At 44.4% G+C, this 144,179-nt stretch overlaps 6 protein-coding genes and 3 long non-coding RNA genes across 9 annotated transcripts; 4 read left to right on the top strand and 5 right to left on the bottom strand.

Annotated features, from left to right (window-relative positions):
• Positions 1-10,696: 10,696 nt before the first annotated feature.
• LOC127336950 (ABC transporter B family member 19) lies at positions 10,697-17,388 on the top strand. The gene is made up of 9 exons (XM_051363816.2): positions 10,697-11,237; positions 11,364-11,418; positions 11,765-12,141; positions 13,495-13,754; positions 13,838-14,154; positions 14,249-14,472; positions 14,578-15,403; positions 15,497-15,738; positions 15,966-17,388. Exons 1-9 carry the CDS (start codon positions 10,932-10,934, stop codon positions 17,172-17,174), a joined length of 3,816 nt encoding a protein of 1,271 aa, XP_051219776.1. The 5' UTR covers positions 10,697-10,931; the 3' UTR covers positions 17,175-17,388.
• Positions 17,389-18,794: 1,406 nt separating this feature from the next.
• On the top strand, positions 18,795-19,758 carry LOC139835870 (uncharacterized). Its single transcript, XM_071825756.1, has 3 exons — positions 18,795-18,995; positions 19,119-19,499; positions 19,585-19,758. The coding sequence occupies exons 1-3, from the start codon at positions 18,795-18,797 to the stop codon at positions 19,756-19,758; spliced, it is 756 nt and encodes a 251-aa protein (XP_071681857.1).
• A 15,841-nt stretch (positions 19,759-35,599) lies between these two features.
• LOC127330834 (uncharacterized) lies at positions 35,600-37,326 on the bottom strand. The gene is made up of 2 exons (XM_051356915.1): positions 36,220-37,326; positions 35,600-36,125 (listed from the first exon to the last, which is right to left on the bottom strand). The coding sequence occupies exons 1-2, from the start codon at positions 36,529-36,531 to the stop codon at positions 35,859-35,861; spliced, it is 579 nt and encodes a 192-aa protein (XP_051212875.1). The 5' UTR covers positions 36,532-37,326; the 3' UTR covers positions 35,600-35,858.
• Positions 37,327-56,064: 18,738 nt separating this feature from the next.
• Positions 56,065-57,696, bottom strand: LOC127330836 (uncharacterized). Its single transcript, XR_011751151.1, has 2 exons — positions 57,012-57,696; positions 56,065-56,890 (listed from the first exon to the last, which is right to left on the bottom strand). It is a non-coding gene; the product is annotated as an uncharacterized lncRNA (long non-coding RNA).
• An 11,939-nt stretch (positions 57,697-69,635) lies between these two features.
• Positions 69,636-70,737, bottom strand: LOC127336951 (uncharacterized). The gene is made up of 3 exons (XR_007873582.2): positions 70,583-70,737; positions 70,436-70,485; positions 69,636-69,995 (listed from the first exon to the last, which is right to left on the bottom strand). It is a non-coding gene; the product is annotated as an uncharacterized lncRNA (long non-coding RNA).
• A 1,765-nt stretch (positions 70,738-72,502) lies between these two features.
• On the bottom strand, positions 72,503-73,591 carry LOC127329648 (uncharacterized). Its single transcript, XR_011751150.1, has 3 exons — positions 73,563-73,591; positions 72,917-73,039; positions 72,503-72,789 (listed from the first exon to the last, which is right to left on the bottom strand). It is a non-coding gene; the product is annotated as an uncharacterized lncRNA (long non-coding RNA).
• A 10,455-nt stretch (positions 73,592-84,046) lies between these two features.
• LOC127330837 (transcription factor ILI1) lies at positions 84,047-85,351 on the top strand. Its single transcript, XM_051356917.2, has 2 exons — positions 84,047-84,496; positions 84,575-85,351. The coding sequence occupies exons 1-2, from the start codon at positions 84,341-84,343 to the stop codon at positions 84,725-84,727; spliced, it is 309 nt and encodes a 102-aa protein (XP_051212877.1). The 5' UTR covers positions 84,047-84,340; the 3' UTR covers positions 84,728-85,351.
• A 25,301-nt stretch (positions 85,352-110,652) lies between these two features.
• LOC127336953 (binding partner of ACD11 1) lies at positions 110,653-114,412 on the top strand. The gene is made up of 5 exons (XM_051363818.2): positions 110,653-110,792; positions 112,338-112,457; positions 112,682-112,757; positions 113,286-113,441; positions 113,746-114,412. Exons 2-5 carry the CDS (start codon positions 112,342-112,344, stop codon positions 114,172-114,174), a joined length of 777 nt encoding a protein of 258 aa, XP_051219778.1. The 5' UTR covers positions 110,653-110,792; positions 112,338-112,341; the 3' UTR covers positions 114,175-114,412.
• Positions 114,413-114,676: 264 nt separating this feature from the next.
• LOC127336952 (uncharacterized protein At3g28850) lies at positions 114,677-116,219 on the bottom strand. The gene has a single exon (XM_051363817.2). The coding sequence runs from the start codon at positions 116,110-116,112 to the stop codon at positions 114,832-114,834; it is 1,281 nt and encodes a 426-aa protein (XP_051219777.1). The 5' UTR covers positions 116,113-116,219; the 3' UTR covers positions 114,677-114,831.
• Positions 116,220-144,179: the final 27,960 nt, after the last annotated feature.

Raw genomic sequence — 144,179 nt, 5'->3', positions numbered from 1 at the left:
TATACTAGCAGTTATGTTCATATTGACCAACAACAACAACAAAAATCAACATAAAAATGCAGTGTATGACTTATCGTAGTGTAGAGTACACACAAATATGTATTGTACTTTGTATTTTGGTCCATTACTTAAATAAAAAAAATACGGCAAGTTGATTTTTTTTTCTTATGTTGTACTCGAGTTCTGAAATAAGAGAAAATTTATGTGGCGTAAAAGTCATGTACGATTGCAAAAACACAGGATGGGTGGAGGTCAAATAGCGTTAATGTTGGATAGAACCAGTAGTAATATATGGTACTCTCTCCGTCTTAGTTTACTAGTCTTTCATGTATCTCTAGATCACCAGTTTGACCTATATAATTTAAATTATATAACGTAAAAAATATATTATTAGAAAATAAAATATCTAAACTTTTTAATAATATAATTTTTATAACATATAACTAATGCTAACTTGATCAAATTTGCGACTTAGGGGTACGTGCACGTCTAATAAACTGTGTGAGAGGGTAGTAACATAATTTTATTCAGACGTGTCCACGCTTTGTTCAAAAGCTAATACAGTACCATAATTGTTGCCCGTATTCGTAAACCGGATCCGGATAATTACCACATCTATTTTGAGTTCAAGGCTGCTTTTCTACGTGAATTGGTTAACCTTGCGAAAGATAATCCGTATCCTATAATCATAGGGGGGGATTTTAATTTGCTAAGGTTTTCTCACGAGAAGAGCAGGGGTCGCTTCGATAGCCATTGGCCTTTCTTATTCAATGCTGTCATTGACAGTCTGGATTTGAGAGAGGTAGAGATGGTTGGTCGACAGTTCACTTGGGCGAATAATCTTCCCGAGCCTACATATGAGAAACTTGATCGCGTACTGATGGATCCTGATTGGGAATTAAAATTTCCTATGGTCAGTGTACGCGCTCTTCCTCGCATTGTAGGTTTGTCGGATCATGCACCCATACTATTAACGACCGGAACACCTAGAACACAAAGTAAAAGCCAATTCAAATTTGAACTGGGCTGGTTACAACGTGATGGATTTTCGGATATGGTTAAGCGAGTATGGGAGAGACCTGCTGCTGGCATTAGCCCCATACAAAGGTGGAATAATAAAATTCGCGCTCTGCGAAAACACCTTGGTGGCTGGGCAAGACATGTAGCAGGGATTTTAAAATCTGAGAAGTTATGCTTGACAACATTGATTGATGATCTGGAAGCTCTTGCTGAGACACGGTTGCTATCAACGCAAGAAATTGAACTTAAGAGTCAATATAATGCGCAGATGGCCTCCATGTTGAGAGAAGAGGAGCTGAAATGGTATCAACGATCAAAGGTACAATTTATCCTGGAAGGAGACTCGAACACAAGATACTTCCATTCTGTCGCTAATGGCAGACATAGGAAGAAACTTATTCACTCTCTTGTTCAGGATGAGGGTACGATTGTTGGGCATGAACAACTCAAATCCTACATCACTAATTATTATAAGGATCTTTTTGGGGAACCAGAAGAAGGAACTTTCACTTTGGAAGAATCCAGAATTCAGGATATTCCCCAAGTATCCGTGGAGGAAAACGCCTTTCTTACGGCTCCTTATTCTGAGGAGGAAGTGAAAAAGGCGGTTTTCTTAATGGAGCATAATAAAGCACCAGGACCAGATGGTTTCCCAGCAGAATTTTATCAAAATTTCTGGGACACAATCAAGATGGACCTTCTAGCTTTGTTTTCTGCATTACACGAAGATCAACTGGAATTGTTCCGTCTAAATTTCGGTGAGATAATCTTATTGCCAAAGGTTATGGAAGCAGAACGGATTCAACAATACCGTCCTATCTGCCTACTTAACGTGAGCTTTAAGATTTTCACAAAAACCGCAACTTTAAGACTTAACTCGGTTGCTGATCATGTTGTGCGACCGTCTCAGACGGCCTTCATGCAAGGTAGAAATATCCTGGATGGGGTAGTAACTTTGCATGAAACAGTGCATGAGCTACATCGGAAAAAGTTGAATGGAGTTATTCTAAAAATTGATTTTGAAAAGGCTTATGACAAAGTCAAATGGTCTTTCCTCCAACAGACACTCAGGATGAAAGGTTTTTCTGATGAGTGGCGTTCTTTAATTCATAATTTCATTTTCGGTGGAAGTGTTGCTATCAAAGTCAACGATGATGTGGGCAATTACTTCCAAACGAAAAAGGGATTACGGCAAGGCGATCCATTATCTCCTATGTTATTCAACATAGTAGCGGATATGCTTGCTATTATTATCGAGCGCGCAAAGGTGGATGGTCTTATTGACGGGGTAGTGCCACATCTTGTTGATGGTGGATTGTCTATCCTTCAATACGCTGATGACACAATTCTTTTTATGGAACACGATCTTGAAAAGGCTAAAAATCTTAAGTTGATCCTTTCAGCTTTTGAGAAGCTTTCAGGTCTTAAAATTAACTTCCATAAAAGTGAATTGTTTTGTTTCGGCGAAGCCCAAGATGAGGCCGCCTCGTATGCTGAACTTTTTGGCTGCGGGATGGGTCAGTTTCCTATCAGTTATCTGGGAATCCCGATTCATTATCAGCGTCTCACTTTAGCTGAATGGAAACATGTCGAGGAAAGACTTCAGAAACGCTTATCGAGTTGGAAAGGAAAGTTACTATCTCTAGGTGGTCGATTGGTTCTCATTAACTCAGTACTAAGCAATATGGTACTGTATATGATTTCCTTCTTCCAATTGCCTAAAGGGGTCTTGAAACGATTGGATTATTTCCGATCTAGGTTCTTTTGGCAAGGAGATAGTAAGAAAAAGAAATATCGATTGGCTAAATGGAATGTAGTTTGTCGTCCAAAAGACCAGGGAGGACTTGGGATTCATGATCTTCACATCAAGAACCGAGCCCTCCTTGGAAAATGGTTATTCAAGCTTCTTTCAGAAGAAGGTATATGGCAAACAATTCTCAAAAGAAAGTATGTAGGCTCGAAGGCCTTGTCCCAGGTCTTTTGGAAACCTGGTGACTCACACTTCTGGGCTGGACTTATGGCGACGAAGAAATTTTTCTTCCCATATACATCTTTCTCTATCAAGGATGGATCTCAGATACGTTTCTGGGAAGATAAGTGGTTAGGCAACACTACCCTTCGGGAACAGTATCCAGCCTTATATAGTATTGTACGCCACAAGTCTGATACCATTGCAACGGTGATGCAAAATTCACCATTGGCGATGGCATTCAGACGTGATCTAATAGGTCCAAGACTTGCATCTTGAAATACGCTACTTCAACGACTCGAGAGGGTCCAGTTGTCGCATGGGTCTGATGTGGTTCGATGGAATCTTAAAGAGAATGGTAAATTCTCTGTTGATTCTATGTATAATGCGTTGATTCAATCCGATACGCCAGTTGTAAAAAACAAAAAGATCTGGTCTATGAAGATTCCTTTAAAGACGAAGGTCTTTGCCTGGTATCTTCGTAGAGGGGTCATTCTTACTAAGGATAATCTTGTGAAACGTAATTGGCAAGGTAGTAAAAAGTGTGTTTTTTGTCTTCATGATGAGACTATCAACCACCTTTTTTTCCAATGTCAATTTGTGAGATCTATATGGTCAATAACCCAAATAGGTTCTACCTTGTACCCACCTCGGAGCGTTGCGCATCTTTTTGGTAGCTGGCTCAATGGGGTGGAGCGTACGTTCAAAACTTTTATTCGGGTGGGGGCGATCGCTATTATTTGGTCGCTATGGCTATGTAGAAATGACAAGATTTTCCATGATATTAACTCTTCTTGTTTGCAGGTTATCTACCGGTCCACCGCTTTGCTCCGTTCGTGGTCTTTGCTTCAACGAGCAGAGAGTCGCGGCCTCTTTATGGAGGTATCTACACGATTGGAGGATGTGGCGAAGGATATTTTTTCCCAACATGGATGGCGGCGTAATCTACGGATAGAGCCTCCCGCGCCTTAGGCGTGCATCCTTATATTGTTTTTTCAGCTATTGTAACAAGACTGGTACTTTGGTGTGTGTGTGCGGCTGTGTGCATCATGTTATGCAGAGGCTGGGTGTAATACTTTTCTAAAGTAATGAAAGCGCCCTTTATCGAAAAATCAAAATTGAAATATTACCACAACCATTTTAGTTAGATCCACACGTGAAAGGTCACCGTAAAAGATCCCGCACGCATCGCGTTTTCGTGGAGTAGCGCCGCCACCTGCTTTGACGCTGCCCCGAGCCGCACCGCACCACGGACCCGGTACTTGCATGGCATGTACCGCCGGCACGGACCACGCCCCGGCCATCGCCCATTGGCCCATGCACGCACGCATCGATCCATCCAGTCACCCTGGGCGAGCTCGCATTGAGAGCAAGTACAATAAGATCTAGTCAGCTGGCTACAAGGATTAAAATAATATATTTATGTCTAGTTGGAGGAGAGAGAAGAGGAGAGAGAATGTGAATGGGCTCTTATGCAAGAGCTAGCTCTAGCACGTGCTCCTAGGCAAGGTGTGTGAATGAAAGATGGGCCATCCATTGAAAAAGTAGTACATTCTAATAGCCAACTATTGTACTTGTTGGCTACATGTTGGCTATAAATGACATGGCATCTTGCTTATAGCCAACAACCGGCTATACTGTTGGAATTGCTCTGAACGGCTCGCAGCAGGGAGCAATAACTTTCTCCGGCGGCTGGAGTGGGATGGTCAAACCCTTGGCTAGTGCCGTCGTCAGGGCGGCGCAGGGCAGGCTGGCCATGGCCACGAGGAACGGGGCAGACGATGGGCGAAAGGCGACGGGAGACGTGGCAGGGGCAGCCCACATGACGCGGCCCTCCCCCTCCAGGGCAGGGAGGAATCCGTCCGTCACAGGGACAGAGGTCGTATACGACTCCTACTTTGCCCTCGCTCTCTCTCAGCCTCGGGAGTCGGGCCCCAAGCGCTGTGTAGGAGTACGAGCCTGTAGCCTGTAGCCTGCGCCTCTACCTCTGCTCCTCCATTTATTTTACTGCTCGCCTTCCAAAGGGCGTACTGTACTGTGGACTGTGCTTCCCGTCACCGGGGGAGTGAGCCAACACCGTCGTTCTAGGCTGGCCGGGCGAGAGAGCGAGCGACGCTGGTCAACCCGGTGAACGGATGGGCCATGGCTGTGGCTGATTGTTCCTTGCCACTGTTGTCGGAGGCAAACCAGGTAGGAATTCTTTGACAAACGCTCGTAAACACGCAAACGCTCATTTATATGAACGTACATACGCACATCTTACTCATACGAGCATCTTCAAGAGACCAATCCGGTAGATTTTGAGGTTGACAAAGTCACCGTTTAACGGATACGTCACCTACCACCGAAAGCATAGCTAACGGTTGAACATTTATTCATTAGATACCTCTTTGCGAAATTGATTTGGAGAGTGGTCCATTTTACGTTTAATATATCTCCTCCATCTAATATCGAAAATATGTTTGGAAATTGGTTAAATGGGATAGATAAGAAAACAAAGTCTCGAATTCGCGTAGGAGTTTGTGCTTTGCTTTGGGTAATATGGAATTGTCACAATGATGTGATTTTTAACAGAGCCGAAGGTGCTTTCTTTTTGCAGGTTATCCACAAAGCTACTTATTGGATCCATATGTGGTCCTATCTCCATCCCGAGGATCAGCGAGAACCTATGGAGTCTGGATTCACTCGGTTAATGGCGGTCGTATGGGCTATCTTTGGCCAGGGTGCTTGGCAGAGTACTAAGTAGGATACAATATGCATAGGCATTTGTTGTATTCTTTTTTTTCGATGGCTAATTCATGTAGCCATGTTATGCGATCCGTGAACTTGTAATAACTATAAGCACTTGAGACTTTTTAAGAAAAGGTTGTGTGATGCAAAGGCTAGGGAGCTAATCCCCATTTCAAAAAAAATTCAAACACCCATATCAAGTCTAGGACTTGAACTTGGGTGGGCTGGTCCCACCACAATGAACCTAGCCGCCATAGTCAATCTCGATTTGCTAGCTAGGACTTCTTTAATCTATAGAATTCATATAAAAATTATGTAGGATTTAGATTCTATGAGAATTTTTCCTACACTAGTAGTTTGATTCATACGAACATATCCTATAAAAACTAATTAAATAGAATCTTGTAGTGCAAATCATATAGAAAATAAAACACTAGATCATACCTCATGGAAAATTTCCTTTTGCACAATCAAACACAACTCATCTTCGTATAGGATTCAACTAACCATGACATCTAAATCCTATGCTTTTCATATTCCTAAGATTTTTCTGTCATATGAATCAAAGGAGCCCTCATGCTACGAATGGTTCATTTAGCTCTGACGGCTCATTAGCCATGTTGTTTACAGCATCCCCACTTGCCCTCCCAATTAGGGCATCTTCAGCTCCCTGATGCAGATTAGATGCTAAAAATAACCCCACATGTTCGGTTGTGTCGGATCATGGACGTGGAGATGGTATTCGGACCATGATTGTCCGTTTGCGTCTTGAGGTGCTCCTAGTAGCTCGACGTATATTTACTGTATATTTCATCGATGAGATAGAGATACATTGGTGGTAAAAAAACATACAAAATCAAATAAACACAACGAAATCTATTGTCGTCTAGTCGTCGCCGGTGAGGTCGATGACATCCGTCATCTCCCATGGCCTATGCGGTGCCGGTGGCGGTAGATAGTATACCGGCAGCGCGAGAAGGGGAGGAGGAAGGGTAGTCCTCGCTGGCTCTGGTTACGGATCCCGCGCCACGGGAGGAGCAGCAGACGGGTTGCGTGCCTCGTGCTTTGGAGTCACCGGAGGTATCACCGGCGTCCCCCGCGCCGACTCATGGAGCTAGAAGCCGAGGTCGTCCCACTAGGCAAGCTGGCCGAGCTTACTCTGGTCGATGGCCAGCTGGATGGCCTCATCCTCGGTGAAATCCGGCGCCTAGAGCTACGGCTCCCACGCCCTGTCGCCATCGTCGAAGCCATCGTCCTCGTGGTCGTCGGCCTTCTCATCACCCTCCTCATCGTCGTTGACCTCCTCGTCCTCATCGCCGTCCTCGTCATCCTCCTCGTCAGTGAGGGCGTTTATGAGTTCGCGCTTGAAGAACCCGGCGTCCCACGTCCCAAACGTGATCCAACTATAGGAGTTGAGGTCGTACGCCATATTTTCTAATCCGCCATATTACCGCATGATGCACGGGAGGCACCGACACATGGCAGGAGATGAGGTACCAGCCTCTGCTCGATAGGCTGACATCCGACCATGGCACCAGCCGGATCGCCCCCCAGAGTTGGCGCGCAAGCTCAACGGGGATGTATCAGCGTTGTCACGGCTTCTTGCCGCCACGCGAGGAGCTGGCCTCGCCATCGTGGTACTTCTTTCGGAAGGGCCAGCTTTTGCCCATGGTGTAGGTAGAGAAATAGGGGACAACGACTACTAGGCGCTTTGGGAGGGCTCCTACTCCACTAGTACGAGGAGGCGCTGGGACAACGTTGAGTAGGGCGAGTAGCGGGCGGGAGAGGACGAGGACCACGAGGAAGACGGCACATGTTAGCGCCGCGTGTCCCACCTTCCTCCCTGAAGGCGTGCTCCTAGGCGCGGTATGGGGAGATCCTGTCCTCGAGCTGATGGTTGAAGAAGGCCGACCACATGATGCTGTTGTCAGGGTCTTATCGCGGGTCGTTACGCTCCTCCAACATGAGCGCTGACTAGAAGTGGTCGTATATGGCTGCCCGCCGCACCGACCTGGCTGGCATGGGCGGCACCAGCAGCCCACCGGCGCCAACGACCCATGCCGGCGTACAATGCATGTCCAGCGGGACGAGGTACTATGCCTGCCACGAGTTCGCGCCTCATCAACAAGAAGCCAACGCCGCCCGAAGCCGTTCGTGGCTGCGTTAGCGTTCCATGGGAAGGGTGGGGTTGCTCGGCTGGTTTCTCTCGGCGCTCTGCTCGGTGGTTCTCCTCAGTGGAGGCAGAGTGCTTGGATGGGGAAGAAACAATGATGACAAGGGGTGTTTTTTATAGAGAGTGAAGGGGGGGCACTGATGGCCATTATCGCAGGCGCGTGCCCCATTGACAAGACGTGTCAGTGCATGCCACCAATACAAAGGTTGGCGTGGGGCGCTGAAGGTGAGAAGATGGGAAGGACATTGACGCGGCGCGGAAGGCAAGGAGGAAGACGACCGGTCCGCATCTAGTATTTGCGATGGCTCACGACGACCGACTGGTTCGTGCGCTCTCTTCCCGCCCTCCTTCATCTAGTGGCCCCGCTAGCCTGTCCGTGGGTTGGGTTTGGCTTGGGAGCGCCGGATTAGTAGTTGGGCCGCGCCGGTGCCAAAATGTAACGCGCGGGGGGTGGGGGAGGGGACGGCTGGCCACAATTTTTTTGCACCGACACCCCCCACAGCCGTTTAGGGGGCCCTCAGGCCCCCCCCTGAGTGGAGATGCTCGTACCGACTGCATGTATATTTCTTAGATACCCATGTCACTAGAAGCTATCTCAAGTGTCCACATAGAGGAAGTTATTGTGGACGTCATGGTAGTCGACGTCGTCGTAGATTTTGTTGTAGGTGAACATATTGGATCCGTGAGGAGGGCGGTACCCTCCGTGTCGAAGAGGAAACAAAAGCTCCCAAAAGTCATCTCTTCTCCTTTGCTGAAGGAGGCAAAGGCTGATCGCATGGTTATCCGGTGTGGCCGAAAGGCCACAGATCCGAGGTAGATCAGTTCTTCTTGAACCGACGAATCGAAGATAGTCGGGGTCGAAGCCGCAAAAACCATAGATCCAGCACACGAACTTCCCATAGACGTCGTCAGTTGACGTGGGGTAACAATGGCAATGTCCATACGTGATGGACTTGGGTTTTGGGGAAGAAGCGTAATGGTGATTTCGACGACGTGCAAGCATAACAGACAAAGGGACAAGCGAGGTTTTACCCAGCTATAGGCCTTCGGTGGAGAAACACCACGTGATGCTTGTCTGCTTATATTATGACGTTGATTACATGAATCGATGAGAAGACAAAAGATAATATCGATCTAGTGTAGCTAGGATTTGTGCCCTAGCCTTGTGACCCCTCCTAGCTTTTATAGATGAATCGAGTCCAAGTAGGTTACAATTGTTCAAACTTTCCTTTCGGTGCCTTGTTCTTGTCGTACATGTTGAATCCACGGACCATGATATGCTTTGTGCGCCGCGACTCTTGATCTATGGAGGAGTTCTCCCTGATCCTTTGTTTGGCCCACATCGGGTACACCAATATGAGGGACCCATTTAGGTGTAGCCCACATCAATGGTCCACCATCTATTTTCAGAAAGTGCCTAGCAACACATGTTAGAGCTGACTTTTGCATTAGAGTCCATTTACATTCTTTTCTCCAACTCAAGTAAAATACAATATAGCAGTACAATGCATAATATATACTAGTGTATGATACCGAAAATACCAAACATAACTGGGTGCGCGCGCATCCAGTTATGAAAAATTCAAAATATTGCTATTCCAAAGTTTTAGAAAAGTTTGAAAAATGCACGCATGTATATATTATGTTGATACTTGCTCGTGTAAGTTTTCACGAAAAAATAGGATTGTGTGTGACCTACACAAAAATGAGAAAATGAAAGTTCCTATTCATGCGAATAGTACAAATCCAAACATTATAGTGTTATTTGAACATTTTGTCATTATTGTGTAGGCCACATATATTCGTGAAAACTTACACGAGTATGTATCAACATAATATGTATATACAAAATTTACTTCAATACTTTTTAAAGCTTTTAAATAACATTTTTTCAATTTTTGACAAACTAGGTGTGTGTGCACGCAGGTTCTAAAAATGTGATACGATACTATCTTTATAATGCATGGTATCATATACTACTATCATAATTTTCTTATATTTGTTAATTTGTAGTATCTCCATGCAAATAGATGTATACGATTTATTTAATATTAATTTTCTAAATCTATGTGCTATATAATACAATATATCTTTTTTGTTTGTTTGATAGTAGCTTATCACGTGTACCACATGATTATATAATACGATATCTAGCTATGATACTATTATGATCTCCTTTAATTATGATGACATCTCTATGATTCATGTAATGCATGATACTACCTGTTAGTATACATATTTGTACGTGCGGAAATTCAATTCGGCTCCCGGATGCGTACGCTCCCTCTACTAAAAATATATATTTCAAAACGTCGAAAAATTTGGACAAAAAATTCTACATGTACATCTTTATAATATACGTGCGTTCGTCAAGTTTCACGAAAAACCAATATTTTGTGTGGTCTATATAAAAAAGAGAAAGTTTATCTTGTGAAAAACATTATTTTTAGCACTGAATTTTGTCCTTTTTACACGTCACATGATAAGTCGATTTTTTATGAAACGACTTTGTGAGCATGTAACACGTGAAGATGTACGTGCAAAATTTTCGTTTTAATTTTTTCTAAAATTTAAAATGGATGTAAGATGCATTTCAAAATATAGAGAGCATATGGACCCATGTTCCAAAACAGCGCTCCCACGTACGGAAATTCTTTGTACGTGCTCTTATAAAATATTTTACAGTAATTAAGCATGAGAGAGAAAGGGGTTAAGCTTACCGCGAGTGAGGCCACCACTTGGTCGATCTCCCCTGAGGTGGTGACCCGCCAACGCCGCGCCTCGGCCTTCTCTTTATCTCTCGCCCCAACGCCGCCCCAACTTCTGACCACCGCTGCGCGGAACACAAAAGCACCACCCCCACAAACCTCTGCTGCACGTCACGAACTCCGAGGCGAACCGAACCAGAGCCCCAATCCAACAAAGCAAAGCCAAGCCCGGAGAGGGCGCGGCGGCGTCAATGGCGGCCTGAGACTGAGCACTGCGAGCCAACGAGGAGGACGTGCGCGCGTGCTCCGCACCGGAGGAGAGCGTATTGCGATGGCTGACCCGGCGGCGGCGGACGTGAAGGCGGAGAAGGCGGCGGCGAACGGATCGGCGGGAGGTGGCTGCGATGCGGCGGCTGCAGTGGGGCAGGGCAAGAAGCGAGCGGACCAGGCAGTGGCGTTCCACGAGCTGTTCTCCTTCGCCGACAAGTGGGACCTGGCGCTCATGTCCCTTGGGAGCCTCGGCGCGGTGGCGCACGGCGCCGCCATGCCCTGCTTCTTCCTCCTCTTCGGGGACCTCATCAACGGCTTCGGCAAGAACCAGACCGACCTCCGCACCATGACCGACGAGGTCGCCAAGGTCCGTACCACCTCACACCCAAATCGCCATTGCTTGCCTACTTCGTGATAGTACTTGTGTTTTGTTCGCCGATGTGTCACTCGAGGTGTTCGCCACTGATCTCTTCTTCTTCACTCCCTCACTCAGTATGCGCTCTACTTCGTCTACCTCGGACTGGTGGTCTGCGTCGCCTCCTACTCTGGTGAGCTTATCGTTCCTGTTGGCCCCCCTACATCCCGTAAAATTACTAGCACGCCCCTCTTCTCTCGTTTCCTCCGGCGCACGGAGGCTCTGTTCGAGCGTAAGAGCAACTACAGGGGCCTCTCCGCGAAGCGGGATCTGGTCATGGCAGTGGGGCATCTGGGAGACCAGCCCACTCAATAACACAAGTCCCGTCGCCATCACACAAAAACAGAACAATAATGTTGTCTGTCTCCTTCTCGCTCCCTCGCCGGAGTTTCACGCCGGCGGCGTGTCACGTGTGTTCGGCTCCGACGGAGCTGTACTGTTTTGCAAGCTAGTTAAAGCTGGGATTTGCTTCTCTGCAGAGATCGCGTGCTGGATGTACACCGGGGAGCGGCAGGTGATCGCGCTCCGGAAGGCGTACCTGGACGCGGTGCTGCGGCAGGACGTCGGCTTCTTCGACACGGACGCGCGCACGGGGGACATCGTCTTCGGGGTCTCCACCGACACGCTGCTCGTGCAGGACGCCATCGGCGAGAAGGTCGGCAACTTCATCCACTACCTCGCCACCTTCTTCGCGGGGCTCGTCGTCGGTTTCATCTCAGCGTGGCGGCTGGCGCTGCTTAGCGTCGCCGTCATCCCCGCCATCGCATTCGCCGGCGGACTCTACGCCTACACGCTCACCGGGCTCACCTCCAAGAGCCGGGAGTCCTATGCCAATGCCGGCGTCGTTGCAGAGCAGGTAAAACAATTACGAGTCGGGATTATTCTCCCTCCGTCATAATAGAATATGTCTCATGGATTCGTTTAGGATTTGTGTCGGGTTAGTCTATGCATTACAGTCGTGGGTGCTTGGACTTCTGCTTGGATTGGGGTGGTGGTGGGTTGGTAGTAATTTCTCGTGTTGTCTGCTGATCAGGAACCAACTATGAAAAATCTTGTGCTCTTGCTTAGTATTCTTATGCAGCATGCCAAACTAACCAACATGCTTTTTTGTGTTTTCCAACTTTTGTTCTTTGGGAATCCTATGAGCAATTCCATAACTAGGTGGGGGCACCGCATTGTGCCGGAATTGTTGTGCGTTTTGTGCTTCAAGTAGACTTATGTGTTCACCTTTTGCTGTAGTGACCCATTGAGTTTACATCTGGATTTGGTTCATACTGCCCAAATCGATCCTTTCGCGTTCTTTTCTGAATTAACTAGGTCTAGCAAATTTCACCAGACAGTAGTTCTACTTCTAGGTTATGTACAGACAAAAACATAATAAGTGTCTGTGAGATTTAGCTGTATAAGGAGTACCAAAATTATGCATATGGATTCTTTCCATAGCTTTAGACTACGATATTTCCTGCATATGAGGTGAATAACGGGTCACTATTATTTTATCAACTAGGTCTAGCAAATTTTACCTCAAGAGTATTTCTAGGTTGATGTGGGGACAAACACATCATAAGTTTGTTGTTAGGTTTGACTATACGTCGAGTACCAAAATTATGCATGTCAGTTCTTTGTGTAGCTTGGATAATGATATTTCCTACATAGTATGATGCGAATGATGGCTCACTCACTATATGAATACAGGTTTGTTTTGTAATTTTGCTTCAGTAATATATTTGGGTCATTTTGTGACAAACATGCAGACTAACTAAAGATTAAGACATGTGAGGTTCAAAAAGGAAAACTAACGATGATCTGTGATGACAGAGGAATATGGGAGGTTGGCTATGGCCATTGTTGGGAACAGGGTGTAGACAGTCAACCTCAGTTAGCTAAAAGCTGGTCCATATGCTTCTGTACACTTTCAAAAAAAAACCCACGCATATATTCTAATAAAAGTTCTCTATATTGGTCATGTGCACATAAAGTGCTTAAATGCTTACATGTGCAATTTGAACTTTTAAAGTACTTTTTAAAACAATAATCAGTATGCTCTGTTACTACCAGCAATTACCAGAGTTAAAATGTGTCTACTATACTTATTTTAACGGAATGTGCTGTATTTTCTGTAGTAGTGTCACAGGGATTTTATTTATGGAATTAAGCTGCTTGATACCATACTTATGCTGACGGAGTTGGGGTACTCATTCTTTCACAGGCAATTGCACAAGTTAGAACAGTCTACTCATTTGTTGGAGAGAGCAAAGCGCTCAATTCCTACTCTGAAGCAATCCAGAACACACTGAAGCTTGGTTACAAAGCTGGAATGGCTAAAGGTCTTGGAATTGGGTGCACATACGCGAGTGCATGCATGTCATGGGCACTAGTATTCTGGTATGCTGGTGTCTTCATCAGGAATGGGCAGAGTGATGGTGGCAAGGCTTTTACTGCCATCTTTTCTGCAATCGTTGGTGGCATGTAAGTGAAATGGTCCATCTATTTTCTCCTGTTATTTTTACTCTGACATCTCCCGTCTAATTGCTCGAACTTTGTTGCTACAGGAGTCTTGGCCAGGCATTCTCAAACCTTGGAGCTTTCAGCAAAGGGAAGATTGCTGGTTACAAACTGTTGGAGGTCATTCGTCAGAAACCTTCCATCGTGAATGATCAGAAGGATGGCCAGTGTTTGGCACAGGTCCATGGAAATATAGAATTCAAGGATGTTACTTTCAGTTATCCATCAAGGCCTGATGTTATGATCTTCCGGGATTTCTCTCTGTTCTTTCCTTCTGGGAAAACTGTTGCAGTTGTTGGAGGCAGTGGATCTGGAAAGAGCACAGTTGTGGCTTTGATAGAAAGGTTCTATGATCCTAATGAAGGTAATAAATGCTTCGTGACTGAGAACTCATGATCTATTGTTACTTTATATATGTAGCTCCTGTTGGACTAAGCTTAACTTCTCTTGAATTGCAGGCAAGGTTTTGCTGGACAATGTTGACCTCAAGACACTGCAATTGAGGTGGCTGAGAGATCAGATTGGACTAGTAAACCAAGAACCTGCCCTTTTTGCAACTACTATCCTTGAGAATATACTGTATGGAAAGCCTGATGCCACAATTGCAGAAGTTGAAGCTGCAGCAACTGCATCCAATGCTCATAGTTTTATCACTCTCCTCCCGAATGGATACAACACAATGGTGATTCTTTTTATTTGATGCTGTGCAGTGATGCTTAGTCAATCAAGTACTTGTTTTAAAAGTGGTAGTCAATCAGGTATTTATTTGTTTCTATTTCTTTCGTAGGTTGGGGAGCGAGGAATTCAGCTCTCTGGTGGTCAGAAACAGCGTATTGCAATAGCTCGTGCTATGCTGAAGGACCCCAAGATACTGCTCCTTGATGAAGCTACTAGCGCTTTAGATGCAGATTCAGAAAGCATTGTGCAAGAAGCTCTAGACCGCCTGATGGTTGGACGAACTACTGTAGTTGTTGCGCACCGCCTGTCTACTATCAGAAATGTAAACATGATCGCAGTGATACAGCAAGGCCAAGTTGTTGAGACCGGGACACATGATGAGCTTCTACTGAAAGGAACCTCTGGAGCATATGCATCCCTGATTCGTTTTCAGGAATCGGCACGTAACAGAGATCTTGTTTGTGCATCTACCCGAAGGTCGCGCTCAATGCACCTGACAAGCTCTCTTTCCACCAAATCTTTGAGCCTCAGGTCGGGAAGTTTACGGAACCTGAGCTATCAGTACAGTACTGGAGCAGATGGGCGCATTGAGATGATGTCGGTTGCAGATAATAGCCTCAAATACCCAGCACCGCGTGGTTACTTTTTCAAGCTCCTGAAATTGAATGCTCCCGAGTGGCCTTATGCGGTGCTGGGTGCCATTGGCTCTGTTCTGTCTGGATTCATTGGTCCAGCATTTGCCATTGTTATGGGTGAAATGCTTGATGTGTTCTACTACAAAGATCTCAACGAGATGGAGAGGAAAACTAAGCTTTATGTGTTCATCTACATTGGCATAGGCATATATGCTGTAGTTGCCTATCTTGTGCAGCATTACTTCTTCAGCATAATGGGAGAAAATCTTACAACCAGGGTTAGGAGGATGATGCTGTCCGGTATGCATTTCTTGTTTCCCTACAAGGCAATAACCAATCTATCTTGCACTCATATTTGAACTTACAGTAAATCTCTTATCACATTTGCTGCAGTGATACTAAGGAATGAAGTTGGTTGGTTTGACGAAGAAGAAAACAACTCAAGTCTTGTGGCTGCTCGTGTAGCGGTTGATGCGGCTGATGTGAAATCAGCGATAGCTGAGAGGATATCAGTGATACTGCAGAACATTACCACCCTTATGACATCTTTCATTGTCGGTTTTGTCATTGAGTGGAGAGTGGCACTCCTTATTCTGGCCACTTTCCCTCTTCTTGTGCTTGCCAACTTTGCGCAGGTAATTTCCTGGCCTGCCTTTTTATTCAACAAGTTCTTTTAGTTTTGCACAGTAGTACCTTTTTTGTGTTAACGTAAATGGCAAAATAGAGTAATTGAGACCCCTTTTTGCGGATCTAGTGCACTAGTCAAAATCAAATTAACATCAGAACAATGCTTCCATGTTTCTTAAGTAGTCTGAATGTGCATGATCTAATATATTTGTGTTGTTTCTTTTGATGCTTTCAGCAACTTTCAATGAAGGGGTTTGCTGGTGACACAGCCAAGGCACATGCCAAGAGCAGCATGGTTGCTGGTGAAGGCGTGAGCAACATCCGCACCGTGGCAGCGTTCAACGCTCAAAACAAGATCATGTCTCTCTTCAGCCATGAGCTGCGCATACCAGAGGAGCAGATCCTGCGCCGCAGTCAGACTGCGGGCCTTCTGTATGGCCTCTCACAGCTCTGCCTGTACTGCTCAGAAGCGCTCATTCTCTGGTATGGTTCTCACCTGGTCCGGTCACATGGGTCAACCTTCTCCAAGGTCATCAAGGTTTTCGTTGTCCTTGTTGTGACTGCCAACTCCGTTGCCGAGACGGTTAGCCTGGCCCCGGAGATCATCCGTGGAGGCGAATCTATCCGCTCCATCTTCGGCATCCTCAACAGGGCGACAAGGATCGAGCCTGATGATCCGGAGTCGGAGCGTGTCACCACTGTTCGCGGGGACATTGAGCTGCGGCATGTCGACTTCGCCTACCCGGCCCGCCCTGACATTGAAATCTTCAAGGATTTCAACCTGAAGATCCAGGCTGGGCGCAGCCAGGCTCTAGTTGGAGCTAGCGGATCTGGGAAGAGCACTGTCATTGCCCTCATCGAGCGGTTCTACGACCCAACTGGTGGCAAGGTCATGATCGATGGCAAGGACATCAGGAGGCTGAACCTGAAGTCCCTGCGGCTCAAGATTGGCCTCGTGCAGCAGGAGCCAGTCCTCTTCGCGTCGAGCATTCTTGAGAACATCGCGTATGGCAAGGAAGGCTCGACCGAGGAGGAGGTGATCGAGGCGGCCAAGACAGCGAACGTGCACAGCTTCGTCAGCCAGCTGCCTGATGGGTACAAGACGGCGGTCGGTGAGCGAGGCGTGCAGCTGTCAGGCGGACAGAAGCAGCGGATCGCCATCGCCAGGGCGGTGCTCAAGGACCCTGCCATCCTGCTCCTGGACGAGGCGACAAGCGCGCTGGACGCCGAGTCTGAGTCCGTGCTGCAGGAGGCACTGGAGCGGCTGATGAAGGGGCGGACCACCGTCCTGGTCGCGCATCGCCTCTCAACGATCCGAGGCGTAGACCGCATAGCGGTCGTCCAGGACGGGCGGATTGTCGAGCACGGCGGCCACTCGGAGCTGGTGGCGCGGCCGGAGGGGGCGTACTCACGGCTGCTGCAGCTGCAGCACCACCGCAACTGACGGGTGCTGGATGGATGGAACCTGATTAATATTTGACGGCTTTGTTTTGGTAGCTGGGAACTGTGGATTTTCTGGCGGTTCTTTTTGCCGGTGGTGGTCTAGTGGGTGTAGATACTAGGGCAACCGTGTATGGGGTCTTTGTGCTGTCCTACCTTAGCTTGAACTGCAACTTTGTGATGTGTATCTTCCTGAAATACATGATGCAACTTCTCATTTTTCTGGCTGTTTTGTTGTGCCTTGTGTCGTGTGGCATACTGAGCCGTGCTTGGGTTTGTTCATGTTTTTGTTAAGTTTCATGCAGTAGCCACTTGAACCAAAAATCCGAACTGATGGAAAGGGCTAGGCAATCTACTTATACATTTCAACACCCTTCTTACGTGTGACGGGAAGACGAGAAGACAAGTCAACACGTGTAGAGAGGCAAAGAAGCAGCGGGAGGCCGGGCACGGCAGGAGGCTGCGGTGAATTTAGAATAAATTGTGAAAGCCAGGATTCGAACTCGAGACCCTGGGCTCTGATACCATGTTAAGTTTCATGCACTAGCCACTTGAACCAGAAATCCGAACTAATGGAAAGGGCTAGGCAATCTACTTGTACACTTCAACAATTTTTTCCCCTAATTTGAGGGAAAGACATAGGCGATTTTATTAATTTTGGAAGATAGTTACATCATCAGCCAGTAGAAGTTCATAGATGAAATCAGTTGGGTCATCAATCCACGCAATAGGGGCATGTTTGGTTGATGGGCACCTTGGTTCGCACGTGGAGCACAGTTATTGGGCCTTTTGGATGCTCAGTTGTCTCCATGGTTGTCGCATAGCAGGTTTTAAAGCACATTGAGACAGACTTGGGAGGAACGCCTAGTTTGACCATTTTTTTCAGGGATACGGACATGCCTGGGCGCGACGAAAACCGACAACGCTGTTCCCGCGGGCGCTCGGCCGCGGCATGACGGGAGATGGAGAAATTCGAGCGGCGTTGCGCGGCAAAGGTAGGGGTAACCCTTTCCATTAACCCCTCCCAAAATTTCCATTTTCTCAATTTTCGCACCGGCGGCGGCTGCGACGATCCAGATCTGGCCTCACGCATCTGATCCTGGTCGTGCTCTGGACGAGGAGCTCCTCCCTTCGGTCTCCGACACCGTACCAGGGTCGTCGTTTCCAGCCGCGGCAGAGCCTCTCCAACTTCCGGTCGTCTCCATCGCCTGCCACAATAGAGGTAAGGGGGAACTCCTCTCTACTGTAGTGTTAGATTCATGTTGGTAGAACTTGGTGGGTTCGATAAGACCGTTCGTAATGCTTAGATCTTGTTTGACTAGACCGACGAGTTTCAGCTTGTGTATCACACCACAACACTCATCATTTGCATTAAAGCATGAATCCTGATGGTGCACAAGAGAGAAGTTAGGCGTGCTGCTTTTCCTCCTGTCATGCACGGTCCTATGTTACAACGAGATCACGAGAGCATGTCCAACCTAAACTACATCTACTACTGCAACGATGTAGAGGCTAGCCAGATACTTCGGATGAGAAGAGCCCCTTTCTATGCACTTGTGAAAACGTTCAGGGATAGAGAACTGCTGGTTGAAGTATCCATACTTCTATCGAAGAACAAGTCGCAATGTTTATTCATGTCGTGGGTTATAACCAGAGGTTCAGAGTCATCCATAGCACAATCAGGAGATCCACAGAGACTATCTCTCGGTACTTCCAGCAGGTGTTGTACGCAGTTGGGGAGTTCAGAGGTAAAATGATCAAGCCAGCATCAAACACCACACCACCCAAGATAAAGAACAACTACAGGTGGTTCCCGTATTTCAGGGTGAGTACAAAATCATGCTCGTTCTACTTATGAGATGTGTGGTACTGCCAGAAACATGACTGTGTGCTAATTGGTTGATATGATTGCATTGGAGCTATTGATGATACTCATGTGACTGCAAAGGTACCGAGATCAATGTCTGCAACATTCCGCGAGAGGAAGCACTACACCAGCCAGAATGTGCTAGTAGCTGTGGATTTCGATATGAGGTTCACATACGTGCTTGCTGACTGGGAGGGTTCAGCTCATGATGCAAGCATCACGTCCGATAGCTTGTCAAGGCCTGATGAATTGCAAATCCTTGAGGGCAAGTTATTCCTTGGAGATGCTGGATATGCATGCCGACCTGGTATTCTACCTCCCTTTAGAAAAACAAGGTACCATCTTAACGAGTATACTGCAAGGAATCGACCTCAGAATGTGAAAGAGTTGTTCAATCTGAGACACTCAAGCCTTAGAGTCACCATTGAGAGGGCCTTTGCTGCATTGAAGAACATGTCCAAGGTCCTTGACCAGAAACCGTTCCACACTTTTAACACTCAAGTGAAGCTGCTCCTTACTTGTTGCATTCTTCACAACTTGATCCTAGGTTAAGGCGAGGATGACTTCTTCGAAGAGGTTGTCACTTTTGATGAAGTTGAGACCGGCCATGGCGTGGAGGCAGGAAACAATGAAGCCTGGAAGGAGAAGAGGCTCCAGTGGGCAAACACAATGTGGGAAGCCAGAGGCCACACCACCATTTGAGAAGGACAAGGACAAGTGAAGACGTGAAGAAGAAGAAAAACCCCATTTGATCTACTCTTTCTCGAACCCCTCTTTGATCCCCGTATGTTGAACTACCCTGTGATGATAAACTGCCATTCATAGTAGCTAGAGAATGCCGTTCATTATGAACTACCATTCGTATTAGCTAGGGCTGAATTCGTGAACTGCTAGCTTCATAAGTTTGCAACTGGTGAACTGTGATTTATGCATGATGGGAGGTGATAGTATGGTAAAGTCACCCGTTGTAGAGAAGATGTGACCTTATGCTTACCTGGATGGTACCAAACATGTGTAGTTTCATCTCCATCGAGATTTGGGGTTGGCTAAAGACAAACAAACATTATGGCCTTTTTAGCCCAAACCATACATCCTGACCTACCAAACTTACAAAACTGACCTACCAAACGATATGCCAATTTTGGCCCGTGGCTCGTTCCGGACACGCAGGTGACCTCGCATCAGTACGCTAGTGAGCCCCAAATCGGCCCATGCTACCAAACATGCCCTAGATTGTGATGCCTCTCCCTTACTAGCTAAAATACAAGTTACTCTATTGCTTTTTCTATAAAATGCTCAAAAACAACATGAGCAAAACCCTTCGAAAGAATTGTGCATTCTTCACATATCCGCTATGGAAGAAATTGTAGTTGTTGGCGGTTCGGCTCACCAACCCACCGCACCGAACATACTTGTATCTGGACCATCTTCCCTCAAAAGACTAGCGTGTTAGGGGATCACCTTAGTGTTATTTAAATCGGTTAAAGCCTTATCCCACAACCGATATGGGACTAAACCCAAGTATCTCTTCCTCTACATCCCGCCATCATGACCTGTAGCGATTTGCATCCGAGCACGTTGGTTTTGACACCGATTGTTATGTTGGGCCCACTACACAAGCGTCTCGGCCACCAACCTAGTTAAGCCCACTACACAAGCGTCTCGACCACCAACCTAGCTTAACTGGAGACCAAATGGAATTACATAAGGTTTTGGGTCCTCTTTCCCCACAAGACTAGCCTGTTAGGGGGTCGCTCTTAACTTTATAAGTGGCTCCCAGTGTCCTCCCACAACCTAAACCTAACAGTTAAGTTAGTTGTCACTACATTTATTCTTCTTCGAGAGGAAGGTGCCATTTCTCGAGCAAACGATTTGACTTTTGCCGCATAGATAGATAGATACATATATTAAGACGGTAGGAAATAGCGTATTAAGACGGGAGGAAATAGCGAGCTCTCCTTGCTTAAATATATTAAGGCTGGAGGGAATAGGCTCACCTGCGTTGTAGAAGTTTAATTTATTCCAACAATTAGTCTCAGCCGTGTGGCCTATGCTACAATGTGTTCTTTCTTTTCTTTTATTTCTTATTAGCTTTTTTTGCTCCTTTCTTCTCACTCTTCGCGGTGAATTTTGACGCCACTTTTCGGCGTTAGTTAACTACATCTACCTCTCAAATGAAAACATTACCTATGTCTGCGGCGGTGTTTTTACGTTCCATTTTTTTAACTACCATCTTTTTAACTACTGGACGGTAATTCTTTGACATACCTTTCTGGCCACAATTTTCATAAGATAGTTAACCTACGTGTACAATATTATTTTTTTACCTCCTTTTTAAATTAATTGACGACAATCTTCCAACACAACTTTTTGGCAGTAACGTATGAGGAAATTTCTTTTAATGTCCGTGCCTTTAACCTACTCGATGGTAATTCTTCGACACACTTTTCGGCCATAACTCTCGATGATAGTTAGCCTACATCTACGTACACTATTTTTTCCATGTAATTGTTCGGCACAACTTACTAGCCATAATTTTCCGGCGGTAGTTACCCTACGGCAAGTGTTTGAGGGTGTCAAATTTTCCGGGCATAACTCGTCGCTAGTTGTCAACGGGAAATTTAGTTCTCCAACACAACTTCCCAACCATAGTTTTCCTACTATCACTCTTCTACGGTTTGTAATTTTCCGTCAGCAAGTAAATTTTCCGTGCTAGTACACACATTAGAAAATACGCATAGGGTATAATATATCGTGTAGCTAGTGTAAACATATATAATACTTCTTCATATATTATCAGTGTGAATATATCTACAACTTCTCTTGTATCGGATGTATTGGCTCATCTAACAACTTGCGAAAATTTTGTCGATGTCAAACCTAGCCATGTACACAACAAAATTAATGTCATGAACGCACTGTGTCGCCGCGCCAACTTCCCTAGTAACTTCAAACTATCTGACAAAAATATGAACATGAACAATTTGTGACAGAACTTACATCAAGGTTTTTCCATGTCGTCGTCTAGTGTTGTGGAACATGTGCTTCAACGTTGTATTTGCAGCGACTGGGAGCACAAACGTTCCGATAATATCACCGTTGCCACCAGTGCCAAGACAGGCTGAATAGAGCAGTCAAATTTTTATTCACACATAGAATCGCCAAGGCTCAAAAAGAAGCCTCACTTCAGCATCCATCCCTCGTCTTTTCGTTGCTGAAGAGTTAATTGCAGGAGGGGAACAAGTGGGAATCATGAATGGGGAACTGAAGTTCTTCTCCGGCGGCGGCGGCAGAGTTTGGAAACGGCCTTGGCACGGTGAGATGGTTAAGGTGCGATTTCTTTTGCAGGCCACTTAAGGTTTATAGTTTTATGGGCTTTCGGCCCATTATAACTGGAGATAGGCCTAACTGCCACATCCCGTCAAAATCCAAGTCTGTGGACCGCATGGGGATCACATGTTTGAAAAATGGAAGCCTGAAACACAGAACTTGTCAAGAGACACATGACGATCTGATTATATAACCATGTTTCCTGCAAAGCTTGAGCTAATCAGCGTATATCAAGATTTCGTTTTCGAAAAAAGAAACATAGTCCCAATGCACACAACCTTTTATTGCATAATTTCAGATTCAAAGTTTTTACAACTGAAGGATCACATGAAATGTTTATTAAACTAACCAACGAAAGACAATTTTGTTTGGATGCCTATGCATCTAGTCGTCTAGTAAACCGCCAACCACTCAGGACTCAGGTTGTTGATATCCAGTCCAACCTTATTCAGAAGGTTGCATTCATAATCCATACACATCCACTACGTCGCCGATAGAATGTAGGATCACTGTGGATCCAATATGTAGTCATACAAATAAATTATACAAAGTTAGCTTTCCTTCTTTGTTAAAAACAATGTCACCCATGTAATTTTATAAAGCCCAAACCAAAGCACAAGTCCCAACTTGAATATATGCCCTAATTTTCTCACGTATTCTTTTTTTGCAAAACACAGTACAAATCCAGACGCTCACAAACACATACACACACTTACCCCTATGAATGCACGCACGTACGCACTACTCTTATGAGCACCTCCGAGAGACTAGTTCATGAACTTGATTCGGTGGGTCTTGAGATTGATGAAGTCACCACAGACGTCTCGCTGTCGACGGGAACGTCACCTCCCAGTGAAGAATATTCCGCTTTATAAGACATGAAAGTGTCAAACCGTACATATTGGTTAGCAAGTGAGACTATATTACAAGTAAAATGAATCAGTCTCCAAATCGTTCGTGCAAAATGACATTCACAAAATAAATGGTTTCGTAGAGGTCGGAAAAAGCATATTTCTTACAACAATTACAATTTCTATTCGCTAAGTTATCCTTTATTAGAATGATCTTTTTATGTAGAAACTATTAATGACACCATAAGCTTCCACATGTAGCTATACAGCCACACTGCGACACACTACTAACTTAATCGTGTGCTTAAGTGTTAACTTTACGTGCCGGCTAAACTATAGCTAGCCTCTTGTGGCCGCTGGCACGTCGGGGCCTCCTCCCTCCGGCGAACTGTGTCTGTGCGTGGGGGCCGGACAGACACCTCCCTCACCAGGATCACGTCGACGATCTTTTTTTTTTTGAAGCGGAGGCAAAAGCTTTGCCTCATTCCATTAATTAAGAAAAAAGTGCCCAATTTTTAGGAGAAAATCGGGCGAAAACCAACAACACACACTTAGTACCCCGGCCAACCTGGCCAACCTGGCTACCCACACGAAACACAAACGCCATCGAGGAGAAAGACCATCGTTGACGATGTCATCGAGCGTCATCATCGTCACTCGTCCATGAGACAGCGATTCCGACTTCACCTTAGACAACCGCCACCGAGACCCCCGCCGCAAACGGCATCGGCACCCAAGTGAGCCTATGCCAAACAGCCGGCCCCCAAGCACGTCGAGGAGGAGGCAGCTCCGACTTCAACCGTGACCTTCATAGGAGAGGTTGCACACCTTGCACCGACGCAAGCACCAATCAAGTGGCATCGTTGCCACAAGTCGCCTCGCAGCTCCGACTTCACCATCACGGCAGGGGTGACGAAGGACATGCCGCAACTCCAATCCGCTCACCATTGTCATCGTCGCCACACAACCCATGACGCCAACACCATCCAACTTCCACGGGTCCCTCCGACCTAAGCAGCTCCAAATCGATGCCCTCAAGAGGGAAGACGACACAAGAGTGCCGCCATCGACCGATCACGATGGATCTAGGGATTTCCCCGGAGCATACCCACACAGGAAGCCACAACGTCACCTCGGCGATGCCTTCAAGAAGGAAGCGGCGCCCGAAGCCGCCGCCATCGCCGGCCTCGGCCAGCTGCCGGCCGGCCAGCAACCGAGACAAGGCGTTAGCCCGGGACTTGTCGCGCCATCCTGCATCGTGCCCAAGACCGGACCACCTTTTTCCACTACGCCCACCAACACCTCACCGCATCCACCGAGCCGCCGCCACGGCCCGCCTCCCCATCAGATCCGGGCGTGTAGGCACCAGATCCGCCACCCCATCGTCCCGGAGCCGCAGCTCCGGCGTCCCTGTGCCCGCCTCAGCGCCACACAGCGCCCGCCCCGGCCTCCCGCGCACACCCGCCTGGAGACGCCAAGCAGCAGCGCTGGCCTGGCCACCCCCGACGGCTGGCCGGAGCAACCCCGTCGGCACCGGCAGACAAAGACCGCACCAACCCTCCGCCGCACCACCTCCAGCCCACCGCGGCCCGGATCGGGCCCTGGATGGCCCGCATCGCCGGCCGCCGCCCGTCGCAACGCCACGGCCGTGCCACCACAGCCCGCAACGCCCAGCCGCATCCTCCCGCCGCCGCGACTCCAGGCCGCCGCCCTGGCTTCCTCCCTCCCTCCGGCGACGCCCCACACGGGCCGGCCACCTCGACGGAACGAGCTCGGGCCCCCTCACCCCCTTTGAAGATGAGGCCCGCCGCCACCGCGGCGCAGGCCGGCGGCAGCGGCGGCAGGGGGGCGGCGCAGGCCGGCTGCTGGCACGCGGTTGGGGTTTGGCTCACGGCGTCGCCTGGGGAGCGACGCGAGGAGCCCTCGAGTACTACGTCGACGATCTCGTTTCTATGTACACGGAGGCGTACCCGCAACGGCCGGGATAGGTACGTTCGCCGCAGGTCGGCTAGCTTGTGTATCCCGTGTACGGCCGTGCGTGCGTGTGCGCGCTGCACCGTGCACATAAAACTACAGGACCAGCGTGGTACTGCTGGAGTTAGCTACCTGGGCCGCCGGCGTTTTCGTACGTACGCCTGGTGGTACGTACACCTGGCTGCTGATTGTTCCATGACTCATTCGATCCTGCACCATTGCGTATATCTCCAGATACAATTTCTAGATCATGTCATCGTTACAAATAACTAATGGCGTAAATTGTATTTCCTCTGTCACGAAGAATCTGTACTCCCTCTGTCACCAAGAATTAGTGTAATTGAGCCAAAACAAGATTGAACCAACATGTGATTGGATGGTATCTTCATCCCACCAGGGGATCAAATTCGGGGTTTGACACTTTGGTATCTCAAAAAAGAAGAATATTTTCTTTAGTGGGAGGTGAGTTTCCGTCGATAGCGAAACGTCTGTGGTGACTTCGTCAATCTTAACACCCATCATATCAGTTTCATGGACTAGTCTATCGAAGGTGCTCTCGAACTACTTTTTTTCTTACACAACAGAAAAATAAACTTGTGGTCTCTCCGCTCACAAATGCACACAAACCCTAACCCTATAAGTGATGGCTAAAACAACCCACCATTGATAACTTTCTTTAGGGAGACAACATAATTTTGTTGTGAGCTTTATTAATCATCAACACAAATTACATCGTTTATCAATTTAGGAACCAAAAAGCTAGCACCCTCACACACCCAATCACAAGAGTTCTTATTATCGAAACTATTTCTAGCTAGCTCCGGCACCACCTCATTTGCTCCCCTCGGGATATAATTAAAGATAGCTTGCCTATACTCGAAACTAAGTAGACACAATCAACAAACACCATTGTTGAAACATCCCACCATGATTGGATAACTTATGTGGAGTCCTATTCGCCAACAAGAGACCTTCTCTCATGTGCATGCTTGGATAACTTATGTGGAGTCCTATTCGCCAACAAGAGACCTTTTCGCATCGCCAAAGCTTCCATCATCGCGGAAGATGCAACATGTGGAAGGTAACTAGAAGTTGCTCACCACAAAGGAACCCTTGAAGTCTCAAAGAATAGCTCCAGTTGCTCCTGCAAAAACATCCTCGTGAAAAGATTCATCGACATTCAGTTTTACCTCACGAGGACCAAGTTTAGTTCATTTATCCCTACTAGTAGTTCAACGTACATACGCCTTTGCTGTATTCGCCGCCATATCTAGGATTGATATTTTACACTTGTACATCGGAGGAACAATTTCGTCACGGGTGCCTCTACGACGGATCCACCAAAGGTACAAACTAGTGATTGATATAACCTCTTCCATACCAACACCATTGAAGTCTTGAATTGAGTTATCTTGCGTTGTTATCAGGTGTTCTATTACAGATGAGGCAGAGTGATCAACCTGAACTAAATCTTGTATGCTATCAAGAAGGCCCAGATTCATCCAAAGTTCTTGCGCTGTGGGGCAAAGAAACAATAAGTGCATAACATCTTGAGGTCCTTGGTTGCAAATCAGACATTCACCTGAAGTTCCAATGTGGCTGTTGGCTAGTACACATTCTATAGGAATGATTCCATGTTGGGCATGCCAAATGATTTTTTATTTATTTATATAGGATCTTTAGTTGGCACAAGATTTTACAACCTGGATTAGTTGCTGAAATTCCTGGTGTGGCCAATTGGCCAGCAGGGGGACCAAATCGGTGACACCACTGAATATGGTACACTGACCCCACCTTCGGAGATGGTGGCTTTGTACGCCGCCAGAAACGGAATGAGATACTTTTCGGCCTAACTGTGGCAAGTGCCCTTTAGAAGCACTCTCCAGAGATGGTGGCCCACTTGCCTTTGCAATGTCGTTACTCCTTTTGAATTTGAAACCTAACCTCCGATTGGTTTGGGATGCCTTTTTTTTGGCCGGAGGAGTGTCATGCATATGATAACATAATGGAATAGTGGTGGATTACGCTTGTACTAAAGCTGGTGACTCTGAGGAATGTGACCACATCCATGATGATGCTTGTCACTTGCACCTTGTGGAATGAGAGAAATGTGAGGGTTTTCCAAAACATAGCTTCCCTTCCGTCCGTTGTACTACAATAAATGAAAGATGAGGTTGTTACTTGGGCGGTGCTAGGCACTTAGGGAATTTTATCTCAGGAGAGCAGTCTTTGTTTTGGCCGTGGGCCGTTTGTCGAATATGTATCTAACTCTCTCCTTACTTAATGAACATGACAAATATTTTTCCGTTATTTTGTTAAAATTTCTTGTACATTATGGTAGAACCTATACAGGAGAATAATCAAAACTAGAGAAAAGGCATAACCAGATTCTTTCAATCATATTGGGAAAGATAAGTAGGATTGTATCCAAAATTCTACCAAACCCATATTGTTTGCTAGCACAGATACGGTTCTGGGAGGATGCTTGGCTAGACAATGCACCTCTAAGTGAACAGTATCCCGCTTTGTATAGAATTGCACGTCGACAAGGTGATACCATTGCAACTGTAATGGCTACTTCACCTCCGAATGTGACATTCAGACGGGTTTTACTAGGACAAAGACTTGTGGCATGGAACAGTCTAATTCAGCGGCTTGGAGATATTCAGTTATCGCCAGAGCCAGATGAATTTCGATGGAACCTCCATGTAGATGGTACTTTTTCTGTAAAATCTTTATACAATGCGATCCTGCTTTCTGAATTACCAGTTGATAATAAAAAAAAAATTGGAAGATGAAGATACCATTAAAAATAAAAAAAATTGGATGGTACCTTCGTCGCGGGGTCATACTCACCAAAGACAATCTTGTTAAGCGGAATTGGCACGGAAGTACACGATGTGTCTTTTGTCATCATGATGAAACCATCAAACATTTATTCTTCCAGTGCCAGTTTGCGAGATCTATATGGTCAGTCATCCAAGTAGCGTCTACCTTGTATCCGCCGACTAGTGTCGCTAATGTCTTTGGCAATTGGCTTCATGGTATTAACTCAAGGTTTAAAATGCTTCTTAGGATGGGGGCGTTAGCAGTTATCTGGGCGCTCTGGCTATGTAGAAATGACAAGATCTTTAATGACAAAAATTGCTCTTTGTTGCAGGTCATCTACAGATGCACATGTATTCTCCGTTCGTGGTTACCTCTTCAGCGTGCGGAGAACCGAGACCTATTTACGGAGGTCTGTACACGGTTGGAGGATACGGCGAGGGATACTTTTTCCCTACATGGGTGGCAGCATAGTCTTCGGATAGTAGCTCCACCTACATCTTAGGCGTCATATGATTCATCGTTCCGATATGTATTTCGCCTTTTTGTTTTCGTAACTTTGGACTCGTGAGACAACAAACGGCTGTGTGCATCCTGGTTATGCAGAGGCTGGATGTAATTGCTTCTTGAAGTAATAAAGCATCCTTTGTCGAAAAAATATTGTTTGCTAGCATTGCCAAGAGGCAAGAGATGGATTGCAAATCTTTTATCCCCGGTTCAAATCTTGTAGCCAAATTGTTACCAAACTTAGAATCATAACATCGATCAAACTCGAGAAACCTGTTGACAACATATAAGCTCAGATAAGATAGTAACTAGGTTCAGCAACACAAGGTTTTCAAAAACTACCATAACATCCCTAAACTAAACTATGTTTGGGCCAAGCGACAACCACCCGCAGGTCTCCTCTCGGTGCCAACTCCATCATCGTCTGAGCATAGGTGCCGTGACATGCCCTCATCATTGGAATTCTTCGAGCCGCAAGATCAGATCGTCGGCCTGCCACATGTGTCGACATCGAAGTGGACCCTGCCGACACTTCTATTCGCCAGCTAGGCACATGCACCGCCACATGTCACCATCATCGGAGCCCCTCGCGCCGCCAGATCTACGTCATGGCCTCCTACGCCGCAAGATCTCATCAGTGATATGCTATCATGTAGTTGTGACGGCTTTAACACGCCCGCGGGGTGGACTATCGAGGTACATGCTGCTGACTAATATGTTTTGACAAGCAGACTCGCACCATTCGTCGGTGTACAATAGTTCGTCTTGACCCGTGTTAATTGGCTCTAGAGTGACACCGGGGTCGTCATACGCTATACTCTGTATATGTATCCCTCGTGATTGAGGGATGGGATGGTACATAAGATGCTTAGTTTTTGGCTTCTTGCCATGTCGACTGAACAGGACTGAAGAGTCACCCGTCACCAGTTCACAATTATTTGGCACATATATTCTGCGTGCAGTATCAGTGCACGTAGGGTGATAAACACATTTTTTGAGAGGAGTATATGCATTACACATTCGCGGGTGTAATAGTTGCACAGTACTCGATCCTATTTGGCACCCATGTATACACGTATTTGAGACAAGGAATACTATCATTGGTGTACAGTACGGGAGATGACTTGTCTCTGCGAAAAAGAAAAGTGTATACAGTTGGGAAATCTTGGCTGTATCGCCCATGGGGTGTGCTCCGGTGTCCCCCCCCTGGTGAACGACGTTCAGGTGGGATACCCGTTGGAGACGGTGGGGCCGTATTAGTCGCGTATAATTATACTCCACGTCATTTTCCACATAGATGATCGGATGCCACGTAGATATTGTACGTATCTTAGGTGAAGACGGTTTCCGCCGGCCCCACGTCATTAGAATTGGAGTTGGACCCGATAATTACGTCGATCAGGTGGAGTTGATGCCGGCGATAGGCGGTGGTTACGGGGAAAGATTCGAATCCTTGCGTGTGCGCCATTGCTGGTTCTCCTTAGGGTTTGAGAGGTTGTATCGGGAGTGAGACGGCAGGGACGACGACGTTGGGAACGGCAAGGCGTAGCGGTTTCCTTCGTGTGCGCCATAGCTCGTCCTCGTTTGGGTTTGGAAGGTTCTGTCCATCGGGAGGGAGACGGCAGGGAGGACGACGTTGGGGCGGCAAGGCGTAGCGCACGGCGACGAGGAGTCTGGGCAAGGTCGGACGTGGAGGCGGGAGGCGGATCCGGCTACGAGGAGTCTGGGGCAAGGTCGGACGTGGAGCGGGAAGCGGATCCTGCGACGAGGAGGCTGTGCAAGGTCGGACGTGGAGGCGGGAGGTGGATCCGGCGACGAGGAGGCTGGGCAAGGATCGCACGCGGGTTGTTCCTGCTGCTAGAGGCGGCGTTAGGGTTTGGCGGATCATTGTTCGTTCGTGGTAGGTAATTGATTGTACAAAGTAATTGCATGTTCATGATTTGGTAGATGTTAGGGTTTGGGTTTGGAGCTCCTTTTTTGAGATGTACTTATTTTGGTTGTTACTTTGAACAGGCGATGGACGTTTCAGATTTGAGTGCAAGTTCAATGGAGTACGAAAGCGGAAATACAGATGAAGAGGAATTCAATATTTCATGAATTACCCCCTCATTTCCTCCGAAAACCCCTCTATCGACACATCTACACCATGGGGCCACCATGGTGCCAACTCCAAAATGGGAAAACAATGAGCAACCAAGGTTTCACATCACAAGGTTCACAAGTGTGCCAAATCTTGGCCAATTCCATGTTGGTTTGGTCATTTTTCATGAATTTCCCCCTCATTTCCTCCGGAAACCCCTCTATCGACACATCTACACCATGGGGCCACCATGGTGCCAACTCCAAAATGGGAAAACAATGAGCAACCAAGGTTTCACATCACAAGGTTCACAAGTGTGCCAAATCTTGGCCCAATCCATGGTGGTTTGGTCATTTTTCATGAATTACCCCCTCATTTCCTCCGAAAACCCCTCTATCGACACATCTACACCATGGGGCCACCATGGTGCCAACTCCAAAATGGGAAAACAGTGAGCAACCAAGGTTTCACATCACAAGCTTCACAATTGTGCCAAATCTTGGCCAATTCCATGTTGGTTTGGTCATTTTTCATGAATTACCCCCTCATTTCCTCCGGAAACCCCTCTATCGACACATCTACACCATGGGGCCACCATGGTTCCAACTCCAAAATGGGAAAACAATGAGCAACCAAGGTTTCACATCACAAGGTTCACAAGTGTGCCAAATCTTGGCCAATTCCATGTTGGTTTGGTCATTTTTCATGAATTTCCCCCTCATTTCCTCCCGAAACCCCTCTATCGACACATCTACACCATGGGGCCACCATGGTGCCAACTCCAAAATGGGAAAACAATGAGCAACCAAGGTTTCACATCACAAGCTTCACAATTGTGCCAAATCTTGGCCAATTCCATGGTGGTTTGGTCATTTTTCATGAATTTCCCCCTCATTTCCTCCGAAAACCCCTCTATCGACACATCTACACCATGGGGCCACCATGGTGCCAACTCCAAAATGGGAAAACACTGAGCAACCAAGGTTTCACATCACAAGGTTCACAAGTGTGCCAAATCTTGGCCAATTCCATGTTGGTTTGGTCATTTTTCATGAATTTCCCCCTCTTTTCCTCCGGAAACCCCTCTATCGACACATCTACACCATGGGGCCACCATGGTGCCAACTCCAAAATGGGAAAACAGTGAGCAACCAAGGTTTCACATCACAAGGTTCACAAGTGTGCCAAATCTTGGCCCAATCCATGGTGGTTTGGTCATTTTTCATGAATTACCCCCTCATTTCCTCCGAAAACCCCTCTATCGACACATCTACACCATGGGGCCACCATGGTGCCAACTCCAAAATGGGAAAACAATGAGCAACCAAGGTTTCACATCACAAGGTTCACAAGTGTGCCAAATCTTGGCCAATTCCATGTTGGTTTGGTCATTTTTCATGAATTTCCCCCTCATTTCCTCCGAAAACCCCTCTATCGACACATCTACACCATGGGGCCACCATGGTGCCAACTCCAAAATGGGAAAACAATGAGCAACCAAGGTTTCACATCACAAGGTTCACAAGTGTGCCAAATCTTGGCCCAATCCATGGTGGTTTGGTCATTTTTCATGACTTACCCCTCATTTCCTCCGAAAACCCCTCTATCGACACATCTACACCATGGGGCCACCATGGTGCCAACTCCAAAATGGGAAAACAGTGAGCAACCAAGGTTTCACATCACAAGCTTCACAATTGTGCCAAATCTTGGCCAATTCCATGTTGGTTTGGTCATTTTTCATGAATTACCCCCTCATTTCCTCCGGAAACCCCTCTATCGACACATCTACACCATGGGGCCACCATGGTGCCAACTCCAAAATGGGAAAACAATGAGCAACCAAGGTTTCACATCACAAGGTTCACAAGTGTGCCAAATCTTGGCCAATTCCATGTTGGTTTGGTCATTTTTCATGAATTTCCCCCTCATTTCCTCCGGAAACCCCTCTATCGACACATCTACACCATGGGGCCACCATGGTGCCAACTCCAAAATGGGAAAACAATGAGCAACCAAGGTTTCACATCACAAGCTTCACAATTGTGCCAAATCTTGGCCAATTCCATGGTGGTTTGGTCATTTTTCATGAATTTCCCCCTCATTTCCTCCGAAAACCCCTCTATCGACACATCTACACCATGGGGCCACCATGGTGCCAACTCCAAAATGGGAAAACACTGAGCAACCAAGGTTTCACATCACAAGGTTCACAAGTGTGCCAAATCTTGGCCAATTCAATGTTGGTTTGGTCATTTTTCATGAATTTCCCCCTCTTTTCCTCCGGAAACCCCTCTATCGACACATCTACACCATGGGGCCACCATGGTGCCAACTCCAAAATGGGAAAACAGTGAGCAACCAAGGTTTCACATCACAAGGTTCACAAGTGTGCCAAATCTTGGCCCAATCCATGGTGGTTTGGTCATTTTTCATGAATTACCCCCTCATTTCCTCCGAAAACCCCTCTATCGACACATCTACACCATGGGGCCACCATGGTGCCAACTCCAAAATGGGAAAACAATGAGCAACCAAGGTTTCACATCACAAGGTTCACAAGTGTGCCAAATCTTGGCCAATTCCATGTTGGTTTGGTCATTTTTCATGAATTTCCCCCTCATTTCCTCCGGAAACCCCTCTATCGACACATCTACACCATGGGGCCACCATGGTGCCAACTCCAAAATGGGAAAACAATGAGCAACCAAGGTTTCACATCACAAGGTTCACAAGTGTGCCAAATCTTGGCCCAATCCATGGTGGTTTGGTCATTTTTCATGAATTACCCCCTCATTTCCTCCGAAAACCCCTCTATCGACACATCTACACCATGGGGCCACCATGGTGCCAACTCCAAAATGGGAAAACAGTGAGCAACCAAGGTTTCACATCACAAGCTTCACAATTGTGCCAAATCTTGGCCAATTCCATGTTGGTTTGGTCATTTTTCATGAATTACCCCCTCATTTCCTCCGGAAACCCCTCTATCGACACATCTACACCATGGGGCCACCATGGTGCCAACTCCAAAATGGGAAAACAATGAGCAACCAAGGTTTCACATCACAAGGTTCACAAGTGTGCCAAATCTTGGCCAATTCCATGTTGGTTTGGTCATTTTTCATGAATTTCCCCCTCATTTCCTCCGGAAACCCCTCTATCGACACATCTACACCATGGGGCCACCATGGTGCCAACTCCAAAATGGGAAAACAATGAGCAACCAAGGTTTCACATCACAAGCTTCACAATTGTGCCAAATCTTGGCCAATTCCATGGTGGTTTGGTCATTTTTCATGAATTTCCCCCTCATTTCCTCCGAAAACCCCTCTATCGACACATCTACACCATGGGGCCACCATGGTGCCAACTCCAAAATGGGAAAACACTGAGCAACCAAGGTTTCACATCACAAGGTTCACAAGTGTGCCAAATCTTGGCCAATTCCATGTTGGTTTGGTCATTTTTCATGAATTTCCCCCTCTTTTCCTCCGGAAACCCCTCTATCGACACATCTACACCATGGGGCCACCATGGTGCCAACTCCAAAATGGGAAAACAGTGAGCAACCAAGGTTTCACATCACAAGGTTCACAAGTGTGCCAAATCTTGGCCAATTCCATGGTGGTTTGGTCATTTTTCATGAATTACCCCCTCATTTCCTCCGAAAACCCCTCTATCGACACATCTACACCATGGGGCCACCATGGTGCCAACTCCAAAATGGGAAAACAATGAGCAACCAAGGTTTCACATCACAAGCTTCACAATTGTGCCAAATCTTGGCCAATTCCATGTTGGTTTGGTCATTTTTCATGAATTACCCCCTCATTTCCTCCGGAAACCCCTCTATCGACACATCTACACCATGGGGCCACCATGGTGCCAACTCCAAAATGGGAAAACACTGAGCAACCAAGGTTTCACATCACAAGGTTCACAAGTGTGCCAAATCTTGGCCAATTCCATGTTGGTTTGGTCATTTTTCATGAATTTCCCCCTCATTTCCTCCGTAAACCCCTCTATCGACACATCTACACCATGGGGCCACCATGGTGCCAACTCCAAAATGGGAAAACAATGAGCAACCAAGGTTTCACATCACAAGCTTCACAATTGTGCCAAATCTTGGCCAATTCCATGTTGGTTTGGTCATTTTTCATGAATTACCCCCTCATTTCCTCCGAAAACCCCTCTATCGACACATCTACACCATGGGGCCACCATGGTGCCAACTCCAAAATGGGAAAACAGTGAGCAACCAAGGTTTCACATCACAAGGTTCACAAGTGTGCCAAATCTTGGCCAATTCCATGTTGGTTTGGTCATTTTTCATGAATTTCCCCCTCTTTTCCTCCGGAAACCCCTCTATCGACACATCTACACCATGGGGCCACCATGTGCCAACTCCAAAATGGGAAAACAATGAGCAACCAAGGTTTCACATCACAAGCTTCACAATTGTGCCAAATCTTGGCCAATTCCATGGTGGTTTTGTCATTTTTCATGAATTACCCCCTCTTTTCCTCCGAAAACCCCTCCGTCCAAACACTTCCCTTTGCTCTACTATATTTACAGCCAAGGACTGTTGCTGATCTGCTCTAATATTTGGATGATTTGTTGCTGATGTGCTCCTATATTTCGATGATTTGTTGTAATATTTAACTTGGATTAAATTTAAATTTGCATTACTCATAGTGTGCTAGTATATCAGCTGATGTGCTCCTATATTTCGATGATTTGTTGTAATATTTAACTTGGATTAAATTTAAATTTGCATTACTCATAGTGTGCTAGTATATCAGTAAATCCACAGCCATGTTACCTAACCATCTAGATGCAAATTTGTCACTACTAATACACTAGGATTCAGGAAACGCCCTCATCATGTTAATGAAAGACATGCATATTTTTGTTTTCAATTACGGATTACGTTTTTTTGTTTATGTTTCAAACTTGTGCTAAACTTGAGCTGTGCTTCCATTCACAAATAAATGCAACATGCAACCACCATCATTCCAAATGAAACACAGAGCTAAGCATCATAACCTACATAATAATTCAACACACAACATAGATCCACACAGATTCAGTAATTAAGACCATCACTATAGTAGATGGTCTGACAACTCAGTTCAAAAGCATAACAAACATTGTTCAACACCACAAGCAGCAGTAGTTCCAACATCATAAACCTAAAGCATATCAACAAAAGCAACCAGAGCAACCACCATCCACAGGAGCTAGGCTTCAAGCATCCTCCATAGCAAGCACCAACAGAAGCCCATGATGCTCTGCCCTAATCTGCTTGGAGGTGCCAGTCTGGGATAGCTCCTCGCAGTGCTGCCTCAGGCTATTAAGCTTCCCATCCCTGGGCTTCACCTTGTGCCATGGACAGAAGTACTTCCCCCTCTTCTTGAAAGGGAAGGCCCCAGCATCCAGCTTCTGCAGCAGCTTGGTCTTGAAGGATCCAATGTTCCTGCTGTCCACGGACTCGGCTGAATCCTGGGAGTCATACTGCACAACAACAAAATGTACAAGTTATGATTAAAGATACAAACCAAACACAATGAAATACAAGCAATGCTACAGAACAACTTGTATAGCTCACCTCCAGGGAGCCATCTGAATCCTGTAACTCCTCATATGGAGCAGGGACAGGTGGAGCAGGCACTGCTGGAGCAGGCACAGGTGGAGCAGGGACAGGTGGAGCTGGCACTGGTGGAGCTGGCACTGCTGGGGCTGGCACTGGTGGAGCTGGAACTGGTGGAGCTGGCACTGGTGGAGCTGGCACTGGTGGAGCTGGCACAGGTTCTTCCTCCTCCTGGATTGGAGGAGGGACAGGCTCTAGCTCCTGGATTGGAGGAGGCACATGCTGCTCCTCCTCGCGCTTCCGCTTCCTGGAACCTTCACCAGCCTGCATAGAAATAACATAAGTCACCACAGTAATCACCTTAAGGAAAATAACATCCAAATACTATGCATACCAAATAGATCATCTTAATTATTCTTCCATTATATCTTATGTATACTCCAAACTACCTGATCATGCATACAAGGGAATTATATTTATAGTTACATTATGCTAGCACCTAGCCTGATCATGATTTGACAAGGGAATTATATTGTCTGCCTGATCATGCATAGTTATCATTGACAAGGGAATTATATTGTCTGCTCTGTTAAGCAATGCATCAGAACTACCTGATCATGCAAAGTTACATTATACTACAAACTACATGATCATGCAAAGTTATCATTGACAAGGGAATTATCATGCAAAGCAATGCATCACAACTGCAATAAGTCAACAAGCTTCATTTTGCTAATTGGTAGTGCCCCATCAGTGCTACAATTTCCCTTGTCAAATAAGAAAGGAAGAACAAAATTCATTTTGTTATTATTGGTACTGGCCCATCAGTGCTAAAATTTGCTACAGAGTTGCATCACTTTGTCAATGCTAACTTTGCAAACATGTATGCTCATACAAGCAAGTTATCTATCACTAATTTTTCTAATTTCAAGCTATTTGTACCAGGCAACATATGAATATCAAGCTTTTAAATGTAGTTAATGATATCTTAATCTAGATAGGAGTTCACAAAGCATTGAATAGATCAATTTAATATTTCTGTCTCAATAATTGTGAGTCTACTAAAATTTAAGTTAATTCTTATGTCACCAAATGTTACTTCTAACCCACATTGCAACTCATAACTAGCATAAATCAGGAAACAAATCAACAATACTGGTTTTTTTCTCACTTACAACCCATATTGCAATTCATATCCACCATCAATCACGAATCAATACAACGGGCTAGGTTATTTATTGCATTCAGAACCCAATATAAACCTACAAAAATCTCTGTTGCAACAAAAATCCGATCATATTAACCAGCATAGCAAGATATCTCTACAGCAAAATGACTACGCCCAAGATCCATCGATGTCCAGCATTTAAAAAACATAAAAATCAATCGTTCTTCCTAGGTCATTCTCATCTCCAAGGCACTCCCCCCATGCATCTGTAGACCCGCTTAATCGAAAGCAAAAACAAGGGACAGAGAACTTACCTCCATCTGCATGTCCGCCTGCACCTCACTGACGTCGCCGGCAGCCGGCGCAGCCACCAGATCAGCCACCGTCTTCACCGCCGCGGAGGATGAAGCCTCCTCCACAAGATCCGACGCCACCTTCACGGCTGCGGCAGCATCTCCGCCCGCATCCACATCTCCGCCCGCATCCACATCGGCCGTTGCCGCCACCACCGTGCCGACGACCACCGACCGGATGATGGAGGACTCCACGGCGGTGGTCCTCGCAGCGACCGCCGACCCTCCAGCAGCGCTTTCCCCTCCAACCGCCTGCGCCGATGGATCAACTTCCACCACCGCCACCGTCTTCACATCCTCCGCCGCAGCTCCCCCAGCATCCATCGCGTACGGATCTACTGGATCGCCGACGATCTAATACCTAATCTACCGGCGGGCGGAGTGAGGGAGAGGGAGGCGGGTTTTTTGGCGGAGTGAGCGAGAGGGAGAAGATGGGGAACGGGGGGAAATGGCAGCGGGCGTGCCAAAAGGAAGGCTTTTATATTCCCCGACGATTACGCTCCCTAGCCACGTCTGACTACACGTCACCGACGCCTCCTCTTCCTTGCCACGTTGCTGGCCACGTCGCAAACCGTATACGTACAGAATACCGTACAACCGCATCCGCGCGCCCCGCTATACACAAGGCCGAAGGGGTATCGGGTAATCTTGACCGTCAATGTGTTTTTCACCCCAACGTCGTTCGCCAGGGGGGGGACACCGGAGCACAGGCGATCGCCCATAGGGAAATGTCCCGATCTTTTTGTCCCATGCAGTCTGAACTCTTCAAACATAGCAACGGATTTGGTATCGCATATTGGATGTATTTGCAGGTATCATCATCACCCATCCATATACTATAACTGTGTCACTGTAACTGGCCACAGTATGCAGTACATCGACCACACGAGCAGGGCCCAGTCCCGGGCCTGAACTGAAGTATACGTCGAGCGTATCCCGTCGATCTATATATCGCCACTGCATCTGGCCGGATACCTGACGGCCCGCACTGCATATACAGATCGGAGATAGGCCTCGAGATGGACGTCTCTCGACCGTTTCCAGACGTGCATCAGCTAGCGCCTGTCGTCAAAATGACAGTGTTGTTTGCTGCAGGCGTGGGCTTTCGGTAACAGTGTTGTAGGTGCACTTGCACCGGTCTGTGTATTTTTCTCGATCGAGAAACGGCCACTTGCCGTGCATTGCACCGGTCAGTAGGTCGCCGGAGCTTTCCGGCCGTCGCGGTCGACACGGATTTACGATCGTCTATGGCTTGGCCGCGAAGTACTGCACCTGGATGAGTACGTGCGACGTGCGTGTGGTGTTGTTGTCCTATGGCCTGGAACCCAGCCCGGCGGTGCGCCCATGTCGTCGTACGTCTTCCTCGGCTGTTTCCTCTTTCCGCGAGACGGCGATCGCCACATCTTGCTTCTACATCGCCTGCTATAGTGGTTCTGGTATAGATGATGGTGTCCCTCCTTCACACTTGTGGGTGACCCATCTCCTCCTATTACATCGATTCTGTGCTTGACAATGGCGCTTCTCAATTTTCGGTTACTGCTTTGGATGGCCGAAAACTTTACAGTATATTTCTCACACCATTTTTTCTTTCCCTTGCCAGTTTAGGTTTTGTTCTGAACTTCTGATGAGTCTAGACTCTGGATCGGACTCCACGTTTATGGGCCAGGAGTCCGCGCCAGGAACCAGGCCCATCCAAAAATAACTCTCACTGAATTAGAATTTGGCCGTTCATAGCTTCTGCGAAGGATCATCTTGCTGGATACTGAAGCTTGAAGGAGGGTAGGTTTAGGTCGAGACTAGGGGTTCAAAGGTACAACGACGAGCTCGTGTTTAGTCATCTCTTGTGTCCCTTCGTCTTGATGGACTGAAATCAAATCCAGCTCATAGGCTAGCACGAATCTTAAAGTAAATTTAATGGTGTGGATATTTTCTCTCGGTCGTAACCCACATGCAACTAGGGAAATCTCAGTTGCAACCTACTTACAACTAGATAAGTCTCTGTTGAAACCCATTCACAACTAGAAAAATAGTGTTGCAACCCACTTGCAACTATCATATCATCACGAATCATGAGACAAATCCGATGTCTAAAGAATCTAGTTAGACGTACTAAAAGTTAGACGCCTGATTCCTATCAAATCCATAAGTTAAGTAGTCCGATGAAAGGACTTAGGGAAAAGAAAAAAAAACTCCTTTAAAAGTTTTCTATGTCATCTAACGATTCATCAAGTGACACCCCCTCTGTTGTAATACGTATTTTTTCGATAAAGTGAATATATTAATATCGTGATGATACTAATTACACCTAGCATTTGCAACAATGTAGTGCCTTAATGGTAATACAGATGCACAGATAAAAAACAAGAAGAATTACATAAGAGAAAAGTCCCGCTACCGTGATTTGTTCCCTGTAACAGCAGACCAAACACCACCAAGACAATACCCGAAATTCATCTTCTCCAAAAGCGACACCTTCAAGAAGGAAAATTATGCACAAGCGACGTCATCACCCTGATCATGGATCATAGGGTTTCACTCGGAAAAAATCCATGCTCGCAAAATAATTCTTCAACAAGGCAATTGCCAGGTACAACCAATTAAGGGCACGCCTTGGGTTTTCATCCCGCAATTTTAAACCCTGAAATTCTCTTGTGTTGTATCTCACACTTGCCGATGCCGCCGCTCCGAGTCACGAATAACCAAGCCAAAACCTCATCACCACCATTACCAATCCTCAGATCTTGGCTTCCATATAACCATTCCCCGCCACTGACTTCACCACGAAAATAAAAACATGTCTCACAATGGTAACAGGCCGTAGAACATCACATCGTTCCCTCTTCAGAAAAAGATGGTTGTGTGAGACCAAATACCATCCAATCCAACAATCTTCGACATGTAGTCCATTGGATTTTGCGGGCGGAACCAATCCGGAACTGGACACTTCGACCGTATCAAAGAAGACATGCAACAAACAATTCATCATCATGGCGTGAGAGGGATCATGAGACCGCCACCTTTATTCATACCACAGGTGTAGCCACCACGCCACCAAACGGCTGGAGAAAAGAAGAAGAACCAGACAGGTTGCAGAGCATGGAGGCAAGCAGAACGATACGAGGCCACACGTCAGTCGGTACTACAGACGAGCCCTGGATTGATCAACCAAGGCTGATGTCGTGCGACCTCTAGACTACAATGTGGCACTTGCGGGACGACCACGACCCTCTTGGCCTAGACCGGGCCCAGATCGGACTCGCGTCAGCGTCAGTCTTGCGAACGCCGCCCAACACGTCCTGTTTGCCCCACCGGCATCCATCGTCCCGCTGCCTTCCACGCAAAACTACCCTACCCGCCTAACGCCTTGCCTCCCCGCTCGGAAACAAAGCCGGGCGCGCCTTCCCTACCCACCAGCATTTGGCGGGACGGGCGCCGCCACCGTCACTAGCTAGGACGAAGATTGGACGGGTGGGCTACTGTTTCGGGAGCGACCCGAGAGGCGTTCGTCTGGCACTTCATGAGGAAGACGGACCTCTTCCGTGAGAAAGTCTTTAGTTTCCCGCATACAATATCCCTTAGGTTGCTGAAAGCAGGGACATAGTCATCTCCTCACCTTAAGTGGGGGCAACATCTATTGCAAAATTTGCGACGCTACTAGGGAAATGGCTATAGGGGTAAGTTTATTGGCAGCAGACCTTGCTGAGGACGCGTGGTTGCTATTAATGGTCGTGTTTTCAAAAATGGCACACGACCAGTATAGCCATACCGGCCACGTGCCAAGACTTTTCACACGCGACTTTTACGTGGGACCGGGCTGCGTCTGGGCTAAGAAATTAGCTGCAGAGTGCCAGCCAGGCAGCACGCGGCTATTACCCTATTATCAGTAGCGTGCCGCTGGGCCGTGTGCCCGTTTGGTCCGCTGCTATTATTTTCACTTAAGAAAATTCAATCGCCACGCCGAAGCAGTTTCCCCAGGCTCACCCAGTTGTTCGATTTCAATCTCTCCGCCGACGCTCCTCGACCTCACCACCGACCGCGCCAGAGTTGTTGACCCTCCGCCCACGCCACCTCACCGCCGACCGCGCCAAGCACCGTTGAGCCGCCGCCCACGCCGCGCGGGCTCAACCTCACCGCCGACCACGCCCGAGCGACACGCCGACTGCCCACGCCGCGCTCGCCCATCCACCTCCGGGTATGATCCTGTGCATCCTTAACGCGCTCGATGAAATGATTGTGTGGTGTGTATCATTATGAGTTGTTGATTTTTTATCGAAATGTCGATTAATATCTATTTCGGAAAAATTCTGGCAACTCCGTATGTCTCATTTTTAGCAAATGTTATACCAAAATTTTCCGTTAATTTTTTACTGCTTGTGTTGTAATGTTGCGATTGATGATTACGTGGTGCATATGGATATGAGTTGTTGATGTTTTGCCAAAATTTTGATTAATTTCCATTTCAGCAAATTTCTTGCACATCGGTATGTCCCATTTTTAGCAAAGGTCATGCCAAAATTTTCCCGTTAATTTTACTGCTTGTGTTGTAACGCTGCTATTGATGATTACGTGGCGTGTATCGATATGTTTTACCGAAATATCGATTAATTTCCATTTTGTCAAATTTCTGGTAACTCCTTATGTCCCATTTTTAGCAAGGTTCATGCTGAAAATTTTGTTAATTTTTCTGTTACTAACTATATGGATATTAATTTTAGGTCGAAGATGTCGGGAGACCTGATAACCCACAAGTATAGGGGATCGCAACAGTCTTCGAGGGAAGAAAAACCTAAATTTATTGATTCGACACAAGGGGAGGTAAAGAATACTTATAAGCCTTAACAACTGAGTCGTCAATTCAGCTGCACCTGGAAAAGCACTAGTAACAGGGGTGATGTGAAAGCAGGAGTAATATGAGAGCAGTAATAACAAGAATACAAAGAGCGATAATATGAGAGAAATGGCACCAGAAAATAGTTGATACTACTTCCAATGTCATGTAGAACAAGTATATGATGATGAAAGATGGACCGGGGTTCCCAGCTATCTACACTAGTGGTAACTCTCCAATAACAATGGTTGGGTGAACAAATTACAGTTGGGCAATTGATAGGATTGAAATAGCATTAAGACAGAACATCAAGATTATTAATCATGTAGGCATGTTTCCCATATATAGTCATACGTGCTCGCAATGAGAAACTTGTACAACATCTTTTGTCCTACCAGCCGGTGGCAGCCGGGCCTCTAGGGAATCTACTGGAAATTAAGGCAATCCTTTTAATAGAGCACCGGAGCAAAGCATTAACACTCCGTGAAAACATGTGATCCTCATATCTAAGCCTTCCCCTCCAGTTGTCCCAATTTCTGTCACTTTGGGGCCTTTGGTTCCGGACATAGACATGTGCATATAACTTGTAGATACAATCTAAGCAATAAGTATAGAGCTTAAATCTAAGATCATGCCACTCGGGCCCTAGTGACAAGCATTAAGCATAACAAGATTGCAGCAACAATAACTTCACAAACTTTATAGATAGACTAATCATAATGTAACAATCCATCGGATCCCAACAAACACAACACCGATTACATCAGATGAATCTCAATCATGTAAGGCAGCTCATGAGATCATTGTATTGAAGTACATGGGGGGAGAGAATACCAACTAGCTACAGCTAGAACCCGTAGTCCATGGGGGGAACTACTCACGGAGCATGATGGAGGCGGTGGCATGGATGGAGATGGCTTCCGGGGGCACTTCCCCGTCCCGGCAGGGTGCCGGAACAGAGACTTCTGTCCCCCGAATTGGAGTTTCGCGATGGTGGTGGCGCCCCTGGAGTCTTTCTGGAGTTTCGTCAATCGGTATCGCGTTTTTAGGTCGAAAGGGCTTATATAGGCGAAGAGACGGAGTCGGAGGGTGCCTGGGGCCTCTTACAGTAGGCCGGCGCGGCCAGGCCTGGGGCCGCGTCGCCATGTTGTGTGGTGGCCCCTGGCCCCTCTCCGACTCTCCTTCGGTGTTCTGGATGCTTTCGGGAAAAATAAGATGTTGGGTCTTCGTTTCGTCGAATTCCGAGAATATTGCCCGAACAGCCTTTCTGGAACCAAAAACAGCAGAAAACAGGAACTGGCACTTCGGCATCTTGTTAATAGGTTAGGTCCGGAAAATGCATAAAAACATTATAAAGTGCAAGCAAAACATGTAAGTATTGTCATAAAACAAGCATGGAACATCAGAAATTATAGGTACGTTGGAGACGTATCAGCATCCCCAAGCTTAGTTCCTGCTCGCCCTCGAGTAGGTAAACGATAAAAAGAGTAATTTCTGTAGTGACATGCTACTTACATAACCTTGATCATACTATTATAAAGCATATGAGATGAATGAAGTGACTCAAGGCAATGATCTATAGTTGCTAACAAATAGATAACATATAGCAAAACTTTTCATGAATAGTACTTTCAAGACAAGCATCAAAAGTCTTGCATAAGAGTTAACTCATAAAGCAATAAATTCAAAGTAAAGGCATTGAAGCAACACAGAGGAAGATTTAAGTTTCAGCAGTTGCTTTCAACTTTCAACATGCATATCTCATGGATAATTGTCAACATAAAGTAATATGATGAATGCAAATAAGCAAGTATGTAAGAATCAATGCACAGTTGACACAAGTGTTTGCTTCTAAGATGAAAGGAAGTAGGTAAACTGACTCAACGTAAAGTAAAAGAAAGGCCCTTCGCAGAGGGAAGCAGAGATTAAATCATGTGCTAGAGCTTTTTAAGTTTTGAAATCATATAGAGAGCATAAAAGTAAAATTTTGAGAGGTGTTTGTTGTTGTCAACGAATGGTAATGGGTACTCTAACTACCCTATCAACCAGACTTTCAAGAGCGGCTCCCATGAAGGACGTTATCTCTACCAGCAAGGTAGATCATCCCTCTTCTCTTTTGTTTACACATGTATTTTAGTTTTATTTATGGTTGACACTCCTCCCAACCTTTTGCTTTCACAAGCCATGGCTAACCGAATCCTCGGGTGCCTTCCAACATTCACATACCATGAAGGAGTGTCTATTTGCAAAATTAAGTTGCTTACTGATGAATCAGAGCAAAACATGTGAAGAGAATTATTAATGAAGGTTGATTAATTGGGGGCTGGGAACCCCGCGCCAGCTCTTTTTGCAAAATTATTGGATAAGCGGATGAAGCCACTAGTCCATTGTGAAAGTCTGTCAAAAGTAAATGACAAGATCGAAAGATAAAACACCACATACTTCCTCATGAGCTATAAAACATTGACACAAATAAGAGATAATAGCTTTTGAATTGTTTAAAGGTAGCACATGAAGTATTTGCTTGGAATGGCAGGAAATACCACATAGTAGGTAGATATGGTGGACACAAATGGCATAGGTTTTGGCTCAAGGTTTTGGATGCACGAGAAGTATTCCCTCTCAGTACAAGGCTTTGGCTAGCAAGGTTGTTTGAAGAAAACACAAGTATGAACCGGTACAACAAAACTTACATAAGAACATATTGCAAGCATTATAAAACTCTACACTGTCTTCCTTGTTGCTCAAACATTTTTACCAGAAAATATCTAGACCTTAGAGAGATCAATCATGCAAACCAATTTCAACAAGCTCTACGGTATTTCTCCACTAATAGGTTTAAACTACATGATGCAAGAGCTTAATCATGATCTAATTAAGAGCTCAAAACAATTGCCAATTATCAAATTATTCAAGACAATATGAAGCATTTTCTGTTTCCAACCAAATATCAATAAGTGCAATAGCTTCCAACTTTTACCATTGAACATTAAAAGTAAGAGCGAAGAACACAAGTGTTCATATGAAAAAGCGGAGCGTGTCTCTCTCCCACACATGGATTGCTAGGATCCGAATTTATTCAAACACAAACAAAAATAAAAACACACAGACGCTCTAAGTAAAAGCACATATGATGTGACCGAATAAAAATATAGTTTCAATAGAAGAAACCTGATAAGTTGATGAAGAAGGGGATGCCTTGGGCATCCCCAAGCTTAGACGCTTGAGTCTTCTTGAAATATGCAGGGATGAACCACGGGGGCATCCCCAAGCTTAGGCTTTTCACTCTTCTTGATCATATATCATCCTCCTCTCTTGACCCTTGAAAACTTCCTTCACACCAAACTTCTCATAAACTTCATTAGAGGGGTTAGTACTCAAAAAACTTTAATCCACTTTAGCCCTGTAGTGACACATTGCAAGAACTCAATAAAACATTAGCTACAGCTCTCCACGTCTAGAAAGCCTCACTTAAAGTCCACAAGAGACAATGCAAAAAACAGAGACAGAATCTGTCAAAACAGAACAGCCAGTAAACACGAATTTTTAAACGGTACTTCCGTTGCTCAAATCAGAAAACTAAAAACTAATGAAAGTTGCGTACATATCTGTGGAACGCGCACGTAAATTGGCAGATTTTTCTGAGTTACCTACAGAGAGCCCTGCCCAAATTCGTGACAGATAGAAATCTGTTTCTGCGCAGAAATCCAAATCTAGTATCAACCTTCTATTAGAGACTTCACTTGGCACAACAATGCAATAAAATAAAGATAAGGAGAGGTTGCTACAGTAGTAACAACTTCCAAGACACGACAAAACAGTAGCAAAATAAAGACATGGGTTATCTCCCAAGAAGTGCTTTCTTTATAGCCATTAAGATGGGCTCAGCAATTTTAATGATGCTCACATAAGGATGAGAGTTGAAGCAAAAGAGAGCATCAAAAAGCAAGTTCAAAACACATTTAAGTCTAACCCACTTCCTATGCATAGGAATCTTGTACACAAATAAATTCATGAAAAACAAAGTGGCAAGCATAAGAAGATAAAACAAGAGTAACTTCAAAATTTTCAGCATATAGAGAGGTGTTTTAGTACCATGCAAATTTCTACAACCATATTTTCCTCTCTCATAATAATTTTCAGTAGCTTCATGGATAAACTCAACAATATAACTATCACATAAAGCATGTCTTTCATGATCCATAAACACATAATTTCTATCAAGCTCAAAAATACTAGGATCAAAACTTTCTAAACCACTTTTATCAATAATATAACAAGATGATTGATCAATCTCAAAAGATATGGGACTCATAGATAAAGTCAAGAACTCTCCAATCCCATTTTCATTAGTAGTACAATTAATAGTATCAAGTAACATAGGACCATCATCTAGAGATTTATCATAAACCTTTGCCAAGCAAAACTCTTTAGTACCATGCATTTCGACATCAGGCATAAACAAAGCATTATCATAAGATTTATCAAAGTAGCATGGATTATCATAGATAACAGTAGCATAATCATTCTCACAAGTTTTACTCATAGGTAATATTTCAAGAGAATCCACAGGAACATAACATTCACCTCCTTTGGTAAGCATGGAGGACAATCAAATAATGGAAGAGATAAAGAGTTACTCTCATTAGAAGGTTGGCATGGGTAGCTAATCCATTCTTCCTCCTTTTGTTCATCACTCTCCTCTTCTTTTTCATCCAATGAGCTTTCAGGTTCATCAATTTCCTCCTCTTTTTCATCCAATGAGCTTCCAGGTTCATCAATTTCTTCTTCCACAGGTTCCTGCAAATTGTGAGTGCATTCTTGTGCATTAATGTGTCTCTCGTTATAATCAATGATATAAGGATTATCACTGTAGCTTTCTATGCAAAAATTAAGGATAGAAGAGACATAATCTTTACGGTCCTTACAAACAACACAAGTTTCATAATTTTTAGCAATGAAGGATTCTATCTCAGAGGCTCCCATAAATATGACAAATTGTTCTACCTCTTCGAACCCAAGATGAATATAGCTATTCCAATTATAGTTTTTAATTAAAACTTCTTCACTAAAGCCACAATGAAATTTAAGATGTTTAGTATCCTGTTTAGAGCAACAGTTTATATCATGGCGTTTAAGCAAGATTTTAGCAATTGTATTCAGTTTTTCTATCATAGCACTCATAACTTTTCCCGTTCTTGATTCTCTATAATTATTATATAATTCAATAAGCTCCAAATAGGTTATAGGTTCTCCCATAATAACTGTTTTTTATTTTTCGGTTTTTCAAATTTTTATGGATTTTCGGGTATATAGGAAAAGTAAAACAAAGCAAAAACAAACTAGACAAAAGTAAACTAGGCAAAATAAAACTAGACAGAAATAAACTAAGCACAAATAAACTAAACAAAAGTAAACTAAGCAAAGCAAAATAAAATAAAACAGAGAGAGAGGTAGAGTGTACTCCCCAGGTGAACTTATGAGTAGAGCTATGCCTCCCCGGCAACGGCGCCAGAAAATAGTCTTGATAACCCACAAGTATAGGGGATCGCAACAGTCTTCGAGGGAAGTAAAACTCAAATTTATCGATTCGACACAAGGGGAGGTAAAGAATACTTATAAGCCTTAACAACTGAGTCGCCAAATTCAGCTGCACCTGGAAAAGCACTAGTAACAGGGGTGATGTGAAAGCAGGAGTAATATGAGAGCAGTAATAACAGTAACACAGCAGCAGTAGCAGTAATATGAGAGCAATGGCACCAGAAAATAGTTGATACTACTTCCAATGTCATGTAGAACAAGTATATGATGATGAAAGATGGACCGGGGTTCCCAGCTATCTACACTAGTGGTAACTCTCCAATAACAAGTGTTGGGTGAACAAATTACAGTTGGGCAATTGATAGGATTGAAATAGCATTAAGACAGAACATCAAAATTATTAATCATGTAGGCATGTTTCCCATATATAGTCATACGTGCTCGCAATGAGAAACTTGTACAACATCTTTTGTCCTACCATCCGGTGGCAGCCGGGCCTTTAGGGAATCTACTGGAAATTAAGACACTCCTTTTAACAGAGCACCGGAGCAAAGCATTAACACTCTGTGAAAACATGTGATCCTCATATCTAAGCCTTCCCCTCCAGTTGTCCCAATTTCTGTCACTTTGGGGCCATTGGTTCCGGACATAGACATGTGCATACAACTTGTAGATACAATCTAAGCAATAAGTATAGAGCTTAAATCTAAGATCATGCCACTCGGGCCCTAGTGACAAGCATTAAGCATAACAAGATTGCAGCAACAATAACTTCACAAACTTTATAGATAGACTAATCATAATGTAACAATCCATCAGATCCCAACAAACACAACACCGATTACATCAGATGAATCTCAATCATGTAAGGCAGCTCATGAGATCATTGTATTGAAGTACATGGGGGGAGAGAATACCAACTAGCTACAGCTAGAACCCGTAGTCCATGGGGGAACTACTCACGGAGCATGATGGAGGCGATGGCGTCGATGGAGATGGCTTCCGGGGGCACTTCCCCGTCCCGGCAGGGTGCCGGAACAGAGACTTCTGTCCCCCGAATTGGAGTTTCGCGATGGTGGTGGCGCCCCTGGAGTCTTTTTGGAGTTTCGTCAATCGGTATCGCGTTTTTAGGTCGAAAGGGCTTATATAGGCGAAGAGACGGAGTCGGAGGGTGCCTGGGCCCCCCTCACAGTAGGCCGGCGCGGCCAGGCCTGGGGCCGCGCCGCCATGTTGTGTGGTGGCCCCCTGGCCGCTCTCCGACTCTCCTTCGGTGTTCTGGATGCTTCCGGGAAAAATAAGATGTTGGGTCTTCGTTTCGTCGAATTCCGAGAATATTGCCCGAACAGCCTTTCTGGAACCAAAAACAGCAGAAAACAGGAACTGGCACTTCGGCATCTTGTTAATAGGTTAGTTCCGGAAAATACATAAAAACATTATAAAGTGCAAGCAAAACATGTAAGTATTGTCATAAAACAAGCATGGAACATCAGAAATTATAGGTACGTTGGAGACGTATCAAGACCACAATTGGAAGGCGGCGTGTTCTAACTCTTTGGTGCAAGAAAAAGAAAATGCAGTATAGGAAGATGCAGTACAAGAAGAAGCACAAGCAGCGTTGGAGTTTTTGCAAGAATTTAGTGGCACTGATGGCAATGACGGGGCCACTAGTAGCACTGATGGCAACGTGATCACTACTGGCACCAAGGGCACAAAACTGAAAAAAATGTAGGGAGAGGCACCGAAACAAGCTCGACAATAAAACATATATTGTCTTGGAAGTAAGCCTTGCTAATGGTGAGCCTATTTGGTCGCCCTTATTTGCAGCGAGTTATGGCGGCCAATGCAGATGTATTCTCCAAGATACCATTTCGAGCAACAAGAAAAACATTAGGGAGAATGCATAATTATATGCCAGCCTTATCTCGAAGTTGCACAAACGGTACACATTTCCACACCCTCACAACAACGATAATCTCACCAAAAATCTGGTAAAAACCCACGCTCTCGGTGACAAGGGATTAACTTGTCAATGACTACAGATTATAGACTTAGGGTTTCATAAGAAGTAGAGGGCAAGTAGATCTCGAAGGTTTCAGCCAAAATGTGCTCGACTAAAGATTATGGTGGTTCTGTTGACAATAGATTCGATCATTTTCTCTCCCCTCGGCTCCCCTTTATATATGAGGTGGAGCCGAGACTTTTCGTGTTGTATAAGTTACAAACTATGAGAGGCATATGGGCCTTTCCTATATTGCTATCATATTCCTATTACAACTTCACTTTTCATTATCCGAAGTTCTTTGGACTTCCGGGCTTCTCAATCTTCGGGTCCATGGGCCTCTCATCCTCTTCAGATAACCCGGGTACCTTATTCGGTATGCCTGTTAGGCATACCTATGTAACTCAGCAAGTTTAGTAGGGACTTGAGCAGTTGAAAAACGAGAGTACAAAGAAGGGTGGATAATGGTGATGATTACTCCAAGGTACACAAGGCATATCCCATGATCACGGAGGAGGGGTGGGAAACTTTCAAGAATAATTGCGCTAGAAAGGAGGACAAGGATTTACGGAAGTGGGGTTTGGACATGAGTCGCATGAACATAGGTTCCGTCACTCTCGGAAGCTGTGGTTATGACGGCAAGAGGTCGAGGTGGGAAAATGAGGACGCTGATCTTTTAATTGCTGCAAAATCAAGCCTTGAGAAAAATTCGAGGACCGGCGGCAATGTGAGTTTATCAGGGCTCGGTGTCATCGAGATGTAAAAAGGGGAATATGTAACAGACAAGAAGACGGAGTAATTAATTGCCGAACTGGTAATTTATCTACCGTAGCTTTTAATCAATTCAATTACATTCTAATAGTTACATTTCTAAATGTTTCATATGTTTTTTTGTATCGTAAGCAAAATATGCTGGAATGTGAAACCTCCTCCTATGGATCGGCCCCATGGGATCAACCTTTAACCCGGGCGATAAACTTGACCCTCGAAAAGCCGGTGAAGAAGAAGCCGGTACACGGCCGTGTTGCTGGCGTAGGAATCGGCGCCAAGTGGAACTACTATTACAATGATAACAGTGAGCAACGAAAGAAAAGCAGAAAACCCACCGACGATATTGAGATAATTATGGACAAAAAGATTAGCTCAATCATCCAAGTGAAAAGGAAGTTGGTCAAATAGGGCCTAGTCCAATTGAAGAATTCTTAAATTTTGGTGACGAAGATTTTTCAACTGAGGATATTTTGACTAGAATCACGTTGCCTACCGATGCGCAGTTAGCTCGTACAGGTGACATTATTGCAGGCATCCTTCGGCGCCCATCAATGCCACACCGTCAGCTCCATCCACAACTCCTGCCCAGCTTCTACAGCAGCTTCTACCGCAACTTCTACCCGAGCTCCTACCACAGTTGTAGCCACAACTCCAACCAGAGCTCCACCCAAAGCTCCTGCCGCAGCTCCTAAACGAGCTCCAAACACAACTCCTACAACATCTCCCACCGCATCTCCAACCACAGTTCCAGCAGCTTCTGCCGTAGCTCCTGCCCGAGCTCCTACCACAGTTACAGCCACAGCTCCAATTAGAGCTCTAGCCGAAGCTCCTGCCGCAGCCCCCAAACGACCTCCAACCACAACTACAACCTCAGCTCATAGTCATGTTGTTGTGCCACTAAAGCCTAATGTTGGAGATATGCCCAAGAGGCAATAATAAAATGGTTATTATAATATATCTTTGTGTTTATGATAATGTTTGCATACCATGCTATAATTGTATTAACCGAAACATTGATACATGTGTGTTATGTAAACAACAAGGAGTCCCTAGTAAGCCTCTTGTATAACTAGCTTGTTGATTAATAGATGATCATAGTTTCATGATCATGAACATTGGATGTTATTAATAACAAGGTTATGTCATTATGTGAATGATGTAATGGACACACCCAATTAAGCGTAGCATAAGATCACGTCATTAAGTTCATTTGCTATAAGCTTTCAATACATAGTTACCTAGTCCTTTCGACCATGAGATCATATAAATCACTTATGCCGGAAGGGTACTTTGATTACATCAAACGCCACTGCGTAAATGGGTGGTTATAAAGGTGGGATTAGGTATTCGGAAAGTATGAGTTGAGGCATATGGATCAACAGTGGGATTTGTCCATCCCGATGACGGATAGATATACTTTGGGCCCTCTCGGTGGAATGTCGTCTAATTAGCTTGCAATCATATGAATGGTTCATAAGAGAACACAAACCACGGTACGAGTAAAGAGTACTTGTCAGGAGACGAGGTTGAACGAGGTATAGAGATACCGATGATCAAACCTCGGACAAGTAAAATATCGCGTGACAAAGGGAATCGGTATCGTATGTAAATAGTTCAATCGATCACTAAGTTATCGTTGAATATGTGGGAGCCATTATGGATCTACAGATCCCGCTATTGGTTATTGGTCGGAGAGAAGTCTCAACCATGTCTGCATAGTTCGCGAACCGTAGGGTGACACACTTAAGGTTTGATGTCGTTTTAAGTAGATATAGAATATGGAATGAAGCTCGAATGTTGTTCGGAGTCTCGGATGGGATCCGAGACATCACGAGGAGGTTCGGAATGGTTCGGAGAATAAGATTCATATATGGGAAGTCATTTTCCAGGGTTCGGAAAAAGTCCGGTGTTTTGACCGGAGCTTGTAGAAGGTTTTGGAAGGACCGGAATAGTCCGGAATATTGTGGAAGGTTCCAGAAGTGTCCGGGACGACCCGGGATGTCTAAGAAAGTCCGGAGGGTTCCATAATAGGTGCAACCACGTTGCCTTAAGGGAAAAGGAATCTTTCCTTAATGCAATTTCGGAATTGACAAAAGAGTCCGAGTAGGACTAGGTTTTCAGAACCGGAAACCTATCGAAACTCAGTCAAACTTGGGGGCAGGTTTTTGGACGACCCAAGGGGCTTGGCCACCTATTTAAAGAGGCCAAGGGGCACCCCAAGGGCACCTCAAGTAGCAGCCCTAGCTCCCCAAGTCGCAGCACCACCCTGCGCCCAAACCCTAGCTACTCCCTCCTCTTCCTTCTTCTCCCGCAGCGCTTGCGGCGAAGCCCTGCCGGAGATCTCCACCACCACCGTCACCACGCCGTCGTGATGGCGGGATTCCGAGGAGGATATACTACTTCCGCTGCCCGCTGGAACGGGGAGGAGGATGTCGTCTTCATCAACACCGTACGTGTGACCGAGTACGGAGGTGCTGCCCGATTGTGGCACCATCAAGTTCTTCTACGCGCTTTTGCAAGCGGTCAAGATCTTCTACGCGCTTTTGCAAGCGGCAAGTGATCGACTACATCCACCACGAGATCTAATCTCGTTAGGCTTTGGAAATCTTCAAGGGTTAGTCTCATGATCTTCTCGTTGCTACCGTCTACTAGATTAGATCTTGGCTTGTGTTTTCGTTCTTGCGGTAGGAAATTTTTTGTTTTCTATGCTATGAATCCCATCAGTGGTATCAGAGCCGTGTCTATGCATAGATTGGTTGCACGAGTAGAACACAATGGTTTTGTGGGCGTTGATGCTTTGTTGTCTTTAGTTCGTGTACTTTGCATCTTGCAGCATGGTGGGATGAAGCGGCCCGGGCTAACTTTACATGACCGCGTTCATGAGACTTGCTCCACGCTCGACATGCAACTTGTATTGCATAAGTGGCTTCGCGGGTGTCTGTCTCTCCCACCATAGTGAAGATTCAATTTACTCTTTCTATTGACAACACTAGTATCACCGTTGTGGTTCATGTTCGTAGGTAGATTGGATCTTACTCGAAAACCCTAAACCACACAAAATATGCAAACCAAATTAGAGGCGTCTAACTTGTTTTTGCAGGGTTTGGTGATGTGATATAGCCATGATGTGATGATGAATATGTATGAGATGATCATTATTGTATTGTGGCAACCGGCAGGAGCCTTATGGTTGTCTTTATATTTCATGTTGAGTATTATTTCAAAGTAGTTGTAATAGTTGCTACACACGGTGAACAACCATGAAGACGGCGCCATGGACCTTGACGCTACGCCGACGATGATGGAGATCATGCCCGTTGATGATGGAGATCAAGTCCGTGCTTTGGAGATGAAGATCAAAGGCGCAAAGACTAAAGGGCCATATCATATCACATTATGAATTGCATGTGATGTTAATCCTTTATGCATCTTATTTTGCTTAGATCGCGACGGTATCATTATAAGATGATCTCTCACATTAATATCAAGATAATAAAGTGTTCTCCCCTCGCATGCACCGTTGCTACAGTTCTTCGTTTCGAAGCATCTCGTGATGATCGGATGTGATAGACTCTACGTTCACATACAACGGGTGTAAGCCATGTTTGCGCACGCGGAATACTTGGGTTTGCTTGACGAGCCTAGCATGTACAGACATGGCCTCGGGACAACGGAAACCGAAAGGTTGAACACGAGTCATATGGATGATATGATCAACATGTTGATGTTCACCATTGAAGCTACATCATCTCACGTGATGATCGGTTTTGGTGTAGTGGATATGGATCGTGTGCCACTTAACAACTATGAGGGATGTTGTATTAAGTGGGAGTTCATTAGTAATTAGATTAAAACTTGAACTAATTATCATGAACATAGTCTGAGTAGTATTTTGAATTTAATTTGTAGAATTTGCATCCGTTTTCTACCATGCGCTAGTCTTGTAATTGAGATAGAAATACTGTTAAGTCTGACAAGTAACTTTACGGACTGGTACCGTATTGTTAAAGAATCAAGAAATGATTAAGTCCTATTGCAAACTTTTAGTAAACCTCCAATTGCTGATTCAAAGAACAATGGTTTCAATTAGTACTTAGAATCATCTTGTCTCCGTGAAACTTAATGTTCAAATCCGTTTGAAAAGTAAGGAGCTGAAAAGTTTGTTTTCAGAAATGAGCGAGGTATGAGATATATGTGATATCTAAGACCTTGTTGCAAGATGATAGAATATAATTTGGTGAGACTACATAAACTCATAAGTTTTATGGGAATGTATGAAGGTTGAAGACGCCAGGCGTCCCAATCCTCCAACTATTGGGGCACTAACGATATTCGCATATCCATGAAGTGATCGTCCTTAGTATGCACCATTGCTAAGACTCGTTGTTTCTAAGCATCACGTGATGATCGGGTGTTATAGATTCTACGTGTGCATACAACGGGTGCAAGTCCGATTTGCACATGCGAATACTAAGGTTAAACTTTACGAGCCTAGCATGTACAGACATGGTCTCATAAAGTCGTCATGATTTGATGGATAAAAATTATGAGTGAAATTGTTCATCACATTAAAAGGTTACTAATAGTGAAATCCGGAACACTTGTCATATGATGATCAATTTCAAAGTAAGAACCTCAAGGTTATTGGTATTTGACCGACAAACCTAGAAGTTATTGATGTTGAAGTGTTTTCTGAATAATGAGGAAAGCTAAAAGAGAAACTACAAAAGATTATTGGCAGAAAGAAAGAAAAGACTAGAAAGTCTAGCTCAGGTGTATATAAATGATATACATGTTATGAATATATTCCTAGTTTGGTCACACAATGAAATTCTTGGGTATCTGTACCATATTGGTTGGTATGAAGTGTCATACAAAACAACGCAATACAAGAATACAATGGCCTAAGTGACCGACAAGGAATATGATAGGAATGCACTTCTGGAACAAAAAAAATAAAGTGTTATTATGTTCGTCGTTGGCATCCTATCTAGCCCTTAGAATTTATAAGAGAGTGGATTTGGTGACCGGGTGTATACGTGAGCACGCGTCTAATACCGTTGGATCTATTCCTGCACCGTTGGATGCTGCCCATGTCTGTTTGTCCACTAACAGCGACTTCACGGTTCTATTCCACGATTGCATGTGAGTGGGACCCGCTTCAATGAGAGAATAAAAAATGAAGCATCCCACAGCTGCGACAGATACACTTGATCTCTTCCATATAATTTTTAGTTTGGTCAATAATTTTGAGGACGCACAGAGCACAGAGCACCTGCCGAGACTGCAACCTAGCCTATGCTCCTCGGCGCCGGAGATCCGATCGAGCATCTCGGACAAGCATCAGAGCGCCGCCGACCTGGTCCGTAGGCTGCCGGGGACCTTCTCCCGTGTCTCCCCAGACCGCCGCCCTGGTGCTCTGCCTGCATGAGCAACAGCTCCGCGGCCCGCTCCGCCTTCCCCAAAATCGGCCTCACGCTCGCCGCGTCGACGGAGCTCCTGCCGGGCGAGGGTGCGCGCGCCTGACATTGGCCGGCGGCAAGGTCCCGCGGGTCCAGGGAAGCACTTCGCCGCCCGCTCGGCGACGGCGAGGCAGGTTCCGGGCGATTCCGCGGCGCGCTCTACGACCGCGCCTGCTTGGCACGCGACGAAGAGGTAGAGGATGGCCACAGGAGGCTGCAAGAGGAGAAGGCCGCGATGCGGACGGAGACGACACAGTACTGGAGGCCATGGAGGAGCAGCGCACGTACGGCCGCGATGATGCCAAGGGACTGTCCGCCGCGGTGCGGGCTACCCCCACGATGTCATCCGCAGGCCTAAGAAAAACGGAACCGCCCCATGGACTCGCCCCCAACAAGGAGCTCGAGGTAGAGGAGGCCGGGGCTGACGCGGCGGCGGGCCGCGCGACCGAGCTCAGCGCCGCCGAGATTCACGAGTTCAGGTTCTGGGCGCTGGATGACGCCGGCGCACGCCGCTGCCTCGGCGGGGACTTCTTCGATATCGACCTCTCCAGGGAGGCCTGGAATAACCTGTATTCATACGCAGTATACCCGATCAAAATTCGCCAACAACTAAAGTGACGAACGAACGAACGACAAAGCTACTCTAACAAACGAAGACGATTGGCTCTGATCCTATCTGCTAAATTACCTGTGCTCCTCGCCTCCTCCCCGGTCCACGGGATGCCCTTCTTCCGCTCATGGTCGACGCGCCCGCGCTTGAGGCAGTACCCGCGCCGGAACCCGCCGCCGCCGTCCCGGTCCAGGGTGAACCCGAGCGAAGGCGACGACGAGCTGCTGTCGTAGTGAGGGAAGGGGACGAGGCCGGCCTCGATGAACCCGACTTCGTTATCCAGGGCCGCATCTCCCTGCTGTTCCGCCCGGGCATCGCGTCGCTCCCTGCGCTGGAGACCTGCCACGCTGTCGACTTCCGCCGCAACGTCTGGTCCGGCCGCTGGACGCGGCCCGCTAGGAACGACAACTGCGAGGATGTCGACGACGCCGGCCAGTACCGGTGCCTAGAGCCGGAGCACCCGTGCGAGGCGCCATGGTGCGACGGGCCGTTGGGCGCGCTGGAGAGCAACGGCTGGGGCTACTCGCAGAGCGCAATCGAACGCGCCGTCGTGCGAGAGGTCGATTCCGCTTCGATTTCGCACAGTAGCTCGATTACGCTCGACGCCTTCTCGCTCGATTCGGGGTAGCGTTGGAGAGAGTGAGTGAGTGGTGGAGATGAGGGGATAAGAACATGCGGTGAGTGGCTAGCTAGTTGCGTGTGTGTCGAGAAGGCTTATTTTTTAAGGACCGCGCGCTAGTAATCATGTCACGGCACAACTAACACCGTTGGACAGGTGTCAGTCTCTTACCGCGTGCTCACGTATACACCCGGTCATCAGGCTTCTTTTGGAATTTATAATAAAGAACTTAATAATTGTTATTTTGCTCTGGTCAAATAAAAACAATGAGTTGTTCAAATTATGACATTACTCCATGTACGATGGATAAGTTATTATAAATCTTAATGGTGAAACACACATACATAACACTGACGCTAAAATGCCATAAGGCAAATGATTTGAATTCCACTTATTTGTGGAACCGCCATTTAGGTCATGTTAGAGAGGAACGCATGAAGGAACTCCATGCAAATGGATTTTTGGAGTCATTTGATTTTTGAATCATTTGGCGCTTGCAAATTTTTTCTAAAAGAGATTGACTGAAATACCGTTCATAGGCCAAGAGTTGAACGGGAAACTAACTTAGTGAAAACATACATGATGATGTACATGGTTCACTGGGCATAGTTGTGTGCGGGAGATTCTTCTACTTCATGAAAACTTCCAACAATGAATTGAGTATATATATATATGGATATATTCGATAAGGAAGAAGTTTGAAACATTTGAATGGATTCAAATAAATTTCAGCATGAAGTGGAAATCATCGTAATAGAAAAGTCAAATATCTATGATTGGATCATAGTGGAAATATTTGAATTACGAGTTTTAGCGAACATCTAAGAGAGTTATGAAATTGTTCTACAACTCACGTTTCTTGGAGTATCATAGTGATGATGGAGTATCCGAGAGATGTATCCAAACCTTGTTGGATTAATGATGAGATAAAATAAAATGAAGCCATTATATTTTTGTGGATTATGCTTTAGAGACTACCGCTTTTACACTGAATAGAGCATCATCATGATCCGTTGAAATGACACCATACGAGTTATGGCATGGGTATGAACCCTAATAGTCCTTTCTTAAATTTTGGTATGCATAGCATAAGGTAAATAAGTTTACAACCAAAATCGGATGAATGTCTTTGTTGGTTATCCCAAAGAATTAATTGGGAATTCTTTCCACCATGGAGACAAAGACAAAAGTGTTTGTCAATGTTTCTTACTTATTTCCAAGAAATTGTTTCTAGCGAAGTATTTGAGTGGGAGGACAATAGAACTTGATAAGGTTTATGAACCTGAGCATAATGGTCAGAGTAGCGCAGCATCGGAAATGGTTCCGGAAGCGGCCACGACGATCATGGCTCCCATGACTACAAAGTGTTTTAGCCATGGAGATCGAAATACCTATTGAACCTTGTAGGTATGGTTTACTTTGTGATCAAATAGATGATTTGTGGACAAAGGATTGTTTTTGAACAATGATAAACCAACTACATACAAAGAAGTTATGATGGGCCCTGACTCCGTTAAAATGGCTATACGCCATAAAATCCAAGATAGATGAATACTTTTTGAAAGTAAATGGATCTATAAAATTGATAGACTTGGATGAAATATCCTTGAAGAAGCTCGACTTGTTGAAAAGTTGTTTACGACAAAGCTCAAAGAGTTGGTTACGATAAGATTAGATCTTCCGTAGCAATGCTTATAGTCTATGTGGATTATTCTAGTAATCGCTACATATTTCTTTTATGAGATATGCTAGTAGGATGGCAAAATACATTACTTAACAGAAGTGTGTATTAAAGGTGTATACAAGAATACAACCAATTGTTTTGCTAGTCCGTGGAATACTAGATAGGTAAACGAACTTAAATTGGATGAAGTGAGTATCACGGAGTTGGAATCTTCACCGGATGAAATAGTCAAAGAGTTTTTGATTTCATCAGAAACGATGAAGAGGCTTGCATTTGCAAGAAATTAAGTGGGAGCGCTGAGACATATTTATAATACTTTATGTAGATAACATATAGTTGGTTATAAATGATGTAATTATATACTTGATTATAAAAGGTTTGATTGAGAATTAACTTCAATGAAAGGATAAGTACTGAAACATATTTAGTGTCAAGATCTATGAAGATAGATTGAAACACATAATAAGTTTAAGTCGAAGTACATAGAAAGGATATTGAAGAAGTTCAATATAGAAATATTAAGAAAATGTTCTTGTCATGTGAAGTTTTAACAAAACTTGAGTGTATCTGACACTCAATGAGTAAAAACACATGAGTGATATAGATCACAATTAATATGTACACAATTAGATGTCCTGTGCTCTAAAAGGTTAGGAGCATATACCAGAATGATTCATATGATGATCATTGGACAAACAGTAAGAATACCCCTGAGTGCTTTAGACGAACCAAGGATATATATATATATAGTTTTGTATGGAGAAATGACAAATAAATCGCTGTAATGTGTTGCACCGATATTGGTTTTGTCACATATAAAAATAAAATTTCAATCTCAAATTAGACTAAGTGTTGATTAAAAGGTAGCACAATGTGCTAGAAGTTGTCTATGCTAGATTTAGATGAGTTCTAAATATTGTGACAGATTCTACAAACGAAGACAGAGTATGTCATTGTTTTGACAATGACTGAGGATGTTAAGTCAAGAAGTTCTTTGAGAACTTGGTGTAGTTCCGATAGTGTCAGAACTTTGAAGCTATATTGTGTGTGACAATATTAGTGACATATTTCAGACCGCGGAATTAAGGTTCCACCAGAAGACCAAACATATTTAATGCCGACTCATTTGGAAAATGAATGATGCGTTGATACGTCTCCAACGTACCTATAATTTCTGATGTTCCATGCTTGTTTTATGACAATACTTACATGTTTTGCTTGCACTTTATAATGTTTTTATGCATTTTCCGGAACTAACCTATTAACGAGATGCCGAAGGGCCAGTTGCTGTTTTCTGTTGTTTTTGGTTCCAGAAAGGCTGTTCGGGCAATATTCTCGGAATTCGACGAAATGAAGACCAAACATCATAATTCACCGAGACGGACCAGGACACCGAAGGAGACCCGGAGAGGAGGCCCAGGGGCCCCACACCATAGGGCCGCGCGGGCAGGCCCCTGGCCGCGCCGACCTATGGGGAGGGCGCCCTGGTGCCCCTCCTGCGCCGCCTCTTCGCCTATAAGACCCCTTTCGACCTAAAAACGCGATACCGATTGACGAAACTCCAGAAAGACTCCAGGGGCGCCGCCACCATCGCGAAACTCCAATTCGGGGGACAGAAGTCTCTGTTCCGGCACCCTGCCGGGACGGGGAAGTGCCCCCGGAAGCCATCTCCATCAACGCCACCGCCTCCATCATGCTCTGTGAGTAGTTCCCCCATGGACTACGGGTTCTAGCTGTAGCTAGTTGGTATTCTCTCCCCCATGTACTTCAATACAATGATCTCATGAGCTGCCTTACATGATTGAGATTCATCTGATGTAATCGGTGTTGTGTTTGTTGGGATCCGATGGATTGTTACATTATGATTAGTCTATCTATAAAGTTTGTGAAGTTATTGTTGCTGCAATCTTGTTGTGTTTAATGCTTGTCACTAGGGCCCGAGTGGCATGATCTTAGATTTAAGCTCTATACTTATTGCTTAGATTGTATCTACAAGTTGTATGCACATGTCTATGTCCGGAACCAAAGGCCCCAAAGTGACAGAAATTGGGACAACTGGAGGGGAAGGCTTAGATATGAGGATCACATGTTTTCACGGAGTGTTAATGCTTTGCTCCGGTGCTCTATTAAAAGGAGTACCTTAATTTCCAGTAGATTCCCTAGAGGCCCGGCTGCCACCGGCTGGTATGACAAAAGATGTTGTACAAGTTTCTCATTGCGAGCACGTATGACTATATATGTAATGCTATTTCAATCCTATCAATTGCCCAACTGTAATTTGTTCACCCAACACTTGTTATTGGAGAGTTACCACTAGTGTAGATAGCTGGGAACCCCGGTCCATCTCTCATCATCATATACTCGTTCTACATGACATTGGAAGTAGTATCAACTATTTTCTGGTGCCATTGCCCTCATATTATCGCTACCGTCGCTGTTATCTGTTACTACTGCTCTCATATTATCACTGCTTTCACATCACCCCGTTACTAGTGCTTTTCCAGGTGCAGCTGAATTGACAACTCAGTTGTTAAGGCTTATAAGTATTCTTTACCTCCCCTTGTGTCGAATAAATAAATTTGGGTTTTACTTCCCTCGAAGACTGTTGCGATCCCCTATACTTGTGGGTTATCAAGATTATTTTCTGGCGCCGTTGCCGGGGAGGCATAGCTCTACTCATAAGTTCACCTGGGGAGTACACTCTACCTCTCTCTCTGTTTTATTTTATTTTGTTTTGCCTAGTTTACTTTTGTCTAGTTTATTTGTGCTTAGTTTATTTCTGTCTAGTATTATTTTGCCTAGTTTACTTTTGTTTAGCTTGTTTTTGTTTTGTTTTACTTTCCTCATATACCCGAAAATCCATAAAAATTTGAAAAACCGAAAAATTAAAAACTGTTGCTATGGGAGAACCTACAACCTATTTGGAGCTTATTGAAATATATATGAATTATAGAGAATCAAGAACGGGAAAAGTTATGAGTGCTGTGATAGAAAAACTGAATACAATTGCTAAAATCTTGCTTAAACGCCATGATATAAACTGTTGCTCTAAACAGGATACTAAACATCTTAAATTTCAATGTGGCTTTAGTGAGGAAGTTTTAATTAAGGACTATAATTGGAATAACTATATTCATTTTGGGTTCGAAGAGGTAGAACAATTTGTCTTATTTATGGGATCCTCTGAGATAGAATCCTTCATTGCTAAAAATTATGAAACTTGTGTTGTTTGTAAGAACCTTAAAGATTATGTCTCTTCTATCCTTAATTTTTGCATAGAAAGGTACAGTGATAATCCTTATATCATTGATTATAAAGAGAGACTCATTAACGCACAAGAATGCACTCACAATTTGCAGGAACCAGTGGAAGAAGAAATTGATGAACCCGGAAGCTCATTGGATGAAAAAGAAGAGGAGAGTGATGAACAAAAGGAGGAAGAATGGATTAGCTACCCATGCCAACCTTCTAATGAGAGTAACTCTTTATCTCTTACACTATTTGATTGTCCTCCATGCTTACCAAAGGAGGTTGAATGTTATGTTCCTGTGGATTCTCTTGAAATATTCCCTATGAGTAAAACTTGTGAAAATGATTATGCTACTGTTATTTATGATAATCCATGCTACTTTGATAAATTTTATGATAATGCTTTGTTTGTGCCTGATGTCGAAATGCATGGTACTAAAGAGTTCTGCTTGGCAAATGTTTATGATAAATCTCTAGATGATGGTCCTATGTTACTTGATAATATTAATTGTACTACTAATGAAAATGGGATTGGAGAAGTCTTGAATTTATCTATGAGTCCCATATCTTTTGAGATTGATCAATCATCTTGTTATATTATTGATAAAAGTGGATTTGAAAGTTTTGATCCCACTATTTTTGAGCTTGATAAAAATTATGTGTTTATGGATCATGAAAAGCATGCTTTATGTGATAGTTATATTGTTGAGTTTATCCATGAAGCTACTGAAAATTATTATGAGAGAGGAAAATATGGTTGTAGAAATTTGCATGGTGCTAAAACACCTCTCTATATGCTGAAACTTTTGAAGTTGCTCGTGTTTTATCTTCTTATGCTTGCCATTTGGTTCTTCATGAATTTATTTGTGTACAAGATTCCTATGCATAGGAAGTGGGTTAGACTTAAATGTGTTTTGAATTTGCTTCTGGATGCTCTCTTTTGCTTCAACTCTTATTTCTTGCGAGTGCATCATTAAAAACTGCTGAGCCCATCTTAATGGCTATAAAGAAAGCACTTCTTGGGAGATAACCCATGTCTTTATTTTGCTACTGTTTTGTTGTGTCTTGGAAGTTGTTACTACTGTAGCAACCTCTCCTTATCTTTATTTTATTGCAATGTTGTGCCAAGTGAAGTCTCTAATAGAAGTTTGATGCTAGATTTGGATTTCTGCGCAGAAACAGATTTCTTGCTGTCACGAATCTGGGTATGATTCTCTGTAGGTAACTCAGAAAAATCTGCCAATTTACGTGAGTGATCCTCAGATATGTGCGCAACTTTCATTAGTTTTGAGTTTTCTGATTTGAGCAACGGAAGTACCTCTTAAAAATTCATGTTTACTGGCTGTTCTGTTTTGCCAGATTCTGTCTCTGTTTTTTGCATTGTCTCTTGTGGACTTTAAGTGAGGCTTTCTAGACGTGGAGAGCTGTAGCTAATGTTTTATTGAGTTCTTGCAATGTGTCACTACAGGGATAAAGTGGATTAAAGTTTTTTGAGTACTAACCGCTCTAATGAAGTTTATGAGAAGTTTGGTGTGAAGGAAGTTTTCACGGGTCAAGAGAGGAGGATGATATATGATCAAGAAGAGTAAAAAGTCTAAGCTTGGGGATGCCCCCGTGGTTCATCCCTGCATATTTCAAGAAGACTCAAGTGTCTAAGCTTGGGGATGCCCAAGGCATCCCCTTCTTCATCAACTTATCAGGTTTCTTCTATTGAAACTATATTTTTATTCGGTCACATCTTATGTTCTTTACTTGGAGCGTCTGTGTATTTTTATTTTTGTTTATGTTTGAATAAATTCGGATCCTAGCAATCCTTGTGTGGGAGAGATACACGCTCCGCTTTTTCATATGAACACTTGTGTTCTTCGTTTTACTTTTAATGTTTAATGACAAAAGTTGAAAGCTATTGCATTTATTGCTATTTGGTTGGAAACAGAAAATGCCTCATATTGTCTTGGATAATTTGATACTTGGCAATTGTTTTGAGCTCTCAAGTAGATCATGATTAAGCTCTTTCATCATGTAGATTAAACCTATTAGTGGAGAAATACCGTAGAGCTTGTTGAAACTGGTTTGCATGATTAATTGGTCTCTTTAAGGTCTAGATATTTTCTGGTAAAAGTGTTTGAGCAACAAGGAAGACAGTGTAGAGTTTTATAATGCTTGCAATATGTTCTTATGTAAGTTTTGTTGTACCGATTCATACTTGTGTTTTCTTCAAATAACCTTTCTAGCCAAAGCCTTGTACTGAGAGGAAATGCTTCTCGTGCATCCAAAACCTTGAGCCAAAACCTATGCCATGTGTGTCCACCATATCTACCTACTATGTGGTATTTCCTGCCATTCCAAGTAAATACTTCATGTGCTACCTTTAAACAATTCAAAAGCTATTATCTCTTATTTGTGTCAATGTTTTATAGCTCATGAGGAAGTATGTGGTGTTTATCTTTCGATCTTGTCATTTACTTCGGACAGACTTTCACCAATGGACTAGTGGCTTCATCCGCTTATCCAATAATTTTGCAAAAAGAGCTGGCGCGGGGTTCCCAGCCCCCAATTAATCAACCTTCATTAATAATTCTCTTCACATGTTTTGCTCTGATTCATCAATAAGCAACTTAATTTTGCAAATAGACACTCCTTCATGGTATGTGAATGTTGGAAGGCACCCGAGGATTCGGTTAGCCATGGGTTGTGTAAGCAAAAGGTTGGGAGGAGTGTCATCCATAAATAATGAAACTAAAATACATGTGTTAACAAAAGAGAAGAGGGATGATCTACCTTGCTGGTAGAGATAACGTCCTTCATGGGAGCCGCTCTTGAAAGTCTGGTTGATGAGGTAGTTAGAGTGCCCACTACCATTCGTTGACAACAACAAACACCTCTCAAAATTTTACTTTTATGCTCTCTATATGATTTCAAAACTTAAAAAGCTCTAGCACATGATTTAATCCCTGCTTCCCTCTGCGAAGGGCCTTTATTTTACTTTATGTTGAGTCAGTTTACCTACTCCCTTCCATCTTAGAAGCAAACACTTGTGTCAACTGTGCATTGATTCTTACATACTTGCTTATTTGCATTCACCATATTACTTTGTGTTGACAATTATCCATGAGATATGCATGTTGAAAGTTGAAAGCAACTGCTGAAACTTAAATCTTCCTCTGTGTTGTTTCAATGCCTTTACATTGAATTTATTGCTTTATGAGTTAACTCTTATGCAAGACTTTTGATGCTTGTCTTGAAAGTACTATTCATGAAAAGTTTTGCTATATGTTATCTATTTGTTAGCAACTATAGATCATTGCCTTGAGTCACTGCATTCATCTCATATGCTTTATAATAGGATGATCAAGATTATGTAAGTAGCATGTCACTACAGAAATTACTCTTTTTATCGTTTACCTACTCGAGGGCGAGCAGGAACTAAGCTTGGGGATGCTGATACGTCTCCAACGTACCTATAATTTCTGATGTTCCATGCTTGTTTTATGACAATACTTACATGTTTTGCTTGCACTTTATAATGTTTTTATGCATTTTCCGGAACTAACCTATTAACGAGATGCCGAAGGGCTAGTTGTTGTTTTATGTTGTTTTTGGTTCCAGAAAGGCTGTTCGGGCAATATTCTCGGAATTCGACGAAACGAAGACCAAACATCATAATTCACCGAGACGGACCAGGACACCGAAGGAGACCCGGAGAGGAGGCCCAGGGGCCCCACACCATAGGGCCGCGCCGGCCTATGGGGAAGGCGCCCTGGTGCCCCTCCTGCGCCGCCTCTTCGCCTATAAGACCCCTTTCGACCTAAAAACGCGATACCGATTGACGAAACTCCAGAAAGACTCCAGGGGCGCCGCCACCATCGCGAAACTCCAATTCGGGGGACAGAAGTCTCTGTTCCGGCACCCTGCCGGGACGGGGAAGTGCCCCCGGAAGCCATCTCCATCAACGCCACCGCCTCCATCATGCTCCGTGAGTAGTTCCCCCATGGACTACGGGTTCTAGCTGTAGCTAGTTGGTATTCTCTCCCCCATGTACTTCAATACAATGATCTCATGAGCTGCCTTACATGATTGAGATTCATCTGATGTAATCGGTATTGTGTTTGTTGGGATCCGATGGATTGTTACATTATGATTAGTCTATCTATAAAGTTTGTGAAGTTATTGTTGCTGCAATCTTGTTGTGTTTAATGCTTGTCACTAGGGCCCGAGTGGCATGATCTTAGATTTAAGCTCTATACTTATTGCTTAGATTGTATCTACAAGTTGTATGCACATGTCTATGTCCGGAACCAAAGGCCCCAAAGTGAAAGAAATTGGGACAACTGGAGGGGAAGGCTTAGATATGAGGATCACATGTTTTCACAGAGTGTTAATGCTTTGCTCCAGTGCTCTATTAAAAGGAGTACCTTAATTTCCAGTAGATTCCCTAGAGGCCCGGCTGCCACCGGCTGGTAGGACAAAAGATGTTGTACAAGTTTCTCATTGCGAGCACGTATGACTATATATGGAAAACATGCCTACATGATTAATAATCTTGATGTTCTGTCTTAATTCTATTTCAATCCTATCAATTGCCCAACTGTAATTTGTTCACCCAACACTTGTTATTGGAGAGTTACCACTAGTGTAGATAGCTGGGAACCCCGGTCCATCTCTCATCATCATATACTCGTTCTACATGACATTGGAGGTAGTATCAACTATTTTCTGGTGCCATTGCCCTCATATTACTGCTACTGCTGCTGTGTTACTGTTACTACTGCCCTCATATTACTGCTGCTTTCACATCACCCCTGTTACTAGTGCTTTTCCAGGTGCAGCTGAATTGACAACTCAGTTGTTAAGGCTTATAAGTATTCTTTACCTCCCCTTGTGTCGAATCAATAAATTTGGGTTTTACTTCCCTCAAAGACTGTTGCGATCCCCTATACTTGTGGGTTATCAAGCGTTAAGACGCAAATGAATTGCAGAATACATACGTTTCTGAGCGTGTCAGATCAGTTGACTAAAACCTCTCCCGTGAGCAAAACGTGATAAAGCACCGGAAGGCCAAGGTGTTATATCTTTACAAATGTAAACTGGATTATTGACTCTAGTGCAAGTGGGAGACTGTTGGAGATATGCCCAAGAGGCAATAATAAAATGGTTATTATAATATATATTTGTGTTTATGATAATGTTTGCATACCATGCTATAATTGTATTAACCGAAACATTGATACATGTGTGTTATGTAAACAACAAGGAGTCCCTAGTAAGCCTCTTGTATAACTAGCTTGTTGATTAATAGATGATCATAGTTTCATGATCATGAACATTGGATGTTATTAATAACAAGGTTATGTCATTATGTGAATGATGTAATGGACACACCCAATTAAGCGTAGCATAAGATCACGTCATTAAGTTCATTTGCTATAAGCTTTCAATACATAGTTACCTAGTCCTTTCGACCATGAGATCATATAAATCACTTATGCCGGAAGGGTACTTTGATTACATCAAACGCCACTACGTAAATGGGTGGTTATAAAGGTGGGATTAGGTATTCGGAAAGTATGAGTTGAGGCATATGGATCAACAGTGGGATTTGTCCATCCCGATGACGGATAGATATACTCTGGGCCCTCTCGGTGGAATGTCGTCTAATTAGCTTGCAAGCATATGAATGGTTCATAAGAGACCACAAACCACGGTACGAGTAAAGAGTACTTGTCAGGAGACGAGGTTGAACGAGGTATAGAGATACCGATGATCAAACCTCGGACAAGTAAAATATCGCGTGACAAAGGGAATCAGTATCATATGTAAATGGTTCAATCGATCACTAAGTTATCGTTGAATATGTGGGAGCCATTATGGATCTCCAGATCCCGCTATTGGTTATTGGTCGGAGAGAAGTCTCAACCATGTCTGCATAGTTCGCGAACCATAGGGTGACACACTTAAGGTTTGATGTCGTTTTAAGTAGATATGGAATATGGAATGGAGCTCGAATGTTGTTCGGAGTCTCGGATGGGATCCGAGACATCACGAGGAGGTTCGGAATGGTCCGGAGAATAAGATTCATATATGGGAAGTCATTTTCCGGGGTTCGGAAAAAGTCCGGTGTTTTGACCGGAGCTTCTAGAAGGTTTTGGAAGGACCGGAATAGTCCGGAATATTATGGAAGGTTCCGGAAGTGTCCGGGACGACCCGGGATGTCTAAGGAAGTCCGGAGGGTTCCATAATAGGTGCAACCATGTTGCTTTAAGGGAAAAGGAGTCTTTCCTTAATGCAATTTCGGAATTGGCAAAAGAGTCCGAGTAGGACTAGGTTTTCAGAACCGGAAACCTATCGGAACTCAGTCAAACTTGGGGGCAGGTTTTTGGACGACCCAAGGGGCTTGGCCACCTATTTAAAGAGGCCAAGGGGCACCCCAAGGGAACCTCAAGTCGCAGCCCTAGCTCCCCAAGTCGCAGCACCACCCTGCGCCCAAACCCTAGCTACTCCCTCCTCTTCCTTCTTCTCCCGCAGCGCTTGCGGCGAAGCCCTGCCGGAGATCTCCACCACCACCGTCACCACGCCGTCGTGATGGCGGGATTCCGAGGAGGATCTACTACTTCCGCTGCCCGCTGGAACGGGGAGGATATACCTGTAAGTGGCCACGCTCGTGGCGGCCCACCAAGTGCCGCTTGTGCCCGTTCAACCTAAACGGAAAGATGCAGCCCGTTCGTATAATACCGTTATCGCTAGCGGCCGGCCGCCTGCCCGCTCCCGTCGCTCGCCCATCGCTCGCCCTGCCTCCGCTCCGTAACAATTAACAAGGAGTGTGCTAAGACGTGAGTGAGGCCCGTGACCGCCAATTGGATGGCTTCATCCATCATCGCTCTTTGCGCGCGTGAGCCCGAACGAATTCTCTCGATCGATCCGTTCCAAGACGTGAATAACACTAGCTCTAAACTCTCTGAACAACAAAAATGACAGATTGATGCCCTTTTTTACAGCAAAAATCCTTCTCCCAAACTCTCTGAACACCAAAAATCCTTCTCCGTTCCAGGATTTTTTTCTCCTGGCAGTTTTCTCCTGCTCTTCTTTACATGAGAGAGACTCAAGAAGATCCAGCCGATTTTTTATGAGAATAAAAAAAGTAGACAAGACATAATGTAAACTGAGCATAAACAAATTTAAGAGGTTAACTTTAACACCACAGAATCCACAGTTTAAGTGACAATTGTCGTAAGCTAACAAATAAGAAAATCCATTACAAAATATGTATAAGCAGTTCAAAACAACACTTCACAAGTCATAACCAATGATCCGGAGCTTAGTTAATCAGCAGTACGTGCATCACAGGAATATCAGTGCATCAGCAAATCCCAAGTTTAGTAAATCCCTGGTCTCCAAAATATTACACTAGGATCCTGATACACTAGGATGATCTTCATTCACTCTCTTTTGCTTGGACCATGAGATCTGCTTGCATTTTCTTCATCTCTGGCAACCTTTCCATCCTTTCTTGCTGAAACGTATGTACAAAAAATATGAGAGTTACTACAGGAATGTATAAAATCTCCTACTCAGGAGATGGTGATGCAATGATTTCTTATAAAGTAACTGAATAAGAATGATGCTATATTACAGTCATGGAGGAATCTCAAGTGGGCATCAGGTATCTCAAGCAAAACATCAAGAAGGTTAAAAATCACAAGGTCTGCTACCAGAATCTCAAGTGGATTGAAAATACAGTACTCGCAGTTGCTATTAACTAAACAAGCAGGGGATGCAATAGATTAAGTACTCTCATCTCAATTCCCATTGCATTAGACTAGTAGAGTAAACTTTCAGAGTATAACAAATACAGTAATATCTCATAAGCAAATGCAGCAATATCTCATAAACTTTCAGCTAGTGTACTACTTTAAACAAGTAACTCTTCCGACTAGTGTACTACTTGTTTACCTGGAACAATCACGAAACCTCATGAGGTTTGCTTTCTTCGCAAGAAGGTTCTGCAACAATTATAATCAAAATAAGTCAGATGATACATATTAACCAAATATATTAGCATATTTACGAAATAGAGTAGACGCTAAAAGAAATGCTTACCACCACGCCTAATCCAATCCCCAAAACACATCAATGCTTCAACACTTTCGGCTCCAAGGCTAGTTCTGTGATCAGTTATAACTCTTCCGCACGTGCTAAACGCAGACTCAGAGGCAACGGTCGAAGCTGGTACAGCCAGTACATCACGGGCAATGTTGCCAGAAATCTTTGGATACCTTGGAGAGTTCACAGCCCACCATTTCAAAATGTCGAAATCGGGTGTACGGGGATGAAAGTCTTCTTCTAGGTAGCGTTGCAGCTCGTTGCAGCTATTAGCTTTCTTAAGCTTGATATGTTCATCAAAATCTGAAAGGGCATCATCAGCCAAACCAGTTTCCTCGCCACTTTGCTCTTGTGACATGCTATTGAAGTCTTCAACTTCAGCTGCATATGCGAGAAACAAGGCATCGATAGCTTCCTTTACTTCTAGGATATGTTTATCTGCACCAACTCCAAAGTATTTTTTCAATCGAAACTCGACAAGCTCCATTTTAAACCTTGGGTCGAGAACCACTGGTATGCAATTTGTCAAATATGACTCCATGAAGTACTTATGAAACTTCTTTTTCATTTCTCTCACCATGATTCTTATTGTAGCGTTGCTGCTCTTTTCTTGTTCATCTAATACAACTTTCACGCTCCAGATTTCGAGGAAATAGAGATTTGAGGTTGGGTAGTCTGAGCCTGAAATGATATTGGTCGCATGGCAGAATACTTTTAGAAGCCGACAAATATCTACAACCATCTGTCATTCCTGGTTTGAAGGACCAAATGTATAGCTTGGCTCTTGTTGTTGTAAGGTCTCAAAGACTTTTCTAAATGGTAATGTGGACTCGAGCATAAGAAACGTGGAGTTCCATCTTGTAGACACATCTAATGAAGGTTGATGCTTGCATTCTATTCCATTTTGCAGAACCATCTTGTCAAATTGTTCTATTCTGCGTTGAGAACTCCTGATGTACTTTACACTATTTCTGATGTTGTCCACAACAGAATCCATGGATTTCAATCCATCTTCACTATCAAATTTAACACATGCGCTGCACACCGAATGTGTAGAAGTTTTCCTTTGTGATGGATAAGCTTTCGATCAACAAGATTTGTCCTAAGATGCCCAATCATCTTGGTGTTTACTTCTGCATTATCTAGTGTGAAGCTACATATCTTACTCTCATTGTTCCAGTCACGAATGCTCTGCAGCACCACGCCAAATATATTCCAACCATCATGGGGTGTTTCAACTAGACAAAATCTTATGATTCGATGCTTAACTTTCCAGTTATTATCAATCCAGTGACACGTGATACAGAGATACCCAAGTTTCTGGTTTGAGGTCCACATATCGCCAGTTAGTGATACTCTATGATTGCAATTCTTGAAGAAAGTTTCATTGTAACTTCTATACTGATGGTAAGCTTCTATGCAATCATTTTGAATTATTACTCTACTGATTGGTTTAAACCAGGGATTTACTACTGCACAAAATTTCCTAAAGCCAACATACTCGACGAATGAGAAAGGCAGACCATGTAAGACAACTAACTTGACAAGCTCACTCCTTGCGATTTCTTGATCAAATTTCCAATCAGGGTCTATTTCATCAGAATTTTTCATTTGTTGCACCAACCCATCCATTGAACATTTGACCTCACATACCTTGAGGTGTCTAGCAAGTTGACTAGTACCTGAGACCTTAGAGGCTGGAAATATATTGTTGCAATAGTTGCATTGGCCTTGCATCAGAAATCCATCAATATAGATTGGCTCAGCCTCCCTCCAAATGATAGAGGTCAACTTGCGTGGTTTGCGCTTGGATCCTACAAGTATGAAAGTTTCAAATGTTAGGAAATGGGCAGGAAATCAACATACTTGCATGCAACCATGTTACAACCATGTCATGCGTTGAACTTACCGTGGGTAGGAGCAGGAAAAAGACGATCACCCATAGTGGATGGAGCACCATGTCCAGGAATAGGCGAAAGAGCATGCAAAGAAGCTGGAGTAGCATGTACAGAAACAGGCGAGAGAGCATCCAAAGACGGGGATTTCAAAGTCCCAGTGGACCTTGGAGACCTTGCAAGCTGGTTTGGTGACCTTCCGGATGTTTGTGCTTTCTTTCTTGCAATCAGATTCAACATAGGAGACACCGAAATAATTGAAGGCAATTTTCTTCCTTTCATTTTGGTCTTCAATTGGGTCATGACAACCTGCATTTAGAACAATTTGACTATGATTGCAATCTCATGGTAGGAACTAGCAGAATAGAATTTCCATAAACTATAGTGAACTACATTAGCAATCTCAAGGTTAGTACCAGCAAGACCAAGAACTTACTTTTGAATCAATAGTTCTCGCAACCTTTGCTGCTCTTGAGCTTTCACTTGCACGAGATAGTGACCTTTTGGCCCCACGGACATCTTTGGACCGCTGCGGCTCCTCACATGCCTCACCGGACTCCTGCAGTTCCCGCACATAATTCAGTTAAGAATGGATTTTTTTTTAAAAAAGGTAGGAGTAAACAAAGACCATACATGCGGCTAATTGCATAAGCACCGTGAACTAGTCTAAATGCATGAGGGGAGGCTCAAGGATATCCAATATACTGGTAGAAGAATATGTTACCATTCCTACTGTGAATTTATACTCCAGCTATTGATATATAAATCAGAGAGTATCAGACCAGGGCATTTATACTCCAGCTATGGGTACTAGAAAGCTGAGGACTGTGTGCATGAGAAAGCGGACAAACATCTTAGTAGTTCATGAGAAAGCGGACAAATAATCTTCATTCTTCAATGTCTTGTCCATACGGCACTAAATATCTTGTCAAGGTCAAGCTCAAAATATTCTAATCATAACAGCATTGCATATCTTGTCAAGGTCAAGCTCAAAATCCTAATCAGCATCCAGATGAACCAGATTGAGTGCTACGGGGATGAGGAAATCAAGCTCAAGATGAAAATTGGAATCCAGTTCTTACCTTCTTCCGTCTAATCTTCTTCCGAATCTGGCAGCCATCCTTCTCCTTCTTCCGAACTGGAGTGCTTCCCTTCTCCTCCTCACAGACATGGACGGGATCGAGCGGTTCCGCAAAGATCTTGCCGGACACCGGCTGCTCAACGCACGGGGTGAAGGCTCCCGGATAAGAGGAGTTGAGGGGAGGAACGGGGGGATGGAGCGGCGGCGGTAGAGCTGTTCCTTTGGGGAAGAGGAGTTGAGGGGGAGAGCGGTCGGATGGGGCGGCGCCCTCCTCCGAATCCATGGACGGAGACAGGAGCAGCGCGGCGGCGGTAGCGGAGAACCGTGAATAGCCGCTAGGATTTTTCTTTTCTTACCGGGTGTCCATTTAGCAGGTTGAGTGGGCTTGGGCTGGCGGCACCGTGGGCCGCCGTTTCCATTTACAGATATAGGGGAGGAGGACGTCGTCTTCATCAACACCGTACGTGTGACCGAGTACGGAGGTGCTGCCCGATTGTGGCACCATCAAGTTCTTCTACGCGCTTTTGCAAGCGGTCAAGATCTTCTACGCACTTTTGCAAGCGGCAAGTGATCGACTACATCCACCACGAGATCTAATCTCGTTAGGCTTTGAAAATCTTCGAGGGTTAGTCTCATGATCTTCTCGTTGCTACCGTCTACTAGATTAGATCTTGGCTTGTGTTTTCGTTCTTGCGGTAGGATTTTTTTTTTGTTTTCTATGCTACGAATCTCATCACCTAAAACAAAGCCCGCCGGAAGTCCAAGGGAAGCATGTCGAAGAAGTCGCTTGAAACAAAAGATCCTTCGAAGATGACCACATCAACTGTCAGCTGTTTTTGACAAGGGCATTGAACTGCCGACTATGAATGTAGTCAAGAATTACATTCACGGTAGCGTACTTATGAAAGATTTGCCCCAGGGAAAAATTGTTAGGCATCACTGTGGCGTTATTATATCAGTTTTGGTGGCTTACCATGACAATAATTTTAAGAAGCCTATATCGAAGGAATCCTCTGGAGTTATGGTTAAGTTCAAACCTGAACACTTCTACCATAACTACGCAAAAAAAATCCAGACAATTGGGAAGATAACTATCTCATGATAAACCTTCGAGAGATGGACGCCAGCATAGTGAGATGCTATACACTGTGAGTATATAGTTGACTCAGTGGCAGTAGTAGCTATGTGTAGCTTTGCTACTGACAAATATTTTGTTTATGTAAGTTCAATTATAAGAGAGTCAGGGTCAATAACATTAGGGTACTCATCGTAGACCCTCATATAGTGACAGTCAATTGATTCAGACGCGGTCGTGGTCGAGAATTACATTACCCATGTGATGGATCTGGCTTTCAAAGATAACAAGTTAATCATGTGGGCCTATAATAAAAGGTAAAATATAGCTACTTATGCATCTTTTTATGCATTTGCTCGGATTTATGCAACTAACTAGTTCAAATTTTAGCTTTCATTGAATTCTTATTTGTATCTCACTATTGGATGTCCAAGTCTATTATTTTGATTCTTACCTAAGCAATCCGACGAGAAATTTTACGGATGCAAAGAAAATTATTGATAGGTGATTGTTCTTTCATCCGCATAATATAAATTAATGTCATCTATATTATTATAAGGATTTTATTGCATTCATATTATTTAGATAATTTACCGCATTTCGCTCGGGGGGACAAAATGCAGAGAAAATCAGTTACGCATCACTAGAGCATAACATGTTTGTCCCGGTTAGTTTTGCTAGCACTTATACTAGTAAGTGATTTATTTATTGAATAATATATGAAGTATATAATTTCTATGTTCTATGTCTCAGTGCCACCAGCAAGCCAGAAGGATCCATGTTATGTGGCTTCTATGTTGCCTATCACATGAATTTCGTAATAAGCAAAATGCAGGGAAATAAGCCATTTAAATTGATATGCAAACATCTTCTATTTTATTTTTACTATTTTTTCATATTTTGTACCTCTTTTGATCATACATATTTATTACCTCGCAACCTATGTTGGATGTGGGGGAGGTGACCGATCTGACACTAACAAAGCTCTGCGACCAGATGCGCGCGTTTCGGTTACAACAAGTGGTTAGAGCATCTCCACTCGTTGGCGCTCCCCACGCCCAAATCCGGCGAAAGTTTCGTCCGGATTGGAGGAAAATTAGGCCCGGGGAGCGCCGAAGTTCCAGCCGTCCCCCCGGCAGGACACCCCCAACTTGGGGCATTTGACATATTTCAAACAAATTCGACATAAAATTTAACAAGTTCGGCAAACAAGATTCAGAAAATTGTTGAAACAAATTCGGCGAAAATCAGTACAATGTTTAACAAGTGCTGAAACAAATGAAGCACATAATTTCACAAGTTTTGAAACAAATAAATAAAGACAGACTAGTTGGCGTCGGCGTTGGCGTTGCCTCAGAGCGTCCATATGTGCTCCACTAGATCATCTTGCAGCTGTTGATGCATTGTAGAGTCTCGGATCTCCTGGCGCATAGCAATGAAGGCGGCCCATGATGTCGGCACCTGGTGATTAGGCTGTGCAAGAGGTCCCTCTCTCTCATATGGTGCTTGTTGCTCAGCCAGATGAACCGGATGTTTTCGCTCATTTTCAATAATCATATTGTGTAGGCACATACATCAGTTCATCACCTCCCACATCTGATCTTTGGACCAAGTCATAGCGGGGAACCGGACGATAGAAAATCTCTGCTGGAGGACACCAAATGCACGCTCGACGTCTTTTCGGCGAGGCAAATGGACGAACACCTGACGGGCGTGGTCGAGGCAACCCGAGCCGCGAGCGACGAGGAGTAGGCCAAAGTCGGAAAACAGGCTGGCGGAGGAGCAGCCAGATAGGCCTTGGTCGAAAGACGGCGGAATATAGGTAGGTGGAGAAGGAGGGATGGTGGAATCTGGGCAACAAGCCGACGGGGTGGTGCCGGCGGCGAGAGAGATACGAGGGGTGGGGGAGATTTTGAGCGAGGTGGCGGTGGGGTTCGTGTGTCGAGTCGCCGACAGATCGGGCCCTTCCCCGCTTTTCACTCGTCCGGAGTCCCCGATAGATCCCCGGGGGACCGGGGATGGCGTGGGCTCGCCGGATGGATGAAGGGCCAAATCCGGACGAAAACGAGGAACCGGGGGCGCGACTGGGCAATTTCGCCGTCCGGATGGAAAAAACGTCGCTCGGGGGCCTCGTCGGGGAGACGAGTGGAGATGCTCTTACTCCCACTGGACCATCCCACAATCCTCCTGCTTGAGATGTGTTGCAAATATATGAAACAATCTATGTTATATATAGTCAAAAACGTTATCTTTGTTCTTTCAAAACGTTGATTGAGATTTTCAAAACTGTAAATTGTTATGCATGTCGTGTGTATATATGAATGTGTTATGTGGATCGAGTAAAGAGTTATATATCTAATGCTATGCTCATACACTGCCACGTTAGCTGTAACAAGCAGGCATGCGTAAAAAAAGAAAAACAAAAAATAATAATGGCAGCATGCAACGATTTTTCATACCCCTATAACACAATGGTAGCATGCAAAACGACACGCGAGCAGTAGCATGAACTATTAGCAGCGTGCTGCCCACACGCTGCATTAAGGCTAATGGCAGCGTGCAGGAGTGACACGCGACTAGTACTTTACCTATCAGTCGTGTGTCGTGTGGGCACGCGACTAGTAGCTTATACCACTGGCCCGCGGCTGGTAGGCTTTTTCCTACTAGTGCGAGGGGTCAAGATTTGACTAAATTGGCAAGAATTTGGAGTTCTAGTGACAATTCTTCTTCACAAAGTCCCAACCATGGGGGGACCCCCCCCACCCCCTTCCCGGTGTTTGTCCCTGCCTAGCCGGCGTTGTAAACTTGCCAGTTGGTACCTCTTCCATGATATGTGATGCACCTTCCAGGGTGTATTATAAGGAAAAGGGACTCTAGCATCGCAATATTAAATATATTGCTCGTCTGTTTCCATCAATTCCGACTTTTGATTGAATTTGTGCGGAGTGTTGAAATATATTGTCCATCTCTCTCCATCAGTTTAGGCTTTGATGGTAGGGCATGATCACACAGATATGGTTCATGTACTACCCCCTCCGATCCAATGCAAATGACACCATCGTTTTACACGTTTGAGCTTTGACCAATAATACATATTTTACTTTTTATAAAAATATACCATTAGAAACTTTAGAAGTATATGGATCCAATGATACAACATGCATGCCATAGTAGTATAATTTATAGTTCGTTGGTCGAATTAATGGTCAAATGTAAACTTTTAAAAACGTGTGCGCTGCCTGAATAGGAAGAGAGGGAGGGAGTACTTCAAAATTGCACCTTCACACACGGCCATGCTCGCCCGCTCGATCGGTCGGCGCCGCACGACGATATTAGGCGGTCGGTGGCCGGCCCGATCGCCGCGCTAGCGGACGCTTCATGCCATGCATGGACGGCGTCCGCACTGGCCGCCCGGCGCGCGCTCCGACGCCCCGGTCTCCGCTAGCTCCACCGCCCCGTGCGCGCGCGCGCCGGCGGAAATAACATATCCTGCCGCGCGCGCCGTCAGGCGTACCCCGTGCTGCACGCCGTGGTCGTTGGCTGCGATGGTCAGGATAAGCACCTGGTCATGTGCGCGCCAGCGTCGAGACAACGGAGATTATGTCTGCATACATGTATGGTCAAGGCATCAGGTCACCAGCTGCCATCCGATCCAACTACGTATCCAGTCCGACCCATCCCGTAGGTACCAGGGAGATGATTAGCGGAGAGCTACGGTTTGTCGAACCAGGGTGGTCCATATCAAAGCTGAGAGATTCTGGTTTTCTCGGTCTTCGTCTTGACCGATCGATTGAGCGAGCTGGGGACAAAACGTCTATTGCGCCATGTTACAGGGTGCTCTATCTCTCTCTGCCCCAGAGCTCTCCAGGAAGTACTCGTTTTGCTTGGTTTCGTCGTTAGCCCAGGATCGAGGTGCGAATTTGCATGCATGCAGTCGAGGACAAAGCCTGCGCCATGATTGCCGAGCGTGTGTCGTCGTCTAATGGCTGGTAGATTCGTACGTACGCACTACGGAGTCGACGCTCCAACCGGTACTACACGATTCTCGATTGATCATCTCAACGGACACGAAACAGTAAGGGTTAATTAAGCAGGTATAGGATCAGCTTGCGCAAGGAGAAAAATGTCACTGTGTAAAGTTTCTTTTGCGAGCAGGATCCCGAACTATTATAGAAGTTGACAAAAAGTATAATGCACCTCACATAATTAACACAGGACAGAGAAACAGAGCTGCGGCCTAGGCCTGCATGCGTGCAACTTGTAGTTACGGCTCGTAGACGTTTTGGCAACTGATACAGTGACACACATATATATCGTGACACTCATCCATGAGTTATGTGTCGTCACTGTTGATGTTGTGTCATGGTTTCAGGTCACCGTTCTAGGAAAGATCAGGACTACCCATAAGCTGCTGTTGGCTGCGCCCGACAAATAGTATTCGGCTCCTCCTTGGTCCTTGTGATCACGAAATATGCTGACTACAATCATTTCAATCATTTTGAGATTGTCAATCACTGGACAAGTATATAGCGAAATCTTCGGTGGCCCCCTTTAATACCCGCGGCGCCTACGTCGTGGTCACAAGTGCCGTGTCGCTTGGCGAATTCACCCTCTTCATCTCGGCCACCTTTCACACCTAGCGACTATCAACAGTTCTTCCATCGGTACCTTCTCGAAAGTGCTCCACTCCACCACCAACACAATATTCCGCCAGCCAGTCTTCAACGACAGCTCTTGTATTCTCTCTCGCCCCCCCTATATATTCGTGTGGGAACATGTCATACTTGGCAGGTTGACGGTGACCACTAACGTTGAGGAGCTACATGACAACTCCTCAGCATCATTGTTACCTTGTTCCGCAATACGTCTGTGCTCCATTGTGGTTATAATTAGGGTTCCTTGGGGGCATCTAGATGAGCGACAACGCCACGGTCTTCCGCCACGACTTTATGTCACCTGATGTAGTTTCCCGCAACATAGCAAGCAACGATCCCCTATTGGGGCGGTGTTACTCTCCCTCTATTTGCAAATAAATTTTGAAGGACCGCGTTTCGAGATTTGTGGCCTCGCTATGGGCGTCTCCTAGGCGCCATAACTTTTACTCCCTATTTTTCTTCCTGGGTGTACCATTGGACCTAGAGTTGACTATCACACACCCTCCTTCTGTCTCTGTAAATGACATATGATTTTTCCGCTAATCAAGGATGCGACATGTTGATACCAATCATTTCAATCATTGTGATCACTAAATATGTAGATTCCAATCATTTCGACATTGTTCATCACTATACAACTACACCGAACTCTTTTATGGCCCCCTTTACAACCAAGAGTGCCTACACCGTGCGGTCACCATCACATTTCTTGATGAGGTATTCTCTTCATCTAGACATTCCCCGTGCCCAACCATTGTAAGCAGCTCCTCTATTTGTGCCACCGGTGCCACTCACCTAGTAGTTTCCTACTTTGATGTCCACACATTATCCCCTTAATTACCTGCATGTGTATTAGGATGCATCGGTGATACCTTGAATCACCTCTTCTTTTCCTACCCCCACGGTTGTCATATGGGAGCGTGTCATGCGGGCGGCGTAGTGTATCTATGATACACAAAGTTAAGGAGCTCTACCATAGCTCCTTGACATCTTTGCTCCATCGCAATGATTTGGGGGGTGGGGGTGGGGGTGGGGGAGGGGATGTTGTAGGCATCTAGAAGAGACACAAATGCCTTAGTCTCCCACAGTCACCTTCCGCTACATGTCATAGTTGCCAAGAACACCTCAACCAATATTTTCCTATGGCGGTGGCGCTGTTCTCACTCTACTTGTAATATCATTTTACATGCCAGGGTTTAGAGCTTTGCGACCTCATTGTGAGTGCATCGCGGATGCCTTAGCTACTGGTGTTGTACCTATCAAATATGAGGTGGTACTCATAGATAGCGTCGTCAGTCTTATTACTCAATGGTTGTGTATGTGCGCGCACGCGTGCGTTCTTCTACATAATACACATCATTTGTTAAAAAATGAACATCAAAATAACCGAGTTATTAACAAAGAACATAATGGAGTTTTATTGGACTTTTTTGCGAAAGAGAAAGTAATTAAGGACAAAAGCACCTAGGAGCTATACATTTTCTTTTGTCAATTTCCTGGCATTTCTTCCTTTACTAACAGAGCTCGTGCCTATGAGAATGTGTTTTATTGTACAAATAACGGTGGTTGTTTGAATTTTGATGCCACATATTTGAAAAAAAACTATGAAGTTTGCTTAGGATGGCCTACTCCTTTTTCATGGTTTTTTTTTTTGCAATCACCATAAAACTCAATCGTGCAAATGAGTCAAGTTCGATTCTCGATTTCCAATTTCATGAAAATCTTAATTTATTTGCGAGTATGTCTAAAAATTAAAAATCCCACAACTTTTCAAATCTTAAAAATGCTATTTTGAGCCCCACTTTTGTTTTCTTCATATAGATAGAAAAATCAAAGAATATTCCACAAAAATTGGACATTCTAACATCTACAAATTAACTAGATAAAGTTTGAACTTTTTGGATGTTTACGATTTTTTTTTTCAAAATAAAGGAAGCATGCTCTCCCAAGATCACAAAGTCCCCACTGCTCGGTATTTGTGCATCTTGAAAATTCTTAAAATTAGTTCCACATACAATTTTACAAAATAAGTAAAAAATATGACCAAATATAACTTAGATATAAAACAAAATATTCAAATTATATTTTGAACAATGTATTGTCTTGATATTTTTTTTGAAAGGCACATGTACATGAATCTTAAACTCAAGCATCAACACTTACATAGTTACATGTACATATGCCTTTCCCTATACTACGTATATAATTTCTTTTGCAAGTGTTTCAGCAACGGTTTTTGCAGAAAAACACCATATCGAATGGTCTTGGATACTCTAGTAGAGAACCTATTACATGTAGAAAAGTAGAAAACCGATCAGACGTTTAGTAGTATGATTGGGTATACCAAGAGGACGCATCCGATGATGGTAGTTGGTAGATTTTTATAATGGGAACTCTTTGCCCGTACAGTCCAAATGATTAATTATAGTTTTCTGGATCTTCCTGGAGACCATTTTCTGTGATCCTCGCGAGGCAAGCTAACCAGCCAGCCAATCGCCATGAACCATGTCACGTTAGTAGTACCACAAGTGGTGTAAGCCTGTTGGAAATCTTTGTTAATCTTTTTTTTCAAAACCAGAAATATTTGTTAATTGAGCAGGACCAATATGGCCTACGTGGATCGACAAATCGGCATCTCCGGCTCCAGCATTTGGCATTTCTGCGGTCCACACAGTGTTGGCGAACACCGTTTTAATATTCGGCTCTCCCTCCAGCTCAACCCTAGACGAATCTTCCTGCGTCCCTAGATGTTCCCTGCACGACTAGCCTTGTTAGCCAGGCAAATCATGTGTAAACAGTCTTGGAACTCCTGCATCCATGGGCCTAAGCCAACAACACACAGAAGCACACACACAGCCACACTCAATCTAAGTAAGGTTCTGTTTATTCAACTAAAAAGTACTGTATAAGGCTATGTCTGTTAGGTTACTCCTTCGCGTTAAAAAGATGATGTTTTTGACAAATTTTAAAACATTGATTATGGGTTTTGCTTTTAAAACTTATTAGGTGGAGAACTTAAGAATGGTATGCATTGGTTTGTACCCGAAATCCAATAACATTATTATAATTTTCTTCGCAGCAATGCTATGTTATAAGAGAAAGCAATAGTCAAAATTACAACAGAGATTAAGAAGAGGAAATTTCACAAATATACATATCTATGGAGTTGTACTAACAAAAAACCCGCAGCTCTAGGAAGGTTTAATTGATACCGTGATCCCTAGGGGCAATGACTAACAAAAAAAACATATAATCGCAACAACTAACCAGTTGACGCGAATCTCACAAGCACGTACCACATGTCATGGACTAAAGAAGTGTCTTGGCTTTTATTCAGTTTCAGTCAGCCTTCACCTTCGTACTCATCTCACTCTCTTCTCTTTCCTCATTGTGTGTGTGGTGGGGTTGGGGGTTGGGGTGGTAGAACTGCGCCACCTCCATCCCGACCGATCTCCCCAATCTCCATCATTGCCTCCACTTCTATTGGAGTCTTTGCCATGGACTCATAAGTAGTGTTGCCTTTCGGACTTCATCGTATAATGCATGAGGAAGGGATGCATAACCTACAAGAACTTGAAAGGGGTAGTGGCGCGAGGCAGGGTCTTTAGTGACGACATGACTGGCTCTGGTGAGTGCAAGGATGCCATGCAGATGAACAACATGAAAACCACACGGAGGAGCACATTAGAGCGAACACTCCGCCTTGACAACCAACTGTTGCTCACCGGTGGTGCGAGGCGTGTGTGCTGCTCAGTCACACACAACTTCCATCTCTAAAGTTTCAAACTCAAGATATTGCGAGAGCGGCCAAAAGGCAATGCTGAGTTCAACTGTTGTCTTTGGTATTGTCGCCAGTGCCGCTGGAAGGCACATGCACGTCGGTGTTCATTTTCGGTGGCTTATCTAGCATTGGTGCCGCCATATTCACTCTCTATCCCCTGGCTTTGTCTGGTTTGAAAGGAAACTGCCTGAGGAGAGAAAGACTCTCTCAAGCCGATTATAGGATGATCCACTTCCTTATTCACTGGAATCTACGGATCCAAGACGATCATAGGACGATCCACTTCCTCATTCACTAAAACTTATCGATCCCACTCACCAAATTTTGCGTCAACCAGGTAACAAATGTAAATATGGATCTTTGTTACCTCATAGTCCGGGGTATCAGGTAAAATAAGAAACTCTCGGAGGAGTGAGAATTATAAAAAAAAATGTATTTTGTTTCTCCCTATGATATCATGTATGTACCAGAAGATAGCTGAATATGTGATTATAATTGAACTTAGTACTCTATGTGCAACACAACAGAGTTGAACAAGGATCTATCTTATAACCAAGTGAAACCAATTTATTTTCACCAATTGGGTCTTCCCCACGGATGGGTGATTAATCTATGATCATAGAAGTACTACAAGATGCAGACGGCTGATTAATCTACACATGCATGGATGCCCTTGCATGCATGTGAGCTCATCATGCAAATCTAGCGAAACCACACTCCCCCATGTAGACCGCACACAGGGTAGACAGATCCAGAGGCCGCACGACTAAACAACGAAAGTAAACAAACATTTACTCGATCGATCTTGGGTATACTAGTACTGTACGCCCCACGGCCCAAGCCCACTCAATGCCCATCAGATTCAGCCGCACACTGCCGCTCAGTGCTCACGCATACATCATCTTCACCTCCGCTACTAGTATAGTCTATTAGTACCACTCACCACTCACCAGTCACCACGTCTCTCCTTGTCACGCATTTAGGACTCTCGCTTTCTCCCTCCCTAGCTCGATCGGTAGCTCCCTCCGCCCCTCCCTCCTAGCTAGCATCCTGCCCTCTGATCTTGCGGCCACCTCCTCCGTTCCGTCCGGCCTCCGCTACTGCTACCTTTTTGCTCCCCTCTATCCTCACACCGTGGCCATTATATATACCTCAGCTCGCTGCAACTGCCTCCACCAAAAAACCTAGCTAGCAAGCCATACTCATCAGCTAGCTCACACTGCTACGTACCCTCAGATCGAGCTAGCTAGCTTTCTTCAAGTGCGAGCATGTCGTCGAGCAGCCGGAGGTCACGCTCGCGGCGCGCGGGGACCTCGGTGTCGTCGTCATCGTCGAGGTCGATCTCGGAGGACCAGATCTCCGACCTCCTCTCCAAGCTGGAGGCACTGCTCCCCGACGCCCAGGCCCGCAATGGCGCTCAAAGGGTAATTAGAGTAGCAGCTATATGCGTGCATGGCTTCATGCTTACTCTCTTTCTTGCTGAAGTAACTTGGTTGTCGCAGGGGCCGGCGTCGAGGGTGCTGCAGGAGACGTGCAGCTACATCCGGAGCCTGCACCGGGAGGTGGACGACCTCAGCGAGACGCTCGCCGCGCTGCTCGCCTCCGACGCCGTCACAGCCGAACAGGCCGCCGTCATCCGGAGCCTCCTCATGTGATCCACCCCTCCAACCATCCATCCAGTGGCTACGATACCAAGCTCGCTCCGCCGGCGCATGCGTACGCCGTCCGTGGCGCCCGGCGGATGATCATACTCCGAGCTAGCATACCTGGCCGGCCTAGCTAGCTAGCTCGTGTACGCGCGAGCTTCTCTTTCAGATTTTCTTTCTTTGCATTGTTTGGTTGATTAGTTCGACCGGTCCGAGCCTGGATTGCGAGAGGTTTTGGACAGCATGGTCAGTGGTTTTAATTAATCACACGCGAGATACTGGCACTGTGCGGTACACTGCTGGTATCTACTCCTAGCTAGTACGAGCGCGAGAGCTTCGTCACGGTGCTGTACACTGAAAAGCCAATGACTGTGTGTTGTTTAGTGTGTGCACGAGAGGGTGCTTTATTAGTTTTTGGTACTACTTGACTCTCTTGGATGGCTTCTCTTTCTTTGATGGGCCACACGCTTGATAATTGCAGCTACCGCTCTTGGATGTATGTATGCTTGTGTGTGTGTATACTCTCTGTAGTAAGCGTCGTGTGTACGTTTTGCTTGAGCTAATTTTAGAGTTCAATTAAAGGCAATGATTTGTAAGCTGATCATAATAAATTGTGATGCCTATTGAAATCAATGTTGTGGTGCCCTTGCAAAATTAATAAAGTTGGTACTGTCCGTATGACTACACTCCTACTCTCCACTACTCCAAAATAAATGGCCTAGGACGATATGTGCTTTCCTACCGCGAGAAATGCTTTTGTCCATGCACGGGACCTCTCCGGGCAGGGACGGAGCTAGAAATGAAGTATAAGGGGGGCAATCTTAGTATGAGGGGGGCATAACTAGCTAAAATCACACAAATAAGGAGCTGCTATCGTTAGTGTTCAAAGAAAAATCATGAGCATGGTTTCATTCAGTTTCTTCATGCTTCGTTCAGTCAAGTTCATAGAAACTGATTAACACTCAATGAAACATCATGGTATACGAATCTCAAAGCCGCATATCCACGGCTAAAACATGCACGGGACATCCCACGCATGGGACAATCACCACGTTCTTTCTACCATGCACTATAGCTAGCGTGCATGTATTATTTGTTTATTGTGTCGGAGGTTGGAGCTCTCGATACAGCACAACGACTACACTCTAGAACAAAAAGATACCTAACGAAACTTTAATAAAAACCTCACTACATGCCCATTCTTTTACCGATACATGGACACACATTAAGATACACTCTAATAGTGGTGGAGTTAGCAGGGAAATAAGATTATGGGGGGCAAAGAAGGTGGACAGCACAATATCATTCGTAACATGGCACACTTACAGAAATGTAGAAAATTGTTTTTACTAGTACGGAAACTACACTCTAATAAAAAAATAACCGACAAAACTATAATTAAAGCGCGACAATATTTTTTTACTGGTACATGGAGAAACTGATACATGGGCCAAGTTAGAGAAATGAAGACAAAAAATTTATGGTTATGGGACATGGGCAAAGTTTGAGAAATGAAGACAAACAATTTATGCACAAACTAAAACATGAAAGTGAATAAGCATATGCGTGTATGTATCATATGGAGTATATCATAGGGGGAGCGTGACACCTGCTAGTCCCCCTATCTCCATCACTACACTACAAGACAAGAAACACGGCAAAACATTATGTAATACTAATCTAAAAAATGATATTTTTGGAAAAATAAAGAGGCATGACATGGACTTTCATGTCACAACGGATGGTGGATCATCCGAGCTCTATAATCGATCTCTCGATTCCAATGAATAAGGTCACTGTATTTTAAGATTTCACTTTGACCAAAAAGGCAAAAACCAGTCCAAATATATGAGAATATTTGTTGTTATCATTAGAAAGTGTTCTTTAACTTTATCCATTTTATGTAAAACGATCGAGATATTGTTGATTAAAACTTTGGCCAATCACTCAGCTTGCAAAGCCGGAGGTGGTATAAATTTGGACAGGAGTACGTACATTCATTTAGTACCACCTTAATGGAATTGAATGAAATTGACGTACCCAGGTAAATGGCCAGTTATCTTCTGCAGAGTACAACTAGTGTACTCTACTACTCCTACACTATATAAATGGAGTACTATGAATTGTACAGATCAATTTGTCACTGGTACGAGTTAACGTTATCGTCCCTTAGCAAAGTAGTAAACGTACGACTTATCCTGTCCTCTCCCGAGCAAAATTTTAGGCATTGAGATTGATCAAGGTGGGCGCGCATTTGAAATGTCGTTTAATCAAGTACGATGGAAGTGGGGAGTGCCGGTATACTTCGTTTTTTCCAGTAATAATTATGGTTGTGGACAAATGAAGAAACTTTTGGGCAGCGAGAACGTTCTCCAAACGAAATGCAGATACGTATACGTCGGTCGATAGATGCATGTGGATGCATTCGCGCATGGACCATATGTGTGATGATGCGCCCTACGTCTAAGTGGGGGGCGACGGTAGGGAGGGAGGCAGGAAATCAAAGGCACACGTGCCGTACGCTCATGACCACAACCGTGCAACTAATCAAAGGATATGTACGCCCGTCGATCGGCCGGTGGTACCTCACCCAGCTGATGCTCAGTCGATTAGGTTCAGGACCATTTTTGCACATATCTAGGGTGCAGAAATTCATTGTGTTTGCGTGTGGATAAACTCCGGTAATTGCACTCTCTAGGGCCTCGTTAGGTTGCTCCCAACCTCACTGGTTTTGAGCCGAGATCCACGTGGTTACACCGGGGTTGGTCCCCGGGAGTTAAATACCGGCCCACGCTATGGTTAAACCGCCCCGGTTTTCTACCTGGTCTAGTTTTGCACGAAACCCCTCGTTTTGGCCGGGTTTTAGAAACACTATGCTAGATCCGTGGATTGCATCCCGAGCGTGACGCGACGAAACGACACTCCCTCTCAGCTCTCGCGACAGCGGGAACGACTCGACGGTGGCCGGCTGGAGGAGATCTCCTCGACACTGACGTTGCCCTTCCTTGACGCGGCCGCCGCCACGGAGCCCGACCGAAGCCCTATCCGGAGGAAGCTCAAGATCTCCCCCTTCCCCACCTCCGACGCCGGCCGGTAGAAGGCAAATCATCTCCTCCCCCTCGTCCTCCCCTCCCCCTCTTCTTGTATTCTAGGTTGTTTTTGGTGGTTGGTTCCAGCAATGATGTTTCCTTCTGGCATGGATCTTGTCCAGGGACATCCATGCTAGTTGGTTCCTTGATCTGGTAGATGTTGATGCTTTGATCGACTAGAGTAGAACAATTTGATGCATACATCCATATGTTTGTCATTTCATTCCTAGCCAAATTACCAAATGTTGCTAGGTATGAGACACAAACCAAACCTAGATATGCTTCTTGCTGCGTGAAGAAACGTGAAGCTCAATAAAAAGTGTAGGATCACAAATTATACTGAATACATATTTTAACTCACTGATTCTAGGACACATTTGGGTAGGACGGGACTTTGTGTGTTCTTTGATAATTGGTAGCAGTGGCGGAGCTTCAAAGAAACTGATGGGCGGGCCCAATACCATTTTACTAGATTTTAATAATCAATTCATCATTCATGCATGGCTTTGTTGCCATTCCAATTTAAGCAAGGGTAAAGGATCAGCTGGTGGTGCTGAAGAACCTTACTCAACTTAACTTATTTTATTTTGTTTTATTTTCAAAACAAAATCAATTCTTATGTGGCTACCTTTCTCACAGTTGATTGTTATTGGTTGTAGTAATTTAAACCAGCAATAATTGGCTGAGTACCAATTATCCAGTGCATTCTTTTCAGCAAGTACCAATTATCAAGAGTACATATTAAACCTGCAATTATATTTTGTGTGTTCTTTTGTTTGTGGTATTTAAACCTGCAATTTGTTCCTACTTAGTATCTCTTATATTCAGATAGTACGTATAACAGCAGTACTTATAAATTTTCTTTGAAAGCAAATTCTGTTCAGTAAATGTTAAATAACTTGGGTCCTTTTTATCTTCAGTTTTTGAATGGCTTTGAGAATTATGGACCACGTTAGAAAGAGAGAGGAGGAGCAAGAGGAAGATGGTGATGATGTGATTCTCTTTCTTTTACCAATGTTGCATTGTAGGGTGAACCAAGGGAAAAAAAAGCACCGCCATACATCGACGATAAGAGGCGAGGAGGTTTTAAAGGGACTTGCTGGAAAGGCACATACAAAATTGCCTGGTAGCATTTTGGATGGAGGCTCACATCTTCAGGGCTTTGGCTAGTTTTCTTCGAAGCAGGAGATTGGTACGTGATACCAGACTTAGCGTCGAAGAGAAACTAGCAGCCTTTCTATGGATGCTGTCCCATAATGCCTCCTACCAGGATCTCCAACTCCAGTTCAAGCATAGTAATGACACTTTCCATAACATCATGAATAAGTTCTTCAACATAGTTCCTGCACTATCCAAGCACTTCCTCGAGCCTCAAAATCCAGCTCGAGTACATCCAAAGATCTGGAACAATCCAAGATTCTTTCCTTATTTTTAGGTTTTTGCTAAACTATTTCAGTCCAAATCATATAACCATGAATTATTTTTCTCATAGCAAATAATACCTTCTCGGTGTTCTTTGCAGAACTGTCTTGGAGCTATTGATGGGAGACATGTTCCCATGAACATTACCGGTGACATAGCCACACCATTTAGAAATTGGAAGGGCACGCTCAACCAGTGATGATGGCGTGATTCCACAAGAAATAAACGTGAAGTTCAGGTCCAAGTCACACGCCACCATGTATACTCTTCTCCGGATTCCACCAGGTATACTAATGTGGTACCCAATAAGTGAGGTCCAACCTCCCATCTCGTATGGATTGCTGTTAACAAAAGAGGTGATCGGTGGCTGTCTACAACGGAGCTACTCCTGGCGCCTGTACATACGTCCAATTAACCTGGGTTATTATAATAAGAACACAAAAAGGAGCAATAACAAAGGCTTTATGAGCAGGTGCTCAGGGCACACCTGTATCTCCGATACTCATAGTTCATCAAGATCCGGGTTAGCTTTTCTTTTTATCTCTTAAACGATTTCTTTTTCGATCTTAGTTCTCACACAATACGAAATGTGAATTTCAAATTTTAAAGATCACAGAAATATAACAACTAGAATGTATGAAAAATAGTTTGATTTTTTATGATATTAAAAATATATGTATAAATAATTTGTTTTGAATTATAAATATTTTAAATTTTAAATTGCCCAAAAAAATTATGAACTATTTCGTCACATTCTAGTTGTTATTTTTTTAACGACTTGCGAAGTTTCAAATCTATAAAAAAAGGTTAAAAAAATTCTATCAAAATGGAGGTTTGAGAGATACGCACACAACCTTGTTTATTAGATTTTTTCAAAATAGCATTACAAAGAGAATACAAGGATCAACTCAAAGCCAGCTAACTAGCAACCGCTGTCGCAACACCTACAAACTTGATGAAGGAGGTTGCCATGTCGAGGCCGTTTGCCCGGACCTTACACCAACTAGGCACCTCATCTAAAAACTGGAAGCTACACCAAGAACCGGAGCACGGATCAGTCCAGCAGACCCGGAGCATGCACCGTTGCACATGCTCTAGAAGTCGCGCCGCCATCTATCACTCACCCTTCTTCAGGACATGGGTCAATGTTGTGACCTTGGTAGACCTGCCATTGATGTTATCATGATCCAGACATCATCACAACTATCTTGCGCGAGTTAATCATGTCATTGTCACGTCTAACACCTAACCCTCTGCACCACGCCGCCGTAGACAAGGAAGATGCACACCCTTTCACCTCTTGACCCATGTCATGATACTTACAACTTTTCCCTAGAGAAAAATGACATGCAAAGACGAGCTAGATCAAACACGCGGGGTTTGACTTTTGAGCAAAGCTCATACCAGTACTAGTTTACTACTGGCTTACTTGCAGCGACAATGTACACGAGAGCTCGATCGGATTGCTCGTTAATTAGCATAACTGCGGAACGAGGATGCACGAGGTAACTTCGTACGGGACCAAACGCAATCTTCCCGATCCATCCAGTGGCAAGCCACGCCGCGTTTTTCTTTCTACGGAAAGCGCAAGCTAATGATGAATCGCACATTCGCACTTGCATGCGTCATGAATTGGCCGTGACAGGGAACGCCGTCGATACTGATCGACGATCCATGTGTGTGTTTGTGTTCCATTCCACATTTCCACCGGATTAATTAGCCTGAACATGCGATGAGCCGATAGCTCCATCGAACGTAGGCGCGCGCGCAAGCTACAGCCACGTGAAGCATCATGCCTGAACATTGGATGAGGCGATAGCTCCATGCACATACAGCTCGAAGCTCTGCGAGTTTAACACGTCATCTCGTCTGTCGTTTAGCTCGGTTCGTTGCATAATTTACTTTGCTAGCCAAATCCTGATGCTTAACTAGTATCTTGGGCTAATACATGTCAGCCTATACCATGCTGATGCTTGGATAGATCAGTGATACACATGTATGTATAACTTAACCTGTTATTCAATTTCTGTCAACGATCTTAATGAGCAGCTCGTGAGCACATAACAAACACAATCAAACAATAGTTTTAGCTCGTTATTCTTAACGAGATTAATGATTCAAGCCTTAGCGATCACGAGCTTAACGATTCAAGCCTTAATGAGCCGAGCAACTCGTTAGTCTAGCCCGAGACAGGACAGCCCACGTCGGTAAAAAACAAAATACTCGCAGATCTCTTTTTGTTTTCTTTTATTTATGTGCATCCCCATGGCATAAGTAAGTGAACTAAGCATTTATTAGACATAGAGAACCAACTGGTGGTAGAATGGTTAGGAGAGCAGCGACAACCTTAGTCCACCAAAAGTTAAACCCAAGGTTTAATATTTATGTGTCTTGTAAAGGGCTCATAAGGATATGCGTGCATTCATAGGCGTAAGTGTATATACCTATTTGTGAGCATCTTTATTCTGTTTCACAAAAAAGAGAGCAATCACTAGACACCTAGAGCCGTGGAAGCATGATATTTTACCTGTCACGATTTAAAAATACTACTAGTGTTGCTCACCAGATCACGGAATTATCATTGTTGCTTTTGTCAGTTTAGGATAATATTCATTCGTAGTATGAATATACGAGTATTTCTTCCACTCTTAATTACACATGAAGGACCAACAATACATCAAACATCAAACAAATGAAAGAAAGACTTACTTATTGTGTGGGTTGCGGCAGAACAGGTCTACCCCGCAAAAGAAAACAATACATCAAACATCTTAAACAAAGAAATGAAATCATACACATACGTGAGAGCTGCAATTTTTTTTTTTTTGAGGAATTACAGCAGGAGAATCTCATACTGTTTCAGCTTTTTATTAAAAGGGGTGGGAGCCCAAAGTTCTTACATGATCCAAAGATCTGTTGCGGTCAGAAACCCACCGGCGAGCAGCGACGGGCAACACAGTAGAGCCGGGAACAACTTAGGGCTGCGGCTGGCCCTGGTCCCTCCGAGCGACGGCCCGCAAAGATTCGGCACGCACGTCCGATGCTGGTGCAAGGGCGTGCCACCTGACCTATACCTGGTCAGGAAGGTGATGGATGATGCCTCGCTTAGTTTCCTGCATGGCATACACGTAAACATTAAATACGAGCCTCGATCGGCTCTCAGGTTATCCTGTGAATCGGCTCAAAGAGCCGATCCACCCATGATTCGCACGAGGTGTACGAATATATGGTGGTCCTGCTTGATCAGAATAAAGCTAAAACGATCTACTACGATTTAGGGTTTTCACCACATAATCGGAACATCCTACTCGTGATTGAGCCTCGCGGCCACGCACGGTGATCGTAAGCCGATCCTAGACAAGGCCTAAAAACCAACACGAAGTTGATCCCCGGAACATCCTGTCTAGGGCTAGCAAATTACACCCTACGTGCCGCTGGATCCTTCAACCCTTTGTAAGGCCTAACTATTGCAGATATTAAACTAATCCTTGAAGAACAAGGAGCAACCGTAACGGATCGGATCTACTGAATAATGATCAAGCTGGGTGCCACCCCTACACCTAAGATAGGTGTAAGGGCGGCTAGATGTCTAAGGGTTGCACGACGACAGCATATGATACGAAGAACAATGCTAACCCTAACACATCTAAGATAACTACGTTGCTCGCCATAAAAAAGGCTCCAGTACGAGCAACGCATGAACAACGAATAAACTTGTACTGCCTAGATCGCAAGACTAGGCAGCATGATGCTTACCCGGAAGAAACCCTCGAGACAAGGGAGTTGGCGATGCGCCTAGATTGGTTTGTGGTGAACGTGATTGTTGTTTATTTCATAAACCCTAGATACATATTTATAGTCCGTAGACTTTCTAACGTGGGAATAATCCCCACCGTGCACGAAACAAACTCTAACTAACCGACACGTATCCTACTATATTACAGATAGAAGGGCAAACTAGCCCAAACTTTGCATATAAGGCCGATTCACGTATATTCTTCCATGTATATTCTTCAAGCCCATCTTGATCGCGGCCCACCTCTGATTCGGTCAAATTCTGGTGATAACACATGCCCCCCTGGTTTTGGAATTGATAATTCCAAAATCACTCTGCTTTTCTTCGTCGGGTCATGTCGTGGCAGAGCAAAACCGTCGCAGTATCCATCATCATGACGCCTTGCCTTCTCAACTTCTCCGCGTGACTTGGCAGTTTTGTTGTTTTTTTTCCTTTTTTCCTTGGGCACCACTTCCTCGGAAACTGCTGTGGCATTGAATCTCCACTATATCCCCTTTTATTTAACCGCTCCAAACAGTTCACCTTTTCATCCCCTTCGCATTAGCACTCCAAAAAGCCCTCCTGCGCCACCATGTCTTCCTCCTCCTCTGCCTCATCGGGTCTTTCCACCCAATCCTCCTCCTCTCGCGAGCCGACGCCGGAGTTGAACCCGGAGGAGGCCCACGCGGCGAACATCCGCCGCGCCATCGCAGCCGGGGAGGAATCCAGTCACGATTTCTCCGTCTGGTCTGAGGACGAAAAGTCCTCGACCGACGGGGAAAGTGACCTCCGCTTCCTCGCCGACGGGGAAACGGAGGAGGAGAGCGATGACGATCGCTTCTCCTGTGACGACTTCACCTCCCCCGATGAGGAGGAGGAGGAGGAGAAGGAGGAGGAGGACGACACCTCCTCCGACGAACCGCCGGCCAAACGCTTCTGTCCCTGGCCGGGGAACCTCAACGACTTCGACAGCGACGACGACGCTGACGAGGAAGATGAGGACAACGAAGGCCCGGCCGGTGGCCACTGGAGCAGCGACGACGAGCCCGCCGGGAGCAGCGCCGACAGCGGTGACGACGGCGACGACGAGGACGACGACGAGGGTAGCGACGGCCCGTAGATAGGACCCTTAGCATAGGATCAGTAGTAGTAGATGGGGCAATGTATCCCCTAGTACTTCCTTTTGAGAGTAATCAGCTCTTTTTGTAAGAAATCTTGCTTATCAATGAAGAATTTCCCCCAATTTGATTTTGCCGATTCCCTTCGAGCTAATTTAGCCGATCTCCCCTCATACTGATTTTGCCGATTTGTCCCCTTAGCCAATGCTTAATGAGCCGATAGCAACGCATCGGTCCTTCACAAACCATCCTTCAATTCTTCAACTGATGACTTTGAGATCTGTGGATAATGTGGAGTCTTCAAGAGAGCCCTTAAATTCCTCCCACCAGGTCCAGTGATCTTCTTCTGCCAGACTTCACCATTTTTTTGAAGAAGGTTGCGACGAAGGATCAGCCGATGACGCCCCAATCGGCTTTCAAAACAGAGCATCTACCAGGCCAGCTGCCCCCCGAGTCTTAGTCAAGGCGAGAATAACGGTGAGGATGCACAGATCAGACAAAGAGCTTTGAACTCAGGTAACTCTGAGACAGCCACCATGCAGAGTCAGCCACCTTGCCCCCCATCGATCGCCTTTTCTTCCGTTGCAAGCCGATATTGTAGATGAAACACTAACCAAAATCGGCTCATTGCAGCTGAGGAAGCTCTCATTGTTCACTCCCTCGAGGAAGCAGAAGGCCTCACAGCTGAACTGGACTTGGTGAAAATCCGCGTCTTGAACACGCAGCTGGTAGATCTTGTGTAATTCGTACTAGAGTCGATGGCTGTACATCGGCTTTGTTTCTTAGTTCTAAAGTCGATGTCCGTGCATCGGCTGTATACCATGTAATTTTTTTTTTACTCCGGCCGATTTCCTATCGGCCCCCACTATTTCACCGCACATGTATCGCACATATTCCTCCGATTAGGTGCCCCCCGAGCCGAATCTGTCAGGTAACTGCAGATATCGGCTCTGTAGTTAGCCCAGGCACTGTATTCGCACGTCGGCTCCGTTAGGACTAATGTTGACTCGCATCAGCCGACGTGAAACCGCTGCCCATCAGATCGACGTTGAACACAGGCAGAACATATGGTGAGGATAATTTTGGCCGATTGCTGGAATCGGCCTCCATGTTGATCGAAGCGCTCAATGAAGGTTTTGCAATGTCCCTCCATAGATCTTTGGGGCCGATCCCAAGGATCGGCCTCGCCACGTTTGTCCATAGGCTCGTTCTTGCTACACGGTCAGGCCGGTAGATAAGACCAGCCTAACCCCATCCTTTGTCACGTCGATGCGCTCGCAGTCGTCCAAATTGATGCCTGAGAGTGGCTCTTGGCCTGCTGTTTCCCAAGCATTCATGCCAGCCGTTGAAATCTCGGCTGAGTCATCGGCCTGGACGACCTCTACCTCATCTCCATCCCACTGTATTACGCATTGGTGCATCGTGGAGGGAATGCAACAGTTGGCGTGGATCCAATCTCTTCCCAGCAGGACAGTATAGGTGCTCTTGCTATCAACGATAAAGAACGTCGTAGGGATGGTTTTCCTTCCTACGGTCAGATCCACGTTCAGAACACCTTGTGCGTCAGACGCTTGGCCGTTGAAATCGCTCAATGTCACGTTGGTCTTGATGAGATCCGAGCTAGAGCGTCCCAACCGACGTAGCATGGAGTATGGCATAATGTTGACTGCCGCTCCGGTGTCCACCAGCATCTTGTTGACAGGCCTCCCATCGATATAACCTCGCAAGTACAGGGCCTTCAGATGTCTGTAGCTTCTTTCTCGTGGCTTCTCAAAGATAACTGGCCGCGGACCGCAGTCAAGTTGTGCCACAGGTGCTTCGTCTAATCCTGGAGCACTAAACTCCGTCGGAAGGATGAACACCATATTCGTGCCAGCCAATGTTTCATCATCGGCTTTCCTTTGCTTGGGGCGCCACTCCATTTTTTGTGGTCGACCCTCTTCATCCAGGGTTCGTTGAATTTTCGCGGCCAGGTCGGGCCGCGCCTTCCTTAGCGTGTGCAGGTATAACCTTTCGGCTTTCTCCAAGCCACGCAGTCGCTGAACCCTACGTTTTTGGGAACGGCTGAGTCCATCAGGGCACCACCTTGGCCGGTGGTACCTGTCTTCTTCTTCTTCATCATCGTCTTCCAAATCCTCGAGATCTTCCACCCGAGGGGACTCAGCGTGTTTGTTCCGAGGCGGGAGAGGCCCAAGACGTTTGAACACGGACACGTTAGCTGCATCCTCCCTCTTCTGTTTACATTCTGGGCAGTTGCCGATTGTAGGCAATCGGCTCATTCCTGAATCCCAGCAGTGCCTGAAGAAGGGATAGTCCCAGTGCCTATCCTCGTCGTCTCGCTCCCTTGACTTTTCCTTGGCACGACGCTCGTATTCCTCATCATTGCGATCATGCCGACGATGTCTCCTGGCGTCCCTAGCCAGACGATCTCTATCATCATCGTCGCTGGATCGTCGGCGTTGGCTATATTGACTCACGTACTTGATGAGGAGGAAAAATAGGCCCCTGGGCTTTGATTTCGTCCAATTCCGAGAATATTTCCTTACTAGGATTTCTGAAACCAAAAACAGCAGAAAACAGCAACTGGCACTTCGGCATCTTGTTAATAGGTTAGTTCCAGAAAATGCACGAATATGACATAAAGTGTGCATAAAACATGTAGATAACATCAATAATGTGGCATGGAACATAAGAAATTATCGATACGTCGGAGACGTATCAGCATCCCCAAGCTTAGTTCTGCTCGTCCCGAGCAGGTAAAACGATAACACAGATAATTTCTGGAGTGACATGCCATCATAATCTTGATCATACTATTTGTAAAGCATATGCAGTGAATGCAGCGATCAAAACAATGTATATGACATGAGTAAACAAGTGAATCATAAAGCAAAGACTTTTCATGAATAGCACTTCAAGACAAGCATTAATAAGTCTTGCATAAGAGTTAACTCATAAAGCAATAATTCAAAGTAAAAGCATTGAAGCAACACAAAAGAAGATTAAGTTTCAGCGGTTGCTTTCAACTTGTAACATGTATATCTCATGGATATTGTCAACATAGAGTAATATAATAAGTGCAATAAGCAAATATGTAGGAATCAATGCACAGTTCACACAAGTGTTTGCTTCTTGAGGTGGAGAGAAATAGGTGAACTGACTCAACATTGAAAGTAAAAGAATGGTCCTCCATAGAGGAAAAGCATCGATTGCTATATTTGTGCTAGAGCTTTGATTTTGAAAACATGAAACAATTTTGTCAACGGTAGTAATAAAGCATATGCATCATGTAAATTATATCTTATAAGTTGCAAGCCTCATGCATAGTGTACTAATAGTGCCCGCACCTTGTCCTAATTAGCTTGGACTACCGGATCATCACAATGCGCTGTTTTAACCAAGTGTCACAAAGGGGTACCTCTATGCCGCCTGTACAAAGGTCTAAGGAGAAAGCTCGCATTGGATTTCTCGCTATTGATTATTCTTCAACTTAGACATCCATACCGGGACAACATAGACAACAGATAATGGACTCCTCTTTTATGCATAAGCATGTAACAACAATTAATAATTTTCTCATTTGAGATTGAGGATATATGTCCAAAACTGAAACTTCCACCATGGATCATGGCTTTAGTTAGCGGCCCAATGTTCTTCTCTAACAATATGCATGCTTAACCATAAGGTGGTAGATCTCTCTTACTTCAGACAAGACGGACATGCATAGCAACGCACATGAAATTCAACAATGAATAGGTGATGGCGTCCCCCGTGACCATGGTTATCGCACAACAAGCAACTTAATAAGAGATAAAGTGCATAATTACATATTCAATACCACAATAGTTTTTAAGCTATTTGTCCCATGAGCTATATATTGCAAAGGTGAATGATGGAATTTTAAAGGTAGCACTCAAGCAATTTACTTTGGAATGGCGGAAAATACCATGTAGTAGGTAGGTATAGTGGACACAAATGGCATAGTGGTTGGCTCAAGTATTTTGGATGCATGAGAAGTATTCCCTCTCGATACAAGGTTTAGGCTAGCAAGGCTTATTTGAAACAAACACAAGGATGAACCGGTGCAGCAAAACTCACATAAAAGACATATTGAAAACATTATAAGACTCTACACCGTCTTCCTTGTTGTTCAAACTCAATACTAGAAATTATCTAGACCTTAGAGAAACCAAATATGCAAACCAAATTTTAGCATGCTCTATGTATTTCTTCATTAATGGGTGCAAAGCATATGATGCAAGAGCTTAATCATGAGCACAACAATTGCCAAGTATCACATTACCCAAGACATTTATAGCAATTACTACATGTATCATTTTCCAATTCCAACCATATAACAATTTAACGAAGGAGAAACTTCGCCATGAATACTATGAGTAGAAACCAAGGACATACTTGTCCATATGCTACAGAGGAGCGTGTCTCTCTCCCATAAAGTGAATGCTAGGATCCATTTTATTCAAACAAAACAAAAAACAAAAACAAACCGACGCTCCAAGAAAAAGCACATAAGATGTGATGGAATAAAAATATAGTTTCAGGGGAGGAACATGATAATGTTGTCGATGAAGAAGGGGATGCCTTGGGCATCCCCAAGCTTAGACGCTTGAGTCTTCTTGATATATGCAGGGGTGAACCACCGGGGCATCCCCAAGCTTAGAGATTTCACTCTTCTTGATCATGTTGCATCATACTCCTCTCTTGATCCTTGAAAACTTCCTCCACACCAAACTCGAAACAACTTATTAGAGGGTTAGTGCACAATATAAATTGACATATTCAGAGGTGACACAATCATTCTTAACACTTCTGGACATTGCATAATGCTACTGGACATTAGTGGATCAAAGAAATTCATCCATCTTAGCAAAAGAGGCAATGCGAAATAAAAGGCAGAATCTGTCAAAACAGAACAGTTCGTATTGACGAATTTTAAAATGGCACCAGACTTGCTCAAATGAAAATGCTCAAATTGAATGAAAGTTGCGTACATATCTGAGGATCATGCACGTAAATTGGCTTAATTTTCTGAGCTACCTACAGGGAGGTAGACCCAGAGTCGTGACAGCAAAGAAATCTGGAACTGCGCAGTAATCCAAATCTAGTACTTACTTTTCTATCAACGGCTTAACTTGGCACAACAAAACATAAAACTAAGATAAGGAGAGGTTGCTACACTAGTAAACAACTTCCAAGACACAAAATAAAAACAAAGTACTGTAGGTAAAAACATGGGTTGTCTCCCATAAGCGCTTTTCTTTAACGCCTTTCAGCTAGGCGCAGAAAGTGTGTATCAAGTATTATCGAAAGATGGTACATTCTCAGCGGGGTGTGGAGTTTTCTCAACCAGGCATAGTATATTAGATACATAAGTTTTAGCATCCCCCTTTTCATTAGTCTTAGGCGTGCTACTCTCATCAAACAAATTTTCAGGAACAAGCCAAGCATAGTTATTTTCTAGTGCATCATTCATAGCTAAGAGTTTACATGGTATTGGTGCTTTGATCTCCCCACCATCATCAATATTATTAGTGTATCTTATTCTATCCATGTCCATCTTTTCAAGGAGGCTAACAAAATTAGTATGTGAACCAAGCATATTAAATTTAGCAAAGACCTTTCTAGCTTCTCTTGCTAGACCACCAAATTCTCTAAGAAGGGTTTCTAAAACAAAATCTTTCTTTTCCCCTTCTTCCATATCACCAAGTGTGAGAAACATGTGTTGGATTATAGGATTGAGATTAACAAATTTAGTTTCCAACAGGCGAACTAAATGCGCAGCAGCAATTTCATAAGTAGGCGCAAGGTCTACCAAGTGTCTATCTTCAAAATTTTCAATGGTACTAACATGATTGAAAAATTCTTCTATATTATTTCTCCCAACTATAGACCCACGTCCTACCGGTACGTCTTTTGTGGTAAAATTAAAAGGAAACATGATGAATTAAGTAAAGTAAATGCAAGTAACTATTTTTTTTGTGTTTTTGATATAGCAAACTAGATAGCAAATAAAGTAAAACTAGCAACTAATTTTTTTGTATTTTGATTTAGTGCAGCAAACAAAGTAGTGAATAAAACTAAGCAAGACAAAAACAAAGTAAAGAGGTTGAGAAGTGGAGACTCCCCTTGCAGCGTGTCTTGATCTCCCCGGCAACGGCGCCAGAAATTTGCTTGATGCGTGTGGTTGGCACGTCCGTTGGGAACCCCAAGAGGAAGGTGTGATGCGCACAGCGGCAAGTTTCCCTCAGTAAGAAACCAAGGTTTAATCGGACCAGTAGGAGTCAAGAAGCACGTTGCTACACCAGGGATTCCGGCGCCAACGTGGAACCTGCACAACACAACCAAAGTACTTTGCCCCAACGAAACAGTGAGGTTGTCAATCTCACCGGCTTGCTTTAACAAAGGATTAACCGTATTGTGTGGAAGATGATTGTTTGCAGAAAACAGTAGAACAAGTGTTGCGATGGGTGTATTTCGATAAAGAGAATTGGACCGGGGTCCACAGTTCACTAGAGGTGTCTCTCCCATAAGACGAACAACATGTTGGGTGAACAAATTACAGTTGGGCAATTGACAAATAAAGAGAGCATGACCATGCACATACATATCATGATGAGTATAGTGAGATTTAATTGGGCATTACGACAAAGTACATAGACCGCCATCCAACTGCATCTATGCCTAAAAAGTCCACCTTCAGGTTATCATCCGAACCCCCTCCAGTATTAAGTTGCAAAGCAACAGACAATTGCATTAAGTATGGTGCGTAATGTAATCAACAACTACATCCTTAGACATAGCATCAATGTTTTATCCCTAGTGGCAACAGCACAACACAACCTTAGAACTTTCACATCGTCCCGGTGTCAATGCAGGCATGAACCCACTATCGAGCATAAGTACTCCCTCTTGGAGTTACAAGCATCTACTTGGCCAGAGCATCTACTAGTAACGGAAAGCATGCAAGATCATAAACAACACGTAGATATAACTTTGATAATCAACATAACAAGTATTCTCTATTCATCGGATCCCAACAAACGCAACATATAGAATTACAGATAGATGATCTTGATCATGTTAGGCAGCTCACAAGATCCGACAATGATAGCACAATGGGGAGAAGACAACCATCTAGCTACTGCTATGGACCCATAGTCCAGGGGTAGACTACTCACACATCACACCGGAGGCGACCATGGCGGCGTAGAGTCCTCCGGGGAGATGATTCCCCTCTCCGGCAGGTGCCGGAGGCGATCTCCTGGATCCCCGAGATGGGATCGGCGTTGGCGGCGTCTCTGGAAGGTTTTCCGTATCGTGGCTCTCGCACTGGGGGTTTCGTCACGGAGGCTTTAAGTAGGCGGAAGGGCAAGTCAGGAGGGGGCACAGGGGCCCCACACCACAGGCTGGCGCGGCCAAGGGGGGGGGCCGCGCCGCCCTAGGGTTTGGGCACCCTATGGCCCCACTTCGTTTCGTCTTCGGACTTCTGGAAGCTTCGTGGAAAAATAGGCCCCTGGGTTTTGATTTCGTCCAATTCCGAGAATATTTCCTTACTAGGATTTCTGAAACCAAAAACAGCAGAAAACAGCAACTGGCACTTCGGCATCTTGTTAATAGGTTAGTTCCAGAAAATGCACGAATATGACATAAAGTGGGCCCCTGTGCCCCCTCCTGACTTGCCCTTCCGCCTACTTAAAGCCTCCGTGACGAAACCCCCAGTACCGAGAGCCACGATACGGAAAACCTTCCAGAGACGCCGCCAACGCCGATCCCATCTCGGGGGATCCAGGAGATCGCCTTCGGCACCCTGCCGGAGAGGGGAATCATCTCCCGGAGGACTCTACGCCGCCATGGTCGCCTCCGGTGTGATGTGTGAGTAGTCTACCCCTGGACTATGGGTCCATAGCAGTAGCTAGATGGTTGTCTTCTCCCCATTGTGCTATCATTGTCGGATCTTGTGAGCTGCCTAACATGATCAAGATCATCTATCTGTAATTCTATATGTTGCGTTTGTTGAGATCCGATGAATAGAGAATACTTGTTATGTTGATTATCAAAGTTATATCTACGTGTTGTTTATGATCTTGCATGCTTTCCGTTACTAGTAGATGCTCTGGCCAAGTAGATGCTTGTAACTCCAAGAGGGAGTACTTATGCTCGATAGTGGGTTCATGCCTGCATTGACACCGGGACAAAGGATGAAAGTTCTAAGGTTGTGTTGTGCTGTTGCCACTAGGGATAAAACATTGATGCTATGTCTAAGGATGTAGTTGTTGATTACATTACGCACCATACTTAATGCAATTGTCTGTTGCTTTGCAACTTAATACTGGAGGGGGTTCGGATGATAACCTGAAGGTGGACTTTTTAGGCATAGATGCAGTTGGATGGCGGTCTATGTACTTTGTCGTAATGCCCAATTAAATCTCACTATACTCATCATGATATGTATGTGCATGGTCATGCTCTCTTTATTTGTCAATTGCCCAACTGTAATTTGTTCACCCAACATGCTGTTCGTCTTATGGGAGAGACACCTCTAGTGAACTGTGGACCCCGGTCCAATTCTCTTTACTGAAATACAATCTACTGCAATACTTGTTCTACTGTTTTCTGCAAACAATCATCTTCCACACAATACGGTTAATCCTTTGTTACAGCAAGCCGGTGAGATTGACAACCTCACTGTTTCGTTGGGGCAAAGTACTTTGGTTGTGTTGTGCAGGTTCCACGTTGGCGCCGAATCCTCGGTGTTGCGCCGCACTACATCTCGCCGCCATCAACCTTCAACGTGCTTCTTGACTCCTACTGGTCCGATTAAACCTTGGTTTCTTACTGAGGGAAACTTGCCGCTGTGCGCATCACACCTTCCTCTTGGGGTTCCCAACGGACGTGCCAACCACACGCATCAGTGATCGGAGAGAGGTCGCTGATATCTTACATTCTTCACTTCTCCCTCTGTGATGTAGCGCTTGCCATCGTGACGGAGCCGATCGCGTGGAGCGGCCTCCTCTGTGTCCTTGCTACGAGAGCAGCTGCCCTCGTCTCCGTTCTTACCAGAGTGGTGTCCAGGTCCTACCATGTTGATGTTGAACGAGAATCCTGGCTGGCACCCTTCAGGGTAAGTGCACTCCACCATGTTAATGGCGGGGAAGGGGTGGGTGTCGACCTTCATGGCGTACTGGTTGAAAATTAGACGTCCTTGTTCTATCGCCATTTGGATCTGCTGACGCCACACCCTGCAGTCGTTGGTGGTATGGGAGAACGAGTTATGCCATTTGTAGTATGGCTTTCCGTTCAGCTCCTGTACCGTGGGGATTTTGAGGCCTTCGGGTAACTTCAACTGCTTCTCCTTAAGTAAGAGGTCAAAAATTTGCTCAGTTTTAGTTACGTCGAAATCAAACCCTCTGGGCGGACCTGGTGGCTTAACCCATTTGCAGGACACGGGGGTTGCCCCCCGAGTCCATTCAGCCACTGCTACCTCTTGATCTCCCGCAGAGCCTTCGTCTTCGTCTGCCTCAACCAGGACTACCGCACGCTTGAATTTGTCCTGGTACAAGTCTGGGTGGCGCTGTTCATATAACGACAATTTCTGAACCATGTGCGCCAATGAAGGGTAGTCTGCTTGGGAGGCCATATCCTTGATTGGTGATGCAAGGCCCACCACTGCCAACTCGACTGCTTTTTTTTCAGTCACACGAGCCGAATAACATCGGTTCCTAACAAGTCTGAAGCGCTGGACGTATTCTGCCACAGTTTCTCCACGCTTCTGACGTACTTGTGCTAGATTGGCAATGCCGGCCTCGGAAGCCTCTGAGTGATACTGCATGTGGAACTGCTCTTCCAACTGCTTCCACGTCCGGATTGAGTCTGGTGGCAGCGATGTGTACCACCCGAAAGCCGATCCCGTGAGGGATTGTGCGAAGAACCTCACACGCAGTTCATCTGCCGCTGAGATCGTGCCCATCTGTGCCAAATATCGGCTTACGTGCTCGATGGAGCTGGAACCATCTGATCCATTAAACTTGGAGAAATCAGGAAGCCGATATTTGGGTGGTAGCGGGATCAACTCGTACTCGTTGGGGTACGGCTTGGAATAGCCGATTGTCCTCCTTTTCGGCACCATGCCGAACTGGTCTCTCAGGATCGTACTGATTTGATCCGCGGTGCTGGCTGCAGGAGTCGAACTCTGAAGATTCGCCGGAGTGGCATACTTAGCCAGCTATGCTTGCTTTTCCATCTCTGAGCCAACTGCAGGAGCTGGGCTCTGGAGGTTTGTCGGAGTGGCATACTTAGCTAGCCACGTCTGCTTCTCAAGATCTGTCGCTGAAGTTCCTCCTGCTTTTCCAGAAGTCCCTGCTGTTGCAGTCTGGTTTGTGAGCGCCCGATTCGCAGCGATCAGCACGTATGTGCACGTGTAACCGTGAGGGATCTCCTTAGGCGCCTCATGCAAGAACTGGTAGTCGCTAGGGTCACCACCGATCTTGTAGACGACGTATGCCGGTGAATTCGGCACTTCCGGTGCTGCCAACGCGAATGGCAGCGGTGGACGGGACTGGAGTGGCATCTCTCCTTGGTAAGTCCCGAGAGCTGGTCCTGACGGAGAGTACTGATGCCTCATGATTTCCTGGATCACCCGAAGAGCGACACGCTCCAATGTGTTCACCAGGCTCTCAGAATGGCGGTGCAGCGAGTGAGCCACCATGTAGTTGATCTCCTGACGCAGGGACCTGGTGCGTTCTTCTGACGGGGCGGACAGGTCCACTCCATCGAGCGCGCCTTCAGGTGAGAACCCTTTCCACCTGATGCCATGTGAGCGGGTTCTGTGAAAAGAGCCGATGAGATCGGCTTCGAGGATTGCTTTGACCTCGTCATACTTCTTCTTGAGCTCCTCGGTCAAATCCTCGTACGTGACTGGAGTGCCGTCCGCCATCTCAGATGTAGATGGCGATGTGGTTGATGTCGAAGACTGTCCCACCGGGCGTGCCAGAATGTGTTGCGGTCAGAAACCCACCGGCGAGCAGCGACGGGCAACACAGTAGAGCCGGGAACAACTTAGGGCTGCGGCTGGCCCTGGTCCCTCCGAGCGACGGCCCGCAAAGATTCGGCACGCACGTCCGATGCTGGTGCAAGGGCGTGCCACCTGACCTATACCTGGTCAGGAAGGTGATGGATGATGCCTCGCTTAGTTTCCTGCATGGCATACACGTAAACATTAAATACGAGCCTCGATCGGCTCTCAGGTTATCCTGTGAATCGGCTCAAAGAGCCGATCCACCCATGATTCGCACGAGGTGTACGAATATATGGTGGTCCTGCTTGATCAGAATAAAGCTAAAACGATCTACTACGATTTAGGGTTTTCACCACATAATCGGAACATCCTACTCGTGATTGAGCCTCGCGGCCACGCACGGTGATCGTAAGCCGATCCTAGACAAGGCCTAAAAACCAACACGAAGTTGATCCCCGGAACATCCTGTCTAGGGCTAGCAAATTACACCCTACGTGCCGCTGGATCCTTCAACCCTTTGTAAGGCCTAACTATTGCAGATATTAAACTAATCCTTGAAGAACAAGGAGCAATCGTAACGGATCGGATCTACTGAATAATGATCAAGCGGGGTGCCGCCCCTACACCTAAGATAGGTGTAAGGGCGGCTAGATGTCTAAGGGTTGCACGACGACAGCATATGATACGAAGAACAATGCTAACCCTAACACATCTAAGATAACTACGTTGCTCGCCATAAAAAAGGCTTCAGTACGAGCAACGCATGAACAACGAATAAACTTGTACTGCCTAGATCGCAAGATGCGATCTAGGTAGCATGATGCTTACCCGGAAGAAACCCTCGAGACAAGGGAGTTGGCGATGCGCCTAGATTGGTTTGTGGTGAACGTGATTGTTGTTTATTTCATAAACCCTAGATACATATTTATAGTCCGTAGACTTTCTAACGTGGGAATAATCCCCACCGTGCACGAAACAAACTCTAACTAACCGACACGTATCCTACTATATTACAGATACAAGGGCAAACTAGCCCAAACTTTGCATATAAGGCCGATTCACGTATATTCTTCCATGTATATTCTTCAAGCCCATCTTGATCGCGGCCCACCTCTGATTCGGTCAAATTCTGGTGATAACAAGATCTCACCTGGGGCACAAGGAGTGCTTCAAGACTAACAGGGGTTTACACGGCAAAGCCAAAGAAAAGAGGCAGAGGGGGGGGTGGCAAACGCCACCCTTTACATTTTATGTGAGCAAAACAACCAGAGAGAGAAGATGAGTTCTATGTTCATCCTTGATCTTGTACCCAAGCACCTCCAAGTCTTGACGTAGCTGTCTCTTCCAAGTGACTATTTCCGGCTGGACCCCCTCAAACAGCTTCTTGTTTCTGATCTTCCAAATGTTCCACGCGCCCAAGATGACTATTTCAATGAAGAGAGCACGACTCCAAGTGGTTTTGCCATCAGCTATCATATCCTCTAGGCGAAGGTTCGTGTTCCAGGTGAGACCCAACTCTGCCCAATAGTCAGTGGTGAAACCGCAGCCGAAAAACAGATGGTTCCTAGTCGCGTCCTGCCCCGAGTCACAAGTCATGCAAGAGAAGTTCGTGCCAATATCGAGGTTTCTTCTCCTTAGCATGTCACGGGTGTTGATTCTGTCAACCAGCATCAACCAGGCGAAGACTTTATGCTTCATCATGCACTTGGATTTCCAGATCATTGCAATGTATTCGGGTGGGCGAATATATCTGAAGCAGAAGTCGTAGAAGTCTCTGGTTTTGAACTTAGAGCTTCCCCAGACAAAATCCCAGCTATCCGGGGTCATAGGATCCAACTGATGATTGTTGAAGAGCTCTTGTAGCTGGACCAGCTCCTCGTGTGCCTCTATAGATAGGGGTAGCTGAAAATGCACCGCAGCGTCCTGTGTGCCGACGAATTCCGCCACCGAGACATCTTCAGAGGTTGTAAACGAGAAGAGCCTGGCCGAGGCTTCAGACAGAACAGGGGAGCACCAGGGATGTTTCCAGAGTAGGACAGTGTCGCCAACCCTCACCTTGCAAGTTGTGATTCCTCGATAAAGATTCATCATCTTGGCCACACCGCGCCACCAGAATGAGCCGCAGATTGGTTTTGCATGTGGAACACAGTTGTCGTAGTAAGCCGTCCAAACAAGCTGCACCCACGGGAAGTCACATCACTTGTAGAATTTGTCCATGAGTTTGATTAATAGAGCTTGCTTTTGGACTTTGAGGTTCATCACGCTGAGCCCTCCCTTGATTTTTGGCTGGCACACCATCTCCCAAGAGGCCAGCGAGTGGCACTTCTCTTCACCGTCCACCATTTTCCTCCAAAGGCAGTGTCTACGAGCTCTATCACAAAACTCGAAGATTTTTATAGGAATTTTCAACGTACACATGGCGAACGTAACCAGAGGAGTTATCACAGAATTGACGTACGTTAGCCTGCCACCATAGGTGAGCCAGAGGGCCGTACTGGAGAGTCTCCTTTCCACCGCACAAACCATTGGCATCAAGTCTTCCACTGTTGGGCGAGTGGTTCCCATAGGTAGCCCTAGGTAGGTGAACGACATCACTCCCACTCTGCATCCAATCTCCGCGGCCAATGCGTTTGCCCGCTCAACATAGATGTTGATAGGGTAGAGCTGGGTTTTGCTGAAATTTATTTTCAGTCCTGTGGTTTTCGCAAACGCTTGGAGGATCTCCTGCATGGCACGCAACTGATCTGAACAAGCTGGAAGCACTACAATGGTATCTGCGTATTGGATTACTGGGTAGCCTTCAGAGGCCGGTTGCTGAATGGGTAGGCGGAGGACACCGTCTGCACATGCGGTGTTGATGACTGATTGAAGGACATCACCCATTGCTACAAAGAGGAGCGGGGAGAGGGGATCGCCGTGCCTCACCCCCTTTTGCATTTAAATTATGTCCCAGGCACCCCATTGAGTAACACTGTCGAGCTCCCTGAACTGAGAACGTTTCTCACCATGTTGATCCAACGACTATCAAACCCTCTGTATTTGAGTATCTCCAAGATAGACTGATGGCTGACGGTGTCAAATGCTTTCTCAAAGTCGATTTTGAGGACCACACATTCAACTCCAGATGCATGACATTGGTGCAAGAATTCGTAAGCCCGGGCAAGGCAGTTTTGGATGGTCCCACTTCTTATGAAACCGTATTGGTTACGGTGGACAAGACGAATAATCCATTTCTGAAGCCTATCGGCTAGAAGTTTAGTTAAAACCTTGACAACACAATTCAGAAGAGATATCGGGCGGTAGTCATTTCCTGTTTCTGGTGTCAGGATTTTTGGAATTAGAGTGATCAAGGAGTTTTTGAGGCACTGTACTGAGATCTTCCCTTCCCAGAAGTCGTCACACAGTTGATAGAAGTCTTCCTTGATTATATCCCAACAACTTTTTAGGAAGAGCCCATTGAAACCGTCCGGTCCCGGAGCTTTATCCACTAGGAGCCGCTTGATAACTCCGTCAATTTCTTCACGAGAGAAGAGAGCGGGGAGATATAAATGCGATTTGCTTACACCTGGGACCAAGAATTGCAAATGACATAAATTATCCATGATGAATGACACTGAGAGACACAATTTAGGTTCAGACTCCCATTGTGGTTATTGGTTAGAACCCTACTTACTTCTTACAAATGACTTGTCGTCTAGAGCTTTTTATAGATTGCATGTCTTTTAAGTTGCTTGTGTTTCATTGTGACCTTGGAGTGCTTATATATGTCCCTTTTCCTGGATTCTATGTGATTCCTTCTATCTATGCACAAGTTATTCACTTGTGTAGTAAGTGATAGATGATCTAGAAGATTCCCTTGGACCCGCGCACAAAGAAAAATCTTAAGGGTTAGAGTTTCCTCCCCCTAGCCAACTCTCCCGGTTCCACGTCATAACATAAAGGACCCGACAAGACTACTTATTCAAACACGACGAGAGACCACGCCATTCTACCAGATTATCAGCCTCGTGATTGTCTCCCAAACACCCATCGTTCGATGTTTTTAAAATATAAATGTTATCTCGTCTGAATAAGGATTCAGTTTATGTGCCAAAACATTCTTGATGTTTCTAGCGATGTCGCTTTAGGTGGTAAAAAGGCAACATAGCCATCTAGCCAGTGCCCTCGATGCAGATCATGACTTTGGCATCAAGTGGAAGGGGTCTCATTTCTCAATAATATTGTTTGCTTGTGCTTGTACTTTCTTTTTTTGTGTGCAAGGAAGGATATGCCATGGCGGTCGAGACACCATTGCTTGGAAATAAGTCTCCCGGCTGCTTCACCTTAACGAAGGCGTATTTCGTATCCACATGTAGCCAATGGAAGTGCGTTCTCATGGATTGTGTCCTCCAAATCTTATGAGTCAGGGGCGGAGCTAGGGGCGTTGCGGCCATGCCCCTCCTATGCTGGAAATCTTTGATAACCCCCCACCCCCCCCCCCCATAAACTATGAGTATTGCCCCCTGTATTTTCTAAAAAAATTCTACATGGCCCCATCTACGTAGTCAAATGGTCATTTGCCCCCCTTCAAGTATTAATCCTATATTCTTCTCTATCACGAGTTGTGCATTCCTTCCATCTTCTCTAGCCTTGTCTGCCAAAGTCGGCATGCGTCCTTGGCCGATGTTCAGATAGTAAACCTTTGTCTCGTCGATGTAGGCAAGTTTCTAATGCGTTCACAAATCTCTTTTGTAGAGATTCATGCTTATGCAAATTCTCGGCTCTCCTTCCAAATCTTATAGTGATTGCCCACGGTTTTTTTTTTTGGATTCTCCAACACCTCAACACTTGCACCTCTCCTTATTTTTCCCTTTTTCTTATCATCTGAGTCATCCAACGGTTGTAGGAAACGAACTTCTTTCTATGATCTCCCAGCCGAATGACCTAACATTTTACATTTTATGGCTTCCTAGCAACACACGGAGACATAGTGCTAGTTTGGTACTAAGAATGGCTATAGGCCTATAGCCCATCCAATCAGGATCTTCCTATTTTTCATGTACCTATGTTAATATAACTTTAATTGTTGTTCCTAGGGATTTCCATTTTAGAAAAGTTTTTTTTGTATTCCATTTGAAAAGGGCCCATTCAGAGACCCATCTAAACTCATTTTCTAGAGTGGTGCGGAGGCCCATTGGGCTTTGAATGTACTGCACACGTGCACATTGCCGGAGACGGATAGGCCTTAGGGCATCTGAGCGGGCCACCTGAGGCAGCCATGGCAGTCCATGTGAAGGAAGATATGATTGGCCGAACCAGCAGTCCACACTCCTCCATGACTGGTCTCCACCCCCCGAGAAGAGAAGAAGAAGACCATCCCGGCGATCCCACCGCGCGCGCGGCTGACGAGAGTGGGAGACAGGATAAAGGGCGTCGGTTGCAGTTAGGTAGGAGATCGAGGTCTCGCCCTCCCCCACGCCGCACTAAAGGCCACCGCTTCCGCCTGCCTGCCGCCAATCTTTCGGGGTTTGGACCGGCGCGCGCGGCTTCCTGCGGTGGGTAGTGGTGCTGCTAGGCTGCGTGCGTGATTGCAAAGGGAGGAGGGCCAGGAGGAAGACGAAGAGGAGGAGCCAGAAAGGAGAGAACTGAAGGGGCGGTAAGTGTTCCTTCCCCCAAAGCCTCTGATTTTGGTTCGATTGGTTGGAATCATTGCCGCCATGATCCGTCGCCAGGAAGTAGGGATTTTGCTTCCGCACACCTGCTTAGTTCTTCGATTTCTTTGCCCGTTGTGTCGAGTGCTTTGCTACTTCTGTTGGTCCTTTGCGTGATTTCGCTCAGTCCTGTCCAATTTTGCTCCAGGTTCTGATACCAGTATGTTCTGCTTACCTTTATCGGATGCCTCTTCGTGTGTCAAGCGCGACAGTTTTCTACTGAAAGCGTGTGCGGCAAACGATGATCATACTTCGTTCATGGAATTGTTTAGGCCGGGGATAGTTTTAGTTGCCAAGGTTCTAGAATCTGCTAGGTGAACAGTGAATGACTTTGGGCAGGAAAAAACATATACGAGTGGTTCAGTTATGGAATTATCTTTTTGGCAGTGCATCAGAGGAGCAAAGCAACACGACGTAATAAAAAAATACGCGGAGTAGTAGATTGAGATCAACTAGCTCAAAAGCTTCAGCCTCAAGTGTTAGCTGGAAAGCTATTGCACACGTCACAAGATACCACCGACTCCTCTAGATCCATAATCTTTTTGCAGTGGTATTTGACTCACGGGCCAAAGTCACCAAATAAAGTTGTATAGTACATGCCTTGCTTGGATGTTCTGCTACTAATGAACCACTCAATTAATGTAGATGCCTAATAATAGTATGTGGGGAACAATAAAAAAAAACGCTCCTCGTCACAGATTTCCATCTGTGTCCTGTGGGGAACATATAATATACTTTTAAATCTTAACTCATTATAGACACTCAAGAACAAAAAAAAATCCGTTCTGGCTTCTTATATCAAGTCCAATACTGCAAAGTTCGACCTGCCACAAAGCGCAAGGGGATCTTTTAAAAAGTCCTTCATTTAGCAAATCACGGTCAGAAAGAGGAAAAAATGGAGAGAATGCCATTCCATGGTGTTAATTTCTATTTTTATCCAGGTCACCTTCTGTTGTAGTACCTTGTTTGCGCTAATTTGCTGCAGATCTCCTTCTGTTAATATACATATTAGTGTCCATAGCTTTGTAATCCAGGTATTATTGTGATGACGCAACCACCATATAACTTGTTTACTAAATATATTTAGCTGAACCAGCTAATAAATCTATGATTTTTTGTCTGTTCCTATAAATGACAGTTTCCTCGCTGTGATAGAAAGCATCATAAATCAATTTCAAAATTTATTTCCATGTAGACTTTACAGCTATATCATGCCTGTATAGTTGTAGGACAAAAAGATATAATTGAATAAGTAAATTGAGAAATGCCCAAATTTCCCTAAAAGCATCTCTCATAGAACAGCATAATCAACTATAATGTTTGCAGCTCATGTATTACCGGTACAAATATAATTTAATGTTATAGATTTTAAAGTAGCACTTGTAGATCCCTGGTAGTAGTGTACTACTTTGATATGCACAATAAATTACTAGAAGCGCATGTAACACATCTGCAGGAAATTCTCAACCTTTGTGTTTGATGATCTACAGAATCATGAGTGGAACGGGATACACGGTAGAAGTCACTAACCTATCAAGCAGCGCATCTGAAAGTGATCTTCATGAGTTCTTCTCATTCTCTGGCCCTATTGAGCATATAGACCTTATCAGGTAATATTTACTTGCCCTTCATAAGTTACAATTTACTATTTATGATGTCATGGTGAGCAAATTTCAAGATACGCCATGCTTGTTAGACTTTCAGACCTAGGAATATTTATCCTTTTTGCTGATCATTTTTAATCTCCAATTATAACCTGATTGTTCAATTAAAATCGTGTTATTTCAATTTGTTTCTCTTTATCATCCATTTTCTGACTAATTTACACTAACAGATCAGGAGGATATGGTTCTACTGCTTATGTGACTTTCAAGGAACCCTATGCCTTGGAAACTGCAGTATTGCTCAGTGTAAGTTTTATTGGCAGCAATATATTTCAAACTAATGGTCCTGACCATTTTCTTATAATGTCATATCTGGTTCCTATGATTCCTAACATTCCATGATCTTTTCATTCAGTGTGGTATTTAGTTTCCTTCACTAGGATACGTTCTTTGGTTTTTCTTTTGAGTTACTGATAGTCTGGTATATCTTACATGTTAATGTACACAAGTACTGGTAATTTTCTGTCATAATCCCCTGCATTCCATCATCTCAAGTAAATTGTTTAGCTCAGATTTAATACTGGCGAAGTCCCTGAAATGTAACTGTTTACAATTGACAAAAAGTGGTCAGGTGTTCTTTTTCCAATATTTGTGTATCCACTACTTTAGGCCTAATCTTCAAATTAAATAACCCATATCTGTGTGAATTTGAGTAATCTGGAAGTTGCCATTGCTGAACCATTTAGATGACTATTTCTTCAACATAGCCCCATTGTATTGCAAACATGTACTTTCTCTTTTTTTTGCCGTTGAGCACACTTTGCATTTTGACAGGGGGCTACTATTGTGGATCAGCCGGTCTGCATATCTCGCTGGGGACAACCTGATGAGCCTTCTAATTTCTGGGACAGGCCAACTTGGCAACCTGATGAGCCTTCTAATTTCTGGGACAGGCCAACTTGGCAGGCCGAGGAGGAAATCGTATATAGGGTATATCTCATTCATGGTGCTAATTTTCACCTGTTCATTACCTTCTTTCTGTCAAGTGACTTTCTTGGTCACATAGTAAGTCAGTAATAGCAATATGTGAAAAAAAAACTACTAAATAAAAACAAAACACTGTCAGTCAGTAAATTTATTTTACTTTTTGTTAAATGAAAGACAATTATCTCCTTACGTGAAATATTAAATGATTATCTCTTTTAAGTATGACCAGCTTCACATAGCCTAATCTGAATGTGACATTAATGTCATTAGCTGACATTTTGTTTTTCATCACTGCAACATTTTGCAGGACTATCAAGCATGCCAGTTCAACTCCACTCCACAGGAAGCTTTCACCGTGGCTCAGGATGTCGTGAAGACGATGCTGGCGAGGGGATACATACTCAGCAAGGATGCTTTGTCGAAGGCTAGAGCTTTCGACGAGTCCTACCAGATCACGGGGTCTGCAGCAGCAAAGGCTGCAGAGCTGAGCAAGAGAATCGGTCTAACCGACAGAGTCAGCGCCGGCTATGGTGCGATCAGATCAGTGGACGAGACGTACAACGTATCCGGGACAACCAGGACCGTGGCGAGTGTGACCGGAAGAACAGCAGTTAAGGTTGCAAACGGCATCCTGACCAGCAGCTACTTTTCTGCAGGAGCTATGATGGTGTCCGAGGCTCTCACCCGGGCTGCCAAGGCCGCTGAAAATTTGGCTGCTCATGGCCGGCAGAATTAATAAGTGGATATAAACACGCAGTGCATACAGTCAGTTGTTTCAGTTAAGCAAAAAATCAGTTGTCCAGACACTAGTATTGATGTCAAGGTATGATATGTACGCATCATTCTGTCTATGGTATATAATAACAGTACTGTACTAGCCAGATAACAACTGTCGGTTATTCAGACAACAAATGTTGCTTGAACAAGCTATTTATGCAGAATACATTCAGGTGATCGTGCAGTCATGTTTCTTACTTTCTGCTGGTCCCTTGCTTATTCATTCATTATCCATTTCAGTGATGACTTGCTGACCTTACTGCAGAACGTTCTTCCCACGTCGATTGTTCAAACATAGATTTCATTTTTGACACAGCTCGGGTTGAATCCTGAACCGAATTACATAGTCTCTGCCACAGCAGTTCTACAGCATCAACACAATTTCAGTAAATTCATCTCACTGCCTTGGCTCTTCACCAACAAAATTTGACCTCTTCGATCTACGTATGAACAATAATAGAGACGCATAAAAGGAGAGACAATTATTATTAGGAGCCTAAGCAAACCTCTGGCCGCATAAAATTCTTCTGTAAATGCTCTTCACACTGTACAAAGTACAAACCAGCTAAAAACATAGGAGAGTTTTAATCTACGGTACACTGTAACAAAGAAAACATCAGCAACTGCAGACGGGGCATCCGATGAGGCCGTTCTCGTTGCAGTCTGGGCACCGCCGGAACTCGCCGCCTTCGTCCTCATCCTCGTCCTCGACGAAGATCTTGCAGCTGCCGTAGCACGTCTCACAGGGGACGAACCGGACGTCGCCGCAGGCCGCGCACGCCTCCATGCACCCGAGCTTGCGCACCGGCGCGGCGTCGCATCCCTCCAGCGCGCGCGCCAGCTCGCCTGCCTCGTGCAGCACCTGCACGTCCTCGGCCCCGCCGAGGTACCGCCCGTCGACGAACACGCGCGGGAGCGCGCTGCCCGTCGTCGGCTTCAGGAGCTGCGCGAGCTCGACCTTGAAGGCGGCGTGAAGAGACACGTCGCGCTCGTCGATGCGCACGCCGTAGCTACGCAGGATGCTGCGCACGGAGCAGCATTCCACGAATGTCTTGCGCACGCCGCGGAGGCTGGTGAAGTACACCACCGCCCTCCGCTTCCCTCCCGGCGGCCCCAGCGCCGCTGCCGCGACCTTCGCGTCGCGGCCGCCGTTGCTCGCCCTCCGCTCGATGATCTTTTCCTGGAACGCGTTGATGCGGGCGCGGACGATGCCCGAGAGCTCCGGCATGTCCCTGGTGGCCGGCGAAACCGGCGTGCACGCACTGGCGTCGTGGGCGACCTTCCGCGATGCCGGTTCCTCATTGCCCGTGGGCGAGCTAGCCGTGACCGGCTGGGACCGGGACGTGTCCTCCGCAAGAGCCTCCCGGAAGCCGGACAGTATCTCTGGGTCAAACTCGAAGGCCATGGGCACGTCCGCGTCGGCCTGCATCCACGGCGGCGTCGTCGGCGCAGGCGGCTGATGATGATTCGCTGCACGCGGCGTCGGCGCCTCGAAGTCGTCGAGCCCGGCCATGAGCTCCCACGCGTTGATCACCTCCGGCTCGTTGGGCGGCGTCCGCGTGGGCGTGCTGGGCCTGACGACTCTCTGCCGCATTGGCGCCTCCATCTCCTTGACAGGGCCGATCACAATCATATCCCCCGCGCCGGCGGCGCAGTCACTCTCGAACTTCATCATGATCTCGTCGACCGTCAGGCTGGCGTACTTGCACGACGTCGCGCCGGAGCGCCGGCCTTGGGCGAGGCCGAGGTTGCCCAGCACCGACGCGGCCTTGGACCGCAGCCGTTGCCGGTCGACGGACGGCAGCGAGAAGCTTCGGCTGGGGCGCGGGCCGGCCACCGCTGCCGGTTCCACCCAGCGCATTTCGCGACGCGCCTCTATGGAGGTGGCGCACCCCATTGCCTTCCGGCCAGACACAAACCGGCGTCACAGCGTGGTGGTGCTAGCTCTCGTTAACGTGCGCACGCTCGACCGACGGCGACGGCGTCGTTGCCGCAGGTGAGGATGATCTGGCGAATGGCATGGAGGGGAATGGTTTCTGGGTCCTTGGCTCGTGGCGAGCTCGAGGTGATGCGGCTTTGTAGGAAGAAACGGATCCAACAGTTTCCTCCGCAGCTTGTTGGCTTAATTGGTCGCCATGAAACTGGCGGAAGACAAGCACGAAGGTGACAAAAATAGCACGAATAACGGATGATGGCACGCACGAATGGCTCCATTAATTTAAATTGCGTGAAGAAATCAAAGGAGCTGGCCAGGTTTGGGTTGACGAATTTAAAGAGACATGCATCTTGGTTTAATTGACCCTCTTTTTTTTTAACCTCTCTTTAATATGTTGGAAACGTCTAAGGGAGTGCTCGATTTTCCTTTCGCTATACTCTACTCCATCGACTTCTTCTCGCCTATGCTTTCTAAAGGAAAGTTTAGTGCGTACATATTTGAGTGCTCTCAAGTTGAAAAAACGCATCGAGTATTAGCCACTTACGCGACAACAATCATGCATAGCAACTTTTACCTAGACTTATTGTTTGACTAGAATAGAAATTAATAAATATCAAGCCATTTAATTTCTGTGTGAATTTAAATACCTTTGGTTCAATTATACTTCCTCGTTCCATAATTTGTATCGTAAAATTTAGATGTATCTATACATATTTTGCGAATGGATACATCTGAATCTGCGTCAGGAATTGTGGAACGAAGTGAATACACACAAGAGTGATACGCTATCCACGTCGAAATAGGTGGGCTAAGATGCATCAGCATTAGAACGGTGCCCACGTCACCCCACCCATTAGAACGGTGCCCACGTCTCCCCACCGCCATCCATGGCGTGCGATATGTCTCGGACATGCGTCGAACTAGAGCGTACTTGATCTCGGCCACTCCTTGATGTAGAAGTCTGACAAAAAGTATTGACTATTTTTCTTTTTTAATACAACCAGATTTGATTATCTCACTTGTTCGACTTCTGCATCCCCATCCTTGGTGGCCCTTGCAACCATTTGGCCACCTATATCGGTGGCTCAAGTTCTGCGTGGTGTATGCAGGATGATCCACGAGTCGCTCCAGATCGGCTCTCCCTGCAAGAGGATCTTCACACCCTCTAATCGCGTCAGAGGTCCTAAGACATGTGAAATAGGCTTGCTCACCATGTGCACATCGTGGGAGAGCCACGCCATTTCTGCCCATGTCGCACCGCTTCTTTGTACAGCTCGCATCGTTGAGATGCCAAATTGTTTCCTCTTATATTGTCGTGCTCCCTCTTCGTCCCTGCTGCCCCACTCTTTATTCTATATTTTTTGCTAACACATCTCTCCTGGATACTCAGATCTACTCCATTCTCATTGTTAGGTGGCCTCTTGTATGTCATCCACATGGTACGTCGGTTGGTTTCCCCTTGCGTGACTCCTTCGGGTCTGTGGCAGAATGATTTGTGCTCCCTTCTTCAGTTACCTTACTTGCTTATTGCCCCGATATACTTTCCTTCCTCGCTAACCTACTAGTTTGCATGTGTTTTAGTGATGGTTCTCTCCCGAGGCCGTTGGTCATGTTGCGCTGTGGGTTGGCTTTGTTTCTTAGCCTCGTTAGTGTTTCGCTCTCTTATGTTTCCTTCCCTCTATTCTTGCATTCATTTTTTTCTCCTACTTTTTCGCATCCTTGGTTCTTACCTCGCACGAGACCGTGTGTGTTTTTCTACATTTTTTTGCATCTTTTTCTTTCCCCCATCCTTTTCGTTGTTCTCCTTCTTGCCTCGCACATGTCTGCGGGATTTTGTTGCTTCCTCCCTCCTCTTAGCCCAATATTTGCAAACTTACTGGGGTTTTGTTTTTCATGGGGTTGTTGTTTGTCCTACACAGTGTGCCGGCTGCACTTGATGGTCTACTGAGTGTTTCACTGCCTATTTTATAGCGCCAGGTGCCGTTGCAACAGTTTGTTTGTCAGAATCTATCTGGCAGGCCATGTTGCTCATTTTTTTGTGCACATTTTTCCGTGACACCATGCCCATCTTCGTGTTCGTTCTCTAGCTTTAGTTCCTCCCGCATAAAGTATAACTAGAGATTTGTGAAAGCAAATAAACAATACACTTGTTAGTCCCAAATTTCATTCCTCAACTGATTATTTAGAGATCATGTATCACCAAACAAAAAATGAACAACATTTGAAGTTAATTTTTTCATGCTACATTTGCATTTTTTTAACGTTGAGCCAACATGTGTGAAATTTCGAAGGCTTGTTGTCCAAGGCAGGGGCAATGTTTACTCTCTTGTAGAATGAAACTTAAGGTAGGGGCAATGTTCCTAGTATAAGTAGTCAACCGAAGATATTGTTTTATGAAGGGACCAACTCAAGTGACATTGAACATTTTAGTTGTATCTATGACACACCCATAACACTTGTTCTTCTTCCTATTGCTACATAGACAAAAAGAGAGTAATTAATTGTATGGCACAAAGATCAATATTCTTAGCTGGTAACTGTAGGGTGAATGTCATCCACTTATGGTACAATGGATCATCTATCAAGCATGTGACTTAGTAAACCCAAAGAGACATGAGTTTTTTTCCCGTTAGAAGCAGGTTCACGACTACAATATTGTTGGGTGACACGAGCTATTTAGGATTTACGATTGATAAGACCGGGAACCCAAACAAAACAATTCCAAATTTTTGTACGTAAAAATTGAATAATAAACATGTCTCTCCCATGACGTTCTTACATATTCTTTTTGCGTTCTTCTTTACCACCTCCAGGTGCCCCAGGTTGGTCTTCCCATCATTCATATCGTTGGATTCTAAAGCTCGATGTGGGAGGAGGTCGACCATCACCTAGCTAATACTCTCTATGGTAGTCCGCTAGGTCATATCATAGACCATTGGAGCTGCTCCAAAAGTATGGAGGTCCTTGCATATCTTGATAATCGGCCTTCCCTCAGCGGAACACTGGATTTCTACTATTCCACACACCTTGATTGATGGGATTTTGTTGATACTTTCCTCAACCTTGAAGAGATCTTTCAATTACAAGATAGTGTAGTATCTCTTCCTTGGAGGAGGCTTGGGGTGCTTGATGGTGTCGAGAGCATACTCCTCGAGGCCTTGGCGTGAGCATGGACAAAACTAGGAAATTTATTTATGGGGTGTTGATTGATCATAACACAACTTTCAGTGAAGATAGATTTATGAAGTACCATCATGTTTCATATAATAACATGATATATATTGTTCTAAGGTCTACTGGTAACATTACATAGAAAAAATAGGAGGATGAGGCGAACTAAAATAACTGAAGTTTAGTTACATTCTAATCGACATCTTTTCCTTGCATCAAAGTTTTCTATAAGTGTGTCGGTTGTGAACTCCCTCTCAATGTTGATTATAAGACAATCCTTTGTCTCGTCTTCCCAAGTTTCATGGTGGAAAAAACATGCTATGTTGTTGCAATTGAGGTCGGCAAAGTTAGAACAAGTCGAATTAACATGTCAACTTCTTGGTCTCAAAAATCGTTTGGCAAAGTTCAGAGATAGTGGATGAGTTCCTAAATTCTGGATTTCTTAGCACGTAAAGCTCATAATATCGTAGTTGACATATTAAGTTATCCCTTTCATGTTCTGAAAGAACGGAACGGTAAACCTTTGTAGCTGGAAGACAATCATTTTTCCTATGTTCAATGATTTGTTTGAGTTCCCTAGATCTAGATAGGCGAACAAAACAAGGATCTATGTCAACTATTCACAAAACTGTATCTTATGCTGTAATTTATTGAAAAGAAAATAAGTACCCATGAGATCTTTCATGACATGCAGAATAAACACAAAATCAAATGACAACTTAGTCTAACAGAATATACAGTCTTTCCTTGTGCTGAAGGAGAAACACTTTTACTTGAAGAAATATATTTTAGAACTAAAAATGCAGCTTTGTATAGTTTGAGAAGACTAAACAAGCTGAAATAAGAGCTCCATCTAGTGTCACATAGTCCTTATAAATATCCAGTTTGGTTAGATCCACTTCCTGTTCCAAACTGATTAAGCTCAACCAAATTCCATTTTCAACAACTTGATTAGCTCTCACTTCATTATTTCTCTTATAAGAAAAATAAATGGTGATGACAATAAATAATATGTTCAAAAATATTATGAACTTATTTTACTTCCTTAGATGCACAAACAAAGGCTATCTGTATGGCAAAACAATGATCATGGTATGCATATGGACATTGATACGTCCAGAACGTATCTACTTTCCCGAACACTTTTGTTGTTGTTTGCTCTTTAATTTGTGTGTTTTGAATGCAACTAACACGGACTAACGCTGTTTTCAGCAGAATTGCTCTAGTGTCTCGTTTTTGTGTAGAAATCCAACTTTCAGGAAAATTCCAGGAAAATATCGCAAAACTCATATTTCACCCGAAGACTCACGGAGCCAGAAGACGAGACGGAGGGGGGCACGAGGGGCCCACACCTGCCCTAGGCACGGGCCAGGCTTGGCCGCGCCTAGGGGTGGTCTGGCCGCCTCGGCCACCACCTCGACCTATACTCCCAACTATATTAAGCCTTGATGTCTACGGGTGCTTCTATTCTTGTAGACAGTGTTGGGCCTCCAAGAGCAGAGGTTTGTAGAACAGCAGCAAGTTTCCCTTAAGTGGATCACCCAAGGTTTATCGAACTCAGGGAGGAAGAGGTCAAAGATATCCCTCTCATGCAACCCTGCAACCACAAAGCAAGAAGTCTCTTGTGTCCCCAACACACCTAATAGGTGCACTAGTTCGGCGAAGAGATAGTGAAATACATGTGGTATGAATGAATATGAGCAGTAGTAACGACGCCAGAAAAGTGCTTGCTGGCGTGCAGTTGATGGTAGTAATATTGCAGGAAGTAAATATGCAGTAAAACAGTAAACAAGCAGCGATAGCAGTATTTAGGAACAAGGCCTAGGGATCATACTTTCACTAGTGGACACTCTCAACATTGATCACATAACAGAATAAATAGATAGATGCTAGACTCTACACCCTCTTGTTGGATGATGAACACCACTAACTGTGTAGGATTACACGAACCCTCAATGCCGGAGTTAACAAGCTCCACAATATTCAATGTTCATATTTAAATAACCTTAGAGTGTATGACAGATCAACATAACCAAACCAAGTACTAACATAGCATGCACACTGTCACCTTCACACTACGAAAGGAGGAATAGATCACATCAATACTATCATAGCAATAGTTAACTTCATAATCTACAAGAGATCACAATCATAGCCTACGCCAAGTACTACACGATGCACACACTGTCACCATTACACCGTGCAGGAGGAATAAACTACTTTAATAACATTACTAGAGTAGCACACAGATAAATTGTGATACAAAACACATTGCAATCATAAAGGGATATAAATAAGCACTTCACTATGCCATTCATAACAGTGAATAAGTATTCTGTGAAATATAGCCTAAGAGACCCACACGGTGCACACACTGTCACCTTTACACACGTGGGACAAGGAGTCTCCGGAGATCACATAAGTAAAATCCACTTGACTAGCATAATGACATCTAGATTACAAGCATCATCATATGAATCTCAATCATGTAAGGCAGCTCATGAGATTATTGTATTGAAGTACATAGGAGAGAGATGAACCACATAGCTACCGGTACAGCCCCGAGCCTCGATGGAGAACTACTCCCTCCTCATGGGAGACAGCAGCATTGATGAAGATGGCGGTGGTGTTGATGGAGAAGCCTTCCGGGGGCACTTCCCCGTCCCGGCGGCGTGCCGGAACAGAGACTCCTGTCCCCCAGATCTTGGTTTCGCGATGGCGGCGGCTCTGGAAGGTTTTCTCTGGTTTCGTCGAACGTAATAGGGTTTTCGCGACGGAGACCTTAAGTAGGCGGAAGGGCGGCGTCGAGGGGTGCAGGGCCACCAGACACTAGGGCGGCGCGCCCCTCCTGGGCCGCGCCGCCACCATGTGTGGGCCCCCCGTGGCCCCTCTCTCGGCGGCTCTCGGGTGTTCTGAGAGCTCCCGGGGATTCTAAGATGCCGGGCGTTGATTTCGTCCAATTCCGAGAATATTTCCTTACTAGGATTTCTGAAACCAAAAACAGCAGAAAACAAAGAATCGGCCCTTCGGCATCTCGTCAATAGGTTAGTTCCGGAAAATGCATAATAATGACATAAAGTATGCATAAAACATGTAGATATCATCAATAATGTGGCATGGAACATAAGAAATTATAGATACGTTTGAGACGTATCAAGCATCCCCAAGCTTAGTTCCTGCTCGTCCCGAGCAGGTAAACGATAACAAAGATAATTTCTGGAGTGACATGCCATCATAACCTTGATCATACTATTGTAAGCATATGTAATGAATGCAGCGATCAAAACAATGGTAATGACATGAGTAAACAAATGAATCATAAATCAAAGACTTTTCATGAATAGTACTTTCAAGACAAGCATCAATAAGTCTTGCATAAGAGTTAACTCATAAAGCAATAAATCAAAGTAAAGGTATTGAAGCAACACAAAGGAAGATTAAGTTTCAGCGGTTGCTTTCAACTTATAACATGTATATCTCATGGATAGTTGTCAATGCAAAGTAATATAACAAGTGCAATATGCAAGTATGTAGGAATCAATGCACAGTTCACACAAGTGTTTGCTTCTTGAGATGGAGAGAAATAGGTGAACTGACTCAACATAAAAGGTAAAAGAATGGCCCTTCGCAGAGGAAAGCATTGATTGCTATATTTGTGCTAGAGCTTTTATTTTGAAAACATGAAACAATTTTGTCAACGGTAGTAATAAAGCATATGTATCATGTAAATTATATCTTACAAGTTGCAAGCCTCATGCATAGTGTACTAATAGTGCCCGCACCTTGTCCTAATTAGCTCGGATTAACACGGATTATCATTGCATAACATATGTTTCAACCAAGTGTCACAAAGGGGTACCTCTATGCCGCCTGTACAAGGGTCTAAGGAGAAAGTTCGCATTTGGATTTCTCGCTTTTGATCATTCTTCAACTTAGACACCCATACCGGGACAACATAGACAACAGATAATGGACTCCTCTTTTAATGCTTAAGCATTCAACAACAGATAATATTCTCATAAGAGATTGAGGTTTTATGTCCAAACTGAAACTTCCACCATGATTCATGGCTTTAGTTAGCGGCCCAATGTTCTTCTCTAACAGTATGCATACTCAAACCATTTGATTGTGAAAACCGCCCTTACTTCAGACAAGACGAACATGCATAGCAACTCACATGATATTAAACAAAGGTAAAAAGTTGATGGCGTCCCCAGAAGCATGGTTACCGCTCAACAAGCAACTTAATAAGAGATAAAGTGCATAAGTACATATTCAATACCACAATAGTTTTTAAGGCTATTTTGTCCCATGAGCTATATATTGCAAAGGCGAATGATGGAAATTTAAAGATAGCACTCAAGCAATTTACTTTGGAATGGCGGAGAAATACCATGTAGTAGGTAGGTATGGTGGACATAAATGGCATAGTGGTTGGCTCAAGGATTTTGGATGCATGAGAAGTATTCCCTCTCGATACAAGGTTTAGGCTAGCAAGGTTATTTGAAACAAACACAAGGATGAACCGGTGCAGCAAAACTCACATAAAAGACATATTGTAAACATTATAAGACTCTACACCGTCTTCCTTGTTGTTCAAAACTCAATACTAGAAATTATCTAGACTTTAGAGAGACCAATTATGCAAACCAAATTTTAGCAAGCTCTATGTATTTATTCATTAATAGGTGCAAAGTATATGATGCAAGAGCTTAAACATGAGCACAACAATTGCCAATTATCACATTATCCAAGACATTTTACCAATTACTACATGTAGCATTTTCCGTTTCCAACCATATAACAATTAACGAAGCAGTTTCAACCTTCGCCATGAACATTAAAAGCTAAGAACACATGTGTTCATACGAACCAGCGGAGCGTGTCTCTCTCCCACACAAGCATTTATTCAAACAAAAACACAAACAAAAGCACACAGACGCTCCAAGTAAGGTACATAAGATGTGACCAAATAAAAATATAGTTTCAAGGGAGGAACCTGATAAGTTGTCGATGAAGAAGGGGATGCCTTGGGCATCCCCAAGCTTAGACGCTTGAGTCTTCTTGAAATATGCAGGGATGAACCACGGGTGCATCCCCAAGCTTAGACTCTTCACTCTTCTTGATCATAGTATATCATCCTCCTCTCTTGACCCTTGAAAACTTCCTCCACACCAAACTCGAAACAAACTCATTAGAGGGTTAGTGCATAATAAAAATTCACATGTTCAGAGGTGACACAATCATTCTTAACACTTCTGGACATTGAACAAAGCTACTGAAAGTTAATGGAACAAAGAAATCCATCAAACATAGCAAAATAGGCAATGCGAAATAAAAGGCAGAATCTGTCAAAACAGAACAGTCCGTAAAGACGAATTTTAAAATGGCACCAGACTTGCTCAGATGAAAATGCTCAAATTGAATGAAAGTTGCGTACATATCTAAGGATCACTCACGTAAATTGGCAGATTTTTCTGAGTTACCTACAGAGAGCCCTGCCCAAATTCGTGATAGACAGAAATCTGTTTCTGCGCAGTAATCCAAATCTAGTATCAACCTTGCTATCAAAGACTTTACTTGGCACAACAATGCAATAGAATAAGATAAGGAGAGGTTGCTACAGTATTAACAACTTCCAAGACTCAAATATAAAACAAAAGTACTGTAGTAAAATAAACACATGGGTTATCTCCCAAGAAGTTCTTTCTTTATAGCCACTAAGATGGGCTCAGCAATTTTAATGATGCACTCGCAAGAAATAAGAGTTGAAGCAAAAGAGAGCATCAAAAAGCAAGTTCAAAACACATTTAAGTCTAACATGCTTCCTATGCATAGGAATCTTGTAAATAAACAAGTTCATGAAGAGCAAAGTAACAAGCATAGGAAGATAAAACAAGTGTAACTTCAAAAATTTCAGCATATAGAGAGGCGTTTTAGTAACATGAAAATTTCTACAACCATATTTTCCTCTCTCATAATAACTTTCAGAGGCATCATGAACAAACTCAACAATATAAGTATCACATAAAGCATTCTTATTCACATGCATAAAAGTATCATTACTCTCCACATAAGCATAATCAATTTTATTAGTTGTAGTGGGAGCAAATTCAACAAAGTAGCTATCATTATTATTCTCATCATCAAATATAGGAGGCATAATCAAATTTATCCTCCATAACAGGCGGTACTTAAAGACCAATATCATTGTAATCATCATAAATAGGAGGCAAAGTATCATCAAAGTAAATTTTCTCCTCAATGCTTGGGGGACTAAAAATATCATGCTCATCAAAGCCAGCTTCCCCAAGCTTAGAATTTTCCATATCATTAGCAACAATGGTGTTCAAAGCGTTCATACTAATATGTTCCATAGGTTTTTTAATTTTCGCATCAAACCATCCATGTCTTAAATCAGGAAATAGAATAAAAAGCTCATTGTTGTCCATTATGCCTAACTAGTGTAAACAAGAAACAAAAAGATGCAATTGCAGGATCTAAAGGAAATAGCTTCGAGCACTCACACACCGGCAACAAGACTAGGAAATAGCTTAGTAGTCGGAGGATGTGAATACCTTTTACCTTATCTCCCCGGCAACGGCGCCAGAAAAGTGCTTCGTTGCCGGGATCCGGTGTGTGAGTGCCGTTTACCTTTCCTCCCCGGCAACGGCGCCAGAAAAGTGCTTGATGTCTACAGGTGCTTCTATTCTTGTAGACAGTGTTGGGCCTCCAAGAGCAGAGGTTTGTAGAACAGCAGCAAGTTTCCCTTAAGTGGATCACCCAAGGTTTATCGAACTCAGGGAGGAAGAGGTCAAAGATATCCCTCTCATGCAACCCTGCAACCACAAAGCAAGAAGTCTCTTGTGTCCCCAACACACCTAATAGGTGCACTAGTTCGGCGAAGAGATAGTGAAATACAGGTGGTATGAATATATATGAGCAGTGGCAACGGCACCAGAAAAGTGCTTTGCCCAGGACACCTCGGCCACCACCTCGACCTATACTCCCAACTATATTAAGCCTTGATGTCTACGGGTGCTTCTATTCTTGTAGACAGTGTTGGGCCTCCAAGAGCAGAGGTTTGTAGAACAGCAGCAAGTTTCCCTTAAGTGGATCACCCAAGGTTTATCGAACTCAGGGAGGAAGAGGTCAAAGATATCCCTCTCATGCAACCCTGCAACCACAAAGCAAGAAGTCTCTTGTGTCCCCAACACACCTAATAGGTGCACTAGTTCGGCGAAGAGATAGTGAAATACATGTGATATGAATGAATATGAGCAGTAGTAACGGCGCCAGAAAAGTGCTTGCTGGCGTGCAGTTGATGGTAGTAATATTGCAGGAAGTAAATATGCAGTAAAACAGTAAACAAGCAGCGATAGCAGTATTTAGGAACAAGGCCTAGGGATCATACTTTCACTAGTGGACACTCTCAACATTGATCACATAACAGAATAAATAGATAGATGCTAGACTCTACACCCTCTTGTTGGATGATGAACACCACTAACTGTGTAGGATTACACGAACCCTCAATGCCGGAGTTAACAAGCTCCACAATATTCAATGTTCATATTTAAATAACCTTAGAGTGCATGACAGATCAACATAACCAAACCAAGTACTAACATAGCATGCACACTGTCACCTTCACACTACGAAAGGAGGAATAGATCACATCAATACTATCATAGCAATAGTTAACTTCATAATCTACAAGAGATCACAATCATAGCCTACGCCAAGTACTACACGATGCACACACTGTCACCATTACACCGTGCAAGAGGAATAAACTACTTTAATAACATTACTAGAGTAGCACACAGATAAATTGTGATACAAAACACATTGCAATCATAAAGGGATATAAATAAGCACTTCACTATGCCATTCATAACAGTGAATAAGTATTCTGTGAAATATAGCCTAAGAGACCCACACGGTGCACACACTGTCACCTTTACACACGTGGGACAAGGAGTCTCCGGAGATCACATAAGTAAAATCCACTTGACTAGCATAATGACATCTAGATTACAAGCATCATCATATGAATCTCAATCATGTAAGGTAGCTCATGAGATTATTGTATTGAAGTACATAGGAGAGAGATGAACCACATAGCTACCGGTACAGCCCCGAGCCTCGATGGAGAACTACTCCCTCCTCATAGGAGACAGCAGCGTTGATGAAGATGGCGGTGGTGTTGATGGAGAAGCCTTCCGGGGGCACTTCCCCGTCCCGGCGGCGTGTCGGAACAGAGACTCCTGTCCCCCAGATCTTGGCTTCGCGATGGCGGCGGCTCTGGATGGTTTTCTCTGGTTTCGTCGAACGTAATAGGGTTTTCGCGACGGAGACCTTAAGTAGCCGGAAGGGCGGCATCAGAAGGGGTCTGGGGCCACCAGACACTAGGGCGGCGCGCCCCCCTCCTAGGCCGCGCCGCCACCATGTGTGGGCCCCCTGTGGCCCCTCTTTGGCGGCTCTCGGGTGTTCTGGAAGCTCCCGGGGATTCTAAGATGCTGGGCGTTGATTTCGTCCAATTCCGAGAATATTTCCTTACTAGGATTTCTGAAACCAAAAACAGCAGAAAACAGCAACTAGCCCTTCGGCATCTCGTCAATAGGTTAGTTCCGGAAAATGCATAATAATGACATAAAGTATGCATAAAACATGTAGATATCATCAATAATGTGGCATGGAACATAAGAAATTATAGATACGTTTGAGACGTATCAAGCCTCCTGACCTGGAAACCGAGGGGGGTTCGACGTTTTTCCAGAAAGAGTTCCGCTGCTCCGCCGCCACCAGAAACCCCAATCCGGGACCAGAAAATCTGTTATGTCACCCTGCCGGGACGGGGAATTGGAGGAGATCATTTCCATCACCGACGCCTCTCCATCATCCATCCATGATTCCCCCATCCATGTGTGAGCAATTCCCCGCTGGGCTGTAGGGGATGGTAGGGATTGGATGAGATTGTTTGTAATTATAAGATTGTTGTGGGCATAGTGCATAGTATCCGGTGTTAGTATTTTTGACATTGTTGCAATTTGATATGCTTAATGCTTGTCAGTTTAGGCCCGAGTGGCATGATCTCAGATCTAAACATGTTATTGGTTCATGATGATAATTATTGTTTTTTATCATACTTGCATGTTGTATACACATATTGTTGTCCGGAACCTGAGGCCCCAAAAAGTGACAATAATTGGGATAACCGGAAGGGATGGCTATGATGTGAGGATCACGTGTGTTCATGGAGTGTTAATGCTTTGCCCCGGTACTCTATTAAAAGGAGTACCTTAATTACCAGTAGTTTCCCTTGAGGCCCCGCTGCAACGGGTTGTTAGGACAAAAAATGTCGTCCAAGTTTCTCATTGCGAGCACGCACGACTAAATAGGAACACACGCCTATGGTTATCTTATGCTATGATGCTTTTATCATTATTACTTGCAATGCCCAAGTCTTCCTATTATATGAACTATCTCATCATGCAGCACCCATTCATCCATCCTTGTGCCTACAATATTGTAATCTATTGTCTACTGCAATCATCGCTACTATTGTTTTCATTTTATTACCGTTGTTAATTCACTATTACCGCTGCTATAAAACTGTTACTACTGATAAACTATTGCGAGCAAGTCTATTTCCAGGTGCAGGTGAATTGACAACTCATCTGTTAAATCTTATAAATATTTTTTGGCTCCCCTTGTGTTGAATCAGTAAATTTGGGTTTTACTTCCCTCGGAGACTGTTGCGATCCCCCTATACTTGTGGATCATCAAGACTATTTTCTGGCGCCGTTGTCGGGGAGCATAGCTTTATTTACAAGCCCACTTGAAGGTGATATTGTTCACTGAAATTTATTTATTATGGGGAAGTTCGTGAATCGAAATTCTCTATATTGCCATCCACTACAAGAATAGGTATAACTCTGAACACCTCTATTGCTACTGATTCGCCATCTGTTATGAGTAAGATTCTTACTCCGCCACACCCACATGCTACACATACTGCTACTTTTGCTGAAAATGCTCCTGATGATTTTTGATGATGCTTCCACTATGCTTGATAAGAGTGGTTCGTTAGATCCTTTCCTAGATACTACAATTGCTAGAGCTAAATAAATTCAAAATGCTGAAAATACTATTACACCTGTTAGTTCACCTGAAGCTAGGGGGATCCTAGTTATGATCTCAATGAAACTTATATTGAACTTGATGAGACTGATGACGCGTGAAGCACACGTCCGTTGGGAACCCCAAGAGGAAGGTGTGATGCGTACAGCAACAAGTTTTTCCTCAGTAAGAAACCAAGGTTATCGAACCAGTATGAGATGAAGGCCACGTGAAGGTTGTTGGTGAAGGAGTGTAGTGCGGCGCAACACCAGGGATTCCGGCGCCAACATGGAACCTGCACAACACAATCAAAATACTTTCCCCAACTTAATAGTGAGGTTGTCAATCTCACCGGCTTGCTGTAAACAAATGATTAAACGTATGGTGTGGAGAATGATGTTTGCTTGCAAAGAACAACAGAGAACAATGATTGCAGTAGATTGTATTTCAGATGTAAAAGAATGGACCGGGGTCCACAGTTTACTAGTGGTGTCTCTCCAATAAGATAAATAACATGTTGGGTGAATAAATTACAGTTGGGCAATTGACAAATAGAGAGGGCATAACAATGCACATACATATCATGACTAGCATAATACCCGTGCGTTGCTACGGGCAGACCAAACGTTGAGGCACTATTTTTATGAAAAAAGTACTATCTTCGATTAAAATTAATTGACTTCACCGTATGTAGATATGGATGTATCTAGTTAGGGTATCTCCAACAGGCCGTCGCATTTCGGACGTCCAAAATGTTCGGTTGTGTCCATTTGCATCCCGCGGACGCCATGCGGTCCAGAGCAACCGTTTGCGTTGGGGGTATCCCCAGCGGTGCGGACGCATTGTTTTAGCTGAGACAACATCAAGGTCGTTAATGGCGGTTTAACGAGGTCTGCCGTTGGCTATTACCGGTTCCCGCGCGATGACGGTCCCGTGTTTGCCCAACACATTGGCAAGTTTCGCCGGTGTTTCGCGCGCGGGAACGACCTGCGCGACAACACCGTTTCCCGCCCCATCGTGGCTATATATGGTGGACACCGGCGGGGGTGACGGGCACACCTCAAGCTAAACCCTAGAATCCATCCATGCCGAGCACAATCTTTGCTGGGATCAGGTTGTTCAGATGTGCCGCCAAGCCCACCCAGAGGACAAGCAGCTAGTCGCCGATGCGTTTCAGGCCGAGCAGCTGGAACTGGAGGCGGCGGAGGCAGCAGAGCGCTAAAGGGCGTGAGCGCCTCGAGGCGGATATGGCGGAAATCGCTGACGCCAGGGTCGAGCTCGCTGATGTCTACGCCCCCCTCCTTTTCCTGTAGACAGTGTTGGGCCTCCAAGAGCAGAGGTTTGTAGAACAGCAGCAAGTTTTCCCTTAAGTGGATCACCCAAGGTTTATCGATCTCAGGGAGGAAGAGGTCAAAGATATCCCTCTCATGCAACCCTGCAACCACAAAGCAAGAAGTCTCTTGTGTCCCCAACACACCTAATAGGTGCACTAGTTCGGCGAAGAGATAGTGAAATACAGGTGGTATAAATAAGCAGTAGCAACGGTACCAGGAAAGTGCTTTGCCCAGGACAATAAACAAGCAGTAGTAACGCAGCAGTAGTAATGCAGTAAAACAGTAAACAAGCAGCAGTAACGCAGCAGTAGTAACACAGTAAAACAGTAAACAAGCAGCGATAGCAGTATTTAGGAACAAGGCCTAGGGATCATACTTTCACTAGTGGACACTCTCAACATTGATCACATAACAGAATAGATAAATGCATACTCTACACTCTTGTTGGATGATGAACACCATTGCGTAGGATTACACGAACCCTCAATGCCGGAGTTAACAAGCTCCACAATTCAATGTTCATATTTAAATAACCTTAGAGTGCATGAAAGATCAACACGACTAAACCAAGTACTAACATAGCATGCACACTGTCACCTTCACACTATGTAGGAGGAATAGATCACATCAATACCATCATAGCAATAGTTAACTTCATAATCTACAAGAGATCATAATCATAGCCTACGCCAAGTACTAACACGGATGCACACACTGTCACCATTACAACGTGCAGGAGGAATAAAACTACTTTAATAACATCACTAGAGTAGCACATAGATAAATTGTGATACAAAACACATTGCAATCATAAAGAGATATAAATAAGCACTTCACTATGCTACTCTGAATTACTCTCTGGCAAGATAACGAACACTAATTCATCATGTAGGCAAACCTTAAAGATGCATTCCCAAGTACTAATGAACACCCCACGCTGTCACTTTGAGCATTCACAGGAGGTACTAACACACCACAATTTCTTAGAGACATCCAACTCAAATCATAACTCAGTGAATAAGTATTCTGTGAAATATAGCCTAAGAGACCCACACAGTGCACACACTGTCACCTTTACACACGTGGGACAAGGAGTCTCCGGAGATCACATAAGTAAAATTCACTTGACTAGCATAATGACATCTAGATTACAAGCATCATCATATAGATCTCAATCATGTAAGGCAACTCATGAGATCATTGTATTGAAGTACATAGGAGAGAGATGAACCACATAGCTACCGGTACAGCCCTGAGCCTCGATGGAGAACTACTCCCTCCTCATGGGAGACAGCAGCGTTGATGAAGATGGCGGTGGTGTTGATGGAGAAGCCTTCCGGGGGCACTTCCCCGTCCCGGCGGCGTGCCGGAACAGAGACTCCTGTCCCCCAGATCTTGGCTTCGCGATGGCGGCGGCTCTGGAAGGTTTTCTCTGGTTTCGTCGAACGTATCAGGGTTTTCGCGACGGAGGCTTTAAATAGGCGGAAGGGCAACGTCGGTGGACTTCTGGGGGGCCCACACACCAGGGCGGTGCGGCCCCCCCTCTGGCCGCGCCGGGCACACGTCTGGTGGCCCTGTGGCCCCCCTCTGACCTCTCTCGGGTGTTCTGGAAGCTTCGTGTGAAAATAGGATGTTGGGCGTTGATTTCGTCCGATTCCGAGAATATTTCCTTACTAGGATTTCTGAAACCAGAAATAGCAGAAAACAGGAACTGGCACTTCGGCATCTTGTTAATAGGTTAGTTCCAGAAAATGCACGAATATGACATAAAGTGTGCATAAAACATGTAGATATCATCAATAATGTGGCATGGAACATAAGAAATTATCGATACGTTGGAGACGTATCAGCATCCCCAAGCTTAGTTTCTGCTCGTCCCGAGCAGGTAAACGATAACAAAGATAATTTCTGGAGTGACATGCCATCATAAACTTGATCATATTGTAAATATATGTAATGAATGCAGCGATCAAAACAATGTATATGACATGAGTAAACAAGTGAATCATACAACAAAGACTTTTCATGAATAGTACTTAAAGACAAGCATCAATAAGTCTTGCATAAGAGTTAACTCATAAAGCAATAATTCATAGTAAAGCATTGAAGCAACACAATGGAAGATTAAGTTTCAGCGGTTGCTTTCAACTTGTAACAAGTATATCTCATGGATAGTTGTCAACATAGAGTAATATAACAAATGCAATATGCAAGTATGTAGGAATCAATGCACAGTTCACACAAGTGTTTGCTTCTTGAGATGGAGAGAAATAGGTGAACTGACTCAACATAAAAGTAAAAGAATGGTCCTTCAAAGAGGAAAGCATCGATTGCTATATTTGTGCTAGAGCTTTGATTTTGAAAACAAGAAACAATTTTGTCAATGGTAGTAATAAAGCATATGTATCATGTAAATTATATCTTACAAGTTGCAAGCCTCATGCATAGTATACTAATAGTGCCCGCACCTTGTCCTAATTAGCTTGGACTACCGGATCATCGCAATGCACATGTTTTAACCAAGTGTCACAATGGGGTACCTCTATGCCGCCTGTACAAAGGTCTAACGAGAAAGCTCGCATCGGATTTCTCGCTATTGATTATTCTCAACTTAGACATCCATACCGGGACAACATAGACAACAGATAATGGACTCCTCTTTTATGCATAAGCATGTATCAACAATTAATTTTCTCATATGAGATTGAGGATATATGTCCAAAACTGAAACTTCCACCATGGATCATGGCTTTAGTTAGCGGCCCAATGTTCTTCTCTAACAATATGCATGCTCCAACCATAAGGTGGTAGATCGCTCTTACTTCAGAAAAGACGAACATGCATAGCAACTCACATGAAATTCAACAAAAGGCAGTTGATGGCGTCCCCAGTGAACATGGTTATCGCACAACGAGCAACTTAATAAGAGATAATGTGCATAAGTACATATTCAATACCACAATAGTTTTTAAGCTATTTGTCCCATGAGCTATATATTGTAAAGGTGAAGAATGGAAATTTAAAGGTAGCACTCAAGCAATTTACTTTGGAATGGCGGAGAAATACCATGTAGTAGGTAGGTATGGTGGACACAAATGGCATAGTGGTTGGCTCAAGGATTTTGGATGCATGAGAAGTATTCCCTCTCGATACAAGGCTTAGGCTAGCAAGGTTATTTGAAACAAACACAAGGATGAACCGGTGCAGCAAAACTCACATAAAAGACATATTGTAAACATTATAAGATTCTACACCGTCTTCCTTGTTGTTCAAACTCAATACTAGAAATTATCTAGACCTTAGAGAGACCAATTATGCAAACCAAATTTTAGCATGCTCTATGTATTTCTTCATTAATAGGTGCAAAGTATATGATGCAAGAGCTTAAACATGAGCACAACAATTGCCAAGTATCACATTATCCAAGACATTTTACCAATTACTACATGTAGCATTTTCTGTTTCCAACCATATAACAATTTAACGAAGCAGTTTCAACCTTCGCCATGAAAATTAAAAGCTAAGAACACATGTGTTCATATGCAATAGCGGAGCGTGTCTCTCTCCCACACAAGCATGATGTAATCCAATTTATTCAAACACAAACAAAAATAAAAGCATACAGACGCTCCAAGTAAAGCACATAAGATGTGACCGAATAAAAATATAGTTTCAAGAGAAGGAACCTGATAATTTGTCGATGAAGAAGGGGATGCCTTGGGCATCCCCAAGCTTAGACACTTGAGTCTTCTTGATATATGCAGGGGTGAACCACCAGGGCATCCCCAAGCTTAGAGCATTCACTCTTCTTGATCATAGTATATTATCCTCCTCTCTTGACCCTTGAAAACTTCCTTCACACCAAACTTCTCATAAACTTCATTAGAGGGGTTAGTACATAATCAAAAACTCACATGTTCAGAGGTGACACAATCATTCTTAACACTTCTGGACATTGCTCAAAGCTACTGGAAGGTAATGGAACAAAGAAATCCACCCAACACAGCGAAAGAAGCAATGCGAAATAAAAGGCAGAATCTGTCAAAACAGAACAGTCCGTAAAGACGAATTTTTAATAAATACTTCCGTTGCTCAGATCAGAAAACTCAAAACTAATGAAAGTTGCGTACATATCTGAGAAACACGCACGTAAATTGGCATATTTGTCTGATTTACCTACAGAGAAAACAGCCCAGATTCGTGACAGATAGAAATCTGTTTCTGCGCAGAAATCCAAATCTAGTATCAACCTTCGATTAGAGGCTTCACTTGGCACAACAAAACACAAAACTAAGATAAGGAGAGGTTGCTACAGTAGTAAACAACTTCCAAGACACAAATATAAAACAAATTACTGTAGCAAAATAACACATGGGTTATCTCCCAAGAAGTTCTTTTCTTTATAGCCATTAAGATGGGCTTAGCAGTTTTAATGATGCACTCGCAAGAAATAGTACTTGAAGCAAAAGAGAGCATCAAGAGGCAAATTGAAAACACATTTAAGTCTCACATGCTTCCTATGAAAATGAATCTTGTAAATAAACAAGTTCAAGAAGCATAATGCAACAAGCATAGAAAGATAAAACAAGTGTAGCTTCAAAAATTTCAGCACATAGAGAGGTATTTTAGTAACATGAAAATTTCTACAACCATATTTTCCTCTCTCATAATAACTTTCAGTAGCATCATGAGAAAACTCAACAATATAACTATCATATAAAGCATTCTTATCATGAGTCTCATGCATAAAATTATTGCTACTCCCAACATAAGCATAGTCAATTTTATTAGTTGTAGTGGGAGCAAATTCAACAAAGTAGCTATCATTATTATTCTCATCATCAAATATAGGAGGTATATTGTAATCATAATCAAATTTATCCTCCATAACAGGTGGCAACAAAAGACTTCTATCATTATAATCATCATAAATAGGAGGCAAAGTATCATCAAAGTAAATTTCCTCCTCAATGCTTGGGGGACTAAAAATATCATACTCATCAAAGCCAGCTTCCCCAAGCTTAGAATTTTCCATAGCATTAGCAACAATAGTGTTCAAAGCATTCATATCAATAACATTCCCATTAGCATGCATATAAAGTTCCATGGGTTTTTTAATTCTCTCTTCAAACACATCATGTCCTAATTCAAGATAAAGTTCATAAAGATCTCTCATATTTTTGTTGTTTTCCATTATGCCTAACTAGTGTAAACAAGAAACAAAAAGTTGCAATTGCAAGATCTAAAGGAAATAGCTTCGAGCACAAACACAATGGCGCCAGAAAAGTACTACCTGGAACCGAAGTATGAGTGCCTTTTACCTTTCCTCCCCGGCAACGGCGCCAGAAAATAGCTTGATGTCTACGCCCCCCTCCTTTTCCTGTAGACAGTGTTGGGCCTCCAAGAGCAGAGGTTTGTAGAACAGCAGCAAGTTTTCCCTTAAGTGGATCACCCAAGGTTTATCGATCTCAGGGAGGAAGAGGTCAAAGATATCCCTCTCATGCAACCCTGCAACCACAAAGCAAGAAGTCTCTTGTGTCCCCAACACACCTAATAGGTGCACTAGTTCGGCGAAGAGATAGTGAAATACAGGTGGTATAAATAAGCAGTAGCAACGGCACCAGGAAAGTGCTTTGCCCAGGACAGTAAACAAGCAGTAGTAACGCAACAGTAGTAATGCAGTAAAACAGTAAACAAGCAGCAGTAACGCAGCAGTAGTAACACAGTAAAACAGTAAACAAGCAGCGATAGCAGTATTTAGGAACAAGGCCTAGGGATCATACTTTCACTAGTGGACACTCTCAACATTGATCACATAACAGAATAGATAAATGCATACTCTACACTCTTGTTGGATGATGAACACCATTGCGTAGGATTACACGAACCCTCAATGCCGGAGTTAACAAGCTCCACAATTCAATGTTCATATTTAAATAACCTTAGAGTGCATGAAAGATCAACACGACTAAACCAAGTACTAACATAGCATGCACACTGTCACCTTCACACTATGTAGGAGGAATAGATCACATCAATACCATCATAGCAATAGTTAACTTCATAATCTACAAGAGATCATAATCATAGCCTACGCCAAGTACTAACACGGATGCACACACTGTCACCATTACACCATGCAGGAGGAATAAAACTACTTTAATAACATCACTAGAGTAGCACATAGATAAATTGTGATACAAAACACATTGCAATCATAAAGAGATATAAATAAGCACTTCACTATGCTACTCTGAATTACTCTCTGGCAAGATAACGAACACTAATTCATCATGTAGGCAAACCTTAAAGATGCATTCCCAAGTACTAATGAACACCCCACGCTGTCACTTTGAGCATTCACAGGAGGTACTAACACACCACAATTTTATAGAGACATCCAACTCAAATCATAACTCAGTGAATAAGTATTCTGTGAAATATAGCCTAAGAGACCCACACGGTGCACACACTGTCACCTTTACACACGTGGGACAAGGAGTCTCCGGAGATCACATAAGTAAAATTCACTTGACTAGCATAACGACATCTAGATTACAAGCATCATCATATGGATCTCAATCATGTAAGGTAGCTCATGAGATCATTGTATTGAAGTACATAGGAGAGAGATGAACCACATAGCTACCGGTACAGCCCCGAGCCTCGATGGAGAACTACTCCCTCCTCATGGGAGACAGCAGCGTTGATGAAGATGGCGGTGGTGTTGATGGAGAAGCCTTCCGGGGGCACTTCCCCGTCCCGGCGGCGTGCCGGAACAGAGACTCATGTCCCCCAGATCTTGGCTTCGCGATGGCGGCGGCTCTGGAAGGTTTTCTCTGGTTTCGTCGAACGTATCAGGGTTTTCGCGACGGAGGCTTTAAATAGGCGGAAGGGCAAGGTCGGTGGACTTCTGGGGGGCCCACACACCAGGGCGGCGCGGCCCCCCATCTGGCCGCGCCGGGCACACGTCTGGTGGCCCTGTGGCCCCCCTCTGACCTCTCTCGGGTGTTCTGGAAGCTTCGTGTGAAAATAGGATGCTGGGCGTTGATTTCGTCCGATTCCGAGAATATTTCCTTACTAGGATTTCTGAAACCAAAAACAGCAGAAAACAAGAACTGGCACTTCGGCATCTTGTTAATAGGTTAGTTCCAGAAAATGCACGAATATGACATAAAGTGTGCATAAAACATGTAGATATCATCAATAATGTGGCATGGAACATAAGAAATTATCGATACGTCGGAGACGTATCACTCGCCGACGCCAGCGTGGAGCTCGCGGAGGCGCGGGCGGCGATGGCGGCCCCTCCGGTGGCCCCACCCGCGGACGCCGTCATCCACAACATCGTCGCCGACGACGATGTCTTACCCAGCCACTTCGAGTGCGCCGGCGACCAACAGGTTCTGCTCGCGTCCTTGGAGACCCTAGCTGGGGACGCCTTGCGCCATCAGGCTTGGGCAACACAGGAGGAAGCCCACAACTATGCGGTCGCCATGGCTCGGGGTTACATGTGCTCCGACCTAGATTCGCTCCAGCGGTGGGGCACTTCTCCCCCGCGGGTCGAGCAGGAGAACCGGGAGCTGGTGGACGCCATCGCCGCCAGGGACGAAGCGGTGGCGGAGGCGGCTAGGGACAGGGCCCGCTCCCACGCCCAAATGGCGGCGTTGCAGGCAGCGGACGCGGAGGCGGGCCAGGAGGAGGAGGCGGCAGCCCAGGTGGCGGCGACGGAGGCGGCCTCCTCTCTGGCCAGGAGAGTCCTGTGGGACTCCTCTCTGGCCGAGGCGCTCGAACGCCGCAGGCGGCAGGACGAGGTGTCCGATCACCGGCCCCTCCGGCGTCCAGTAGTAGGCAGCGCGAGTGCGAGTAACCCCGGTAGGCCGCGCGAAGGCGAGTAGGTACGGCCGTTATAGTTTTAGGGTGGCCCGATCACTTTGCGTCGCTCCGCTGGAGCAGGGACCTGACGCATTTTTCGGCCCAGCGGACGCAAACAGTGGCTCATCGTTTGTTTGCGTCGCGCCTCAGTGAATGCGTCTAGATACATATACATATGTATGTAGATAAGATGGAGTTACTTAATTTGCATCTAAGGCGAGTATACTTTTTATTGGATGAAAATAATCAATAGAGACGTATCTTTGTTGTACTTCCAAACAAACTGTAAAGTAATCCATCTTTTCTTACTTTCTCCTCCCCTTTTTTACACACAAAAAATTAGATTTTTTTGATTGGAATGCCGCCATGTTAGTATTAATTGAACACAAGTATACATAAAATAAACTGAAAAGTAATTTCGTGGCTAGATTAATTGACGCAAAAAAGAATTAGATTTTGTTTATCGGAATACCGCCATGTAATTGAACACAAGTATGCCGACAAGTCCTTGTATACGTGAAATAAACTGAAACAATGGTACATCGTTTACTCATTTGGCCTTTTGTACTCGTTCGCACGAGGGATCGGAAAGATGCATAGACGCCTGACTAATCCATCTGCAAATATTTAATGTGTAAACTTTAACCACCAGGCCAAGTTAGAATTGTAGTCAGGCGTTTTCCATAATGTCTCTTGGGCCCTGGCACGCGAAACAGTATAATGCTCGGATCCGCCAGCGGTTAATCTAAGGCAGCTCGACATAAGTTTATTTAACATCGATCTCGCGACGAACCGGTTTGGTCATTTAGAACGTACCACGGTTGCATCGCCGTATAATAGTAAGATGACTACTATGAGATTTACTTAGGGCATTACGACAAAGAACATAGACCACTATCCAGCATGCATCTATGTCTAAAAAGTCCACCTTCAGGTTAGCATCCGCACCCCTTCCAGTATTAAGTTGCAAACAACAGACAATTGCATTAAGTACTATGTGTAATGTAAACAATACAAATATTCTTAGACAAAGCATTGATGTTTTATCCCTAGTGGCAACAGAACATCCACAACCTTAGAACTTTCTGTCACTGTCCCAGATTCAATGGAAGCATGAACCCACTATCGAGCATAAATACTCCCTCTTGGAGTCACAAGTATCAACTTGGCCAGAGGCTCTACTAGCAACGGAGAGCATGCAAGATCATAAACAACACATATATGATAGATCGATAATCAACTTGACATAGTATTCCATATTCATCGGATCCCAACAAACACAACATGTAGCATTACAAATAGATGATCTTGATCATGATAGGCAGCTCACAAGATCTAAACATGATAGCACAAGAGGAGAAGACAACCATCTAGCTACTGCTATGGACCCATAGTCCAAGGATGAACTACTCACGCATCAGTCCGGAGGCGGGCATGGTGATGTAGAGCCCTCCGGTGATGATTCCCCTCTCCGGCAGGGTGCCGAAGGCGATCTTCAGAACCCCCCGAGATAGGTTTGACGGCGGCGGTGTCTCTGGAACTTTTCTCGTATCGTGGCTCTCGGTACTAGGATTTTCGCGACGGAAGGATTATATAGGCGAAGGGGCAGAGTCGGGGGACGCCCGAGGGGCCCACCCCATATGGCGGCGCGGCCAGGGGTGGGGCCGCGCCCCCCTATGGTGTGGCTGCCTCGTGGCCCCTCTTCGCCTCCTCTTCGGTGTTCTGGAAGGCTCCGTGGAAAATAAGACCGTGTGCTTTTGTTTCGTCCAATTCCGAGAATATTTTCCTGTGTAGGATTTCTGAAACCAAAAACAGCAGAAAACAGGAACTGACGCTTCGGCATCTTGTTAATAGGTTAGTACCGGAAAATGCATCAAAATGATGTAAAGTGTATATAAAACATGTGAGTATTGTCATAAAACTAGCATGGAACATAAGAAATTATAGATACGTTTGAGACGTATCAAGCATCCCCAAGCTTAGTTCCTACTCGCCCTCGAGTAGGTAAACGATAACAAGGATAATTTCTGAAGTGACATGCTACTATCATAATCTTGATCAATACTATTGTAAAGCATATGAGATGAATGAAGTGATTCAAAGCGATGGTCTATAGTTTGTTAACAAATAGATAATGACTAAACAACTGAATCATATAGAAAAACTTTTCATAAATAGTACTTTCAAGACAAGCATGAAAAAGTCTTGCATAAGAGTTAACTCATAAAGCAATAGATTCAAAATAAAAGGCATTTAAGCAACACAAAGGATGATTAAGTTTCAGCAATTGCTTTCAACTTGTAACATGTATATCTCATGGATAGTTGTCAACATAAAGTAATATAACAAGTGCAAATAAGCAAGTATGTAAGAATCAATGCACACAGTTGACACAAGTGTTTGCTTCTAAGATAGAAAGAAGTAGGTAAACTGACTCAACATAAAGTAAAAGAAGGGCCCTTCGCAGAGGGAAGCAGGGATTACTCATGTGCTAGAGCTTTTTATTTTGAAAACATGGAAACAATTTTGTCAACGGTAGTAATAATTCATATGTGTTATGCATAAAACCTCCTATAAGTTGCAAGCCTCATGCATCGAATACTAATAGTGCCCGCACCTTGTCCTAATTAGCTCAGACTTCCATGGATTATCATTGCATTACATATGTTTCAACCAAGTGTCACAAAGGGGTACCTCTATGCCACCTGTACAAAGGTCCAAGGAGATAGATCGTATTTGATTTCTCAATTTTGATAGATCTCAACTTGAGGACATCCATACCGGGACAACATAGAAAACAGATAATGGACTCCTCTTTTATGCTTTAAGCATTCAACAACATATAATATTCTCATAAGAGATGTGAGGATTAATGTCCAAGCTGAAACTTCCACCATGATACATGGCTTTGGTTGGCGGCCCAATGTTCTTCTCTAACAATATGCATACTCAAACCATTTAACTCATGGCAAATCTCCCTTACTTCAGATAAGACGAACATGCATAGCAACTCACATGATATTCAACAAAGGTGTAACAAGTTGATGGCGTCCCCAGAAACATGGTTACCGCTCAACAAGCAACTTATAAGAACTAAGATACATAAGCGACATATTCTTTACCACAATAGTTTTTTAGGCTACTTTCCCATGAGCTATGTATTGCAAAGACAAGGAATGAATTTTTTTTAAAGGTAGCACGCAAGCAATTTACTTTGGAATGGCAGAAAAATACCACATAGTAGGTAGTTATGGTGGACACAAATGGCATAAGTTTTGGCTCAAGGTTTTGGATGCACGAGAAGTGTTCCCTCTCAGTACAAGGCTTTGGCTAGCAAGGTTGTTTGAAGCAAACACAAGTATAAACCGGTACAGCAAAACTTACATAAGAACATATTGCAAGCATTATAAGACTCTACACTGTCTTCCTTGTTGTTGAAACACTTTTACCAGAAAATATCTAGACTTTAGAGAGACCAATCATGCAAACCAAATTTCAACAAGCTCTACGGTAGTTTTCCACTAATAGTTTTAAACTACATGATGCAAAAGCTTAAACATGATCTACTTGAGAGCTCAAAACAATTGCCAAGTATCAAATTATTCAAGACAATATACCAATTACCACATGAAGCATTTTCTGTTTCCAACCAAATAGCAATAAATGAAGCGACTTTCAACTTTCGCCATGAACATTAAAAGTAAAACTAAGAACACCAGTGTTCAAATGAAAAAGCGGAGCGTGTCTCTCTCTAACACAATGGATGCTAGGATCCGATTTTATTCAAACATAAACAAAAATAAAAACACACAGACGCTCCAAGTAAAGCACATAAGATGTGACGGAATAAAAATATAGTTTCACTAGAGGTGACCTGATAAGTTGTTGATGAAGAAGGGGATGCCTTGGGCATCCCCAAGCTTAGATGCTTGAGTCTTCTTGAAATATGCAGGGATGAACCACGGGGGCATCCCCAAGCTTAGAATTTTCACTCTTCTTGATCATATCATATCATCCTCCTCTCTTGATCCTTGAAAACTTCCTTCACACCAGACTCAAAGCATTCTCATTAGAGGGTTAGTGCATAATCAAAAATTCACATATTCAGCGAGGACACAATCATTCCCAACACTTCTGGACATTACCCAAGGCTACTGAAAGTTAATGGAACAAAGAAATCCACTCAACACAGTAAAAGAGGCAATGCGAAATAAAAGGCAGAATCTGTCAAAACAGAAAAGTCGGTAAAGACGAATTTTTTCGAGGCACTTAACAGGCTTAGATGGAAAAGCTCCAGTTGAACGAAAGTTGCGTACATATCTGAGGATCACACATGAATTTTTTCAGCATTTTACGAGTTTCCTACAGAGAGATCAACTCAAATTCGTGACAGCTAAAAATCCGTTTCTGCGCAGAAATCCAAATCTAGTATCAACTTTTCTATCAAAGAATTTACTTGGCACAAAAACGAAATAAACATGGTAAGGAGAGGTTGCTACAGTAGTAACAAATTCCAAGACACAACAAAACATTAGCAAAATAAAAACATGGGTTATCTCCCAAGAAGTGCTTTCTTTATAGCCATTAAGATGGGCTCAGTAATTTTAATGATGCTCTCGCAAGAAATAAGAGTTGAAGCAAAAGAGAGCATCAAAAGTAAATAACAAACACTTTTAAGTCTAACCCACTTCCTATGAAAAGGAATCTTGTAAATAAACAAGTGATGTAAGCATAATACAATAAGCATAGGAAAACAAGACAAGCGCAACTTCAAGATTTTAAGCAAAAAGAGAGGTGTTTTAGTAACATGAAAATCCCTACAACCATATTGTCCTCTCTCATAAATATTTTCAGTAGCATCATGAACAAACTCAACAATATAACTATCACATGAAACATTCTTATCATGAGCTACATGCATAAAATTATTACTCTCCACATAAGCATAGTCATTACTATTAATTGTAGTGGGAGCAAATTCAATAAGATAGCTATCATTATTATTCTCATCACCATAATCATCATATATAGGAGGTAAAGTATCATCAAAGTAAATTTTCTCCTCCATGCTTGGGGGACTAAAAATTTCATGCTCCTCAAAACCAGCTTCCCCAAGCTTAGAATTTTCCATAGCATTAGCAACAATGGTGTTCAAAGCATTCATACCAATAACATTGCCATTAGCATGCATATAAAGTTCCATAGGTTTTTTTATTTTCTCTTCAAACACCTCATGTCCTAACTCAAGATAAATACTATAAAGATCTCTAATATTTTTGTTGTTTTCCATTAAGCCTAACTAGTGAAATCACACAACTTAGTGTTCTCAGGAGTATTCATTTTAGCAATAGTAAAAAAAAAATAAGTAAAGCAAAACTGAATTAAGTAAAGTAAAACAAGTAACTAATTTTTTTGTGTTTTTGATATAAAGAAAGCAAACAAGACAGAAAATAAAATAAAGCAAGACAAAAAACAAAGTAAAGAGATTGGGTGTGAGAGACTCTCCTTGCAGCGTGTCTTGAT

This window comes from Lolium perenne, chromosome 2 (assembly GCF_019359855.2).
Source record: "Lolium perenne isolate Kyuss_39 chromosome 2, Kyuss_2.0, whole genome shotgun sequence".
Classification (NCBI taxonomy): domain Eukaryota; kingdom Viridiplantae; phylum Streptophyta; class Magnoliopsida; order Poales; family Poaceae; genus Lolium; species Lolium perenne.
The sequence above is the reverse complement of the archived record's forward strand: the minus strand, read 5'-3'. Positions and strand labels throughout refer to the sequence as shown.

Coding starts and splice junctions, on each gene's coding strand:
- LOC127336953 (XM_051363818.2), top strand. CDS start 112,342: ATGAGTGGAACGGGATACACGGTAGAAGTCACTAACCTATCAAGCAGC. Junction 112,458..112,681: donor GAGCATATAGACCTTATCAG/GTAATATTTACT, acceptor TTACACTAACAG/ATCAGGAGGATATGGTTCTA. Junction 113,442..113,745: donor AGGAGGAAATCGTATATAGG/GTATATCTCATT, acceptor AACATTTTGCAG/GACTATCAAGCATGCCAGTT.
- LOC127330834 (XM_051356915.1), bottom strand. CDS start 36,531: ATGCAGGCTGGTGAAGGTTCCAGGAAGCGGAAGCGCGAGGAGGAGCAG. Junction 36,126..36,219: donor ATTCAGATGGCTCCCTGGAG/GTGAGCTATACA, acceptor GTTGTTGTGCAG/TATGACTCCCAGGATTCAGC.
- LOC139835870 (XM_071825756.1), top strand. CDS start 18,795: ATGTTTATTCATGTCGTGGGTTATAACCAGAGGTTCAGAGTCATCCAT. Junction 18,996..19,118: donor GGTGGTTCCCGTATTTCAGG/GTGAGTACAAAA, acceptor GTGACTGCAAAG/GTACCGAGATCAATGTCTGC. Junction 19,500..19,584: donor CATTGAAGAACATGTCCAAG/GTCCTTGACCAG, acceptor ACTTGATCCTAG/GTTAAGGCGAGGATGACTTC.
- LOC127336950 (XM_051363816.2), top strand. CDS start 10,932: ATGGCTGACCCGGCGGCGGCGGACGTGAAGGCGGAGAAGGCGGCGGCG. Junction 12,142..13,494: donor CCGGCGTCGTTGCAGAGCAG/GTAAAACAATTA, acceptor ATTCTTTCACAG/GCAATTGCACAAGTTAGAAC. Junction 13,755..13,837: donor TCTGCAATCGTTGGTGGCAT/GTAAGTGAAATG, acceptor TTGTTGCTACAG/GAGTCTTGGCCAGGCATTCT.
- LOC127336952 (XM_051363817.2), bottom strand. CDS start 116,112: ATGGGGTGCGCCACCTCCATAGAGGCGCGTCGCGAAATGCGCTGGGTG.
- LOC127330837 (XM_051356917.2), top strand. CDS start 84,341: ATGTCGTCGAGCAGCCGGAGGTCACGCTCGCGGCGCGCGGGGACCTCG. Junction 84,497..84,574: donor CCCGCAATGGCGCTCAAAGG/GTAATTAGAGTA, acceptor TGGTTGTCGCAG/GGGCCGGCGTCGAGGGTGCT.